At 47.2% G+C, this 120,008-nt stretch overlaps 5 protein-coding genes and 1 pseudogene across 11 annotated transcripts; 2 read left to right on the top strand and 4 right to left on the bottom strand.

Moving 5' to 3' along the window:
* The first annotated feature begins 8,122 nt into the window (after nucleotides 1–8,122).
* Mpo (myeloperoxidase) lies at nucleotides 8,123–17,654 on the top strand. Its single transcript, XM_048446839.3, has 13 exons — nucleotides 8,123–8,312; nucleotides 8,460–8,553; nucleotides 8,885–9,060; nucleotides 9,516–9,639; nucleotides 9,735–9,864; nucleotides 9,943–10,149; nucleotides 10,837–11,155; nucleotides 13,058–13,218; nucleotides 14,270–14,525; nucleotides 14,854–15,024; nucleotides 15,785–16,022; nucleotides 16,689–16,900; nucleotides 17,565–17,654. Exons 1-12 carry the CDS (start codon nucleotides 8,198–8,200, stop codon nucleotides 16,891–16,893), a joined length of 2,196 nt encoding a protein of 731 aa, XP_048302796.1. The 5' UTR covers nucleotides 8,123–8,197; the 3' UTR covers nucleotides 16,894–16,900; nucleotides 17,565–17,654.
* Nucleotides 17,655–19,456: 1,802 nt separating this feature from the next.
* Nucleotides 19,457–39,164, bottom strand: Lpo (lactoperoxidase). Of its 4 annotated transcripts, none has more exons than XM_085695630.2 (14): nucleotides 39,026–39,164; nucleotides 38,457–38,645; nucleotides 33,867–33,944; nucleotides 32,661–32,751; nucleotides 30,428–30,588; nucleotides 29,802–29,919; nucleotides 29,365–29,494; nucleotides 28,501–28,707; nucleotides 27,007–27,331; nucleotides 26,371–26,531; nucleotides 22,849–23,101; nucleotides 21,668–21,841; nucleotides 20,318–20,555; nucleotides 19,457–20,134 (listed from the first exon to the last, which is right to left on the bottom strand). In XM_085695630.2, exons 2-14 carry the CDS (start codon nucleotides 38,461–38,463, stop codon nucleotides 19,927–19,929), a joined length of 2,151 nt encoding a protein of 716 aa, XP_085551756.1. In that variant the 5' UTR covers nucleotides 38,464–38,645; nucleotides 39,026–39,164; the 3' UTR covers nucleotides 19,457–19,926. The 4 variants fall into 4 exon arrangements, with proteins under 4 accessions (XP_085551756.1, XP_048302797.1, XP_048302799.1 ...); XM_048446840.3 differs by having other exon boundaries at nucleotides 38,987–39,144; XM_048446842.3 differs by lacking the exon at nucleotides 38,457–38,645 and having other exon boundaries at nucleotides 38,987–39,142.
* A 981-nt stretch (nucleotides 39,165–40,145) lies between these two features.
* On the bottom strand, nucleotides 40,146–40,668 carry LOC148120814 (large ribosomal subunit protein eL21 pseudogene; annotated as a pseudogene).
* Nucleotides 40,669–53,450: 12,782 nt separating this feature from the next.
* On the top strand, nucleotides 53,451–91,822 carry Mks1 (MKS transition zone complex subunit 1). 4 transcript variants are annotated; one of them, XM_085695633.2, is made up of 18 exons: nucleotides 53,451–53,680; nucleotides 54,146–54,306; nucleotides 83,034–83,104; nucleotides 83,531–83,686; nucleotides 84,776–84,873; nucleotides 85,052–85,180; nucleotides 85,424–85,528; nucleotides 85,809–85,926; nucleotides 86,584–86,640; nucleotides 87,771–87,813; nucleotides 88,043–88,108; nucleotides 88,693–88,763; nucleotides 89,096–89,165; nucleotides 89,262–89,369; nucleotides 90,005–90,138; nucleotides 90,597–90,679; nucleotides 90,773–90,870; nucleotides 90,965–91,822. In XM_085695633.2, exons 2-18 carry the CDS (start codon nucleotides 54,201–54,203, stop codon nucleotides 91,051–91,053), a joined length of 1,602 nt encoding a protein of 533 aa, XP_085551759.2. In that variant the 5' UTR covers nucleotides 53,451–53,680; nucleotides 54,146–54,200; the 3' UTR covers nucleotides 91,054–91,822. The 4 variants fall into 4 exon arrangements, with proteins under 4 accessions (XP_085551759.2, XP_048302801.3, XP_048302800.3 ...); XM_048446843.3 differs by lacking the exons at nucleotides 53,451–53,680; nucleotides 54,146–54,306 and adding exons at nucleotides 81,137–81,290; nucleotides 81,718–81,827; XM_085695632.2 differs by lacking the exons at nucleotides 53,451–53,680; nucleotides 54,146–54,306 and adding an exon at nucleotides 81,310–81,827.
* A 161-nt stretch (nucleotides 91,823–91,983) lies between these two features.
* Epx (eosinophil peroxidase) lies at nucleotides 91,984–103,014 on the bottom strand. The gene is made up of 13 exons (XM_048446845.3): nucleotides 102,829–103,014; nucleotides 102,626–102,719; nucleotides 102,293–102,468; nucleotides 101,996–102,113; nucleotides 101,693–101,822; nucleotides 100,087–100,293; nucleotides 98,806–99,124; nucleotides 97,272–97,432; nucleotides 96,683–96,938; nucleotides 95,800–95,970; nucleotides 93,546–93,783; nucleotides 92,684–92,896; nucleotides 91,984–92,398 (listed from the first exon to the last, which is right to left on the bottom strand). Exons 1-12 carry the CDS (start codon nucleotides 102,905–102,907, stop codon nucleotides 92,695–92,697), a joined length of 2,151 nt encoding a protein of 716 aa, XP_048302802.3. The 5' UTR covers nucleotides 102,908–103,014; the 3' UTR covers nucleotides 91,984–92,398; nucleotides 92,684–92,694.
* A 15,848-nt stretch (nucleotides 103,015–118,862) lies between these two features.
* Nucleotides 118,863–119,802, bottom strand: LOC125408410 (olfactory receptor 4D2-like). Its single transcript, XM_085694449.2, has one exon. It carries the CDS (start codon nucleotides 119,800–119,802, stop codon nucleotides 118,867–118,869), a length of 936 nt encoding a protein of 311 aa, XP_085550575.2. The 3' UTR covers nucleotides 118,863–118,866.
* Between the last annotated feature and the right edge of the window lie 206 nt (nucleotides 119,803–120,008).

Genomic DNA, 120,008 nt, shown 5'->3' with positions numbered 1-120,008 from the left:
AATTGATGAAGAAAATATTTGCAACATATGTTACATATATACATAAGAACTGAAGGATCACCGTGTGTATACACAGAACATAAGCAACTTTTACAAATCAACAAAAAGAGTGACTGTTCAAGAGAAACATGGACAAAGCCAGACAGAAAAGTGACAGTGGTTATAATGCAAATAAAAACATACTCATTCCAACTACTCATCCAAGACACGAAATTGTGGCAATGTCATGTGATCCCATTCCAGTTTTGCAAAAAGAAAGCAAAACGTACTGGAGAGCAGTTTGGAAATATCTAGAGGATAAAAATAAAAATAATACCTTAGGGGCAGGGGATGTCTGCAGTGAACTACCCCCTCCCTTAAAAAAATGAAAATGCACAAAACCACGGCTCGGCTGCAGAGTGCTGAGTGCTTGCCGAACACGTGTGAGGCTCTGGTTCAGTCACCAGAACCTGAAGACACAAACGCTAAGACCTTGTGTAGCTACTTTGCACCAGAGAACAGGTGTGTGCACATCAGAGGTTTCCTAGCCCATTGTTGTTAATAATGGGAAAATGTCAGCTTCTATTAAGAGAAATGGATCACATAAAAATCGTACAGCCCAATGAAGGAAATGTACTAATTTAAGTCAAAGGACTTTTGGCAAAACTATGCATTCAACCTAGGGCCTCATACATGCAAGGCAAGCACTATACCACTGAGCCATGGCCCCAGCCTTTGTGTAACAAGTTCGAAAGTGATGTTTTTAAAATGCTTTTATTAATTTTTTGAGAAATTCACATACCCTAGTTTCTGTTCATCCCCTCCCCCCACTCCTCCAGATCCACAGCTCCTTTCCTCAACCACCTTAAGGCCCCCTTCTCTCTTTTAAACTTCCTGAACCTAATTTGGACTGCTTACGTGCTCTTGGGCATGGGGGTCATCCACTAGCTGTGCTCTACCTATCAGAGGCCACGCCCTTAATGAAGACTGATTCTCCCTCTCCCTGCAGCTAGGAGCTGCCAGCAGCAGCTAGAGGTGGGACCTGTGCTCAGCTGCCTTTGACTTGAGCGTGTACAGGTCCTGTGCCCGCTGAGTGGCAGCTTTTAAAGGAACATAAGGCATGTCTACAGGAAGTATTTTCTCCTCTCTCTCTGTCTCTCTCTATCTCTCTCTCTCTGTCTCTGTCTCTCTGTCTCTCTCTGTCTCTGTCTCTCTGTCTCTCTCTCACCTCCCTCCCTCCCTCCCTCCTTCTTCCTTAGTGGTGAAGACTGAGTCCAGGACTTTGTGCAGGCAAGCACGCTACCACTGAGCACACTCCCAGCCGACACATGTTGCTGAGTGAAAGAAACACATTGCTGAGCAATACACACAAAGTCATGTTAGTTACGGACAAATGTTCCCACAGACCCACAAATGAATGGATGTACAGCAAATGCTTTGGAGAGACAAATAAAGATGACCACGGTGTTTGTGTTTAAAGAGAGAAGGAAAGCGACCGGAGTTGGGAGTGCCACTGTAGCCTTGTAGAGGGGAATTTTAGCCTCATCTCTAACTTTTTTTGGCATAGGGTTCCATGTATCTCAGGCTGGCCTCCACCCTGCTGTGTAGTCAAGGATGATCTTGAGTTCCTATTTCCATCTTCTGAGCTCAGGCATTAGAGATGCGTTACACTCTGCCCGATTCATGCAGTGTTGGGGACTGAACCCCTGGTCTCCTGCATTTTAGGCAAGCACTCTACCAACCAAGCTGTATCCTCAGCCCCTCATGCAACTTCAACTCTTCAGTGAAAGAAGACTTTGAGGAAAGTCAAGGCAAGAACTATTTATCCGTTGGGTGCAATTGGTGTGTACATCCCCACTGTCACTGCCTGGTATCCAGCTTCCAAAGCTTGCTGGAGACACTTCCTTACACACACACACACACACACACACACACACACACACGCACGAATCTTCCTCTAATTCCAACTGAACTGTTTCCTAAACAGGATTAAGAAACAGCAATCTGTTTTGCAAGCAGTGGTTGCCCAGTTATCACACAGGAAGCTGGGCTAAATTCGAAGGGCTGGGAAGTTTGGGAAAGTCCATCAAGGAGAAGGGATAGTAGAGAGATGTGTGCACTGGCTGGGGTGTTCCTTCCCTCGATGACTGTAGTCTGGAGATGCAGCAGTTCCAGGGGTGCCCTCCAGAGACGTTCCCTGAGGCAGGGAGCTGAGACGTGACTGCTGGGGCAATGCTTGTTTGGAATCTCTTTCCAGGGAGTCATCTTTCTGATCTTCCAAGTTCTCAGAGGCCTGGGAGCACCTAACACACATAGGGCCTCGCTAGATGAGGGAGAAACAGAGTCCAGGTAAGGGGGGCTGCTGGCCTTGCAGTGGCCCCAAGTGAGGCACGGCTAAGTGCTCAGAATCATTGGGAAGCCACAGAGCATCTCCAGGCCCTGGGCACACTGGGCTCACAACCCACACCCCGAGGTACAGGCTGGGGGCTTAGAGAAGGCTTTGCTTGAAAATTCTCCCCTCCCCTGGGTAGAGAGTTCCAGGCATTGGCCTTCCTTCTCAGCAGTATTCCTTGTTCTTGCTGCCTATGGAAAGGCAGGGCCAGCTTCCCAGCTGGTGGGAGTCCACAGTGTTCTCAGCGTTGACATCTGAAATCTCTGTGTGACTGACCTGGGTTGCCTGGGTGACCCACACTCTCCTGTTTCAAGACCTTCATAGCTGCCTGGACCCTTAAGTACAAAAAATCACAAGAGTGTTGGACCTTGGGCCCAGTTTGTCTCCTCAGCCTACTCTAGTGACCACTCTGCCCCTGCATTGAAATGGTCTGAGTGATGTCTACTAGGTCTGGTGTTTGGGGGTATCTAGAATGCCCTCCCCAATTTGTGTTTATTTGATCACCCCCAAACATCCTTCAAGACAGAGCATAAAGCATAGGTCCCCCAAGGAAGTCTTTGTTGGTATTCCTGACCCCCAGTTGATCCAAGGACTTTGACACTCCAGGGGAGTTTGTGCGGGTATGTAAGAGGCCATTTGCTTGCTTTTGGCTTCCTCACTACGAGTTCCTTGAGGACAAGGCCCACACTTTGCTCCATGGAGTGTGTTCCCTGCCCAGTGCAGCCCAACACTCAACGTATGCAAGGGCTTAATAAATACCCATTAAAGAAGTCACCGACGAAAGGTCAGAAATAACGGCAGAGGCCATTAGATAAAGAGCCGTGACTTGAAAGCCAGGAGCCTGGCAGATTATTCTGAATTGTACCGCACTGGTATCCTTGGCAACAGTGTTTCCTCGTTGGACTTTCTTCTTATCATCTCTGTTAAAAAAAAAAAAAAAACCATTCATTGTCTCTTCCTTCCAATCATGTAAAAAGGGCTGATGAGGGCTACAGGGAACAGGTGCTGTCATGCTTGGCTGCTGGAAGGCTGGAGCGTCGTCCCCATGCGGGGCATTGGGCAACAAATTCTAAAGGCCTAAAATTGTGCAAGCCCAAATTTTACTGCTAAAATATTTTGGACAAAAAGAAGCAAACTCACCTAAGAGAACTAGATGGCAGAAAATAATCAAATTGAGAGCTAGAATCAACAAAACAGAAACAAAGAAAACAATACAAAGAATCAACGAGACAAAGAGTTGGTTCTTCGAGAAAATCAACAAAATAGACAAACCTTTATCCAAACTAACCAAAAGGCAGAGAGAGAATATCCAAATTAACAACATCAGAAATGAAAAGGGGGACATAACAACAGACACGGAGGAAATACAGAGGATCATCAAGTCATACTTTTTAAAAAGTTTATTTATTATATATGCACATGCCATAAGAAGGCTTCAGATCTTATTATAGATGGCTGAAGGCCATCATGTTGTTGCTGGGAATCGAACTCAGGACCTCTAGAAGAACAGCCAGTGCTCTTAACCTCTGAGCCATCTTTCCAGTCCCCAGGTCATATTTTGAAAACCTGTACTCCACAAAATTAGAAAACTTAAAGGAAATGGACAACTTTTTAGATAAATATCACTTACCAAAATTAAATCAAGACCAGATAACAAATTAAATAGACCTATAACTGCTGAAGACATAGAAGCGGTCGTCAAAAGTCTCCCAACCAAAAAAAGCCCACGACCAGATGGTTTCAGTTCAGAATTCTACAAGATTTTCAAAGAAGAACTAATACCAATACTCCTCAAATTATTCCACACAATAGAAACAGAGGGAACAAGCCTCTTTTTATGAGGCTACAATTACTTTGAAAGCCAAACCACAGAAAGACAATACTAAGAAAGAGAATTACAGACCAATCTCACTCATGAAAAATGATGCAAAAATACTAAATAAAATACTAGCAAATCGAATCCAAGAACCACATCAGAACCATCATCCACCATGACCCAGCTGACTTCATCACACAGATGCAGGGATGGCTCAACATACAAAAATCTGTCAACATAATCCACCATATAAATAAGCTAAAAAAATAAAAACCACATGATCATCTCATTAGATGCCAAAAAAGCATTTGACAAAATACAACATTCCTTCATGATAAAGGTCTTGGAGAGAGCAGGGATACAAGGAACATACCTAAACATAATTAAGGCAATATATAGCAAGCCAACAGCCAACATCAAACTAAATGGAGAGAAACTCCCAGTGATTCCACTGAAATCAGGAACAAGACAAGGTTGTCCACTCTCTCCATATCTATTCAATATAGTTCTTGAGGTACTAACTAGAGCAATATTTTGAAAAAATAAATTGAGACTGGGTCTTCCTCTATCTCAGACTGGCTTCAAGATCAGGATCCACCTGCCTCAGCATCCCCAGTGTTGGGATTAAGGGCATGCAGGGCTGCCCCCAGCGTAAGACTTCTTGCCTAAGGAATTAACTGAAGACGTGGCTAGCGATTCATCTCCAAGGATGCTCCTCTAAATATTGTCCAAGTATCTAACAAGAGAGGGTTAGTTAATAAATCACATAAGTTATTCATTCAGAATAATAAAGCAAATAGTGCCCAGGATGGTGGCACATACCTTTAATCCCAGAACTTAGGAGGCAGAGGCAAGTGGATCTCTATATAAGTAGGAAGCTAGCCTGGCCTACATAATGAGTTCCAGGAGAGCAAGGGCTACATAGAGAGACCCTGTCTCAAAGCGAGCAAGGAAAAGGGTAGGAGACAAAAGGGGCCAGCGAGATGACTCATGGGTAAAGGCACCTGCACCAAACCTGAGGTTGCGAGTTCCATCTTTGGGACTCAAATGGTGGAAAGAGAAAACTGACACCCCCAAGTTGTCCTCTGACAGCAGGGTGCACGCACGCATACAGTCCAATAAATAAATAAATAATTAAAATCACAAATAAATACAATGAAATGAATTTTAAAAATGAATCAAGTACATATGTATTGACCAGGAGGTGTGGAGACTAAGCTGTTGAGTCCTGTAAGAAGTTGTGACCATCTCAGTGATGGTGTCTGTTGTGATCCTAGTAATCCAGAGGCTGAGGCAAGAGGTGTTCACGTTCAAGCAAGACCACCTTGGGTAATACAATAAGACCTTGTGTTAAAAAAGTTATAAAATAATATAAAATTATCCTTAATAGTCTTTCAAGAGAAATATTATTTCTACACAAAGGGTAGTAAATTCTATAGGATTACTGGAAATTTTGTTCTTTCTTATTGCTTATTTATATGACAAGGACAAAATCTTGAAAAAAATCAACCACAAAATCAATTGATTATAAGTAATTTCTATTTACTTTGTTTTATTTCTAAGATGAGGTCTCACGTAGGTCAGGCTGGCCTCGAGTTAGCTCTTCAGCGGACGCTGGTCTCTGATCTCTGATCCTCCTGTCTATTACTCAAGTGCTTGAATTACAGGCATGTGCCTGCACTTTCAGCTCAATTTATTTTTATTTCTTGCTTGTTCATGTCCTCTAGATTCTCACTAATGAAAAGTATGTTACCTGTAGAATTTTAAAAACATATTGAAGGACTGGAGGGATGGCTCAGAGGGTTGGTAGCACTGGTTGTTCTTCCAGAGGTCCTGAGTTCAAGTCCTACAAGCTACATGGTGGCTCACAAGCATCTAGAATGAGATCTGGTGCCTTCTTCTGTCATGCAGGCAGTCAGAACATATAGACACAATAAATATCTATATAACGTTTACATAATATATAACATGTATGCATAATAAATAAATAAACCTTTAAAAGTATATTCAAAAGTTTCTAAAATTCTAGACCTGATTCACAAAAAGTCATTTGTCCAAGGTCATACGTAGCATGACCAGAAGAATGACTCTCCTGAGTCTGGGATCAGTTTCCCAGGTAACAGGATTCTTGGACACAGTGGAAAGATATTTGGGTGTGGCCTTGTCCCTTGTTCCTTACCCAAGATGGGGTGTGAGCATAGACAAGAGTGGATGACAGGAAGGTGACCACACAGTCCTACCCCAGACCTGGGAATGGTCCCAGGAGGTAGACAGGCACTGTACTTTTTCTGATTGAGAATGACTGTTCTGCAGCCAGCCCTTCCCAATGGAGAAACTCCCCCTTTCTATTTCATAACGACCTCGAATCATTAACCTGAACCTTCCTAACTGACTGCTCTTGCCTTGGAGAGGCCCTGGGCTGCATCACCAACTGACCATCAACCACAACCAGCTCTGCCCCTCCAGAAGCAGACATGGGTCCCTCCCCACCAGAAGTCAAGAAGTGGCTGTGGCGAGACAGGAAGTTGCCTTTGCTCTGAGCCTCTAGCCCCCAGGGTCCTCCTTCCTGTGAAGCCCAACTGTCTCCAGCCAGATTTCCTGTTCCCTTGGCCCCACTGGGTTCCAGAATTGGAGAGGGGGTGACTCTGGGGCCACCTAAGGGGTCAACGTTACTTCATTTCCCTATCACCTTCCCTTCTCCCTGGGGGCTACACGACTCCCCATAGCTCCTTAACTTTTGGCTCCTGAGTTTTGTTTCTTTCAAAGGAATCCAGGATACTCAGTTGAGCTGACATTTTGAGGGGCTAACTGTCTGTGCTCTCCAGGAAAAGCTCTGACCTTTTCTCCTGCCCAGGTCCTCCATCTCATGGGCTCCTCTCTGTGCAGCCCTGTTGGTAAAGTGAGTCAGGCAGGATGACTGAAGAGAGACGCTCCAGGATGCAAAGGGTCCTTGAAGGAGCGGGAAACGGGTCAGCTTCGGTAAACCGAACCCCAAGCGACCTTTCATGAGTATGTTTATTGACTGCTCTACAAAAGTCATTTCAGAGGGAGAAAAGTTCCTCATAATACAGCTCTAATCTGTGTGTTTCTTCTTCTTCTTCTTCTTCTTCTTCTTCTTCTTCTTCTTCTTCTTCTTCTTCTTCTTCTTCTTCTTCTCTCTCTCTCTCTCTCTCTCTCTCTCTCTCTCTCTCTCTCTCTCTTTGAGACAGAGTTTCTCTTTGTGACAGCCCTAGCTGTCCTGGAACTAGCTCTGTAGATCAGGCTCACCTCTAACTCACGGATCCACCTGCCTTTGCCTCCCTAGTGCTGGGATTAAAGGAGTGCACCACCATGCCCTGCAGTCTTTGTGTTTCTTAGAGAGTACATCAGTTCTGTAACTGATTCAGCCTCTAATTGTGCACTATTTGGAGTGATAAAGGAGTGCACCACCATGCCCTGCAGTCTTTGTGTTTCTTAGAGAGTACATCAGTTCTGTAACTGATTCAGCCTCTAATTGTGCACTATTTGGAGTGACTGATAGTGTAAGACTTCCTGGTTTGACAAGAAGGTCTTGTAAGGAAGACCGTGAAAAGGCTGCAAAGCTCAGAAAAACAACCTACAGAAATAATCACTTTGCCATAATGAGTTCTTCAAAGTGAGTCCATCTAAAAACAGCGGCTTCATTCTGACCTTTATACCAGACACAAGGACCCCCTAAACTCCCCATACACAGCTGGAACCCAGTGGGGGAGGAGAGTCTAGTCTTGGGCCAGACCTCTTTTTAATTTGCCCCGCCCCCAGCTTAGAGGACATAAAAGCCCAGTTGTAGGGAGAGGTGTTGACAGTGTGTCAGGTGAGCTGTGGAGTGGAGGCCTTGGGGACTGGAGACTGTAGCTGGAGGGTGGGTTGGGGGGTAGACCCCTCACTCACAGAGGCCTTCCTCATCGACTGAACCATTGGGGTAGAAGTGCGAGAAGGGGACTTGGGAGGCGAGGGATGGTGAGCCTCTTCTCAATGCTCTCTGTACTCAGATGCTCTGTGCACTTCCTGGGCTGGTGTCTTTTGCAGGGATGAAGCTATTCTTGGCCTTGGCAGGCCTCCTGGCTCCTCTGGCAATGCTGCAGACCTCCAATGGTGCCACTCCAGGTATTAGTGCCAAAAGATGGGGAGAGAGGGTATACTGGGGAGCTCCTCAGCTCGGTGGATCCCTTTTCCCTGTGCAGGCTTCCTTTGCTATGGGGCCTAGTGAGGGTCCCAGGCCACACCTGACCTTGTGATTTATGCCCTTGGCAGCTGTTCCTGAGGAAGTGGAGAATTCAATGGTCCTGGCCTCTATGGAGGAGGCCAAGCAGCTGGTGGACAAGGCCTACAAAGAACGGAGAGAAAGGTGGGAATGCCAGGCACTGGCCAGCCCTGGGCAAACCTGCTCCACACCTTTTGGAGACGGGGCACACAGTAAGGGTTCTGTAGAAAGGATGGAGACCCTTAGGGGGACTCTGGATCTGTCTATGTGTCCTTGAGTTTCTGGCTGTAGGAATGTCTTCAAAGCCACTTCTTCAAGTGGCCTTGCTTCTGTCTGAACATGCAGGTCCATACCCTGTGGACAAAAGAAGCCCACTTTGCTCTGTGGTTCTCCACACAGTTCTGTCTGCCCACCACAGGCTGGGCTCTGCTGAGTGTCTCTGTACCCCTTCTCTGACCCTCCCTTGTCTAAGCAGCATCAAAGAGAGTCTTCGAAGAGGCACCGCTAGCCCCATGGAACTCATATCCTACTTCAAGCAGCCCGTGGCAGCCACCAGAACAGCTGTGAGGGCTGCAGACTATCTTCACGTGGCCCTAGACCTGCTGAAGAGGAAGCTGCAGCCCCTGCGGCCAGGGCCTTTCAATGTCACGGGTACTGTAACCCTCCCCTTAGTCAGTACCCCTCATCCTCTAGAAACTTCTACCCCATCCTCCCTAGTTCTCCCTCTGATGCAGCAGTGTCAAACTGTGAGTCATGACCTCTTGTAGGGTGGAACGACCCCTTTCACAGGGGTTACCTAGAACCATTGGAAAACACGGATCTTTGCGTTATGATTCATGACAGTAGAAAATTATTCAGTTAGGAAGTAGCAACAAAAATAATTTTATGATTGGGGGGTCACCACAACATGAGGAACCGTATTAAAGGGTCGCATGCATTAGGAACTGAGAACCACTGCTCCAAGGAGTCTCAGACTTTTCTTATGCTTCCCAGCTAGCCAGCCCACCCCATCCTCTCCCCCATTGGGCTCCTCAGCCTCAGGTGGCCTAGCATAGGAAACGGGGTGGGGGAGGGCTCAAGTCTAAGATCCTGGTTCACACTGGCAGACATCCTGACACCTGCTCAGCTGAATCTGTTGTCCAAGTCAAGTGGCTGCGCCTATCAGGACGTGGGGGTGACATGCCCTGAGCGGGACAAGTATCGCACCATCACCGGACAGTGCAACAACAGGTGCGGACCCAGGGCAGTTCGTGGATGTGTGGAGCGGTGGGTCTAGGTCCCGCCTGTGGCGACCCCTTGTGCCTTCGCTCTGTGCTTCCCTGCAGGCGCAGTCCCACGCTGGGAGCCTCCAACCGCGCCTTTGCACGCTGGCTGCCAGCTGAGTACGAAGATGGCTACTCGTTACCCTTCGGCTGGACGCCTGGGGTCAAGCGTGGTGGCTTCAGAGTGCCATTGGTGAGTGTCCAGTAGAGGGGAAGAGCCTATCCCGATGTGAGAGACCCTGGCGTCCACTGATTCCTGCTGTCGCTACAGGCTCGAGCTGTCTCCAATGCCATCGTGCGCTTCCCCAATGATCAGCTGACCCGGGACCAGCAGCGCGCGCTAATGTTCATGCAGTGGGGACAGTTTCTGGACCACGACTTAACCTTGACTCCTGAGCCAGCTACCCGGTCCTCTTTCTTCACTGGCCTCAACTGCGAGATCAGCTGCCTGCAGCAGCCACCGTGCTTCCCCCTCAAGGTGCCATCCCCTTCCATCCACTGTAGATGGTTCGCATTAGTGGCTGTGCTCTTTCTGCGTCCTAGACCCTTCCTAGCCCCTGCTTGCTGGTCTTGAGTCAGCACTGGTCTCCCTCAGCAGAGCCTGCTGTCAACCAGGGGTGAGGGGTGGGGTGGGGTAACTGGCTGTTTGTGAGCCTGGGAGAATTCTGGGATGAGATCCTCACCTGTCTCCTTCACACTCCCAGTGTAGGAGCACTGACCTGTTTCCTCCCTCTCTGAGGGTTTTTTTTTCCCCTAACCTGCTTCACACTGTGTGTGTGTGTGTGTGAGTGCCAGGGAACTGGGGAGAATGGAAGCAGAGACTGAGAGGGAGATTGAGGGACCGTAGACGAACAGGGGAAGGTGACAGATAAGGAACCTAGAGGAAAAGGCAGAAACCTGAAAGAAGAGGATTAAGACGCAAGGTGAAGAAGGGTCAGAGGACTGGCCTCGCCGAACCCCAAAGGCATCTCTGCATTCCATTCAATGTATTCTTTGTCACCCCTAAACCTCAGTATCTCTGCTAGCTGAGCCCCACTAATTCTATAGGTCCTTGAGAGGCTTCTTGCATGCTGGAGGAGTCAGAATTCTCTCTGGCATGATATAAGCCGCGCATGCCCACTGTCACTATCAACAAAAGCCAGTCCAGTCTCTCTCTGTGCCACAGATCCCACCTAATGACCCTCGAATCAGGAACCAAGACGACTGCATCCCTTTCTTCCGCTCCTGCCCAGCGTGCACCGGGAGCAACATCACCATTCGCAACCAGATCAACGCGCTCACTTCTTTTGTGGATGCCAGCGCAGTGTATGGCAGCGAGGACCCGCTGGCCAGGAGGCTGCGCAACCTCACCAACCAGCTCGGGCTGCTGGCTGTCAATACCCGCTTCCAAGACAATGGCAGGGCCCTGTTGCCCTTTGACAACCTACATGACGACCCTTGCCTCCTCACCAACCGCTCTGCCCGCATTCCTTGTTTCCTGGCAGGTCAGCCTGGGGTCTGGACTAGAGTGGCATAGAGGGGTTGCTTTGGAGCCTATGTGTGAGCAGCTTGTGGATGTGAGGAGAGACACTGGTCTCACCATCGTATTAGTCTAGTTGCCTTGGTAACCATTTGGATAGAGACAGAAAGGAAAATAACCACAAAAACAAGCCACACACACACACACACACACACACACACACACACACACACACACACACACCTCCACCCTATCAGTCTAAGATGGAGACACAGGGCTGTCAAGGAGCCTGTATCATCTCTTTCTCTCTTTCTTCCTCCTCTATGCTATGGAAAAGAGAGAGCTGAGCCGTCCCTTGGGAACAGAGAATGTAAAGGACAGAGAGGAATGTGTGCCCTCGCCCTTTAGAACTACACTGTCCAGTCTGGAGCCTGTAGCCACACGTGGTTATTTTAATTTTAAATTATTTTTTAGTAGGGCTTGGTGGCACACACCTTTAATCCCAGCACTCAAGAGGCAAAGGCAGGGAGATGTCTGTGAGTTCAAGGCCAGTCTTGTCTACAGAGTGAGCTCCAGGACAGTCAAAGCTATACATAGTGAGACCCTGTCTTGAAATAAATAAATAAATAAATAAATAAATAAATAAATAAATAAATGATTTTACGCCGAATCCAAATTTCCTGTAGCAACCACATTTTGAGGGCTCAGTAGTCCAATGGGCTAGTGCCTCCCCTACTGGCAGTGGAAGAGAGATTGTTTTCATCACCCCAGAAAGTCCTAGTGGGCACCGTCACAGAATATCACCTCTTCGTCATTTTTGTTTCTTATGAAGACAGAAGATGGGCTGTCAAATGGACACACCAGGCAGTTGGGGATACGGTTAGGGCAGATATTGTGGTCACACCCAGAACTCCACCCCCTTCTCTGCAATGTAGACTGGGTTGTATTGTTGGCCTTAGCTTGTTTGTTGCTTGTTTTGTAGCCCAGGCTAGCTTCCTGTCTTGTTGCCCACGTGCTGGAATGACCCACGTGTGCCACCAGGCCCTGACCAGTATGTTTTGATGTAAACACACTGGCAGCAGAGGTCTCTTCTTGGTCCCCCTCCCTTCTAAGGGCTCCTTGGGGCCCCAGGAGAGTCAAGGTCAGTAGAACGGTGGATTTCCTAGGGGAGGGCACACTCTCTTCTGGGTTAGTCATGACCTCTAGTTGTTCATGGGGTGGAGAAGCTGCTCTTGGGAATACCTTTTCCTCCTAGAATTTTCTATCTAGAGTTGGCAAGAGCTGGACCCACTCAGTGTCTTGCATCAAATGCCCTGGCCCTCATCCCCTGGCCTTTCCTGCTGAAGGGTTAGGGAGGGCTAGAGAAATCAGGACTTGGTTTCCTTGAAGAGTCTTAGGTGTGGACTCCACACATCCTGTGCCCTCCCCCACAACACAGCAGGCCATACAATCAGCCTATAGTAAGCACGCTACTGACAGCTATGTTCAAATAGTGGGAGCTTTGGGGTCCTGTTTTGAGAAGGATTCTGAGGTTACATTTAATTTTTGCAGAAAACATGCATGCTACTTTTTGGCTTACACCAAATCAAGACAATAAGCTGACTATTGGTTCTCAGGAGTGTTCATGCATTGTGGTGTGTGTGAGTATCGTGTGTGGGTGTATGTGTGTGCATGTAGCAAAGGGTAAAATACAGAAAGTCACAAGCTTTGGACCTCATGCTTAAGGAGTTCCTAACGTCAAACCTGATGGCTATTGGACAAGGCTACAGGAAGGACTGCAGTGTCTCTAAGCTCCTATGTCAGCCTGGAGCTGACCTGTGGGTCTGGTGGGATAAGGTGGTGGAGAACAGGCACAGGAGAACCTCTGCAGGCTTTTGCTGGACAGGGGAGGAGGCCATAGACATGACAAAGACTTTGTTCTCTTAAGGGGACATGCGCTCCAGTGAGATGCCCGAGCTCACCTCTGTTCACACCCTCTTCGTTCGAGAGCATAACCGCCTGGCTACAGAGCTGAAGCGCCTGAATCCTCGCTGGAGTGGGGAAAGGCTCTACCAGGAGGCCCGGAAGATCGTGGGGGCCATGGTCCAGGTAGGCTGTCCTACAGCATTCTGGCCATGGGTTTCTGGGCAAGTTACTGTCCTTGCTGAACACTGGCTCCTTTATCCATAATAGTGCAAGGCTCAAAGGAGCCAAAGGGAAACACCCGGCAGAATTTGAGGCATGCTTGGCAAGGGCAAACCCTTCCTCTGTCTTCCCAGGATGTCCTTCCTGAGGACCTAGGAATTGCGTTGGGAGGGTCCTTCAGAGATCATTTCTATAGTCTGTCACTATGGAGGCTCTGAAGCAGAAACAACACTGTCGCTATTGGCTCCTTCCCCACTTGTCCCCCAGCCCGGGGCAGTGTTCCTCCATCTGCTTTCTAACTTTTGTTGTTGCAGGGACTCTTGTTCTCCCCAAAAATGTAAATAAGTAAACACACGCACACATGTATTCACACACACAGGCAGGCGTAGCGCACACAACATGCAAGGCCTTGAATTCACACATGCACACATGTCTTTGCTAGATTTAGAGAGAGGTGAAGGCCTGAAGGTGGGGTTAGATGTACACTCACACTCACAAGTGGGATTCCTTTCAGCCTCAGGGTCAATTCCAGCCTTGGATCCAGAGCGAGACTGTCCCACCTTTTCCTTCACCGTGGAAGGACCTCACACCTGACAGACCTCTGTCCTGCTACACACCCACACCAAGCCCTACCATGTGCAGACTATTTCTGGGCACTGTGAATAATCTCAGTTATTTCAACGTCCCTGGCTCTCCAGGAGACAGGAGACACTACTAACTTACAGGCAAGAGAGATAGGACAGAGACCAACACGTCACTGTGTTTAATCTTGTGAGAGAGACAGTGATATAATTTATTCCTCGTTTGCATCTGTGGGTCAGAGAGTTTAATAAATGACGTAAAGTCACATAGCCAGGGACAGCAGAGGTCTGTGTTCTGCAGTTCCACTCTATTAAGTTCAGCTCTAACGCTGTGGGATGTAAGCCCCTGATCCTAGGCAGGAGGGACTGGTCCCCCAAGTCAGAGACTGCAGGGAGGAGCGACTAGACAGCTCTCCCACGTGACTTTCTTTTAGATCATCACGTACCGGGACTACCTGCCCTTGGTGTTAGGGCCAGCAGCCATGAGGAAGTACCTACCCAGGTACCGAGGCTACAACGACTCGGTAGACCCTCGCATCGCCAACGTCTTCACCAACGCTTTCCGCTATGGCCACACCCTCATCCAACCCTTCATGTTCCGCCTGGACAACCAGTACCGGCCCACCGGGCCCAACCCTCGGGTCCCACTCAGCAAGGTCTTCTTTGCTAGCTGGAGAGTTGTGTTGGAAGGTGAGTGGGAGGGACCTGAGAGACCAGCAGCTGAGGGCGGGATGGCGTGGGTTCTGCTGCAGGGAACTAGGCTGAGAAGAAATCTTTCCATAACTTCTTTGGGGATCCTGCATGGGTTTGCAGTTTCACTGACCCAAGAGGCTAGGGCTGGGGTCATCCCAAGCTTGTGAACCCTAATGTCAGGGAATGCCTACTGATTACTGCTCACGGGTGACCACCTTGCTCTCAAGTGTTACATGTACCTAGACCTCTTCTCTGAATCCTTAGAGTGCACCTAGGATCTGGTAGCAAGCGAATCCTTCCTTTCACTTTGCTCTCTTGTCCCCAGGTGGCATTGACCCCATCCTCCGAGGTCTCATGGCCACCCCTGCCAAACTGAACCGCCAGAACCAGATTGTAGTGGATGAGATCCGGGAGCGACTCTTCGTGCAGGTTATGAGGATCGGGCTGGACCTGCCCGCTCTGAACATGCAGCGCAGCAGAGATCACGGCCTCCCAGGTGAGGGAGCAGTTCCAGCTCCAGATCCCAGGTAGTTCATAGCTTCCCGTCCTGCGCAGGGCTCTTTCTCCTGCTCTCAGGAAACACCTGAGGCCAGCCCTGCCCTTTCCAGTCTCCCACAGACATATCTTAGCCTCTCTTGACTTCTTTGTAATCTGGACTCTTGCATCCTGCACTGCAGGTGCGAACGGTATCATGCTGTGATCTGGAAATCTGTCTTCGTCATCAGGCCCCTCTAAGGCATTCATGAGCTCAAGGGCAGGAGTGTATGTACCACAGACATTTTGCCGATTAGGAAACTAGGGTTTGGCTATGTAGTCAAGTCAATGACAGATCTGGAGCTTGGACCCAAGCGAATCAACCTAACCCAAAAGTCCATGCCTGTGTTGTGGAGGAGCATAAGTGGCCACGTCTCTGAGATACACTTTCACTCTCTGGGTCAGAGAGAGATGCATTGGGCGGCTCTAAGGGACAATGGGCTATTTCCATGCCTCTTGGAAATAGGCATGGTGGGATTTGTGACAATATTGGGTTCACTGCAGAGTGAGAGAGAAGGGAAAAGACAGAGGGGTCTGGGGCAGCCCAACTGCCCACTCTGACCTGAGCCAGTCACCCATTCAGGGTTCCGCTCTGCTTCTGGTGTGTGCACCGAGGTGGACTTTTGAACATCTATATAGATCTCCCCTGCTGTTGCCAGTATTCTCTATACCTTGGAGGACAGGGGTCCCTTTAAAGCTACCTGTTCTCTGACCCAATGCAGGATACAATGCCTGGAGGCGCTTCTGTGGGCTTCCACAGCCCAGCACAGTGGGCGAGCTTGGCACGGTGCTAAAGAACCTGGACTTGGCACAGAAACTGATGGCACAGTATGGCACACCCAACAACATTGACATCTGGATGGGTGGTGTGTCCGAGCCCCTGGAGCCCAATGGCCGAGTAGGTCAGCTCCTTGCCTGTCTCATTGGCACTCAGTTTAGGAAGCTACGCGATGGTGATCGGTAAGGAAGCCGTGGGACAGCAGGGGGCACAGACTGGGGCTGGGAGGCATGTGCACACCACAGCACTCATGTGGAGCTCAGAGGATAACTTCAGGAGTTGGTTCCATCATGTGGGCTTCAGCGATGGTACTCAGGTTGTCAGCTTTGGTGGCAAGGGCCCTTACCCACCGAACAATCTTGCCGGTCCCAAAATGCCACTCTTAATATTTTCTCTGGGCTTCTCAGTGTTGCTCAGTCACCATAGGATAGTCACAGTTTAGTTCTGTCTCCCTTTGATGTCATTTCATCATGGCCCTGAGCATCTCCATGTCTAGTTCTTATCTAGCTCGCATGACACCTTTGGGAGTATTATACAAAGGTGTCCCAGTCAAGAGAACAAATCACAAATGCCACCCAGGCTCTCTTCTACCCTTGTGGTCGCATGCACAACACAGGGGCCCAGAGACCACTGGACGGGAGCAAGGGACATATCCAAGAAGCCATGCTCCTCTCTTCTGTGCTTAGTAAACACTGCCTACGACCTGGAGCTCTCCTGTGCTGTTGGGCAGAATCTCCCATGGCCCCCACACACTCAGGAGGCAGCTCAAGCCAGGTGATGTCCTCCCAACCCAGGATACTCTCCCTCAGAACATCCTCAGACATAGTGTCCATGATGCTCCCATGCAGGTTTTGGTGGGAGAATCCAGGTGTGTTCAGTGCCCAGCAGAGACAGGCCCTGGCCAGAATCTCCTTTCCCCGCATCATCTGTGACAACACTGGCATCACCACTGTGTCCAAGAACAACATCTTCATGTCCAACTCATACCCACGAGACTTTGTCAACTGTAGGTCCGTCCCTGGGCTGGACCTGGCTTCCTGGCGGGAGGCTTAGACACTGGGTAAGGGACTGCTGTACTGAAGGGTGTGTCTGGTTGGCTACTTGGAACCACAGAGAACTCTTCCCTATGTGAACCCATCCTTGTGGATTTTGTGGGTGCCAAATGAAAAAAAATGACTGGATATTCACTTGTGTGTGCGCATATATGTTTGCATAGTTGCTTCTGCATGTCTGTATATGCAACATATGTACATTAACATTTCGCATGTGTATTGTCTTTGAGCAAGGCACTATTTGATGTGCCCATGTGTATGTCCATCACTTGAGTCTGCGCTTACTGCTCATTACAATATTAAGAACATGGTGGGAGGCAGCAAGCAGTCTTAACCCTGCAGCATAAAGCTGTAACTTGGGAAAATTACTCTAAAATGAATTCCCTTCCTTACAAATAAAAGCAGCCATGGCTCGTTGGAAGGTCTATTGAATCAGCCAGATCTTCACTCACTGTACCCCTACCATGGGCCAGGCACTGTGCTAGGCTTGGGAAATAGAGGCAAAAAGACGAATGCCAAGTCCTTGATCATATTCTGGCTGGTGGAAACAAGGTGGTGGCCTCTGGGGGGATGCAGTGAGCTTGTGGCCTGTGTGGTTGTGTCATGGGGTGAGGCCAGCCCAGCTCAGTCCATGGCTTCTCCTTCCTTACTCTGTTCTCTTCCTATTCACAGAACTCTGTCTGGAGGAGAACTAAGGCCCTTGGCTTCTCTGTACCATTGGTTGTACCTGAAGCTCACACTAATAAAACACCATGGATGGGATCTGTTCTGTGTCTGAGAACCTGGGGCAGTGTGGTCTTTAGCCTTGTGTTTCTGGATGGTATTGGGAAGCCCTCCTCTGACTAAGAAGTCTGTGTGAGGAGGGTGGCTGGTTTTTAGAAGCCTTGAGGCCAGGCCACACTGAGCAGACCCTCACCCCTCACCCCTGCTCTCTGCCGCTCTGTGGAACAGGAATGTGGCCACCAAGCCCTGGTATTTTTTTCATTGCTCTGGCACATGTTTGCTACTTGCTCGGTCTGTGTCAGATTCTGGGAAGGGGTGGGGACAAAATGCTACCCAGTGGGATGGAAGGCTGAGGTCTGGTGGGGAGGCTTTGGTGGGAGAGTGGATGCCCCTGTGCCCCTGCAAACTAGCACAGTGAGTGGCTCAGGGGTTCTCAAGGGGACAGATGACTCATTGCTCCAGTCTCCAGTGAGCAGAGAAGAGGTGTGTCTGGCCAGCGATCTTGTCAAGGGCTGGCCTGTAGTGGGCTGGCAGGCTTCTTCTCTCCTGGATTCTCACACATGGGAGGGACCCCTGGGAGCCGATGGTGAGAAAATGGTGAGGTAAAGCTAGGCACTCACTGTGGGGAGCAACAAGACAGGTACTTCTCTCCTTAGCTCACTGAGGACAGGGGTGATCAAAGAGGGGGCCTCATCCAAGGCTGGTGGGGGGAGGGTTGCAGAACAAGGCTAGGATCAGGGACTGCCCCAGGCAATCTCCAAAGATGGGGAAACAGATCTCTGATTGTTTGGCCTTCCCCTATAGGGTCCTTTCTCCCTGTGGTGCTGATACCGAACCCAGGGCCCTGTGTATGCTAAGCAAATATTCAGTCACTGAACTACATTTCCAGCCCTTTTTTATTTTGAAACAAGGTCTTGCCAAGTTGGTCAAGCTGACCTTGAGTTTACTTTGTAGCATGGGTCATTCTTGAATTTATGATTCCCCTGCACCATCAGGCCTGGCAAGGGTAAAATTCTATGGTGCGTTCTAGGATTTGGCTAGAGCTTTTTCCTTAGAGTGTCTTTTCACTTTATTTATTTTCTTTTAGATTTTTGTTTATGTCTATGGGTTTTGTGCTTGCACTGTGCCTAGATGCCACATGCATGCAGTACTCTCAGAGGCCAGCAGAGGGCATAGGATCCTCTGGAGTTTCATACAGTTGTGAGCAGCATTGTGGGTGCTGCAAATTGAACCAGGGTCCTCTGGAAGAGTAGCCAGTTCTCTTATCCACTGATCCATCTCTCCAGACCTTGGAGGCTTTTTTTTTTTTAAAGAATGTCAACCACGCCATGGTAGTATATTCTAGCCCCAAGGAGACTGAAGTCACCTAAATTTAGGAGGATAGAGAATTGGGAGCTACTCTGGGCTATGTAATAGTCGGTTCAAGGCCCACCTAAGACCTAAGTGAGACACTATGAAAAAAAATTAAAGATTGTGTAAATACACATTGGGCCACAGCCTAAGGAATGTTCTGGAGCCGCCACTTCAGAAGCTTGGCAGTCTCCAGGGACTCTCCAGGATAAATAGGGTGTTTCTCAGAGGACGGATGACAGCAGTTTTAGCTCCTGGGAAACCCAGACTTGGCTACCCATGGTATCCCTCAGCACTGTCACCCCGATTCACCCTCTCACTACTCTGTGACATTGCTTTTCCCCCAGAAGCCCCTGGCCTCCTCCCTGCTTTGAGAGCTCTTGCACCTCTCATTCGGTCACTATTCTCCCTATCAGACTGATTGGTGCCCCGGACCTCTTAGCAACTGGACACATCTGAACTGTAAACACCCAGTTCCTTAGACACAGCGGTTGCAAGGCCTGCCCCTGGAAAGGAACAACTGGAGTTTATTGGGCACTTTTTGTGGTTAATACCATGCTGAGTGCCACAAGCCATACCCAGAAGCAGGTGGGGGGGGGGTCTCTGGCTCAGGATGCTTATAATCTAAATTGGGAGGACAGGAGGAAACATAAGGGTCAGAGGTCACAACTTCAGCCAGCACTCATTCAGGGAGAGAAGGCAGCAGAAGATGTCTGACAAGCTGGAGAGGCATCTAGAGAGGACAGTTCTCACAGGCTGAGAGGGTGGTGTGGAAGTGGTGGGGGCCTCGTGGAAGAGCTGGGAAGGCTCAGACAGCCTTTGACCATCGTCTGGAGGATGCGAGACATGAAGACGTGGGACGTAGGTGCCCAATTAGACAGGAACAGGTGATCGAAGTTGTTTGAAATGATATCTTGGACCACAGGAATGTGCCACGTAAGAAGCCGTGGGCAGGAGGGTCCTACTTCTTCTCTGAGGCCCACGGGGAGAGGTCCAGCTTATCAATAGCAGAGCAGTCCACAAAGCCGTGAGGGTAGGTGTTGGCCTGGAATGGGTCCAGCGGGACCTTGGTGATGCGGGTGTTATCGCAGACAAGCCTTGAGAAGGACACCTTCCGCAGAGAGTCCCGTTGCTTCTCTGTGAAGACCCCAGGATTCTCCCACCAGAACCTAGAAGGACAGAGCAGGGTCGTGTCACACAGTCCGGTGGCTACCTGCTCCCTGCACTGCCAGGAACATGGGAACATGGAAGACCCCTCCTAGGGTGACATATGGAGTCAGACCTCAAGAAGAACACTGGGGACCCCTGCCTAGGGAAGGGCACCTCCTGCCCCAGACAGTGATGTCACTTGCCTGTCTCCATCTCGGATCCGCTGGAACTGCATGCCCAGGAGGCAGGTGAGGAGAGGCCCCACCCGACCCCTGTGGACCGATGGTTCAGCGATGGCCCCTAACCAGATATCAATATTGTCTGGGGTTCCATAGAGATCCAGCAGCTTCTTGGCCAGCACCTGATTTCTCAGCACAGCGCTCAGCTCTTCCAGCGTCTTTGGCTGTGACAGGCCACAGAAAGCTCTCCAGGAGTTGTACCCTAGGGGAGAGAAGATAGGGTTGGCTCACCCCAGGGACTTCTCGCTCGTGTTTTCCCTGGGGGACGTAACCACTCCACCCTCAGAAGCCGAGGAAGGATGGGATCAGAGGTTTTAGGACAAGGGAAACATAATGCATCACTTTTCATCTAGGGCAAGGGTTCACAGCTGACCTGCGACTCGCTATGCATGGGTCCAGGCACTATACCAAGAGCCGGGCAAACGAATAAGAGCAAAGCAGTTGCAGCTCACCAAGTCCTACGACTAGTGCAATAGTCGATACTGATTGTCAGTGTGACATTATCTAGAATATCTCTGGAGACATCTCTGGGCATGCGCATGAGGGATTTTCTAGATAAGGTTAGTTACTGTGGTAAGATCCACGCTGAGCATAAAGAAAGAGGAGGGATGCTGCATCCACACCATCCCTCGCTGCTTCCTGACCACGGCGTCACTGTGAGCAGCTGCCTCATGCTCCCGACACCATGCCTCCCTGCGCGATGGGTTGACTGTACCTTCAAACTGTGAGCCAGATTCAGCCCATCCTTCCTTTGCGCTTGCCAGGTATATTATCATGGGAAATGAGAAAAGCATCTCAGACAAGGAGTAAATGGCACAGCTGGGATTTGAACACACCAAGCTGGCTCTTAGTAGCAGCAACATTGCTTTCATGTGTACAGAGAAGAACTCCACTAGGTTGCCGTCCTTCCCTCCCTTTCCTCCCCTTTCCTCCTCCTTCTTTTGTTAAGGCTTCTCTGCAGAGCTCGCGCTAGCTTTGAACAGACAATCCTCTGGCCATGGGCTCTGGAGACCTGGGATTTCATGTTGATACCACCGTATTTGGTGCTTCTATTCTGCGCATTTAAACTGAGTTAATGTTAGTTGCTGCTCTCATTCTCTTCTGAGGCATTAAGATGACAACAGCTGTGCATCACATCTCTGCATTAGGAAAATAAAAATTCCACTTCCGGAAGGTCTTTGTGGGTTTTTAAAATGGACTTGTCTCTTGCTTCAGGATTGATTGGTTTCTTGGAGTTCCAGAGCAGAGCCTCCAGGAGCCCCATAAGGAAGCAAAAAATGTCTCCCGACCAGGTGAGCCCCCAGACTCACTCACCAGGCTGCCCGTGGTCTCGGCACCGCTGGATGTTGATGGCAGCCAGGTCGAAGCCATGGATGGTGTGGTTCGGCTGGAACAGCATGTTGCGGAGTTCCCCTGTCATCATTTTATCCTGGTGTGCCAACTTGGCCTTCTTGGCCAGCAGGCCTCGAACCAGAGGATCAATTCCACCTGCAGAGGGACACCAGGAGGCCATCCTTCAGCTAGGAACAGGGTGAGGGCATCTTAAATGCGGGGCCTTCCCTGCTGCAGATACCTTCTCTCAATAGGAAATGGGAACGACAGGGCATTTCTGGCTGGGGGTGGGGAGAGAAGAGCACAGTGCAGCCTCTCCTTGTGCCAGGGTGAGAGGAGACCAGGCTGGACTTTCTGAGGTGACAGAGAAGGGCACTCAGGGCCTCATGGATCAATGAATAGTAAGAATTATTTTTCATGTTTTATTTCTTTTTTAAAATATTTATTTATTTATTATGTATACAATATTCTGTCTGTGTGTATGCCTGCATGCCAGAAGAGGGCACCAGACCTCATTACAGATGGTTATGAGCCACCATGTGGTTGCTGGGAATTGAACTCAGGACCTTTGGAAGAGCAGGCAATGTTCTTAACCTCTGAGCCATCTCTCCAGCCCTTCATGTTTTATTTCATGGGGTCAGTTCCTTCATCTTCCACACATTCCCCCAGAGGAAGAGGGACCATATGTCTTCAGGAGTCAGCCTTATTTGGCTAAGCATGAAGAAAAGTCAGTTTCATCTGAGGAATAAGAAAGCTGCACCCAGTCTATGACACCTCATGGAGATAGAAGGTTCTAGAACAGAACAATTTACCAAGCTCACAAATTCTGTTTTCTGAGTTCAGAGATGCCTAAGGCAGGAAAAGGCAGAAGAATCTTAGACAGGCTCGTGGGAAGCCAGAAGGAAGAAGCCGCTATTATTTACTGATCACTCCTTGTGTCTTACGGTGCGCTACACATCTCTCTCACTCAATCTGTTATCCTTTGAGATGGGTCCCACTTTGACCTTATTTTGCAAACAAAGAAGCTAAGACTCAGTGAGATGGATTCCCTTGTCCAAGGTCACACAGGAAGTGTCTGGAATGTGATTCTCATACCAGGAGTCCCTACAAGCTGGTTGGAGAATGAGAGGCTCAGGCAGGAGCTCTTCCCTGAGAAGACTCACCATCTTTGACCAGCCTCCAGGTGTTGAAGAAGAGCTTGTGCAGGGGGAGCTCAGGTTCTGAACCCCATGGCTCATAATTCTCATCCAGGCGGTAGATAGTAGAAGGGACCTCCAAGTGGCCAAAGCGGAGAGCAAAGGTGAAGACATTGGAAATGCGTGGGTCTACAGTCTCACTGTAGCCTTGGTATGGGGGGATCCACTTCTGCATCTCATCCCCCAGGAGAATGGGGAGATAGTCCCTGAAGGTGATGATCTGAAGGGAGAGATGAGTCAGGAGGGAAGGACGTGAGAAGGTGTAAACCTCTCTGCCTTGGGAAGCTGGAGAGGAACTGCTGCCAAGAGGATGGCAAATGGGTAGCATCTGTACTTGGTTTCCATTCCTATGACCATGGCAGACATTGCTAATCAATCGTGGCATCCTTTCAGCTAATTCTCATGATATCTTCACAATTAGGCTATACTAATTAGTTATATCAATCTGATACTCTCTGCTTTAGCACCAGGACTTCTGGCTTCAATATTTTATATGGAAATAGGTCAACTTAATTAAAAGTAGAAGTGTGTGTGTCCTCTGGTTTTAGAACAAGGTGACACAACCTTATTTTCCTTTTTCCTCTCTATTTATTGCAACTAAATATCCTGGTAATATTTCAGCAGGAAATGATAAATGGATGCTGAGCTGGTGTGGTGATCCATATCTATAATCCTAGCATTCCAGAGGAACGAGATTTGACCATTTGAGGCCAGTCTGGGCTACATAGTGAGACTGTTATTTCCAATTCAAACAAACAACCCTAAAATGACAACGACACATGGCTGTGATGATGCGGATCTTAATAATCCAGTCCTGGCGGTGTGAAGGCATGAGGATCGGGAGTTCAAGGTCAGCTTTGTCTACACAGTGAGTTTGAGGCCAGCCTGAGCAACATGAGACCTAGGGAGACTGGAGAGATGGCTCTGTGGTTAAGAGCACTTGCTGCTCTCTTAGAGGACCTGAGTTCAGTTCCCAACACACATATCAGAAAGTTATCTGTAACTTCAGCTGCAGGGGAGCTCATGCCTCTCCCCGCCACCCCAAACTGCACACAGAGATGCAATAGTTAAAATTTCAAGAAGATACTCTGAAAGCTAGAAAAGAATATGATCTGTCTGAGGGACCTAGAATTTGAGGAATGACCACGTGGTGAGTTCCACATGCCCCCAGGCTGAACAGAGTGTAGAAGAGGTTGGTGGCCTGAAATCCCCAACAGAGATATCAAAAAGAAATGCCTGCTTTTTCTTTCCAGAGACCAAAGTCTAGGGAAGTCTAATGCAGACTGTCCGAGAGTCCCAACTCCTGCCTCACACACCAAGCCCTCGAGAGCCCTAACTAAGCCTCTGCTGCTCCTCAGCCCAGGCCATGGACAATCTCAACCTTCTGTGGGGCAGTGGATCACTGTGTCTGCTTCCTCTCACCCCTGGTTCTTCACCAAGGAGACCCAGGCATGGTGTCTTCTGCTTCTATCAGAGGTTGCTTAGCAACCACAGGCAGCCAGAAAAGAAGAAACTTTGGTGCCCTGAAGACAGCACCAGCAGGAATGGAGAGGGAAGTTCACATGCCCTGGAAGAGTGAAGTGGACCAGAGGGGCACCGGAAGGTTCCGGAACCAAGCTGTCACTGGAGCGGAAACAAAAGCTGACCAGAATCTATACGCTAAACCTAAGCAGGGTAATGAGATGCCCTAGTAAAGGTTCAGATGGTGTTAAAGCCACTAAAATGTTCGGTAATACTTATAATCGGGAAAGCCACACTCTGCGTGAGCAAAGGCGGTCCACTGATGCTAATACCGACGGGAGTCAGACAGAAATAATCCATAACGATTTTATACAGCACTGGGGAGAATGCTCAGTCGGTAGGATTCGTTGACTTGCATGTTCAAAGACCTGGCTATTTAAGAACCTATTTAAGAAAAATGGCATGGTGGCATGGACCAGTCTCAGAGCTGGGAAGGTTGAGGCAGGTAGAGCCCTGGAGTCTGTGGGCCAGTCAAACTAGCCTACTTTGTAAGTCAAAGCTAAAGTTAGTGTTTGGTTTTCTGGAGGTATGACACATGAGGGAGGCTGTCCTCTGGCCTCCACATACACATATGTACATGCGTATCCCCCAGACATGTGTGCACACACACACCCCGAGCACACACACAACACATGGATATTTTATTTCTTTGCTGCAGAGTTTCAGATTGAACCCAGAGCCTCGGCGGTTCCAGGCCTGCACTCTCCCACTGAGCTGCACCCCTACTCTGTAGCTGATGACGAGTTTAAAGTCATCATCTTAAAACTTCCTCAACAGACTACATGTTTTCCTGAAACAAGTGGTAAAGAGGAAGCATCTCAGCAAAAAGTAGAAGTTTTAAAAGATAAATAAAAAGAAAAGAAATTATGGAATTGTAAATACACTACTTGAAATAACAGGAAAAATAAGCTTGAGTCAGTTCAGCAGTAGAGTGGAGTGACAGAGTCCAGACATGGGAAGATCAGTAGAATTTACTGCTCCTTACAACAGAGAGAAAACAGGCTGCTACAGAGCCTCCAGCAAACTAGACCCTAAGGATTCCATAGGACAATAATAAAAGATCTGTCCACTAACCAGCCAGACGCAGTGATGAACGCTCATGTTCTCAAGAGTTCGGAAGGTGGAGGCCAGAGTATCAGGAGGTCAAGGGCATTGTGGGGTAAATGAGACCCTATCTTAAAGTCAAACCAAACCACAACTCTGTCTCTCTCTCTTACACACAGACACACACACCATCAACCTTTCTTTCTCTTTCATTTAATTGATAAAGCAATCCAAAAATCAATTATATCTATGGCCTATAACTTATATGGAGAGAATTAAAAAAGAAGAGAAATTACAATAGCTGCAGTCATTGATTGCAAGGGAACAGCCCCAAGCATGAGAAAACCTGTGGTCTCAGTAACTGAAATAGGGCTGGTTCATGGAGGGATGACTCCCCACATCTGTAGCATGGGGATACATTTTAAAACAGGGAGCTGATCAGTGATGTGGGATTCCCCTCTGTATGCTGTGAATACCATTGGTTAATAAAGAAACTGTCTTGGGCCTACACAGGGCAGAAGAGAGGTAGGTGTGAAAAACTGAACTGAATGCTGGGAGAAAGAAGGCGGAGTCAGGGAGAAGTCATGTCCCTGCCAGAGACAGATACCTAACAGAACCTTGCTGGTAAGCCACAGCCATGTGGCGATACACAGTTTAATAGAAATGGGTTAAATTAAGATGTAAGAGCTAGCCAATAAGAAGCCAGAGCTAATAGGCTGTGATTTAATCAATATGGTTTCGGTGTGGTTATTTCGGGTCTGAGCAACTGGGAACAAACAAGTGGCCTCCTACAACAGATCAGACTCTTGGAGAGAAGCAAAAGAGAGGAAGGAGTAAGGAACGCAGCTGGAAGTAACCCAGCAGAAAGCAGAGGTGGGTGCTGGAGCAGGTGGCTGGCTGTGGCAGGTGCTCCTGCCTCCATACCTGTATGAAGGCTCCCATGATTTTCCTGGCTTCTTGATAGAGCTTCTCGCCATCCCACTGGGGGTTGAGTCTGCTCAGTTCTCTGGCTAATCGATTGTGCTCCCGGACAAGGAGTGTATGGGATGTGGCCAGCAAGATCTGCTCCGAGGCTCGGGAGTCTCCTAAAAGCCCAGAAGGCAGGAAGATGGGTTCTAAGCAGGAGCAGGGATCTTCACAAAGAAAGATGGAGCCCCCAAGACTCTCTCCAAAGCCTCTCCTTTAAGGTGATCAGGTGGAAAGGGATAGGCAGATGGGCAGTGAGGAATGTGGTGGGATTACAGAACTGTGCCACCAAGCTGGGCTAGAACTATGCCTGTCATAGAGAGTACAAGAAAGGTTTATATTGAAATACTAATGGCTAATATTGGTGGATGATGGGGTTATGTAGATTTTCTTTGTATTATTTTCTGGACTTGTCTTGTTCCACAGTGAACACTTGTTCTTAGATTCTTTATCTGGGCCCTTTCTCTATCGCTAGCTCAGTGCTACAGACAGTGGTGTCTTGGGCACCTTTCTGGAAAATGCTGGAATGGAGCAGGCTCCTTTGGTGATCTCCTTGTCCCTTAGCCCCTTGCTTTCCTCCCAGGCTAGACTCACCTGCCAAGAAGCAGGGCACTCCAGCAGTGCGGTTGATGACCTCACAGGGGCTGGGCTTCAAACTGACAAAAGGCAGGAGGGGCAGTCCATTGTCTGAGACCTCTTCATTGACAATCATGAGGCCCAAGGGGCTGCTGAGGTTTCGGAGTCGATTTGCCAGGCTTGGCTCAGAACCATACACCAAGCTAGCATCCATGAAAGAGGTTAGAGCATTGATTTGCTCTCGGGCCAGGGATTGATAGGGTGGTGTGGGGCAGACAAATCCAGCTCTGAAGAAAGGCATGCATTTCCCCTGAGTCTTCAATTTAGGGTCACCCTTTGGAAACTGTAGAGAGATGGGTTTGGGGGTTACTGCACAAGGACGAAATGCCAGTGCCCTGACCACCCTTCCCAGGATCAGTCTGGTTGAAAAGATGCTCATGGTACCACTGTGGGATGCTTGCCAGACTCTGGCCCTAGATGCCTCCAACTGACATTACACTTCCCGGGGCCCAGAACACTCCAAAGTTCATTATATCCTGATGTGCAAGAGCAGAAAGTAATGACTCTTTCACAGCAAAAGCTCAGAAAAGGCAGGATTTCCTGAGAGCCCTAGACAGGCAAGCGGCAGATGATATGCGCTTAAGTGATTACTACTGAAATATCAACCCTGGAATTCCATGTGCCAGCCAGAACGCATACCACATCTCATTCTGTCCTTCAGAGAGCCTGTGAGTCTCTTATGCACAGTCTCAATAAATTAACTTGCCTCAGCACCTACAAACTAGGAGGGAGAGACGTGAGACTCAAGTCCAGATTGGCCTCAGCCCTTGGTTCAGATTTTTTCACTGCAGCACTGAGTCTTGATTTGCATCCTAAGTAAACAAATACCCTCGCTAAATGCAAACTTTATGGTTAAGAAGAGGAGACCACTGTAAGCCCCTCTCTCCTGCTGGGCATTCCGTGTCCTTGCTGCTCACTGGGTCACTCGGCTGCTTTCAGCTCCCTCTGGGAAAGAGAAGTCTTCCTTCAGGGCAGCATACAGCAGAGCTCCACACACTAAGTATAGGATGAACCCCATGGCAGGAAGGGGGTGGGTGAGACAGATATGTCTTGATAAAATATCTTAACAAAATGCAGGCTCTACCTCCCAACATCTGGCAGGGAGGCTTGAGATTCCCAGGAGACTCAGATGCTGCTGGGTGAGGGTACAGACAACCTGAAACATCCCAATTCTGTCAACAGATCACATGCTTATTTCCGTGATAGTCTTTGATCTCGAGAGCAAGCATGGTATCTGACCTTTGAATCCCTAGTGTCGCTATAGTCCCTGGCATAGAGTAGGTTATTGTCTAATTACCGAGCGGGTGGATGAGCACATGAATGGATAGGAAGCTATGTATGATGTTAGCATTCAAAGCTCTCACGAGATCCCCATCTTTGGGCTGGGAATGTGTGCTACAGGGAAGTTGCCTGGGGCGTGCCAGGGATGTCGATCTGGCTGCAGAGACCTACCATGATGGGGAAGCAGTTGTCTCCCTGGATACAGTGCTCATCACACTGGGCTTTGGAGCTGTTGTCACTCCCCATCTCATTTTCAGGGGCAAAGTCCAAGTCGTGGTCCACGATCTGACCCCACTGCATGAAGAGCAGGGATCTGTCTCCGTCCAGAACACCCTCCTCATTCAGGTAGCCAAGGATCTGGTTGGAGATGTCCCGGGGCTGCGCATGGAGGGGAAGGGGGTCAGGTTGGAACAAAGCATGCTTTGAAGATTCAGATTCAACCGCAGTTTGTTGGGGGACCTATGATGCAATCCCCACAGGCGTATGTGAGGTGGGGTGCATGGGAACTTCGTAGATGACATAGTCTTAGAGCTCTTGTCCTGCGGCTACAAAGGGATAGGGATGGCACTGAACCTCGGTCTGTGCAGCTGGACAATGGTCAAGCGTCCTTACTATGGAGAGAGAAAACCAAGGCAAGCTGATGCTGACGTGCCCGTGAGGAAGTGCCAGGTTTCTGGGCATGGGAAGAAGGCCCCTGGGGAGGGGCTGCCAACTCAGATGAGGCCAACAGATCAGACCTGCAGTAAAACGACAGCTGCTGCACGCCAGGGACTGGGACTGGGTAAGCGCAAATAGAATAGAGCATGGAAACCATCTGCCTGGGAGACCCCAGGGTATCAGACTTGGGACAGTTGAGACATTAGCGCCACCACCTGGTTGGGCTCCGGGCTCTACTGCCCTCTCGTGGCAGCTCGGGGCACATATCGCCAGGGAGCGAGTCCTAAGCTCAGTTGCGCCTCCATTTTTCTTTTTTTTAGGGTGTTTTGACTTGTGTGTGGCTCACCGCCTACCATCCTGTACCCCGCCCTCCTTCACCTGCGGGAGAGGGAAGCCGTTTCGCGTCTTCCCCGGCGTCCATCCGAAGGGGCGGGAGAGCCCGTCCTCGTATTCCGCTGGCAGCCATCGAGCCAGCGCTCTGTTGGCGGATCCCAGCGTTGGATTCTTCCTGAAACCCAGCAAGACAGATCTCAACCTCGGCAAGTAGCCTCCTGGCTCACTGCCTTCACCCTGAGGCCCTTAACCTGAACTCTGCAGGAGGGAAAGCGGATGTGGAGGAGGGGTCCTCTGACCTGTGGGGTTCTGAAATTTCCTAACCCCAAGGCATGGGACTGTCTGCCTTGGTTGAAAGGACTGTTCCCAGTGGACCACAGTGGCCTCATTGGAGATGGGTACTCTTCAAAGGGATCCAACAGTTGTGCCTGTGAGGTCTAAGGGGCAGAGACACTTGCTGGGGTGATGGTTGGTAGAGTCACCTGTTGTTACAGTCTCCAGTGATGGTCCGGTAAGGGTTGCTTATATTGCAAACCACTGCCTTAGCAGGGGGATCACAGCCCACCTCCCAGGAGAGCGAAGTCAAGTCCAGGCCTTGGCCTGAAAAAGAAGAGAACCCCAAACAGGGATTCTGAGACATTGGCAACAGGCGGGGAATCGGACTACAGGTGATAACTCAGTGTTCCCCAGAACAGGGTAGAGTTTCATCTCTCGAGACACTCTCAGAAAACCCATATGACACTGGTAGCTTACATCTCGTCTTCACCCACAGGAGTGAGGACACTGGCTTGGGGCCAGAAACCCCATTTATTGACTTTGGCATCTCCTTCAGGCAGAAGCCTTACAAACCGCCATAACACACTGAGCACAGATGTTTCTTCTCTATCAGTTAGCAGGATAACCTTGTCACAATGAGTTCTTTCACCTGCAAAGGGGACACTGGCCTAGCTGTCTCCGGAAGCCCTCTGAGCTCTGCCAGTATGGCCCTTGGGTTTAACTGAGAAGGAAGACAGAAACGCCTCTGTGTAGAGAGTTTCTAGCAGCTTTGGATGGCCTCAGTTGTACCATGATCCCTTCCTATCATTAGGGGGCCATGAGTTGTCTGTACCTGTGACATTTGTCAAGGTCACCGCCTTCCTCAGTTTCTTTAGAGACTCTTCCCACACCTGCCCGTTGCGGATGGCTGTGCGCGTCCGGCCTTTGGCTTGCTTGAGATACCCTGAGAGGTGGCGGGTGGTGGGAGCCTGGGTGGTCATGGCGGTCTTCAGCCTACAGTGGGAACCAATGGGGCCTCGTGAGCTGCCGAAGTGTGCCGGTGGCTCCCAGGAGAGGTGCAAGGGAGTGTGAACAGGGGGAAGACCCAAGGAATCTGAGGAGTAAACGCGGGCTCTCAGTACCCTCCCTCTTGTCTCTTCTGACGCTGCTGGAAAGACCTCTCTGAAGGGGAGAAGGAAGCCACAGTGGCCATGAAGCGTAGTTAAGTCAGACCTTAAGTAAAGCTGGTGGTGGATCAAAAGATTCCCAACATCCAACTGGAAGAGTGTACCTAACGGGCTGTGTCAGAACCAGACGGGCATCCTAAGACCACCCAGATCCTACAGTGGGTGAATCCATGCAACAGCTTTGGCTAGTCTTGATATGTAGACCAGGTTGGCCTCAAACTCACAGAGACATGCCTGCCTCTGACCCTTGGGTGCCTGGATTAAAGTCACACAACAACACACATGTCTTTTTTCTGTTTTTATGAGACAGTGCACTCAGTAGTCCGGAATGGGTGGGGTCAGGTCTAAAGCCAGACACTCTAAGTATAGGCTTAAAGTGAGTGCTCAGTGCAGGCCAGAGAATTTTCCAGGTCTTTGAGTTGGTAATAGATTTCTTTGTGTACTCAGAAAATAAGTACACTAAGCCACCGAGCTGTTCAAGACTGGTAGAGTTACCATCCCTGGCTTCCCTGTTCCTCAGATCTGCTCAGCCCCCAAGGAGCGTCGGAGGAGCCCTGGAACAAGGGAGAGGACCTCTGGGCCCCCTCTTGTCACCACAGAGCCCAGGGCTTCAGAACCAAGACAGTCATCAGCTTGGGACTTTACCTCCTCAGGCTGACCTTTGAAGTCCTGAAATGATACTATTTCTGCAGGATTAAAAAGCAACCTAAAAGCCACCTAAAGAACCATGGAATAGAGAGCTCATCTAGAGATGAGGCTGAGAAAAGCCCCGATCTAGAAACAGAACGACGAAGGGTTGAAGATGCCTGCTGCTCAATGCGTGGCCACACCTCCTCCGCTGGACTGGGGACTGAGCCCATGGCTTTGTACTGGCTAGACCAGCATTCTCTCCCTGAGCTTCATTCTCAGCTCTCCCCTTTTCCTGAGACAGGAGCCTGCTGATTCGCTGATCGCCTGGGCTGCCCTTGAACTCACTCCCTAGCCAAGACTGGCCTTGAACTTGCCATCCTCCGGCCCCAGCCTCCAGAGTAGCTATGATTGTAGAATTGCACTGCCAGGCTTGACCACAGATGGCTCTTGTTCTTCAGCAACTCGACTGGTGGAAGGTTGACTTCCTGAGGGGAGAGCCTGGCCCACATTGCAGTTTCTCGAGTCCCAGCCCCCTTCCCAGGGTATGGATGGTGCCTTGGTCTGCTGCTCCATCAGGAGGGTTTATGTGCTCCTTGCCCAGGTGCTGTGGGTGCAGCCCCCAAAGGCTCACCCCTGTAGATTTGTTTTGCTTTGCTCCTGAGCTCTGACGGCTGCCTAGTTAGAGGTTCCCAGTAATAGTGCCAGCATTCTTAACTCTTGCCACTGGAGCCCAAGCCTGGGGCCACATCAGCCACGTGTGGGTATCTGAAAACTCTATACCCTTTTTCCAAGGTGGGACAGACTCCATGGTACACCTTACACCTGGGAATCTCTGGGTGGTGGTGGATCGGTCAGGCTGAGGCTGGACTTCAAACCGCGTTCTCACTTAAGCTTGCTTTATGTTGCGACTTCCTTGAGAACATTTCTCTCGTCAGTTCCCTGCACTGACCAGAGGCAGACTATAGTAGGTAAACAAAAAACCTTCTGAATCTGGCAGGCATAGCCAAAGGGAACCTGGGCCACATGGAGGGAAGTCCTTGGAAGGGTTAGATGTCCCCCTCAAGGCCCCTTAGAAGCTGGGATTTTAGGATTTGGAAGCTACTGTTCCTGTTTGCTGCATACTTGGTGGGGGTGGGGTGGAGAGCAGTGGAAAGGCAAGTTTTATAATTGCTTTGGCTCACTGACATGTTGGGGCTGGTCTGGGTGCCCTTGTCATTCACAGGAAGCCAGAGAAGGGAGTTCACACATGTGCACACGCGTCTCACTTACCTGGTCCGGGATTCCAGGAAGGCCTTGTTGACCCAGACCTTGACCTCATCCACTGTTTCGCGCAGGGTGGCAGCGGTGCTGGCTGATGAAGCTTGGGGAGGGAAAAGCAGAAGGCAGGATATCACATCTCACTAGTTTGAGGTGCCCTTTGCTTCCACTTCCCTCTCAGCCATGACCTCATCTCTCAAACCTGAGCAGGTAGGGGAACAAGGATATTTTACAAGACCCCTTAAAGCCGTGGTTCTTAACCTTCCTAACGCTGCGATCCATTCCTCATGTTATGGTGACTCCACAGCCATTATTATTTTCAGTGCTACTCTGTGACTGTAATTTTGCTACTGTTATGAATTGTAATGTAAATATGTGATATTTCCAGCGGTCTTAAGTGATAGCCGTGAAAGGGTCCATTCAACTCTCCACAGGGGTCGCGACCCACAGGTTGAGAATAGTGGACTTAAAAGAAGGCGGTAAAGAGTGGGAAGAGTCTAGCCTGCTCTTCAGCAAGATGTCAAAATTGCTTTTTGGAATTCCAGGGGAGTGTCCAGGCGAGAACAATGGGGTGTCCCCAGGAACAGGAGAACAGGGCGTGCAGTGTGACCTCTCAGCTTGGGTTGCTTGGTTTCTGGTAAGATGGTCTTGTGGACCCTTAAGCAAGCCTATCAGAATTTACCCCATAGTAGGGACCTTGGAGCAAGGAAGGCAAGGACACAAAAGGAGAGCTGTGTTCCTTGAGTCCCCCTGAGGGTGGGGTGTGGAATATGAGAGGCAGCCTCTGTTCCCTATGAGGAGAATGAAGTGGGTTAAACAGTGTCCGGTTGGAAGTTCAGCGTTATTTCCAAACAGTCTCTGCGGATGAGACCAATTCAGAGGTCATGCTGATTAGGGTGAACCCAAAGTCCAGAGACTAATGTATTTAGGAAAGGACACAGAGAGAAGGCATGTAGAGTCCGGGGTGGGGAGGTAGCTACAAACCAAGGATACTAAAGATGCCTGGAACCATCAGAAGCCAGAAGAGGCAAGGGACCGTTCCCTCCACCCCACTCCACTTAGAGCCTTCAGGAGGATTGTGACCCTTCCATTACCTTCCTCTTGGATTTCCAGCCTTCTGGGATGTGTGAGAATAAATCTGTATTGTCTGCAGCCACCCAGCTCATACTGCTTTTGTCCCAGCCTTATTCCAAGGAGCAAATACAGTATGACACTTACCATTTCTGGCTGACGCTGCCGTCTGGAGCAAGGTCAGGGAAGCTAGGAGGGCCGGGAGATGCAGAAGGATTTTCATTGCTGAAAAGAGACAAGGATCATACTAGGAGCCTCAGTGGGGTGCCGCAGAAAGAGATGGAATCTCAGAAAGCAGAAAAAACCTGGGTGAGACCAGATGCCCTGGCCACACAAGCTCACAGTGTGCACAGGCTGGAAGTGTGCCAGGCTGGGAGGGTCCAAAGATGCAGGCAAAGAAGTTTTTAGGTCTGAGGCCCTGAGTTATAGCTCTGCATTGGCCCCACCCGGCGCTATGAGCCTGGATAAGTTACTTAACGCTGGGCAACTGGCCTGCCAGTAAAGGGTCAGGGTCAAATGCTCCAGATGTCTCATTCTGCCGGGGGAGCCTGGGCTTGTCATGTCACAGATAGGAGAAGTATTTCTGAAGCCCAGTTCTTATTTCTTCTTCTCCAGATAACTTGCTTCCTTCTAGCCAGGTTCCTCTTGGGTAGCACAGGGCATGGGCTGGAAGGAGACGCCACGCCTTTCCTCAGAAACTCCACAGAAATTTCCTCCCTCAAAAAAAATCAATTTGGCGGGAACTTATGGAAGAATGTCGGGACACGCCTGAGCTTTTCTGGGCCTACAGCGGTCTCTGGGGCTGCCTGCAGTGGCTCAGCCTCTACATCGTGGCTTTTTACTCCAAGCCTAAATCACCAGACTAGAATTTGAGCAGTCTTGTCTCCTCTTTCTTTCTCTTCCCCTCCCTCTTCCTTCCATCCTTTCTTGGTTTCTTCTGTCCCCCCTCCCCCTCCCCCTTTCCACTGGTGACCCAAGACTTGTCTACATTATACGAGTGCCCTACCACTAAGCAGCGTGCCTGGCCCTCTAAGACCTCCCCCACCTTGTTGACTGTGTCTTTCATAGGCTAACTTTAGAAATAAAGTGAGCTATGAATCAATATCTCTCTGGCCAAGAATTTTCTTTCCGAGACAGGGTTTCTCTGTGTAGCCCCAAGTGTCCTAGAACTCATTCCGTAGACCAGGCTGGCCTCGAACTCACAAAGATCCACCTGCTTCTGCCTCCTAGGTGCTGGGATTAAAGATTTATGCCACCATACCCAGTGAATTTTTTTTAATATCCAAGACAAATTCTTTTTGTTTCTGTGTATGCATGTGTGCGTGCATGCATGTGCGTGTGTGTGTGTGTGTGTGTGTGTGTGGTGCTGGGGGCTGAACTAAGGCTTTGCCCATGCTAGTCAAGTGTTTTATCATGAACTATAGCCCCTGCCCCCAAAACAAATTTCCAATAACTCAATTCCTCAGTGGGGTCTTGTTCTTCCTTTGTCTGATTCCAAGTAGGAAAAGGTTCTGTGACTTTCTGGCCCTCTGCCGTTTCTTCCTTTGTTTCAAGTCTTAGTACGCAGCCCAGGCTGTCCTTGAACACATGACCATACTGTCTCAGCCCTAGCACTAGGATCCCAGGTGTGTGTCCCACATCTTTCTGTTGCCGCCCCTTTGTGACTACAGGACTTTCACAGCGACCGCTGAATCAAGCAAATATGGTTTTACAATATCACTGAGGTGGCTCTGTTTTTAACAGTGCTTACAAAAAACAGCACAAGTATCTCCCCTGTAACCATGTAAACCACACAGTGCAGAGATGCTGAGCTTGCAACAAAGCTCTAGAAAGTTTTGTTGTAAACTTTGCAAAACCTTGTAAAGTCTCTCAAACCCACCCAACACCCACCCTCCCATTTCCTCTTCTTTCCAATCATCATATCTGACTAGGAACCGCTGCTGCTCATGTCTCTTGAGACACATGAACACTCTCATCACTAGGAAGAGGAAGAAAAAAATTCAAGGCTAAAGCTGAATTATTTTCCGTGCCATGGCCAGGGTTCCCGACTGGTGTGAAGAAATGGTGTGGGGCTAAAAGCAGAACCAGGCAGATATGGGGTTGTGACACTGGAAACCAGGTGTACAGATAACCTGGAAAGGCTGTCTGTAGCCAAACACAGCCTGGATAAAGCATAGAGAGTACTGGGTTTCTGTGCTACTTAAGGTCTCGCGTTGAGTTTAGGCATGTCCCAAACCCCTCAGTCTCCATCTTCCCCTGAGACTCAGCATGCTCTGAAGAGAGACCCACAGCCTCCTTCCCCGCAATGTGTGTGTGTGTGTGTGTGTGTGTGTGGCGGGACCAACACAACCTCATGCCTCTACTCAAGCACTGTCTCTGCCTCCTGCACACCTATGTGCTCTCAACACCCCAGCCAGATGTTCCCTTCTTGGTGAAGTGGATTTCTCTGAAAAGTTAGGTCATTCCCGTCCTGTCCCAGCTCAGTGTTTTACTCATATCTTTGCATGCCTGTTTCCATAGGAGACCACGAGTTCCTGGAAGCCAATGCCTTACTTAGTCCTTTTGTGTTCTCGCGTGTCTAAGCATAGCATCGGCACAGAACAGCACCGCGCACATGCTGAGTATGTGACGGAGTGAAGGAGTTGAGCATCTGGAGGTTGCACGGGGTCTGAGCGCTGACAGTCTCTTCGCCAAGTTCTTACTGCAGTGTGTATAAGAATCACACACTACAGTAGGGGCACTTGGAAAAAGAGACTCTGGCTTAGAAGGTAGCAGAAGGAGACCCTGAGTCCACACCTCCAGCAAGGTCACAGGCAGTAGTTCCTTCCTGAAGACCACACTGCACGGAGTACTCTGACTTTCCAGAGTCTGACTCTCTGATTTACATATCGCCAAGGAGGTTGGAAGACTGAGCGGGAAGTAATTGTTGGAGTTCATTTCCACTGATGGGAAGAGCCTTGTGGAGGTTGATGGTGGAGTGAGACAACCAGAAAACCAATAAACCCATCTCCAGGAGGAACACTGTTTGCCTTTCAGACCGCTCCAGAACAAAGAGGGGAGAGCAGAGGCGATAGTTGCAATATTATGACAGATGATATGTATCTCCATGTTTCATATATTATATAATCTCATGTGATATGTGATCACACAGGCATGCACACACACACACACACACCACACACACACGATTTTCATCTACAATAGTAGATCGCTCATAACTCCCTCTCTAAATTAGGATATAGAAACTGTGATTTCTTTTTCCTGAGGAACATCCCAGAAACTCTCTAGTCCCCTCTACTCCTAGCCAACTTTCTGTATTGGTGCTGACCATGAAATTCTCAGAACTACGTCATCTGATAATGGACCATAACCCTCCGATTTCAGGAGGGGTCCTGCACTGTGTCTGGGAGGAGGAAGGAAGGAATGCTGCTCAGAGAAGCTAAGAAGAATCTCAACAGACAAGCCTTGCTGGGATTCCCCACTTAGCCTATTAGCAGTAGGTCTAGGTGGCTATCTGGGCTTCTAGAGTGCTCATGCCAAAAAGTCTCCACAGAGCTTCAGAGGGCTTCCGGATGGTTGGCCGCACGTGGAAGTGGCGGAAGGTGGTGTGCCCAGAGAGAGCAGAGACGCTCCATACGCCTTCCCACATACTTACCTGCCCTGTGCTCGCTTTCTTCTGTGTCCTTTGATGTAACCAGCACAAGTGTTCCCCTGAGTGACTGAGCACCTCCATCAGGCTGATCAAATTTGGGAACTCTACCCGAAGCACAGGCAGAGCAACCTGGAGCTTGTGACTGGCATCGGGAATCAGGGGCCCGTCTCCGGGACTGAGCTCTCCGCCTGTGAGATCTGGCTATCTCCAGGTAGAGACTGTCAGAACCGAATGGGATTAGGAACACCCAGCTGGCATCCAGCTACTTGCTGGTGGGTGGGGAATTCTCCCAGACCTCGTGTCAGAAGCAGGCTGTGCCAGGCCAGTAAGAGAAACTGAGTTTGAGGTTGAGTTTATTTTCCTTCTATATCTCAGTGGCTCTTAGAAAGCCCTCCGCAGCAGAAAAAAATCCTTTGCCCCAGCTGGAGGTGAGGCACAGGGTATGTGCTGAATATGGTCAGTTACATAAAAAGCAATGCAATGCAACCCCCAAGTCCTCCCCAGACGAGGCCCATCTCGTACTGTTACAGTTCAGGTGTCTGTTTGAGACCCAGAGGACCTTAGCATATTTAAAACACTGGAAACTAAACGGTCAGGACTGACCAGATGGTCAGATTTGCTGCAGCCAGCACGCATGAAGATAAACATCTGAGAGCGTTGGCTTAGAGAAGACCCCCCCACCGCCGACTCCCCGAAACACTGCATCATCTTACTACAGAGGAGAGCTAGCATATCACATTCGTTCAGACACACCACATTCAGTAGCTGTTCCCCAACTCTCTGAGTGACCCCAGACACCTGTCTTGGGCTTCCGTTTCTAAACAGCACAGATGAGAAAGGTTCATGGAACCTTCCAGATCTGCCAGTTTCTGTCTCTGCCTGGTTTTTGGTGCAGAAAAGGCTTCCTGCCCTGCAGTGAATTTAGTCACCCCTACAACCCACCAGGAGATGCTGCCAGTCGGCCGCTAAATCTGGCACCAGAAAATGCCCAAGGAAGACAGGTCTAAATCGGGGACTAAATGTTCTCCAGTCCTGAGGAAATTTCATCATCTTTGTAGGAACCAGGAAAGATTAACGTGTCTTACCTGCCATGTGTCTTGGCCTCCCGTGGCAGCTAGAGAGCTGCTCTGCTTAGCTCTTTTATATCCTCCTGTCAGAATTTGCTCTTGGGAAAGGCCCAGAGGGAAGGCTTCTGAGCAGCTGGAGTGACTTAGAGGACACACTCGGGCTCAGCAGGGAACACCCTGTGACTCCGGCCAGATGCAACAAGGAAACTATAGGGTGACAGGGAGCAGTTGAGGCAATATTACTGACTAGGCAAAGCTGCCCCCTCCCCACTTCCCAGCTTCAGTCTGCCAGCCTGGTTTAGCCCTGGAAGGTGCAACTCCAAGCCTTGCGCATGCTTGACCGCCAGTGGGTCTGAATTGCTCTTCTAAGTAGGTCTAATTAAAGGAGTCTCTCCCTTAGTGATTTACTTAGCATGTTTTGATTCCTCCCTTACCTTCTACCCATTGGATCTACAATCCATTGTAGGATCACTGGATTTATCTATTGTTTTTAGGGTGATTAAGCAACATTAATTTTTTGGGGGGGATCAAAATCGCAAAAGACTTACTTTTTGAAAGGAGTCACTGGAGGTAAGAGGAGTCCTCACCTATCATCAGGATGATGGCTTGCTGTCTCCTCAAACCACTTCATTGTCCAGTGTTTTATATCGCCCAGCGGCAAAATCAAAGGTTATTTTCGGTGGTTATCATGCTTCTTTGATTTCATGCCTTTTATAGAGTGTCTCCTTAAAAACGCCATGGCCCCAGAAATTATTGGTGGAAATCCCAGAGATTAATATATAACTCTTATCTTAGGGACTTGGAAAGAGTCAAGTGCATTATAACTGAAGAAGAAGGAAATGGATCAGAGAAAACAGAAATTCGTTAATGTGTCTCACAAGGTGGCAAACTTTAAGGAAGGGCTCTATAAAATCAAACTCTGAATTGGAAACACTCAAAAAGGACATTTATCCACCATAACCCAGGCCCCTAGTTTCACCTTTAGGACAATTCTAGCCAGTCTCCAATCACTGAAATAGATCTAAAGACTATTTCTACTTTTCTTTTGCTGGACTGTGGTCCAGGTTGTCTCAGGCCTCACTAAGTAGCCCAGGTTGGCCTCAATATCACAAATATTTCTACACCAGCTTCCGCAGTCCTGGGATCACAGGTATCAACACCGGCTTAAAGGCCATTCCTCTTCTGAAGAATGCAGGCAAACGAGCCAGCCACCTCAGAAGAAGGCTGCTGCCATTCTTGTTTTCTTTCAGAGACATTCCAACTCCTCAGCCAAACAATGTCTCTTTGCCTCTCTTCCCTGAATGTTGGAGCCTGTTTCTGGTTTTGCACTTAGAGGTTCAGGATGCTCTGTCTGTAGATGGATTTTATTTGAGGGTGGTTGTGCTTGGAATCAATCTCAGGCCGGGACAGTGTTAGGGAAGTGCTCTACCAACAAGCCAGGTCAAGATGGAGCTTCCTTCTAGAATGCTCCATGGGATAACTCGGTGTCCTCTGAATAATAACTGGTGAACTACTGCTGTCACAGTACTGGCAAAGTGCAAGTCTGATGTCTCCGCATCTGGCGCACTATGTCCTGGGTTGGGTCAGGGATGGAGCTGCATCAGCACCAAACCAGTGTGGCCCATCCCTCGATGTTGGAATGAAGTACCACTCGGCGTGAAGCCTACCAGTGGACAAGCCATTGCCCTGAAGCTGACTGTATTTTTTTTTTTTTTTACAGTCCAGGTCTTTTATTTCTTTTTGTACAGCAGGCCATGAATTCATAGGGAATGGGCTCCAGCAGCTCAGGCTCCTTGCCGTTAGTCCTCACAAAGTGTGCTTCTCTGGGTGGAGCAGGCTGGCGCTTCAGCTGAACCCAGGTGCCCTTCTCTTTGGCTTCCTTTTTCTTCTGGTCGTTCTCCTTCACCTGCTTCAGGAAGCTGTCCCTGCTCTTCGAGTGCTTGATGTGTTCAATCCTCACATTAATTCTCTCGGCAAGAATCTTGCCCTTAACTTGTTTGTTTACAATGATGCCCACAGCATGCTGGGTGACATTGTAGACTCTTCCGGTTTTGCCATGGTAACATTTATGGGGCATTCCTTTTTGAACAGTGCCCATTCCCTTGATGTCTACAATATCGCCCTTCTTGTAGATTTGCATGTACGTGGCCAAAGGAACAACTCCATGTTTCTTAAAGGGCCTGGAGAACATATAGCGAGTGCCCCTCCTCTTTCCCTTTGTGTTTGTCATTTTGGCTACCGCTGCCGAAAGGCACTGACTGTATTTTTATAGCTTTGCAGATGTTATACTGATAGCTTACTTACATGATATCTCATTTTGCCTAAACTGTCTTAGCATGAGTCGCTGTCTCCCCAGTAGAGAACTGGCAAATGGGTCTGAGAAATGGAGGTCAGAAGAGCGAAAGTTCAGAAGCTGAAAACTTCCAGAATTTCTCATGAGTCAGCACAGAGATTTCAGGATAGTTTAGCAATTGCAACCTCAACAGCAGAACCAGAGCATGCCCTGTAACATCAAGATGCAGACAACAGAGTCCTGCATCAACCACACACGGCCACACACACTGCAGACAGACACACAGACACGCACACAGATATACACAGAGACAGTGGCAGACACACACACACACATACACGCAGAGACACACATACATAGAGACAGACACAGACACAGATGGACACACACATATACACAGAGACAGTAACAGACAGACACACACAAACACACACACATACATGCAAAGACACACATACATAGAGACACGCACAGACACAGATGGACACACACATATACACAGAGACAGTGACAGACACACACAAACACACACCCACAGACACATACAGACCACACACACACACACACACACACACACACACACACACTCCAGGAATTCAGTGGCCTCAGACATACTTTGCTTACCTTCATTTCCTTCTAAAATGAGAACCCTGCTTGTTGCATGCACAACCTTCGGCAGGTGGGGTGAACACCTATGCTCAGTGATTGACTAATTTGCTAGGGGTGGCCATAGCTCTTGTGTTGGTCCATGGCCTTCCAGCCCTGCCTGCTATCTTTGGGGATCCCAGTTCCTCTCTTCCCTCACGCACTGTTTCAGCCTTCTCTTACTGGCTTGGCAGTCATTCGCTTTAGAGGCAGGCTATTTTTTCTGTTCGTGTTCGAATGTTTCCTCTTGTTGGTTTCCTAGAACAACATACAAATAGACCTCTTGTCCTGCAAAGGGCCCCATGTGCCAGTGTCTCCTCTTTGGGGTTTATTCACTTGTCCTAGCTCAGAGGAGGAAGGATTTTAGGTACTCTGGCTTATGCCATTCCCAGGCCTCTGGAGCACTGAGTATAATAACACTCTGAATGGTGTCCCTGAGCCATATCGACCCTGGGGACAGATGGAAACGTTGCCAGATGTCTCCCTTCAGAGGAAGAATTAGCGAACGAGGATAATGTCCGAAGTGGACTGTGGGTTTCCCTGGAGGCGAGAGGAGTCTCTCTTGTCGTCCCTGTGGTTTCTAGCGTGTAGCTGTTTGACGTTGTGCAATGGATGTTGATAAGCCGTGTAATGACCTCTGAGACTGGCATACGGGTTTTGACCAGAAAACCCAGTACCGGTAAGTTTTTCCAGTTAGTCACAGCCTGTTGAGACTGAAGAGTTAGTGTCGTTCAAGGCCTTCCTGGGACCAGCCCATTGAGAAGGGCAAGGGGAATTCCTAAGACCTACCCTGGTAGGTGAGCAGAACGCGATTTCTTCCTGTCCTTTGTTCATGGAACACATGACCCTTCCAGAGAAGGCCATTCTTCTCTTTCTTATCCATGGCTTGCCTCTTGCTTCCGCTTAAATATTTATTGAGTTCTAAATATTATATATTTCCTGTTTTCTCTTTCTTCTGTTCCTCCCTCAGCCCAGCCAGCTTACAGATTATAAATTTTAATAAGTTTGCTTCAAATGAAAAAGGTGTCAGATCTGTTCCATGTCTTCTCAGGGTGATGCAGGGAAGTGGCTGGGAGAATGACAAATCTCAGTCTGCAACAAACACAGTTTACCCCAAATAAACTTCAAGATGGTCCGGGGAGAAACGAAGCCCTGAGCCGATTATCACAAGTCATACATAAATATGGGATTTTAAGCAAAAAAACAAAAAACAAAAAAAAACCCATCTCCCTCCCAATTTTATTATCTGGGAAATAGATAAAATACATCTTATGGTAACTCCATAGAGAAGATATTTCAAGAGAGGTCTCATTTCTGGGCTGAGGATGTAGCTCAGTTGGAAGAATGCTTGCCTAGAATGCACAGAGCCCTGGGTTTGCTCCTCAGCACCACACACACGGGGCATGGCAGTACCTACCTGTGATTCTAGCACTTGGGAGATAGAGACAACAGATCAGCAGTTCAAGTTCATCCTCAGCTAGGGAGTTTGAGGTCAGCCTAGGATAAATAAGGTCAGTCTGGGTTAAATGAGATCTTGTCTAAAGAGGGCCAGGGCAGGAGGAAGGGGGACTCATGTCTCAAGCAGACATGTGTATGCATACCCCATCCACCACTTAGTGCCAGTGGAGAAATAAGGAGTGCTGGCATATTTAGAAACAAGTCAATTTCTAGTCCCTGTTTGCTACTCTAACCATGTGAGAACCTTGGAGAAATCACTCTATTGAGACACCTGGGCTCCCTTATCTGTAGAGGGGCGTGAACCCACTAAATGATCGTGTTTTTCTTGGGTACTCAAGGCTGGAATTCTGTCATGAGCCACCCACTGTAGGGGGGGTCCCGTTCCAGCTTGCCTCTGCTCCACTGTACAGGCCTGTCCCAGTCACATGCCATCTGGTTCTTGTTACCATTGTTGGACCAGCTGGGCCGTATGGCAGGAGCCAGTTTTTCTCAAAGCCATTTTTCTTTGTCTTGGGGACAGCCGGAAACAGGAGAATGGGAGAAATTGACGGTGCAATTTTATCAGGAACGTGGCCATTTTGCAGATACTCAAGTTGGAAGCCGGAGCACCATCGGGGCTCTCCTTACGTCTCCTTTGCTTTGCCGACCTTCCTCACGTCTCAGTGGTTACCAAGTGCTGTCTGTCTCCAGAATCTCTTGGTTCAGTTGCTTCTTCACTTTCCCCACAGTTTGATGCTGTCCCAAATCGTCTCCAAGTACAACCTCTCCTTACCGAGCTTCCTGCCACACCCGCCTCTTCAGCCGACCCTTCCTCTACCCTGACATTTTGGTCAGCCCACTGCTATCCAGAAGACAAAACTCAAACGTTAGTAAGACAGTAAACTTCACCTAAACTCTTCCAGCTGAACTGCTCCGTTCACTCTTCCCCAACCCATAGCATAGCGTTCTGCTTCCATGTCTTTCCCTCTGCCACACTCCATGCCTAGGCACGTGACCTCATCTCCGTCACCCCAGACTGGCCTTGAACTTGCTTTGTTCCAGAGGATGACCTTGAACTTTTAATCCTCCTGCCTCTGTTTATCCACTGCTGGAATTATAGGCGTGCACCACCATGCCTGGCTTATGCGGGTACTGAGAATGGACCCCAGGACTTCATGTACGTTAGGCAGGCACTGTACTAACTAACTAACTGAGCTACATCCAGACCTCGTATTTCTTTATGCATCCACGACTCCTGTCACCCGAACTAGGCGAGAAACTCTATAGAAGCTCTCAATTAAGCTGGGCCATCACTTCTATTTACTTCAATGATCAGGATGACACTAATATAAAAAGTATCTTGCCGGCTTAGCCCACTTACTCCAGTCTTGGCTGTCAGTTCTAACGCTGTCCCAGGGATCCATTTTCTAGCTTGACTGAAATAACGTGGTGATTTTGAGTGTAGCTAGGGCCTATGATAATACATTTTTCTTTGATCTTCTTTTTTCCCTGTCTTAGGATCCACACAGCTTATTACAAGCTAGACAGATTCGGAGCAAGCCCAGCTGTCATGCGGAGTATCATCACTGAGTTGTGAGTTCAGAATAGGGCCAGAAAGTTGGGACCTGGCAGCCTGGTGGCAAGCTCATCCGCCCCACACCAGTTCCCACACTCACTTCAACGCCTGTTTCCCGAAAGCCCCTACTCTTCCCGAAGCAGCTGCAGTTGCAGGCTCCCAGTTTCACGTCTTTCACTCTAGGCTCTGTGTCAGATGGAGGCTGGAGTCCTGGAATGGACATCCCTGAGAAGGCTCCCTCCTCCTGTGAGGACTAAAACATGACGGTGACCTCCTCCGGGCAGCACACTGTGTGTTCACCGGAATGTATTGTCAATGGCCGAGTTCTCTTGTTTTCCCTTCTGGGGCTCCAGCCAGATGTTGTAGAGCACATCAGGATAATAGATGCCCTGGAAGACTGTGGTGCAAGCTGGAATGGAGTGAGGTTAGGACTGGAATTCCTTCTATTCTTGTGGGAAGCTCTGGAGAGCTATGAGGTTGTTTGCCACTTCCTCAGCGCTAAACGCGATCTTCACCGCTTCCTCTTTAGTTCTCTGAACAAACACTGGAAGCATGCACCAACGCAAGCCCTGCTACCCTGCAAGCCACACAGCGGGAGCAGTGCTTTCCAAAACTGCCTCCCTCTGATGATGGCTCAGCGGTTAAAAGCACCTTCTGCTCTTTGGGAGGACCCAGGTTCCGAGTGTTGGGTCCCTAGAGGACAGGCCTTCGCACCCCCACCTGATCTGTTTTGCTGCGGCACCCAGCATCCATCTGACAGCTCACAGCCATCTGTGACTCCAACCTCAGGGAAATCTCTGACACTCTTATAGAAATTAGTGAGAAAACAAGGACTACTCAGAGAGTCGGAAAACTCAGGTTTAAAATGACGATAGACCCAGGCTGAGCAAGCACTTCAGAGAGACAGCCTAAGCCACAGTATTTTACAGTGGCTATAGGCAGAATAGCAGTGGAAGTCCGGTCTTCTGTCACTGGTAGATTTAGTTGTCCTAATTTTAGACAAGCATTTTATTTACATTTATTTATCTTACTTTATGTCTGTGAGTGTTTTGGATGCACGTATAGTATATATGCACACATTTTCCTGGTGGCCATGGAACTCAGAAGAGGGCATCAGCTCCCCAAAACTGGAGTCAAGGATGATTGTGAGCTACCATGTGGGTGCTGGAACCAGATCCAGGTCCTCTGCAAAAGCAACAAGGGCTTTTTTTTTTTTTTTTTTTTTGACAGCGTTTCCCTGTGTAGGTCCCCTAGCTGTTCTAGAACTAGCTCTCGTAGACCAGGCTGGCCTCGAACTCACAGAGATACGCCTGCCTCTGCCTCCCAAGTGCTAGGATTAAAGGCCCGGCAGCAATAAGCGCTCCTAACTGCTGAGCCATCTCTCCAGCCCCTGCAGCAAGCAGGTTTGACAGATGTGAAACCGAAACAGTGATAGTGGCTTTCTGACAAGTGTCTGGGATTTCCATTTTTAATCTTACACGTGTGTGTCTGCGTGGGGGTATGTGCGTGTGCGTGCAGGCGCCAGGAGAGGACAGAAGCATTGGAGGTATAGGCGATATGAGCCACCTGATACAGGTGCAGGGAACCGAACTCGGGTCTCCTGGAAGAACACTGACCCGTCTCCTGGGCCCCAGCGTCTGTCTTCTTAAAATGGAAGGAAGAGGGTGCCAGCCGAGGGTGCTAGCTGAGGGGGCTAGCTGAGGCAACCAGGAGAATAAGGGTATATGTTGTTTTTACATTTAACCGTTCTAGTCTCCCTTTTCCACATACCTCAAACTAAATAGGACAATGACAGGGTTCCCTTAGAGAAGGCTGAGATACTGAACTTCCTCAGAATCTCCTCATTTTACACACACACACACACACACACACACACAGAGAGAGAGAGAGAGAGAGAGAGAGAGAGAGAGAGAGAGAGAGTCTGCATCAAAATAAAGATTGGCATCTGTGGGGAGGAACTAGTAGCAGGGTGTACAACTTCAAAGAAACCCTTACTTTATAGGAAACAGTGCTTCATTAGGTAGCTTGGACTGTCTCCAAATCCATGATCCTCCTGCCTCAACTTCTCCAGTGCCATGTTCATACCTGGTTAAATAGCTCAGATTTTTTAAAAAGAAAGAAAATTGCTTTAGTTTTGTTATAGGCTCACTGTGTTCTTTAAAAAAAAAAAAAGCACATTGACTTCACAGCTGTGTCCGCCATCATTAACATCTCCCATTCACAGGATACATTTGTCACAGTTCGAAAATCAATATTGTTTCTGTATTAGTAACTAAAATTTAACTTCAATTTTTTTATACTTTTTGACCTATTTGAGAACTTATTTGTTTTGACATGGACATGTCTTATCAAGTTAAAGCCGGTGTTTGGGGACTTTGGCTGCTTAGGGAACACGGCCACATTTAGTTCAGGCTTTGTATTCTCCCCAGGGAGGACAAACAGCCACCTTGGGCAGCTTGGGTCACTGAGGGTAAGTAAGTTCAGAATGGGGCCAGAAAAAGGTCTCCCAGGCCTGCTGCAGTGGAAACCCTAGATGCTCTCTGGCCCTTGCCTTCTGTCCTCCTCTGGTGAGAGACAATAATAGCTGCAGCCTGCCTCCCACAGTTGTGACGCTGGTTCCCACGTGCGGTGTGATTACACGTAAGAGATTTTTATCAAGGTGGTTTCTGAGTCGTGGGAGTTGAGCAGATACTTCAGGGTGAGCTGGTCTTTGAGATACTGCTTTTGGATTTCCACCTACCATCTTGATGAAGGCCTGAATCCGCTGAAAGTAGAACCGGAAGTGACCACAACCCCATGTCCTCATTGCTGGGTTGCATGTCACCGACAGGGGAGGTAAAAATGAAATCTCAATCTCTCCCCCCCCCCCCTTTTCCCCTCTCTCTCCTTTCCCTTCCTTCTCCCTCCCTCCCCTTTCTTTTTCCTCACTCCTTCCCTGCCCTTTCCTGCCTTTCACCCTCCCCCACTCTGCTTCTGCTGTTGGGTTTCCTTTTTGTCCTGATGAATCGTGGGCAGTGCATTGCCTGATGAAGAAAACCAGATGATGAGGACCCTCCTAGCTCCTCCAGAAGCCACTTCTGGTTTGGTTGTTTGGTTGGTTGGTTGGTTGGTTGGTTGGTTGGTTGGTTTTGTTTTTCCCAGCACATGTTGATGTGAAACCCACAACAGCAGGTGGCTCAGGCCCGAGGCAGGTCTGCTCTCAGCAGCCCGTGGACCTGGCTGTAGCAGAGCTAGTGAGGTCGTTAGAATAAAGTGCAGCTCATTCTCCAGTCTCACTTCCGAACCATCTTTCCTCCCCCGTCTGTCTTTGCCTTTTCCTTCTTGCCACACCTTTGGGGAGGGTCCATCCTGAGCTCAGCGTGAGGTCCCGGAATGGATGCCCCACTGTTACCTTCCTCTGTCCGAGCCCTGGGACCTTTCTCCCGAATCTCAGCCCACAGTCACTGTCTCTCCAGATAATGTAATTCAGTTTCACACAGCTCTAACAATTACACCCTGAAAGACTGTTTGGATGACCTGAGAAAACGAAGGCAAACTGAGTTCAAATTCTCCTCTTAGGAAGGTCGGTTGAACGAGAACCGACCAGGTCCTGGGTGCTCAAGTTCTTAGCTAGCTCAGGATGGACAGCATTTCCGCCTTCATGGAGCTGAAAGTTGACGATTATTTTTGAAATATATAAATAACGATAGTATAAAATGTATAAATAATGATAGTAAGGAATGTTGGAGGAGTACGCAAATCTGATGACAGATCGTGAGGGGTCCAGTACAGTCAGTGTGGGGAGGCTGCTCTGGTCAAGGATGTTTGAGGTAAGGATGGAAGGTAAGCTTGAGCAGGCTGGCAGGAAAGGAAGCGTCTGTGGTGGGAGAGACACCTGTGTGTATCAGGAGGAGATGGGAGGCGCACCTCACCCAGGCTCGATGGGAGAATGGCCAGATGGCCAGATGCAGCCTGACCGAATGAATATACCTGTTTTCCTCCCTCTGGCCAGTGCCCACATGCCAGGCCTCTTCATACAGGCCTCTCCATATGTTTGCTTCTACCTCAGGCTACTACCTGTAGCCCATCAATAGATTTCAAAGTTTACTAATCCAAATGACGCTTCCCCTAACTCCAGCTGTGGGGTTCAGCCCCGGTTCTACTTCCAGCCCCCATAGATCTAGAACTTGGCCCCCACCCACCTCCATGAACCCTTCTAGATCAGTTACAGCTCTTAATGTTCTAACCAGAGCAACTTAAGGAAGTTGATTTTGGCTCTCAGCTTGATAGTTCCTTAATGTGGGGTGGGGGATGGTAGTGAGAGCTGCCCCAGCTGTGGCAGCAGAGCAGGAGATCACCTGACAGTCAAGGAAGCAGAGAGAAGTGGCATCTGATACCCAGCTTGATCTTCTTTTTTGCTTTTTATTATTTTTATTTTTTTATTCAGTTCAGGCCCCTTGCCTCTGGATCGATACCACCAGTATCCTGAGTGGATCTCCTCTTCTCACATGAACCTCTCTGGAACACTCCCAAAGATGTGTCTCCTGATGGGGGGGTTCTAACTCTGATTGACAGGAGAGATTAACCCTCACAGTAGCCCTGTTGCTGAGAGATTTAATGGTGATGAATGAGGTATGAAAATCAGGAATTGCCTGCGTGCGTGCGATTCTGAAGTATTGAAAATCTACAGGGCTGAGGAGATAGCTCAGTTGATAAAATGCTTGGCGCACAGCATGAGTCCTGAGTTCAATCCCTACCATCCACCTAAAAGGCAGGTGCAACGGCATGTGCCTGGTGCTTGTGATCTTGGGAAGGCAGAGGCAGGAGAATTAGACTCAAAGGCTAGCCAGTCTAATTAAACTTGTGAGCTCCAAATGCAGTGAGTGACCCTACCTCAAAACTTCAAGTAAAATGTGATTGAGGAAGACACCCAATGTAGATCTCCAAACTTTGGACCTATATATGCACATATACACAGACCCTCTAAATCAGCAGCTCTGGACCTGTGGGCACAAGCAATCCTTTCACATGGCTTGCATATCAGATAGCCTGCACATTGGATATTTACATTATGATTCATAACAGTAGCAAAATTACAGTTAGGAAGTAGCAAAGAAAATGATTTTATGGTTGGGAGTCACCACAGCATGGGAAACTGTATTAAAGTGTTACAGAATTAGGAAGGTTGAGAACCACTTCCCCAAACCCTCTTACACGGACGGCATTCGGGATTCTCTCTTCATAGCTGCACCGCGAGCAAGAGACCGTGGCTCTTTCGAGCTCACTTTAAATAATCCTGCTTGGGAGCTGTTTTTGGTGTGTCACACCATCCCAGATTTCCTTGCCATATTGTGTGTGTGTGTGTGTGTGTGAGAGAGAGAGAGAGAGAGAGAGAGAGAGAGAGAGAAGAGAGAGAGAGAGAGAGAGAGAGAGAGAGAGAGAGAGAGAGAGAGGGGCTCCCCAAGAAATCTAATGTGGAAGTCCTTCTTGTGCTCACTTATGCCCGTGTGTGCCTAGAAGCCAGAGGAGGATATCAGGTGTCTTGCTTCAACACCCTGAGCCTTATTACCTTGAGACAGGGCGTCTCACTGGGCTCTCGAGTTAGGCTGGCAGCTGGCAAGCGCTGCAATCCTCTTGTCTCTGTCCACTTCCCCCACCACACAGGGACTGAGTTATAGACACGCATGACTGTGCTATGCTCAGCTTATTACATGGGCTCTGGGGAGCCATCTCCCAAGTCTTCTTTTTAATGTTGTCTATTTATTTATTTTATCTTATGTATGCGTGCACATACATGAGTGTATTTGTGTATACGTGCACATGTGTGTGAACATGCATGTAGAAGCCATGTGCATCAAAGCTGGCTTCCTCTGCAATTCTCCACCTTGTTTTTTGAGAGAGTCTCTTACTCAAGATCGACTTGAATGATAGCCAGCCGGCCCCAGAGATCCGCCTTGTCCCGGCCCCTACCCAGTGCCAGGGTTGCAGGTGTGTGCTGCCGACACCTGGCTTTATTTTTTCCCTTGTCGGTGCTGGGGAATCCATACTCAGGTCTTTATACTTGAATATCAAGCATTTTATCTACCGAACCATCTCCCCATTCCCCAGAAGTCCATTTTAACAAAATTACATTGGATCATTGGGCAAACTGATCTTAATACATTATTAATAAAGCTATTTTGAGAGTACAGTATAAATCCTATCTAGAAAAGGCTCAGTTCTTTGGGAAGAATGAGCTCAGAGTCACACAACAGTGAAATGTTTTAGTACAGGGGCTGTTCCTGTGAACATAGTTTAGTCGCCCCGGCTTTGACCCATGGGATGTGTGTCAGGTTCTTCAGAAATGAAACTTGGAGCTTGAAAAACATTTAAGAACCCCGTGGTTCAGTGGCTGTGTCTGGGTTAGTAGAAAGTTTGTTCGAAACACCAGTGCCCAGGATCTGCTTCTAACTGATAGAATCCAAATCTCTAGCCTTGGAGCTGAGCATTTTGATCCCTCATAGTCACGGGAGGGATGCTAACATGAGGCACCCTGGGAAACTTCCAACCTGGCCGAGCTTTCCGCCTTTGTGGAATTCCCTACTATATCCATGTTCCTCAGGGTGTGGTCCAAGAACCTGCCGCAATGGAAGCTCTTCTGGGAGCTACTTATAGATCAGCATCTCGAACCTACTGAACCAGAAGATTCATCTTGTGAGATTCTTAGATAGCATCTGATCACGTTAAACGTGATCTCTGACCAGTCACCAAGGCCCTGACTGCCTGAGCACTTCCTGAGGTGGGGACTCAGTGCTTTACTGGCAATTACTTCATTACTGGAAACCCTATTTAATTATCAGATCCGCCCTTCCCGGGTAAGAGTTGGAGGGGACAGTACCCGAGCCAGAAAGGTCAGGTTGGGAACTAAGTAAGAACTAAAGATAGCATAGGCTCCTCCCTCCCTCCCTCCCTCCTCCACTCCCTCCATCCCTCCCTCCCTTCCTTCCTCTTTCTTCTGCCCCTTAGCTCTTTCCTCCCTTCTTCCCTCCCTCATTTCCAGACAGGGCCCTACTGTGTAGCCCAGGTTGGCCTGGAACTTGCAGTCCCCACACTTCCCACCTCTTGAGTGTTGGGATTACAGGAGGGTGACATCTTGTCCACTCTGAGCCTTTTCTTATTGTGAATGTGGCCATGAACTCAGTCCTTAGACAAAAATGAGAAGGATGCTTTAAAAGTTGGGTAAAATAGACAGAGCTACGTTATCTCACTTCATTTTTTAAAATTGCATCTAGAACCTCTCTTTGCTGAGATATAATTTAGTATTTATTTTTGGAAAGGCACGGGCCAGGGTGAAGCTAAGCATGCCTCTTTTGGGTAGAGTCTTAGTGATGACCCGTAGAGGTTTGTTCCGGAATTTTATTGTTATTGTTATAAAAGTTTCCTACCTGTAATAAAATACACAATAAAATATATCATTTTAATTGTTTTAAATATGCAGTTCCGTGTTGTACGGTCTGTTCAGATTACTGTATAATCCATATTTGTTCCACAGTTTTGAACATCTGAAATTTAAAACCACCAAAAGTCATGGCAGTTCATAGGCAGATAAAGTTGGAGAGCTGACTTAATTCAATGGTTCTAGGCTCCTGTACCCTGCAGTTTTTCTGGCTTTGCTTTTTCAGGTCTCAGGCTCCAAACCCACACTACTTTTGGGAGCAAGAAGGCAAACCACGGAGTTCAGGCAAAGCAAAGAATTTCTCAAAGGAAACAATAATTTTCTCTAGATTTCTGGCCTCGCTTTTGTCACACCTCACCAGCCTGAACTGGATCGTGTACCCATTCTTTAATTGACAAAGAGATTTTTAAGGATCCTCGCATCACGACTTTTGGAAGATCATTTTGCCTTCAATATGGCTAAGTACTGGAAGGGGTCAATCCTGGAGCCAGAAGGTCAGGTGGGTATTTGTCATCAAGACAAAAACTAATGGCAGTCTGGAGAAAATGGAGTTCTAGCGAGGAAGGAGCTATGGGGAGTTCCAGAGACATTCCCATGTGGAGACAGTAATTCCATTTTTTTGCCGTTAAGAAAAAAAAAAAAGGCAGAAGTACTTTCCCCTCTCCTCTTCCTCAAGAGAACAATGAGAGCTTTGTGTCCTTAACAATTGGATTTACCCAGGGAGAGTCTGGGGCTCCTTGTGCTGTGGCTACTGTTTAAAGAAGGAAATAAAAAACCAATCAGCCAGCAATAGCAAACACTAGGGAACACCAGCAAGGGCTGGACCCGGGGTGGGGCTGGTGGTGGGGGTGGGGGAAAGACAACAACGACAGCACTTGCAGGTTCCTGGAGTCTGGGGAGACAGAGCAATTGTTGCTGGCTACCTTGAAGATGCAGGACCAAGAGACAGGGTATTTCAGCTCCCATGCAGCATTCCTGAAATGGAGTGGTACCTCCGCCAGGGTGGACTATGGTTACCTGGGACTGGGGTCTAAGAGCTTTGTTCTCCGGGGTCCCCAAAAGAGGGACAGAGGGAGCAGACAGCAGCACACTCGGCCTTGAGCATTGGTGGTGACCATCTTAGTACTAATCCTCATACATGGGGTCTCCTATCCAGAGCATGAGGTCCCTCGCTGATCCTCGGAAGTGAGGATCACTGCAATGACTGGCATAGGGTCTCATCAGCTTCGGGGGGGGGGCGCCTTAAACCAGATTTAAGTGAACAGTGTGGACAGTAAGAATTCATAGGCAGTTATAAAGCAGTTGAGAATTAAGATTATGTGCAGGCACGCCTTACCACCTGCCTAGCTTTGTTTCCGCTGCCCGTTTCTTATCTTCATGGCTTTCTCCCTCACCATCTTCAGTTGGATTATGGCTTACATGACATCATCTCCATGAGTATTTCCCAGTTCCCATATTCAAATATCTCCAACATTTCCTGCTACAGTTCTTTATCCACCCTTGCTCCCCTGAGCCTTGTGGAACCGCCCACCATGTGCTGTAGAATGCTTTGCTTCTCATTGGTGAGGTCGAATGATGTAAATCCCAGGCCAATGGAGGCTGTTTCGACCACCACCTAGTCCAAGTTCATCTGTCAACAAACATGTGCGGGATGAACTAATTAACAAATGGTGGGGCGACCTTGGAGCGACCACATTTTATAATGGCAGACAGGATTTGAAGGGACCCTCCCAGAGCTGGCTGCTCCCTCCTGGACCCTGGATTAGGCACAAACCGCATCCAGCAACCATTTTCCCAGAGAGATCCTTCATTCAGTGGGGAAGAGAAGTTAAGAGGCTGATTTCTGACTCCAAAAATGACAGCAAATGACCTTGCAGGTGTGATTTTTTTAAGAAGGAAAAAGGGGAGGTCTGTGTTAGCAGGGGCTAAGACACAGTGGTGTGTTTAGAGTAGGCATGTAAATTAGGTGAGTCAAAGGGGGCTTTTGATTGCGGAACTTCAATACATTGATAGCTGGATCTTGGTAGTCGTCCTCAGGAGGAGGAAGCAGCCAAATAAGGGAACAGACCTTGGTGGTCAGCTTTAGGGATGTAATCTATGGTTTAGAAGGAAGAGGGAAGGGGAGGAAAAGGTCTGCCAGAGCCATGCCCTGGCCTGCTAAAGCCCTGTTTTCATGTCTGGGCCAGCCGAGCCCTTCAATCCCACCTTTTTGTTCTATTATTGGATCACTGGGTGCTGGGTAAGTGGGCATCCTTCTCTCTGGCTGCTTTCTGCTGACACTGGAGCATTGTTATTAAGGAACCCAATGAAGCTGGGTTCTGATCAAGGTACTTGTACCCTAGGAAACAGGCTGTGAGGCTGGGCTGTCTGGGGTTAGCCAATTTGGAGCTGTCTAGGATGTGGATTCCAAGGACACAGCTGGAGTTGGCGCTGGCGTCGCTGGCGCTGGCATTGCTGGCGCAGTCTGCAACCGGTAAATCAGCTGGAACAGACAGAGACAGAGGTAAAGTTAAGAACTTTAGGGAAATTATTTTTTAGCTTGGATGCATATTTGAAACTTCTAGGCCCAGTACTACTTCCCAGTAGTTGGGAAGAGGAATCCCAATACCAGGAAAAGTGGGGAGAGATCCCAGCATTAGGAGTCAGCAATAGGCAGGAAAGCTTAGGCTGTTGGTTGGCAGGAATACGAACATATCTGAAGTCTGTTTGAGAGTTCTTGAGAAGAGCCAGGAAAATTTTGATTGACTGTATAAGGTTAATTGGGGGAATAACTGTCTTCTGAAAGCTGGGTCTAGTTGTGTTGGGGAGAATAAATTTGAGAGGCTTTTGTTACTTCAGAATGGTCTTTCCTGGAGTGTTCAGGCAGGTTCTGAAATTGAGATATTTTAGGACCATGGATGACTCGGGAGGTTCTTGGCAATGGTTGAGAGGGATGATCTGTAGCAGGTTTGGGGTTGGTGTGGAAATGGTCAAGAGAACTTGGGTTTGGTTCTCAAAGGGTGAGAGACTTGGATGGTGTCTTCATTAGGGTTTCTATTGCTGTGAAGAGACACCATAACCATGGCAATTCTTATAAAGGAAAACATTTATTTGGGATTGGCTTATAGTTTCAGAGGTTTAGCCCATTATTTTCACGGTGGGAAGCATGGAGGTATGCAGGCAGTCATGTGCTGGAGAAGGACTGGAGAGTGCTACATCTTGATCCTCAGGCAGCAGGAAAAGAACTGTCAGCCACTGAGTCTGGGCTTGAGCTTCTGAGACCTCAAGGCCCTCCCCTACAGTGACACATTTCCTCCAACAAGGCCACACCTACTCCAACAAGGCCTCACTTCCTAATGGTACTACTCTGCCAAACATTCAAACACATGAGTCTATGTGGTCATTCCTATTCAAACCACCACAGATAGTCAAAGTGACATGCAATCAGTTGTGGGGGCAAGGCACTGATAACTGAAGTATCACTGCCAGTCAGAGGGGCTGCAGCTATGGGACGGTGTTGAAGAGAGACACAGAGAAAGTAGGGGGAGACACTGGAGGAGTGGTCAGTGACATTCAAGAAAGAGTTTACTTGATGACCTCAATCCAAGTGAGGGTTTGACAATGAGAGAGAGAGAGAGAGAGAGAGAGAGAGAGAGAGAGAGAGAGAGAGAGAGAGAGAGAGAGTTTCTGTAGATGTCTTGGGTTGAGTTATGTCTTATAATTGGCAGTATGTTTACTCAGGCATTTCATGTCTGAGGAAACCTGGACAGTCAATGAATTTAGGGGAGTCGGTTGGGTGTTTGGCAATCATTTGGGCAGAGAAAGGGGGAATGTGAGAAGCAAGATGAGATTTGTGGGGAATGGGTAATCTTGAGGGAACCAGAACAGGAGGGTGAGAATAAATACACAAAGCAGAGAAAGGGAGTTAGGAAAGTATTTGGTATTAGAGGAGGGTAAGGTATGTTGTTGTATGGGTTATATAGACTAGGGACAAGTGGGGTGAGTCATAAGGGGTGAGAGGGCAGAGTGGTGGGCTGTCATGTTGACACAATTATTGTCTTTATTGATAACGGAAGGGTCTGTCTTATGTGACTGTCCGTTAGGAGGGAGCTGCCGTCCATGTAAAAAGTGTAGGCAGACGTAGCTAGAGAACCTGCTTGTGTGTGAGAGGGATGGGGAGGAGGTACTTGAGAGCTTTTGGACAGGAGTGCAGAGGGTTTGGGGAAGGCTGAGTCAAAGGGGTAAAAGTGGGTAGACTGAAGGGAGAACAGGCGAGGAACGTGAGTGATGAGCTTTTCATAAGAGAGAGAATCTGAGATGGGGGAGGGGTTGGGGTCCTTTGTAAGTCGGGAGTTGAGGGAGAGAGTGGTGGGAATAGATGATCCGTGAGAGGGGATCCCAGAGTTAGTTTGTTAAACTTAGCGCTGAGCAGAGAGGTGAGCCAAGAGTGTGTGGACAAGGAGGTCTGCCATAGATGCTGTTGTCTAGTTTTGCAGAGGTCAGCTCCGGGGGCAAAGGTCAGTCCAAGAAAGTGTTTCTGTGTTTTGGAAGTTTAAAGATGGAAAGATCCACATAGATTTGGGAGGCAGAGAGCTGGGGTAGAAAGGAGACCATTTTTAAGTGTCCTAGATTCGTGACTTGGAAAGAAGAGAAGATGGAGATCTGGTAGCCCCTGGAACTGAGGAAATTGAGGAATGAGCAGTGTTAAAGAAGTAATGACTTTAAACTACTTTCTAGAACCCTCATGACTTACTCAAGCTTTTATATTTTTAGACCTTTGTATACTTTAAGTTGCTTTCGGAGATCTGCACAATTTCTATCATTTATTTTCTTTGGCCTGCATATCTTACTTGTCTGTTTTTCATAACCCTCAGAAACTCCAAATTTCTTTTAGTGTGAAGCCCGTCAGCAAGGCAAACTGTACACATGGAACAGACTGAACGGGCAGCAGGGCGTTTGCTGCTGTGAAAGCTACAGTTAGCCTTCAGAGTCACCAGAGACCTGAGAAGGGGACGTCTGATCAGGAAGTATCATTTAAATGGTTTTTGTGTCAATTAAAATGACAGGGACTTATTTAGACAGCTGTTCAAGGCTTATGTTCATTGGGGACAGAAGCCGTGGTCTTTGACTGCCCGACAAGAGCAACATTTATTCTTCAGTTGACATACAGAGCAGCGGGCCTTCGACTGTCAGACCCCGGTCTGAATTTTTCCTATAGAGGAAGAACTTGGGAAAATTGACCTGACTTTGACCAGGCAGAGTACAGCATTCAACCCCAAAATGTCCACAGTTTGTGCAGGTTCCTGGTGGCAGGGGAAGCATGGGGCAGTTCTATCCCATGGTTGGCATTACCATAGTCCAGACGGTGTTCTCGGTGCAGCGTCCCATCTGGCTTCTTTAGACACCTTAAACTTGTTTTGTTAGGAGGAGGTCCTTGTGTATTGTGGGAAGTTTTTTTTTTTATTGAATATCTTAAATGCCAAATAAAAAGGATCTCTGAGGAGTTTGAAGACCAAACATCTGTTAAGAATGCCTGATTTTAGGCTTAGCCTTAAAAACATGTACAGGAGGCTAAATGAGGCTCATTTCTGTAATTCATCATAACTGTATATATAGCTTTGATCATATTAAAGAATTTGATTGTTCATAAGGTGACTATGAACTTGCATGTCTTAATTTTCTTTAATGGTTCAAAAGCTAGTAGCTTTTATAAGATTGGGATTTTAAGCTTTATTCCTTTAAGTTTGAGCCTTACAATTTAGGTTGAAGATTTAGTTGAAGATCCTTTAGCAATAAATAAAATAAATCATAAATGTAGTAAACTATTTTTTCCTATGGAGGATGTTTCTCTCTGGAGACTCATGTGTCCTAAAACTCACTCTATAGAGTGTATATAGGCTGGCCTCTAACTCACAGAGATCCACTTGCCTCTGCCTTCCGAGTGCTGAGATTAAAGGTGTGCACTACTACCACCTGCCATAAACTACATTTTATTTTTATTTTTTAAGATTTATTTATTTGTTATGTATACAACATTCCATGTATGCCTGCACACCAGAAGAGGGCACCAGATCTCATTTCGGATGGTTGCGAGCCACTATGTAGTTGCTGGGAATTGAACTCAGGACCTCTGGAAGAGCAGTAAGTGCTCTTAACCTCTGAGCCATCTCTCCAGCCCCATAAACCATGTTTTAAGAACATACATTACATATTATTTTGTATGACTCAGTTTATCTGAATAGCTAAACTTTGACAAAGTGGCAAAGGCAAGGAAGCTAGACAAATTATTACTGTGAATCTGAGTAGATTTTAAGAATTTATAAACTTTATTTATCAAATATTCCTTATTTATGAGACATATGTTGTTATTTATGTAAATTTTCTTTAGAAGCCTGGTGTTGAACAGTTAGTAAAGATGTAAGTTTGTACCACTACTCCCTGTCTTTTAGTGGCGAAGCTCTGTACTCTGATTTTTAGGCAACCTTTATTTTTTATACTACATTTCTATTTTTGTCTAAAACAAAAAGAAGGCTATAACTAATTTTAAAAAATATATACAGTAAATGAAATAACTATATACAATCTCCTTAAACAATGAAAAATATCCATAACCCAATGAAAGATCAAAAACCACCCACCCCAACTCTTAAATTTACTTTCTGCTGTCTGGGAGCGATGGCATTTTTAGGGGATCCTGATAGGAAAAATTTGGATTAATTGTCAAACCCTGGGAGAGGTGTCTTTATCATTTGTTGTCCAATCTCTGCATAAAGAAAAGTGCAGAGCTTGTCTCAAGTCCTGGGGAGAGTAGTCTGTGAGGCTGGACCATCCCAGCTAGCCACCTAGAAATTGTTCTGAGCAGTTTGTAGTCCAAAGCAGTTCATAGATGGTGTTTTTCATCTTAGTGGTGTTATTATAGTCCTGGTGGAATCACTGCTGTGGGCCCATCCTCCTTTTGGAGATTTCAAAGGTCACTGTTAGGCATGGTCATGGCTCACTGCAGAAGACTGATAGACACTCAAACCTGAAATCATGTACAGGAAGGTATAGGAAGCCTTTTTCTAGAATCAGTTAGTACTCTATATGACCATTAATATTGTGATAAAAAGTTTAATATATACATTAATCTTAAAATTTTGGGTAAATATTTATACCTTAAGAAAAGCTGTTAAAGAGTAAATATAAAATCAAAGAATTATGAGATTAGTGGCAATAAAATGGTCATTAAATCTTTTTTCTTCTGTCCCTTATCAGGTGGCTCTTCTGACATGAGGCAGAGATCTTGGATTTTACTTTAACAAGCATGCTTGGGTTTAGAGAAAGATAGAGCCACACTCCAACTCCAATGCCATCTTTAATCTTTAATTGGACTGGGACTACGAAAAGATTATTTGTATTATTTGTCTATAGAGAACAGCAAAAATAAGCGTTTGGGAAGATTTATGAATTATTTTCCTGTTGGGAACGTGATATACTAATAGGACAATTTATTCTTTTTCTTGGGACATTTTTTTCTGGATGACTTTTCTTTTTTCTTCAGATGTCTCATTTGTCAGTGGTCTTTGGATTCCGTACCTGAATGCCTTTGTTCTCCTGAAAAGACAAAAACAAAACCCTTCCCCCACCCTGATTTTGGGGAGGTTCTTTTTTTGACATTCTATCTGATCAAATGAAAAGCATTTGTTAGTTTTATAGGTTAGTTTAGATTAAACGGCCATGCTGCTTGATGAACTGCCATCTCTTCTAATTAAGAGATCTCTCTTGTTCAAATCTTTATCAATTTTGATGGTATCCATAGCTTTCTTTTTCCTGTGGAAGCAAAAACAAAGCCCTATCCCCAACATAAAACATGTTCTTGTTTCCATTCTGAGGTCTAAACATCTTTAAAGTATACTGTAACATGAGGGGACCTGCTTGTTGGGGGTTTTCTGTCCCGTCCGGCCCCCCAGCTGTTTAGTCCCAGAGAAAAGTCACACTGAGATCTCTATAAGTTATAATGCTGATTTGCCCATTAGATCAGGCTTCTTACTGGCTAAATCTCACATCCTGATTAACCCATTTTTCTGATCTATGTTAGCCATGTGGCTCAGTACCTTTTTCAGTGGGGCAGCTCACATCCTGCTGCTTGCGGTGGTCTGGGCAGGAGTGGGAGGAATCAGCTTTCTCCTTCCCAGAATTCTCGTGCTCTCCTTGCATCATTTCCACTTCCTGTCTGGCTTTCCCACCTACACCTCCTGCCTGGCCAATCAGCATTTATTTAAAACATGATTGACAGAATACAGACAATTCTCCCACACCAGTATACAGACTCATTTAATTCTGTTGTTTTTTTCTAGTATCCAATGTCTCTCCACAGCTGTTGTTCCTTTCTCATGAGCATTCAGAAAATTATGGTTAATAAAGCATCATGCAACCTATTTCTGGGAATCTTTATCATTCAATTTTATTCAACATATCCTTTAGAGTTCAATTTGATCTTTCTATAACTGTGTGACCTGTAGGATTGTATGATATACCTGTAATGTGCTTTATAGTATAATAAGCAAAAAATACTGTTTCATTTTCTTAGAGACATATGTTTGAGCATTGTCTGTCTTTATGTGTACAGGTATACCCATGATGGTCACAATTTCTAGCAAATGTGCTTTTTCCAAACTCAAAGAAGTTTCCTATTTAAAACCTGAATAGGTATTAATGGTGTGGTGTACATATTTTAGTTTTACAATGCTACAAATAGAACACTCCATCTGCAAGATTTCATTCCTTCTAGTGTTCTTTGGGCTACTTCCTGCAGGTAGTAGTGTTTGGTTGTATAAAGAACAAGTAGACCATTTCCTTTTAATTTCCTTGGCTTGTTGCCATGCAATGGAAAAGTCGTTTTTTAAACCTTTGTTATCGGCATAGTGTTTGTGTTTTATGAAATTCTGAGGTCTCTCACACAATAATTGATCAATCATTTCTACATTACCTTGTGCTAAAGGGCCTGGCAGACCCATATGGGATCAGATGTGTGTTATGTATATGGGATGATTCCTATTCCTGATTATTTCTTGTAACTGAAAAAAATAATAAAGTCAATTTTGTATCATCTGGTATAAATTCAGTAATTTCAATAAGCAAAACAACTCGTTCTGCATATTGTGGATCAGTAACTATGTTGAGAGATTCCATAAAACCCATTAATACCATGAGAATAGCATGGCCTTTTGGACAGAATCATAATGGCTTAGATTCATCCAGTTTATTTAAATTTCCTGATTTTTAACCTGCCTTTTCTGATTTATTTGCATCAATATAGAATGTAAGGGCTCCAGATATTGGTGTTTCCCATACACTGTGAGGAAGGATCTAGCTAGCTCTCTTTATAAGATGGATTCTCTTGCTTTTGGGCTATTTGCTGTTAACCTCTCATCAGTGCAAACTCTTTACTGGGGTTCACTTTCTGCTCATGGTTTGTCAGCTTCATCTTTAGTGAATGGCACTACAGTTTCTCCTGGGTCTACTTCTGCTAACTGATGAAGTGAATAGTACTACAGTTTCTCCTGGGTCTATTATTTCTGCTAACTGATGAAGTCTCAATTTTCCTTTTAGAATTAACTCAGAGACATTTTCCACATAAGTTTTTAATTCTTTACTTGGTTTATGTGGTAAAAAGATCTGTTCTAAGATAATATGTTCCCTCTGCATTAAAATTCCTGTAGGGGAATGTTTGGAGGGTAATATGGCCAGAATGCAGTTAATATTCGGATACACATGATCCACATGTATCTTCTGCAATTTCTCTTCCACCAAAGCCAATTCTCTCTCAGCTTCAGCTGATACTTTCCTGGGACTATTTAAGTCCTTGTTACCATCTAAGGTTTTGACAAAATTATTCACTTCTTCAGGGCCTATTCCAATAGTGGACCATAGACAGGAAATGTCTCCTAGTAATATTTGAAAGTAGTTAAGAGTCTTCAATTTATCTCTCCTAATTTCCACCTTTTGAAGTCTTATTTTTGTAAGCTTATTTTATAGCCCAAATAATTAATAGAATCTCATCTTTGAATTTTTCAGGAGAAATTTTTAATCCCCAACAAGGCAAAGTTCTCTTTACTTCTTCAAATATTCTTTCTAAAGTATCTACATTTGAATCTGATGGTAAAATGATGTCCATATAATGGTAAACTGTAGATTCAGGAAAATTGTTTATATATCATTACCAACAGTTGAACAAAATATTGGCACAGGGTGGGGCTATTTAACATTCCTTGTGGGAGAATCTTTCATTGATATCTTGGCAGGTTAAGAATTATTTTAAGTGGGCACTGCAAAGGCAAAATTTTCCCCGTTTTTTTCTTATAAAGGTGTAGTGAAGAAACAATCTTTTAAAGCAATAACTATAAAAGGTCATTCTTTAGACAATAGAGAAGGCAAGGGAACCCAGACTGTAGAGAGCCCATTGCTAAATCATGTAATTAGCAGCTCTTTTCTTTCTTCCTTTCTTCCTTCCTTCCTTCCTTCCTTCCTTCCTTCCTTTCTTTCTTTCTTTCTTTCTTTCTTTCTTTCTTTCTTTCTTTCTTTCGAGGCAGGGTTTCTCTGTAGCTTTGGGTCCTGTCCTGGAACTAGCTCATGTAGACCAGGTTGGCCTCAAACTCACAGAGTTCTACCTGTCTCTGCCTCCCGAATACTGGGATCAAAGGCGTGTGCCACTACAGCCCAACTAATAACAACTCTTTAAATCTGTTCCCATTCTCCTTTCTCCAGATTTATTTTTTAATAACAGATACAGGAGAATTCCAAGGGCTGGATGATTTCTTAATATGTTGAGCATTTAGTTGTTCCTATACCAGTTGTTCTAAAGTATGTAGTTTCTCTGTTGTTAAAGGCCATTGTGCAACCTGTACAGGTTTTTTTGTCAACCATTTTAAAAGTATGACTGCTGGTACCTTTGAAGTTGTTCTTGAACAACCCGAATGACTGGTTTTTATAATACCTTCTAATATTTTTTCCAGAAACATGTTAATTTATGGTTTATTTCTAAGATTGAAGGAATGTTAATCTGAGTATTCCATTGCTGTAACAAATCATGTCCCTACAAATTTATTGCAATGATAGCCACATATGGCTTTAATTTTTCTCCCTGTTCTTCCGGCCTGTATATGGGTCTCTGTCATTTGACCCATCTCATGCTCTGTTTTACTGAGATAAAGTTCCAGTCCCTAAAAGTTGAATATTTACCTCCTGAAGAGGCCAATTTGGATGCCAAGATTCTGGTGCAATTTTTGTTACATCCGCACCTGTGTCTACCAGACTTTCTATGACAATGTCATTTATTCATGTTTAATTTTGGTCTTTGTTCATTTGTATCGGGGGTTAAAATCCTTACTCTATGGTTCTTACTGACTTTTGTTCTCTCTTCTATTATTGTTTTATTATCCAGAACAAGGCCTACCAGTGTCATGTTTGCCATGCCAGGGCCTGGTAGAGCCCTTTGGGATTACCAAGCATTGTCACACGAAACAATTTATCTCACTACTCAGTTTCAACTCCGGTAGCTGGCACCAAAAGATTCTTTTGAGACAATAGTTAAAACACAGACACAAAAGTATTGCTTGTATATGAATGTAGACTTTCAAGAGATCACTGGGGGTTTGATTAGGTTCGTGGAAACATACTGAGCATGGACATGAAGGATTCTAGACTTTGAAGAAAGAAGTGAAGGAGAAAGTTATTAGATTTTGCTGAAGAGACTGATTTTTTTTTGTAATTTCCATAGAAGTGTAGAGAAAAATAGGACCATGGAAGTCTGGGTATTTTATAAAAAAAATGACAGCTCTTAAAAAGAGAGGGGCTATAGGAACCAATATCATCAGAGACCTACTATCTAGAACACTCTGTTGGCCCAGGTCTTGACATGTTTGTGGAAACCTGGCTGAAACTCTTGGGACACAGTGCAGGATAGATGGGACTAGACTGTTCAAGATAAAATCAATCAATTACCAGAAGCTTAAGTGTGTTCCTTGGGAAACAGTGTTTGAGATCTGCTTGGGCCATACAGGCAAACTGCTGCTCAAACTGAGCTTCTGGGCCTGTCAACCAAGCCTGTCTTCGTACTGACGCTGCCAGCATCCGTGGTCTCACTTGCGCCATTGCTGCACTGTTTGGAAAAAATGCTCATGCTCTTGGATCCTAGGTAGACTCGATTAATCAGTTACTCTTGGGTGGCTGTGACCAAAATACCTGTGAGAAATGTTTTCCTCATTGATTCAGAGCTTTGTCCCAGTTGTTTGTGTGTGTTGTGGGGGTGGGGGCGGTGGGGGGTGGGGGGTGGAGTGGCAGAACACCTCACATAATGGTGTCAAATGAACAGACTAGAGCAGTAACAGGAAGGGGTCAGTGTAATGATCTGTCTCTTTAAGAGACAAGCCACGCCCACTCCCTACTCCATCTGCGGAGACAGGCTGATCTTCAGCTTCCTACCTCAGTTCTCTCTATTTTCTGGCTCCCTCTAGGAGAGGCAGCTTCAGTCTCTCCCCTCCCCTCTTCTCTCCTCTCCTCCCTTCTCTGCCTCTCTTTTCTCCCCTTCTCCCTTCCTTTCCATAACCACTTAAAAAATATCCAGCCCCATTCTGCATGGCGTGCCTATCTTGCCTGTCTCTCACCTGCCGCTGACACATGGCTCGCTGCCTGGAACCAGCCACCTTTGGAGACCTGTGGCATTGTCTCATGCACAGTCCCTGCCTAGGACTGGCTGCTCTCGCAACCCCCTGCCCACTGCCTGCCACCGCCGGGGATTCTGCAGCAAGCTACTCGGAGATCCCCAGCAATTTCTAATAATCCATTACAGTCAGGGAATGCTAAGGCTCCCAAGGATACATCCTCAGTGACTTACTTCCTCCTACCAAGCCCTATCTCCCAGTAACCTAATAGTCTGTACAAAATTTGAATACACTGTTTGATTAAACCCTTCATTAGGTCTGAGCCCTTGTGATCTAATCACTTTTGCAAAGGCACCGACAGACATAATGAAGGGGAGTTTTGCTAATCAGGGCATTGCCCAACCTAATCCAATCAAAAATCAAGGGTAATCTTTAGACATGGGTTTAATCCCCTCCCTCGCCCAACTAGCATTTCCTGAAGTCATTTCCTGCAAAATGTATTTGTAGCAGGGCTGTTGCTGTCTCTGCATGTTTACTTTTCCTATCCCGAGCTTGCTCATTGCTAACCACACAGACAGACCTGTGTCCACAGCAGGGTCATTCTTGTCTGATGGCAGCTACTTGGACAAGGTGTCCGAGAGAGGATCCATTCTGCTTATTCTGTGAATTCAATTCTCCAAGGAGCTCTGATTCCTATATAATGGAGAACGGATCTAGAACTCAAGGTCTGGGCACTAAAGTGTACTCGTGCCTATTGGCCAGTGGCTGCTTCTAGGTTTTCACCCGACAGAGCTAGGAAATACACATATGTATGCCAACTTATACATTCGTACATACACAGTTATACTTAACCATGTTTGTGTCTGGACCTGTCTTTAGGCAAACTGTAGCAAATACCTTGAGGTTCATTCCTAACCCCATTTAATCCAGCATCTCTGGATCCATTCTTGCCTTTCCTCCTTACCCTGCTTATAACATCTTTTTTTAAGACATGAGTGTTATTAGCTTCTACATATGTACTTATTTTTCAACCCTACTATGGATACAAAATAATTTCAAAATTGCTAATCTAACTGCTGAGAAAAATGTATTAACTAGAGGTTCAGTGTTGGCAGGCAATTTGTTTTGTGTTTAGTCTGCAGCTTTCTGTCAAAACACTGTTTCCAAAGTTACTCATTCAGTTCCTATTTTCCTTGCTCCTTTCAGTGTGGTTATGATTCATTTGTAGCGTGCACCGTCTGTCTTAGTTCGCATTCTATTTGTGAGCACCTCTCAGTGCCTGCTAATAGCCAAAATTTTACATGCAATAGAATTCATTCTCTGTGGTGGGACCCCGGGGAGGTGATTAGGGTCTAAAAATTCACTCCATTGTAACAAAACTCCTTTTAGGAGGTTTGTTTGTTTTTTTGTTTGTTTGGTTGATTTTTTTTTGTTGTTGTTGTTTTGGTAACTCCTTTAGGTTGTCATAAGTGTGATAATTTGTATCCCATCACCACAGATCTATATAAAACAGTCCTATTATTTCCAGACTATCCTCACACTGTTCCTTTATAGTCAATCCCTATGACCAACCTCAATCCCAGGAGCCACTGAGCCACTGCCCATCTCTATATTCTTTTGCAAGAGTGTCGTATAAAAAAAAAAGTCAGTATGGAAATCTTTTGTGCCTTTTAGAAATTTGGAATCATTTAGATCCACTCATGCAGTTTTCTGCATTGGCCCTTTGTTTATTACGGATTAGTGTTCCTTCCATAGATGTAATACAATTTCTTTAAGTGTTTACATATTGATGGATGTGAGAACTGGTTCTCCATTTTACTCTCATGAATAAAGTTTCTTTGTACATTCACATACATTATCATTTCTCTCTGGTAAGCATGAGAGGGGTGCTAGTTCATATGGCATGTAAGTGTTTTACTTTACAGGAAATCTCCAGAGACTACATAGGTGGTTCAGTGGGTAAGGACATGACTGCTGTTTTAGAGGACTGGGGATCAGATCCCAGCACCCATGCGGAGTGGTTCACACTCACCTGTAACTCCTAGTTTCAGAGGACCTAGTTAGGTTTTAAAAACCTAACTCCCAGTCTTCCAAAGAGGCTGTGTTCTTTAGCATTCTGACAGTGTTTATGAGAGTTCCATTCTCATCAGCATTTACTCTTGTCCACCTTCCAAATTTTAGCCACTGTAATATGTATATAGTGGTATTTAGCTATTTTGTTGTTGTTGTTTTTTTGAAGACCAGTGTGCCGTTTTTATTAGTGACAAAGCTACTGGAGTGATGTGACTTACAGTGTATCAGCCATGAAGGTCCTGATACTCCCTGCCCCCATTTTGGACCATGGGCCAGTACATAGAAGAAAACTATTAAGCCTGTAGAACATATACCCTCTCAATCAAGATCACATTTGTGTAATACCCAAGAGACTGCCTGAGGGGGTTCCACCTGCTTAGGACTTTTTTTTTTTGTACATTGTGTTTATTGAGCTATATATTTTTTCCACTCCTCTGCCTTCCTCTCCCCTCCCCTTCTACCCCCTTCCATGGTCCCCATCTCCCAATTTACTCAAGAGATCTTGTCTTTTTATACTTCTCATGTAGATTAAATCCATGTATGTCTCTCTTAGGGTCCTCTTTATTGTCTAAGTTCTCTGTGATTATGAATTGTAGGCTGGTTTTTCTTTGCTTTATGTCTAAAGGCCACTTATGAGTGAGTATATATGATATTTGTTTTTCTGGGTCTGGATTACTTCACACAATATGATGTTTTCTAGATCCATCCATTTGCCCTCAAATTTCAGATGCCATTTTTTTTTCTGCTGTGAAGTACTCCATTGTGTAAATGTACCACATTTTCCTTATCCATTCTTTAGTCAAGAAGCATTTATGTTGTTTCCAGGTTCTGGCTATGACAAATAATACTTCTATAAGCATAGTTGAGCACATGTCCTTGTGGTATAATTGAACATCCTTTGGGTATATACCCACAAGTGATATTCCTGGGTTTTGAGGTAGGTTGTTTCCTAATTTTCCAAGAAATCGCCATACTGATATCCAAAGTGGCTATACCAGCTTGTACTCTCACCATCAATGCAGGAGTGTTCCCTTTACCCCACATCCTCTCCAGCATAAGTTTTCACCAGTGTTTTGTTTTTTTTTAATCTTAACCATTCTCACAGGAATAAGATGGAATCCCAGAGATGTTTTGACTTGTATTTCTCTGATGGCTAAAGATGTTGAGCATTTCCTTAAAGTGTCTTTCAGCCATTTTAGATTTCTCTGTTGAGAGTTCTCTGCTTAGGCCTGTACCCATTTTTTTTTTTACTGGATTATTTGTTCTTTTGATGACCAATTTCTTGAGTTCTTTGTATGTTTTGGAGATCAGACCTCTGTCTGATGTGGGGTCTGTGAAGATCTTTTCCCATTCTGTAGGTCTTGTTGACCATGTCCTTTGCTTTACAGAAGCTTTTCAGTTTCAGGAGGTCCCATTTATTAATTGTTTCTCTCAGTGTCTGTGCTGCTGGGGTTATATTTAGGAAGTGATCTCCTGTGCCAGTGCTTTCAAATGTACTTCCCACTTTTTCTTCTATGAGGTTCAATATAGATGGTTTTATGTTGAGGTCTTTGATCCATATGGACTTGAGTTTTGTGCATGGTGATAGATATGGGTCTATTTTCATTCTCCTACATGTTGATATCCAGTTATGCCAGCACCATTTGTTAAAAATGCTTTCTTTTTTCCATTTTATAGTTTTTGATCCTTTGTCAAAAAATCAGGTGTTTGAAGGAGTATGGATTGATATCTGGGTCTTCTATTCGGTTCCATTGGTCCTCCTCTCTGTTCTTATACCAATACCAGGCTGTTTTCAGTACTGTAGCTCTGTAGTAGAACTTGAAGTCAGGGATTGTGATGCCTCCAGAAGTTCTTTTATTGTACAGGATTGTTTTGGCTATCCTGGGCTTTTGCTTTTCCATATGAAGTTGAATATTATTCTTTTGAGGTCTGTGAAGAATTTTGATGGGATATTAATGGGCATTGCATTGAATTGGTAGATAGCTTTTGGTAAAATTGCCGTTTTTACCATGTTAATTCTACCTAACCAATAACATGGGCGATCTTTTCATTTTCTGGTGTCCTCTTCAATTTCTTTCTTCAAAGATTTAAAGTTCTTGTCATACAGGTCTTCCACTTGTTTGGCTAGGGTCACTCCAAGATAATTTTTGTTATTTCTGGCTATTGTGAAGGGTGATGTTTCTTTGATTTCTTTCTCATCCCATTTATCATCTGTGTAAAGGAGAGCTACTGATTTTTTTTTTTAGTTAATCTTGTATCTTGCTACATTATTGAAGGTGTTTATGAGTTGTAGAAGTTTCTTGGTAGAATTTTTGAGGTCACTTATGTGAACTATCATATCATCAGCAAATAGAGTTTGATTTCTTCTTTTCTTTTTTGTATCCCCTTGATCTCCTTTTTGCTCTAGCTAGAACTTCAACTACTATATTGAATAGATATGGAGAGAGTGGACAACCTTGTCTTGTTCCTGATTTCAGTGGGATCACTTTGAGTTTCTCTCCACTTAGTTGGATGTTGGCTCTTGGCTTGCTGTATATTGCTTTTACTATGTTTAAGTATGTTCCTTGTATCCCTGCTCTCTTCAAGACCCGCATCATGTAGGGATGTCGTACTGTGTCAAAGGCTTTTTCAGCACCTTATGAGATGATCATGTGGGTTTCTCTTTTCAGTTTGTTTATATGGTAGATTACGTTGACAGATTTTTGCATGTTGAACCATCCCTGCATCTCTGGGATGAACCCGATTTGATCATGGTAGATGATTTTTCTGATGTGTTCTTGGATTCGGTTTGCCAGTATTTATTGAGTATTTTTACATTAATGTTCATGAGTGAGATTGGTCTGCAATTCTCTTTTTTAGTAATGTCTTTGTATGGTTTCGGTATCAGGGTAATTGTAGCCTCATAAAAAGAGTTTGGCAGTGTTCCTTCTGTTTCTATTGTATGGAACAATTTTAGGAGTATTGGTATTAGTTCTTTGAAAATCTTGTAGAATTTTGTGCTGAAACCATCTGGCCCTGGCTTTTTTTGGTTGGGAGATTTTTAATGACTGTTTCTATTTCTTTAGCAGTTATAGGTCTATTTAATTTGCTTGCTGCTCTTGATTTAATTTTGGTAAATGATATTTATTCAGAAAATTGTCTATTTCCTTTAAGTTTTTCAATTTTGTGGAGTGCAGGCTTTTGAAATATGACCTGATGATTCTCTGTATTTCCTCTGTGTCTGTTGTTATGTCCCCCTTTTCATTTCTCATTTTGTTAATTTGGATATTCTCTCTGCCTTTTGGTTAGTTTAGAAAAGGTTTGTCTATTTTGCTGATTTTCTTCGAAAAACCAACTCTTTTCCTCATTAATTCTTTGTATTGTTTTCTTTGTTCCTATTTTGTTGATTTCAGCTCTCAATTTGATTGTTTCCTGCTGTCTAGTTCTTTTAGGTGAGCTTGCTTCTTTTTGTCCTAAAGTTTTCATATGTTCTGTTAATTCACTAGTGTGGAATGTTTCCAGCTTCTTTATGTAGGCACCTAGTGCTAAGAACTTTCCTCTTAACACTGCCTTCATTGAGTCCCATAAGTTTGGGCATGTTGTGTGGTCATTTTCATTGAATTTTAGGAAGTCTTTCATTTCTTCCTTGATGATTCAGGTGAGCATTGTTTGATTTACATGTGTTTGTGGGCTTTCTAAAATTAGTGTTGCTGTTGAATTCTAATTTTAAGTCATGTGATCCAATAAGACACATGGGGTTATTTCAATTTTTTTTAATCTGTTGAGGTTTGCTTTGTTACCTAGTATGTGGTCAGTTTTTGAGAAGGTTCCATGAGGTCCTGAAAAGAAGGTATATTCTTTTATGTTTAGGTGACATGTTCTATAGATGTCTATTAAGTCCATTTGGCTCATAACTTCTGTTAGTTCCCTTATTTTTCTGCTAATTTTCTGTCTGACTCTCCTGTCCAGTGTGAGAGTGGACTATTGAGTTTCCCACTATTGGTGTGGGGTTTAATGTGTGATTTAAGCTTTAGTAGTGCTTTAGTTTTAATTTAGTGATTTTAGTTTTTGTTGGTGGTGATGTTATTGTGTGTGTTATTTGCTGCAGTGAGATCATTTATTATCTGTGTTTTGTGGATGCAGCTAACTTTCTTGGATTGGTGTTTTCCTTCTACCACTTTGAGTAATGCTGGGTTTGTGGCTAGGTATTGGTTAAATCTGGTTCTGTCATGGAATAGCTTGTTTTCTCTGTCTATGGTGACTGAAAGTTTTGTTGGGTATAGTAGTCTGGGCTTGTATCCGTGATCTCTTAAAGTCTGCATAACCCTTGATCAGGACCTTCTGACTTTCATTGCCTCCATTGAGAAGTCAGGTGTAATTCTAATAGGTCTGCCTTTATATGTTACTTGACCTTTTTCCTTTGCAGCTATTAATATTCTTTCTTTACTCTCTATGTTTAGTGTTTTGATTATTATGTGGTGAGGGGGCTTTTTTTTTTGATCATGTCTATCTGGTGTCCTGTAAGCTTCTTGTGTCTTTATATGTATATCTTTCTTTAGGTTGAGAAAGTTTTCTTCTATGATTTAGCTGAATATATTTTCTATGCTTTTGAGTTGGACTTCTTCTCCTACTTCTAATCCTATTATTCTTAGGTTTGGCCTTTTCATGGTGTCCCCTATTTCCTAGATGTTTTGTGTTAAGTTTTTGTTAGATTTAGTGTTTTCTTTGACTGATGAGTCTGTTTCCTCTATTGTATCTTCAGTGCTTGAGTTTCTCTATTCTATCTCTTGTATTCTGCTGTTTATATTTGCATTTGTGGTTCCTGATCATTTTCTCACTTTATCTGTTTCCAGAGTTCCCTCTGTTTGTGTTTTCTTTATTGCCTCTGTTTTGGTTTTCAAGTCTTGAATTGTTTCTTCCATATGTTTGATTGCTTTTTTTTTTTATTTTCTTTAAGGGATTTGTTGATTTCTTCCAATTTTTTGTTTGTCTTTCCCTCCATTTCTTTGAGGGATTTTTTCATTTTCTCTTTAAAGGCATCAAACATTCTCCTAAAGTCAACTTTTAGGTCATTTTCTTCTGCTTCATCTATATTTGGGTGTTTAAGTCTTGTTGTTGTAGACCCACGAGTTTTTGTTGGTTTTGTATCGCTCTTTGTGGTGTTGAGTGTGTTCCTACCTTAACTACCCATCTTTCGTCTGGTTGGTGTAGTTGGGGCTGGTCATCAATCTTCCAGGTGCCAGTGGACCCAAGGCTCAGGTGGTTGCTCCTTGTGGTGCAGTCAGGGCCATGCTTCCAGTCACCCTGGAGGTCACTCGATGTTTCTGGAGGTCGCTACCTCAGGCCTGCTCTGGTGGAGGTCACTGGCTCAGGCCTGTTTTTGCAGATGTCTCTGGCTTGGGCCTGCTCCCACAGAGGTCCCTGGCTTTGGCCTGATCTGCAGAGGTCTTTGGTTCAGGCCTGCTCTCCCAGTGGTAACTCCCTTGTACCTGCTCCTGTGGAGGTCACTGCCTTGGGCCTTCTCTAGCAGAAGTAGCTGCCTCAGGCCTTTTCTGGCAGAGGTTGCTGGCTTAGGACTGTTCCCAGAGATCCCATTATTTTCTCAAGTATCTAAATCACTTGTTTAATGAAATGAATTCATTTAAAACAATGTAATACAGAAACAGAGATTCATGGGGGCTGGAGAGATGGCTCAGAGGTTAAGAGCATTGCCTGCTCTTCCAGAGATCCTGAGTTCAATTCCCAGCAACCACATGGTGGCTCACAACCATCTGTAATGGGGTCTGGTGCCCTCTTCTGGCCTGCAGGCAGACACACAGACAGAATATTGTATACATAATAAATAAATAAATATTTAAAAAAAAAGAAACAGAGATTCATATAGGCATATGCTTATAAATTACAAAGTGGGCATAAATCTTAACATAGCCTAAACTGCTGGTATGGCCTGACTCTAAAATATTTATACAATGCCCCCATTCATGGCCATGATTCACAGCTGTTCTGAGACATGAACCAGAATTTACAGAGAAATCTCTTATTATAAGTTTATAGCCTAAGAAACTTAAGCAAGCTGTCTCTATGTGACAGGACTTTAAACTGATTTGAGGTAACAAAGAAGCAGTTCTGGGTAGGGTCATGTAAACTTTAACCCCAACACTTGGGAGACTGAGGAAGGCAGATCTCTGTAAGTTTGAGGTGAGCCTGGTCTACATGGAGAGTTCCAGGCAGCCAGTGCTACATAGAGAGATGATGTCTCAAAACAAACAAACAAATAACAAAATAAAAAGAAAGGAATGAAAGAAATGAGCAAATTATGTTCATACGTAAGCCCTAAAAGCATTAGATTTTTATATTTAAATTATCCTACAAGTTGTTGGGTGTTTTGACTACAATTACAACTGTTCATTTATAACTGAGATGGGGTCTGGGTTTAAAGTGACTGAGAAATTCTTCTCGTGGTTTTATGTTAACATCTGCAATGTTAACATAATGTTAACAATGTGGAAAGTCTTTAGAGTCCAAAGATAGAATCAGGACCGACCTGCTGTTCTGCTAACCACAGCTCAATTATTACTACAAACCTCTGACAGAGGGTATGCTAGGATGATACCACAAATGACAGTCCTTGTATGTATGGGAAGGAGCCAAGGACGTGAACTTTCACACCAGCCAAAACAATCTATGTCCCTGTCTCCTTCTCTATAGTCAACCTGGCTTTCCATCAGCTGCCAGCAGCCCTTCCTCTCGCCCTTGACGGGAGGTCTCCTCAAGAGACTTAAACCTGTAATTTTCAAAGATGTAGGCAGAGGCCCTCCAGTCTTCTAAGGTAGGGGCATCTTCTAGCTGAAATCCAAGGACAAAAGACTCCACAGGTCTGCTGCTTCCCTTAGGACACCAACATCCTTGATGCCCTGCTTTCCACACTCCTCAGCTTCAAGCTAAAGTGATTGAAGCCCCAGTGTTCTACAACAGGACAGGATATCTCCGTCTTGTTTTCTTTCTGTGGTGTTTTAGTTCATTGGGACTGGAATTTTCCTTGTTTCTTTATTCCCACTCAGGAGTCTGATCCCAGAGTACAGGGTAAGAAACTGCCCCTTTGCTGGCCAGGCCTCCTCTGAGTTCACATAGCCCGTGAATGTCATTCTCTGTTACAGATAGCTGCACAACCTATAGTCACCCAGTGAAGCCATCTTCTGCCCCAGCACTCCGCATCTGCATTCATGTCGGGTCCAGATTCTCTCTTACTGTCTTTTTAATATTTAATTTCCTGATGATTAGTGTAGACAGACTTTCTTTCCTGCTGTCAGCTCCAAATAATGATACAGAGACTTCTTATTAATTAAAAAAGCTTGATCTTAAGCGTAGGCTTGTCTCAGTGAGCTAATATAACTTAAATTAACTCATTTATATTAATCTATGTTCTATCACATGGCATAACCTTTCTTTCATCTTGCACCTCCTGTTTCTTCCCTGTCTGGCTGGCGACTCTACCCTTCTTCCCAGAGTCCCCTCTGTTCCTTGAAGTCCCACCTAACCTCTTCCTAGCTATTGGCTGTTCAGTTTTTTATCATACCAATCACAGCAGTATATTTTCACACAGTGTACAAATATCCCACAACATTTTCCCCTTTTGGTATAAATAAAAAGTAAAGGTTTTAATTCTACTACAGTAAAATTATATAAGAATAATTATCAGTAAGAGTTACATTCACAATGCTCAGTCCATTAGTATTGGTCAAATTTGGAGAAATTACTTTATTATATATCTTATCTTGATGAATCCAAAGTTTTATACCTAAACCATTTTCTATTATAACTTGTATTACCATCCTAAAATATTTTTAGACCTTAAAACATCTTCTTAGATAAACAACTTAGGCTTTTATGTTTCTCAACCTCATAAACTTTACATCTCTTGTGTATGTCTATTTTCTGAATTTGGTAACAAGGAAATCTGTAACTATAACTATCTGGCCTATGACCCCATCAAAGTCCCAAGAAGGTTATAATATCACATAAATAAACAGGAAGTGCAGAACAAGCAACTTCAAAAACTACAGAAATGACAGAAACAGCAGACTTCCTGAACATTCACCTAAGGTTCTTCTGCAATGTTGGGGTACCCATCTTCAGCCAATAGGCCTAGAATATTTGACAGACCTTTAGTAAAGCAGGAAACTTTCGAAGGACTGTCCAATCCTGTCTTGTCAATGTTCAGCATTTGCCTTCCTTTGTGTCCCACTTATCCAATTTGGACAGCATACTGTCAGCAGTCAAGGCAAGGCAATTTCTTGTTCAGTGGTTAACTTTGCCACAATGAAAGGAAACTTCATATAGAGGTGCTTTGATACCCATAATCCTTTTTTTTTAAAAGTAAATTGGTGCTTATAGGAACAGACATGTCTTACTGTCATGAAAAAAAGTCTTAGCTTTATTTTAAAAAATTCTTAAATTCCATATTCTGTAGATCTCTGAGGTGTTTGGAGATTATCTGACTATCTGTCTATCTAAAATATATCTCTGTTTGACCTTGCAAACATATCTAAGATATCTAAATTTGATTGCTAGATGACTAACTACTGACCTGTATTTTTAATTATCCTAAATAGTTTGTAATAATAACTTTCAAGGACTAGAAATTTACATTACACTGTTAAATGAGCTACATAGGTACAAAACCTTAAACAAAAGTAGAAACATATATACATATATATATTTGGTATAACAAAAATAGCCTTAAATTTGAATCGATATACAAAAATATCTAAAACAAGAGTAGAAGCACATATAGTGTATTTTCTAACAAAGTAACTTTAAATTTGTCAATATAAAAAATCCATAACAATGTAAAATGTTTGAGACTAATAGCTGGTTTTGAGTTTAAAATAGATCAATAGTCTACACTTTTATCCTATCATTCCTATATCCCCCTTTTATCTTTTCAGAAAGAGATATCTCATGTCTGCAGCCAAGATTCTCAGAAGCTTTCCCCTGATCAAATCTGATCCTTACTGATTTTGAAGAGAACCATAACTTTTTGTTTCCTGTGAAAACAAAGGCACAATCTCTCCCCCAATGCAGCATATTTTCTGACTTCCATTTTGAAGCAAGTTTTCATAATCCAATGTATCTTAACAGCTATTGGTTTTTGAACATCACCATTTAAAAAATTCAGAGTCAACAAAGCACCACACAGGATACAGACGCCCCATGAACCTCCATCTTTAAGTGGCTTATTTTTTATATTACTTTACTTCCTCTTTAAAGACTTTATTATTTTTAAAATATTTTTTCTGTGGCTGTCTATATCCATTTTCTTTTCTTTATCCGGCATCTAAGCACATTTGTAAACATACTGAACCTGTTTAGAGGTTTTCTGTGTCTGGACCTGGCTTTATGAAGCACCTGCAGCATTCTCTGACCGTGTGAGACAAATCCTAAACCGCCATGCCAGCTGCCATGCGGCTCTGCTTAGCGCATAATGCTGGTGCATGCAACTCCATATTCTGAGCCCTGGCCCACCTGAGAGACTGCAGGGCTAGGAATCCACATCCAGCTCTTTGTCCAGAACTTTTCTTAGCTTTCTCAGGCCTTATATTTGGATATTTTAGCCTCCAAGTTGGCCACCATATGTAGACTTTCTTTTCTGCTGCCAGTCCCAAATAACGACACAGAGACTTCTTATTAACTATGAAAGCTTGGCTGTTAGGGTAGGCTGGTCTCAACCAGTGTACAAATATCCCACGACAGATTAGTGATGGTTAGCATCTTCTGGGAGCCTGTTGCCCTCCCCATGTCTTTGCTAGTATGTCATCCACTGCTTTCCGGATCCACAGTTCTGGTGAGAATTTAGCTCCAATTTCACCGAGGGTCTGTCACGCACAAGGATTTGCTTCTCTCTGCTTTTTGGACTCTCTCTTTGTCTTTTGCATTTTGGGTTCTGATGTGCCCACAAACATGTTTCCTTTGATGAAGCAGACATATATTTCAATTGTTCCTCATAAGAGTGTTGTATCCAAACACTGCTCTTCCACAGTGCCAAGGTGAGTTCAGGGATCTAAACTGAAGCCCGGTCAGCGCACAGACATTCTGCAGCTCCGTGACTCTTTGTCTGCTCATGAATTATGTCCTCTGGAGTCAGGTAAACTGCAAAGTAGTGACTGACTGACGAGGGAGAAGAGGGGTTTTCCTGGGCCTGTTCTCATGTGACTCATCTCATAATTGGGGTTCACAGAGGGCACAGGTTAAAGGAGACAGCAATCCAGAGGAGGACAGACTCACAGATTTGACTCAGAACAACACTTTTTAAAGTTTTTTTGGTTTTGGTTTAGAAAAACCAGTTTACTGAGGTACAATTGAGGTACATTAAACTGCAGTATTTAAAATGTATGTAGATAGATAGTACTAATACATTTCAGCATTGTGCACACTGGTGAAACTCAGCACCGCAATCAGGATAATAAACCCATCACCCCCCAAAAGTTCCTTCGGAACTTCTCCCTCTTGACTCTCATACCTGCTGGTGACCCCCAAAGACACACTAATCTGTTGACTTTCTTTCTTTTGTCTTTTCCCTCCAACGTCACCTGTTTGTTTTGGGGATTATATAGCACAAATGCCAAACTTCTGTCTAACATCATAGGTAACCCTCACTGTGTTTTCCCTGAAATGACATGTTGTTTAGAGAAACTTTTCAGTTTCAGAAACATTTGTACAAAATAACCCCCAGATCCTCCTGTATACATTTTATTGTTGTTTTGCTTTTCGAGACAGGGTTTCTCTGTAGCCCCGGAACTTGCTTTGTAGACCAGGCTGTCCTCGAATTCACAGAGATCCGCCTGCCTCTGCTTCCCAAGTGCTGGGATTAAAAGCATGCACCATCGCCGCCTGCCTTGCTTTTCCTTTTTCTTTTCTTTTCAATGGAGGTCATAGGGCATCACCAGCAGACCTAAAATATAACTGAGATTGTTTGAACCTTCTAGACTTGATGAGATTGACTCCCGACTACCTTGCTTTGAATGGCACAACTCAGTAATGTCACTTCACTGACGGTTGGTGAAGTGTGTGAGCATCAAAGACACTTACTTTGGAGATGACAGCAATGACAGCAGTGGCCTCTGGTGTGCTCTAAATAATGACCTTCTCAATAGCCTGGCCCTTGGACACACATCAGGTATACTCTATGTCGTGAGGAGGCTGTGTGTGGCCCTTAGGTTCAACCTATTGTACCTTCTGGTTTGTTTCATTGTTGCTTTGTTTTTGTGATCTTGGAAGACAAACCTTGAAGTTCTTTTTTAAAAAATCCATTGTTTAAGTTTTTGTTTGTCAGAGACTTGGTCTCAGCTCAGATGGCTGTGAAACAGCTGTTCAGCAAGGATGACCTTAGAATGACCTTGAGCTCCTGATCCTTCGACCTCCACTTGTCAAGTTCTGGCATTAGGTTTGTGCTGTGGTCCCGAAGATCAAACCCATGGCTTCCTGCACACAAGGCAGGCACTCTGCACCCCGAGCCACATCCCTACAGTCTTGGATGCTTTCAATCGTCTCTAGATCACTAAGTATGCGCAAGGCAATGGAAAGGCTATGGAAATAATTGTTTTACTGTATTGTTTAGGGAATGACGACAAAAAAAGTTTGCCCATGTTCAGTACAGGTAATAACGAACATTTCCAACCTGTTAGATCTATGGACGGAAAACCCACAAATTCAAAGAGCTGACTGGATAGACCATTGGTTGTGTTTTTCTGACATGTAAATAACACATAAAAAGGTAATGACGAGAATATATAAAATTCAGGCCATTCTTGACATCAGGGTGAAATTCTTTCCATACTCTGCTAAAAATTATGAACTCTTTTGAGAAAGTGTTTCAATCAGAACCCTAGAGGTGAAATTTTGACTCCAACTCCAGGAGCTCAGATTTTAAAAGTTAGATTTATAGGAATCAGTAGGTAAGGAGAATTATTTTAAAAAATGGTATATTTGTACAAAGATAATGTTAATTATGTTTACTTAATTAAATATCCTATACCTCCACACCATGTGTACAATAACAATTTTGCATACAATTTCGACAGGTTGATTTTGATGTAAGTTTTATTTGGTTCTAAAACTGAACTGTGGATGTAGGCTCCATCCTTATTATTTATTACTCAGGTAAGATAGTAGTTGTCTATTAACAGTAAGATCTTAAATCCTATCATTTTTTTTTCAAGGTCTGACAACTTATTACTCCTGAAGTTTGCAGTTTTGACTGGATTCAAACTTAAAAGTAGAAGTTCTCAGCAAAGACAGCCTACATCTCTTGTTAATCTGATCCTGGCATTTTTCTTTGATTGCCTCACTCTCCTGGAGAAAAGTTTAGCATATGCTGAAGCCTTCTCTTTGCTTTTCTTTGTGACTTGCTTCTTCGTAGAGTACGTCAGTGTTTGTGTTACAGGACACGAGGAATAAGATGTTGAATCTTGGGTGCTTTGGTTCTGGACTTCTTAGGTTCTTTATTTAAGAGCTTTCTGACAACAGATCGGTGGACATCATCTTCTTTAGAGAGAATAAAAAACTTTCAGATTCTTTTCAGAGCTCGTGGGGCCCCCAGCTGCTGAGACACAGCTGTATCTGTCAGCCCAAAAATATCCTTCTCTTCTCTTATTCCAAGTTGAGAATACTCGGCAACATCCACACTGCATCGGCAAAGAGATTCACACTTCCTTCCTCCGGTTCTCCTTGGTCTAGGACAAGAATGCACCTTACTCAACAGCAGGTGCCCTCTGCAATGGGTCAAGACCCCTTGCTTCATGAGGAAACCTTGTCTGTCATCTCCACTCCAGCTTTGGACCACACAGCCCTCTGGTCTCCGCCCAGAGTACCTATCGGCAGGTACTTCTGTGGCCATGCTTCTCTCAGAAAGTGTGGTGTTTGTGTTTGTCCTCCACTTCAGTGAGCTCCTCACAGCCAGGGGCTGAGGAGGAGATACTCGGTGTCATCATGATACAGCCGATGTGTCAAGAACCTAGGAGGTTCGCTGACAAAAAGGTTAATTTCATTATTCTGAGTGGTGATGGTGCCACAGAGCATGCGTGGAGGTGAGGGGACAACTCGGTGAAGCTGGTTTTCTTGTTCCAAGGCTCAAGCTTAGGTCATCATGCGGGTTCTCCGGCCCTTAGCTGATTGTTTTCTTAGTGTGTTCTTTTTTGTTTGTTTGAAATAAGATCTTGACCTTGAGATCCTCCTGCATTCACGTCTCCAGTGCTGGGAATCCAAACATACACCCCCACACCTGGCAATTCTCATCTTTAAGAAGGAAAACGAGTGTCTTACTCTTTAGTGAGCCAGTCTCCGTGGCTTGATCTATTGAAATCATCACTCAGTTGGAAATTGTGTGTTCTTAAGGAGGTGGGCGGGAGACAGTAAGTCAGTAGAAGGTTTGAGGTCTGGATAGATAGGCCAGGTGGAATGCTTCTACCGCTTCAGCCCTCATTAATAAGCCCCTTACTTAACCCCTGACCTTTGTTAACTTCATCTCTAAATGGGAATAAAGTACCTCTTGGAGGTGTTTCTATGAGGGTTAGAGTCAATACAAACAAACTGAATTAGATCCTAATAAGTGGGTGCTGTTTGTGGTGAGTTCTTGGTGTACACAATGAGCAAGATGCCCAGGATTTCTGTGCCCTATAATCAAAGTGCCATGAAATTCCTCAGTCCAGGCAACAATTGCTTATTCGGATGAAGGAGCAGCAACTGTCAGAGAACCAGTGTTGACATTGCCAAACTGCCAGAATTAAATTTGGACCATTTTTCCTTTGACATTCCAGTGAACCATGACTTCTGAATGTCACTTAGGTGGTTTGGCAGGGGTTGGTGAGGGATCTAAAGTGGTCAATAATCCAGAACCAACATGCACAGGGGAAAAACCAGTTCTTAAAAACACCCTTCTTTCCTTATTGCTAGCTTCCTTGTTTTTTCTCTGGCTTCCTTGTTTTTTTTTTTTTTTCTTTCTTTCTTTCTCTGGCTCAATGCATACCAATACAACCACCAATATATCTGTCCCGTAGTTTTGCTTTTTCCTTCCAAGAATATGTTTTCACGTCTTCATGACATAGTTCCCTGGTTTCCTTGAGAAAAAATGACTATGTTCTTTCCATCACATCCACCAACTGCTTAGGCCAAAGTTTTCTTTTAAAAAATTATTTTATATGTATGGGCTTTTGCCTGAGTGTATGTCTGGGTACCACATGTGTGCTGGAAGAAGGACTTACAGACAAGTGTGAGTAGCTATGTGGGTGCTGGGAACCAAACCCAGGAACTCTGGAAGAGCAGCCACTAACCACTTAACAACTAAGCCATTTCTCCAGCCCCGTGGGTCCAAGTTTTCAAATGTTCGGTGGAAGGCAGTGTTTGCTTGGAAAGCAAGGACTCAGGTCATCTGGTTCTGGCCACCGCCACCATTTATACACCTAAATAAAGTGGCTGATGGCGGTTTCCTCACTTCTGCCGTGCATCGACTCTAACCTTGGTTGTGGGTGAGCTTTATTCACTCAGGACAATTCAATCTGCAGACCTTATGTGACAGCACCCTGTGGTGCTGAGGGTACCGCTGCCCGACTAGGGACTAGCTCCCGCGGGACTTGAGAGCTGCGTGCGCAGCGCCACCGGTGCCTAGGAAGCCAGCGTCTCCGTTGCCAGGGGAACGGGCACCGCGCTTTCCGGCACGGTCGCGGCGCGAAGCGGCTGTCATGGCGGAAGCGGTCTGGAGCACTGACACCGGCGAGGCCGTGTATCGCTCCCGGGACCCCGTGCGCAACCTGCGCCTCCGGTAGTCACGCCACCCCACCTCCTGGGCCCCCTAACTTAATGCTCACAGACAATTCCATCCTAAGCTTTTGGGTGTTCGGAGGCCCCCACTTCCGCTTGCAATTCCAACTATTTCCTCTGCCATCTCCGCAGATGTAACTACCAAGACCTTTTCTCACTGAAAGCTTCCAAGCACACCTTCCAGACCTCACTCCTGCCCAAGCCCCTACAAGTTCTGGTCACTTTCAAACTCCTCAGGCCCTTGTGTCCCAACACGCCCTCTCACTGACTTCTCCGGCGGTCCTAACCCACCTCCTCCCCGCCATGCTCTGCATGCAGACGCCTCGGCATCTCCGCCTCTGTGATTCCGGTTTTCCTATCCTTGCTGTGTTTATCTCCTGGCTGTGTGTCTTTGATACGCGTATTTTGGACTTCTCTTTTCTTGACAGAGTTCATCTGAAAAGAATCACATCAAGCAACTTCCTTCATTACCAGCCTGCTGCCCAGATGGGGAAGGACCTCATAGACTTGGCCACTTTTAGGCCTCCTCAAGTTGCTAGTGGGTGTTTTTGGTGATAATGATAAAAATTGAGAAACGGGTGCGGGCAGTAGAGGTGAGGTACAGAGGAGAACCGAAGCCTCAGAGAGACTGAGTTGGTTGCCCTGTGCCACATAGCTGGGACATGTGGGAGCATTTGATCTTTTTTACATTTTTTATATGGGCGCATGTCCATGCCACGGTGCAAGAGTGAAGCTCAGAGGACAATCTTTGGGAGTCAGTTCAGTTATCTCTTTTCACCCCATGAGTCCTGAGGCTTGAAATCAGGTTGGCCACGGGCCTCTTTACCCATGGGCCCCTTTACCCACTGAGCCATCTCACCCACCCCAAGTGTGACTTTTGTGGGGGAGGAGGCTTCGAAGAGAAATGTGATCCTAACTCCAAATATATGTGTAAATACACTTAAAACCATTTTAAAACAGGGGTCTGCATGTAAATTTGATTTTCCTTGCCTTAGCCGAAAGAGAGGACAGAATGCTTATATTGGGCCGATAATCTTCCTTGGTGTTGTTATTTCTCCTTCTATTCAGAAATATTCTTAGGCAAAAAGGGTAGAGTGGTGGCTCACAAAGTGTGCATCTTTCCAAAGGCGCACGGAGCCAGGACTATATTAAATATGGTTCTTTAAAGTATCATTTGTTTGCGTCCCCTGTCCTCTCCTGAGTCAGTGTTTACAGATGGTTCTGTGGTGGCTTCAGGGATATGAGAGAAAAGCACTAGGCCCCGTATCTAGCAAATGCAGGAAGGGCTGGCCTCCAGCTCTAACTAAATTTCAGTTCCTAACACCAGATTCAATGTATTTCCTGGAAGGCAGGACTGCCTTTTATTCAAATTAGAGCAGTGATTAAGATGCCTCAGGCCCTAATCTTGGCTTCTAGTATTAGCCGAAGTATGTCCATCACCGCCATTCTTTGTCTAGACTGAGTACTTAATGAGTCACTGAACTCCAGTGGGGTTTGCAGGGTCAGTGTGCATAGGGACTTTGAAGGCAAGCCTGGTGATATACACATGTAATGTCAGCGCTTTTCTGGCTGAGGCAGGAGGATCTGGACTAGGAGATGAGACTGGGTGGCATAGTGAGACACTGTCCCAAACGATAATAATGGATTTTTAAAAACCCAAATGAAGCAAGAATAGGAACGCTGGTTATAATCAACCACAGAGCAAGGCATGTTGCCCGGCTGATTCATTCTGTTGTGTTTGGAGGTGGACACCGCCCCGATGAAGAAGAGGAGGAAGAGGTTGTGATTGGGTGGCAGGAGAAACTCTTTAGCCAGGTGAGCCAGTATTACCTGTCCTCAGTCTCCCTCCACCTGCTTGCCTCCCCCCTGGTTGGTGACTCGTGCTGCCAAACTGATTTCCAGAAAAGGTTGTGGGGGTTCATACGATCCCATTTTGTTTATTTGGATATTGTACTATAATGGCTGTAGTGTTAGTAAACTGCTAGGTTTAGTGTTCTGGATCAGGCGCTCCCCATCTCTGGACTCTGCAGCATCTCTAGCAGCAGAGTTGAATTAGAAATGTCCACTTGGTTCCTTTTAACTCTAACATGCTTAGATCCCCTGCCCATCATTATTAAAAACAAGTGGTGGTTGGTTATCAACACATGTCGACTAGCTCCGTAGAAATGATTTGGTTTGGTAGCTATGGAAGCCAAAGTGTGAGGTAGTCCCGGCCAATCTGTTTCTTTGTGGTGATTTCAGTTTGAAGTAGATCTGTATCAAAATGAATCCGCATGTCAGAGTCCATTGGATCATCAGTATCGCCAAGAGATCCTGAAGCTGGAGAATTCCGGTGGCAGGAAAAACCGGCGCATCTTCACCTACACCGACTCTGATAGATACACCGATTTGGAAGAGGTACTGTTTCTTTTGAGGTACCATCGCTTCCTTCTTTCTCCCCCCTAGTTTTCTAGTCTTGCTGGTACTGTGTGGTTAAGTGGGAAACCCAGTAAGGAAGAGCTGTGATTCTAGAAACTGCTGTGAGCTGCTGGCAGCCAGGCTGGAATGGGCAGAGTCTCCAGATGGTGTAGCTGTTACACTCTTCACCTTCCTAGAGGGCCGTGGGGGTCAGGGAGGGCAGACAGAATCTAGAACGATCTACTTGAAATTCTGTCAAAGCCAGGCAAGTGGCAGTGGTGGCTCATGCCATTAATCCCAGCACTGGGAAAGCAGAGGCAGGCGGATCTCAGTGAGTTTGAGGCCAGCATGGTCTACAGAGCGAGTTCCAGGACAGCCAGGGCTACACAAAGAAACACTGCCTGAAAAAACAAATTAATTAATTAATTATTAAATTCCATCAAGACTCAGGAGTTTGCAGGTGAGAAGGGAATGTGTCTAGGCCGTGGGGAAGGCCTGTGTTTCTGCAAGCACCAGTGTGCCCTCTGTAGGCTTGTTTTATATTCTCTTCCACATTAGCTATGACTTCTCAGGAAGATTGGAAGTTCCTTGAAGGTAGAATTGTATTTTCTGATTTGTATGTTTCTGATCCCCAGAGCTCTGTCAGGAGCAGACATTTAGTGTGTTTCTTTGGAAAGATTTGGACTGTTTTCTTCAGGAGAGCTGTGAGCCAGCAGAATCTAAATTCTAGAGCATTTGGAAAAGCAAATAACAGTTCAGTTGGTGCTATTTTTCCCAAGTGTGAACTTCCTCCAAAGCCCGGGTATCTTATCTGGCATTTTTGACTACCTAGTTAGTTCGCATCGCTATTTACCAGGCTCGTGTCCAGAGAACGCAGGCTGATGTTATTATTAGCATAAACGACTCATTTCTAGAATCCTAAGGAAAACCATGGTACAGCAGGAGTCTTCCTTGGATTGTGCCATCTCTCCCCTTCCTTGGCATGGGTAACTGTGAGGTTCTATCAGTTGGGTTTGTACCCTGAAGGAAGACTCAGAAGGAAGGCTTCTCAGGTGTTTTTACCCACGTGGCCCTGTTCTCTTTTCCCAGTACTGTCAGAGAGTAACGACTGCAGCCAGCGAGGTGCCATCCTTCCTGGTTGAGCGGATGGCGAACGTCAGGCGGCGGCGCCAGGACCGGCGAGGGACGTGAGTGGAAGCGGGGATGGGGCTCTCTGTGGTATGTCGGGCTAAGGTTCCTGTCCATTCTACTGACTGCTACTTCCCACCCAGTTAGAGACCCAGTGGGAAGGGATTCCCTTATGATCTCCTTCAGGCGCTTTGTGGGGTGTCAGGGAAGTGACCCTTTGCTGTGATTCCCTCCCAGGGAGGGCAGCAAACTCAAGTCTCGCATTATCACCTGGGAGCCCTCGGAAGACTTCATCAGGAACAGTCACGCCATTAACACCCCCCTTCAGACCATGTACATTATGGCAGACCTGGGGCCCAATGGAAAGTAAGTGACACTTGGCCCTGTCAGCTCCCGTCCTCCCCCTTTTCTCCTGTCACTCACCAGCAGCTTCCTGTTACAGCCATCTTTGCAGCAGAGGGTCTTTTTCTCTTTTGCTGTACTCAGAAGAAAGAATGTTACCATGAAAGCTCCTACCGCGTCCTCTGTCCCATCCCCGAGGTGGCTGACCACCTCTCTCTTTCTCTCCATGGTGACCCCAAACCTTGATGACGGTTTCCTGATTCCTAGGCTTGGCTATAAGGCACACGAACATATCCTCTGCATTCTGAAGGTGGACAGCAATGGGGTGATCACCGTGAAGCCTGACTTCACCGGCATCAAAGGTCCCTACAGGTGGGAAGGAGAAGAGAGTGTGCCCAGGCTTCTCTGCTCGCCCTCCCGCCTCTAGCTGAGCGGATTCCAGAAAGCTCTTGTTCTGCTCCCAAATGTTTCGTTTGCAGGCACTGATTCATGTTCTGCCCTGGGTTATAGGAGTCCCATTAGCTGCGCAGTTGAGTGAGAAGGATTCATGCACTGCAGAGTATAGGGGCTGGCTAGGGCAGGGGGAGGGGACTCAGCCAGACCACTCCTCTCGCCGACAGAAATGATCCTTTCTGTGGCTTTGACCTTACAGAATCGAGACTGAGGGAGAAAAGCAGGAACATACTTCTGCTTGGAAATACACAATCGACAACGTGTCCTCACTCGCACAGCCAGAGGAGGAGGAGCGGGAGCAGCGTGTGTTCAAGGACGTAAGCACTAGTTTACGCGAAACCACGTCCGGGTGGCTGCTGAGGGAGAGGGCAGCCCACCACCATCCAGGAAACAGCCGACATAGCAGGCGGCTTTGACCATATGGGAGCATAATACCAGTGACCACGTACCTGAGTATTGATTGTGCCCCGTGCCAGGCATATCACACGCATTCCATGTAGCTCTTCCAACCCTGGGAGGTGAGCGTTAGTACCATAATTAGAACATATTTTATGTAATATGTTCTAATTATGGTTTGCTCTAAGGCAAACATCCTGTTGTTTGGCCTTTGAGGAGCAAGACATTCAGTAGCCATATCTTTGACCCAACATCCTGTTTGGCCTTGAGGAGCAAGAGTAGGTTTGAACTCTCTGACCATGAGTCAAGATAGAATGGATTCAAAACTGTTGGCTCCCACAGTGTGTATGTGTGTCGAGACTGTCTCACTCTAGCTCAGACTAGAACTCCTGAGGTAGCCCAGGTTGGCCTTGAGTTGGCAACAATACTCTTGCATTAGCCTTAACAATGTTGGGATGGCAGGCACACACTTGGTGATATCTAGCTTGCTTGCCCTGCCCCGATTTCCTCCCAGTCAGAACCAAACCCTGGCCTGGCTCGGTCTGCATTTTGAGGATTGGTTCACTTTGTTTCCTCAGCTTTATGGCCGCCACAAGGAGTACCTTAGCAGCCTCGTGGGCACAGACTTTGAGACGGTGAGTAGCTGAGCTTCCTGCAGTGCTGTGAGCTGCTAGACGGTGCTGCTGGGCGGTGCTGCTAGGCGGTGCTGCTGGGCGGTGCTGCTGGGCGGTGCTGCTAGGCGGTGCTGCTAGGCGGTGTCTGGCTGTGGAGGCCTTATGGTACCTCTCTCAGAAGGCTCCAAGACACGCTCTGCAGTGTAGAGGGAGATCACAGATGTATTTCACGACTCTGCACATGGATGAGGACCCTGCATGCCTAGAATGGGGTCTGAAAGGGAACACACATACTGTGTGGGCCTCTCTTAGAACAGGCTAGGTGCTGGTGGTCAATGGGCATTGGGCAGCGAGAAGAATATATCAAGTATTTTGACTTCTTGTTCTCCAGGTTTAGGTGGTTTTTGTTTTTTATCAGTGGTAATACATTCATGTATTAATTTACAATTAATTAAAAATATATAGAAATAAAAATGTCTTCCTCATCCTTCACGTAGATATTGTTGTAGAACAACTCAGACAGGGGAAGAGATGTCATTTCTGCTGATCAAGTGTTTTGAATCTTAGAAAATGAACCCTAAAACAGTTTAGGTCAGTCATCTGGGTCCTGTCTGGGTTTCCCTCTCTCCAGGGATTCCATTTCTAGATCTGCAAACAAGGCTAGAACTGCTCACTGGCTTCCCTTTCTCTGTCTCTAGGAAAGTAACTCATACGGTTTTTATAGTATCTAGGCAATAAATTCTAATGTAAAAAAAAAAAGTCAAGGCAGATAACACAAACACTTAAAAAAAAAACTCGGTGGCCTCAAGAGCCCTGGGGTTACCTTCTCTGCTGTCTCGATGCTGTGCTGTGACTGTAAGTCTGGAAATAGGAAGGGTTCTGTGGAGAAGTGTCAGGGCAGAAGGACATGCAGTAACGCGGCCGAGGTGGGACCTGCAGTAACGCGGCCGAGGTGAGACATGCAGTAACACGGCTGAGGTGGAACATGCAGTAATGTGGCCGAGGTGGGACATGCAGTAATGTGGCCGAGGTTGGACATGCTGTAACGCGGCCGAGGTGGGACATGCAGTGGAAGCTTTTCTGCAGGATTGGGGGGGGGGGCAGCTTGATCCCCTCTGGTCCCAACACCTTCCCATTTCTCTCCACTGCAGACTGTCCCAGGTGCCCTCCGGCTCTTTGTAAATGGAGAGGTAGGTAAGTGTCTTGTCTTGGAGCCAGACAAGGGTCTGATGGAACTGTGAGTGCCCTACTCACCTCAACTTAGTCTGGGCTGAACATAGGAGGCTGAGTGGTGAGGCATTTCTGGAAGCAGAGAATCCTGGTCCCCCGAGGGCTTATTTGTAGATCACGTGGCCCCTTCAGGACAATACCGAGAAGGGTGGTGAGAGAACAGGCTACACTCTACTCTGTTTTCTCTCTTAAGTTTCGGCCCAAGGCTATGAGTACGACCACCTCTACATCCACTTCTTCGTGGAGCTGCCAGCGACTAGTAAGTACATTTTCTTGCATTTCTTCTTTTCTATCTTTTCTGACAGTTCTAGAGGCATTCCTTCCACTCCCACAGGACCAGTTCAAGGTCATAGGTCACCCCCACCTTGCCAGTTCTAAAGGTTGCTCTGATCCGTCACCATATTAACCTCCCTGACACAGCTGACCCAGTTCACTTTCTTCATGAAACATCTCTGTTGGCCTGGCGCCACAGTCCCCGCTTCTCACCAGAGCTCTTCGGGCTCTTCGGTGGATTCCTCCTCATCTCTTCGTCCTAAACTGTGAGCACATCGAAGCTAAACCTGACCTGGGTCTCTAGTTAGATCCATCCCATAGCTTAAATCCCACCCTTGCCTGTTGCCCTGCCCTTAAACACATGAGTGTTAGCTCCAGGAGAGACAATCCTGGTCACTAACATACCTCAAAACAGATGAGCTGATAGCACTCAGTCAGTGGTGGTAAATGGCTAACGCGTGCATGAAAGAGTGAATGAATGAATGAATGAAGTCTAAAAGAACTCTGTCCTTGCTCAATGACTTTCTGACCTTTCTAGTGAGCTTATTGTGTCTGGTCTTTGGCTTTCAGACTGGTCGAGCCCATCATTCCCGCAGTTCTCAGGAGTGACCCAGACCTGTGCTACCAAATCGCTGGGAATGGTATGGAGGATGAGAGTGTATTTGGGAGGGAATGACAGCTCCAGGTGACATTTGAAGCTTCACGAGGCCAAACCCCTATGTAGTGTGCGGAGGAGTCATAACTGGGGCTGTTTCTATGTTTGCCTGCAGGGCTGCCCCGGCTGTCTTGATCTCTCAGAGAATGACAGCAGCTCGTGTGGCTGTCCCTTTGCCTGTTGGCTTCCTACGAGGCTGGCAGTTTCTCTTTCCCCTGTGTGAAGGTGACCTTGGTTTTGGACACAAAGAGAACCAACTCCAAGAGAGGCTTTGTCCACCCTGTGACTCCGAACATAAATGGCACCCCTCTTTTTTAGGACAAGGTGGCCTATTTCTCCTACCCGTTCACATTCGAAGCCTTCTTTCTCCACGAGGATGAATCGGCTGGTGAGTGTCTGTGGTTCCCAGCCTCACTTCTCTCCCAGGGCCCCCTCTTCACAACGGTCCCCGTGACCAGATTGTGCCACCTCACCTACTTTCCAGATGCCCTCCCGGAGTGGCCTGTGCTCTATTGTAAGGTCCTCTCCCTGGACTTCTGGCAGAGGTACCGTGTGGAAGGCTATGGGGCTGCAGTGCTGCCGGCCACCCCAGGTAACCTCTGTCCCTGCCCTTCCCTGTGCCCTCGGCCCTAGCAACAAGACTAGCACTTCCACAAGACCCCCATGCTCCTGAGGAGAAGTAGAGGTGATTGGGATCAGGGGCTCTGACTTGAAAGATTGCTTATTGCTTGGCGGGATCTCTCCCGTCCCCTGAGAGACGCTGTGAAGCTGACCTCCTGAAGTCCAGCAGCCTGATGGTTGTCATGTGCCCCAGTCCTCCAGTAAGACCACAGCCTTGACAGAGAAGCTGCACGGTCAGTGGGCTCTGGGCCTGCTGGTACCGAATGAGGCCGCATTCCTTCTGAAGTAGAAGTGCACACCTGCTGATGTGTGCCAGGCAGTATGCTAATCTCACCTAGTTCTCCCAGACCTCTGTGAGGTATATGTTGCACTTGTTCCTACATTTTACTAGGTCCAAAGAGAAAGAGGCTCTTGGAGGTTGGCAAGCTTGTCTTGAACACACAGTGATCCCTGGAATAGCTGGGATTAGGAGTTCTGTCTTACTGTCTTTCGGCCAGGCCGTCACCCACCGTGATAATCTTTACATAGGTCAAGTCATCACCAACTCAGGTCACTGCTGGGAAGTCAGGCATGGAACCTGACCCCTTTCCTCTCTTGCTTACATAGGATCACATACCCTGACCATCTCCACATGGAGGCCCATGGAGCTGGGCCTTGTGGCAGAGCTAAGGAGGTTCTTCATAGGCGGTTCCTTGGAACTGGAAGACCCCTCCTACGTGAGGATCCCGGGAACCTTCAAGGTGACTTATCTTTGGGGAGACTGCAGGCTGAGTATTTCTGTTCCTCTAATGTCTGGACTGAGCCCCCACCCCCCCACCCCCCCGTTGTTCGTTGCCCCTTCCTTCCTGTGCTGCCGGTCCTGCCCTATGATATCTGTACTAGGAGATCCTTGGGGAGTAGTGTATTTAGAGACTCCTTTACCCCCATAAGATAACTGGCCCCTTCTGCCACTGAAGGCCTTGGTCAATAGATGCAAGGTGGGCTTGCAAGAAACAGAAACCTTCTCATTTTCAAATGAGGGTAGAATGTTCCTAGAGTTACGAGAGGGGAGCTTGGTGTTACCCTTGTGGTGCTGGGGTCGGGATGACAGAATGAAGCTTCCTCAGTGATGCTATTCCCAAGGCTAGGAATAGGAATGGCAGCAAAGCCTCTGGTCTAAAGTCTGCACAAACTGATGGCATCTCCACTGTCTGCCCAGGGAGAGCGGCTGAGCCGCTTTGGATTCCGCACTGAGACGACAGGTACTGTCACCTTCCGCTTGCACTGCCTGCAGCAGTCCCGGTGAGTGACACTGCCCCCCCACCCCACCCCCCACCCCCACTTGTCCTTGTTGGTTGGTGAGCAGTCTTGACTATCTATTGGGCCTCCCTGCAGGGCTTTCATGGAATCGAACTCCCTCCGGAAACAGATGCGGAGCGTGTTGGACCGCCTGGAAGGGTTCAGCCAGCAGAGTTCCACGCACAATGTGCTAGGTAGGTTCCTCCTTCCCCAAACTGGACACCTGGAGCCACTGTCTTCTCCACACCACGGTAGCTGACTAGGCGACAATATTTCCCTCCCTTACAGAAGCCTTCCATCGAGCCCGGTGCCGCATGCAGGAGGCCCGAGAGAGCCTCCCTCAGGACCTTGTGAGCCCCTCAGGAACACTAACCTAGCTTTCCGCAACCTTGGCTGTGGAGCAAGAGGACAAGGTGAAGGACGTCTGCATCTAGTGCTCTCTCACTTCGTCTTGCTTTTTAGAAGCCACATTGGTCTACGAAACTGGAGGATCTAGACATTTCCAGCCGGAGATTTGTAGCCTTCAGCAGGACTTTCTTCCCTGTGGAAGTAAAGCCAGAGACTCTGGGGCCCCATGTGACTTCCTCTTCATGTTTCAGCTACCAAACGTGGGCATCACAACAAGGCAGGCTGTGTAGTCTGAGACTTGTTTGGTGTGAGCCAGCGTTAGCCTGTCCTCAACCCCGTGTCTTTTCTGGTTTGTCACATCGCCTCAGTGGCTTCACAGCCCTGAAAAATGGAGTTTGGTGGCCAGGAGTAGTGGCACCGCCTTTAATCCCAGCATTTGGGAGGCAGAGGCAAGTGGATCTCTGTGAGTTCAAGGCCAGCCTGGTCCACATAGTGTGTTCCAAGTCAGCCAGAGCAACACAGTGAGAACCTGTCTCAAAAAACCACCAAGATTGGAATTTGGCATCATCCAAGGAGGAAGATGCATGAGGGAACTCAGTCTCTCCCTTTTCCCAAGAAGAACAGAGGCCTCAGCTTCCTGAGTAAATCTCTGTCCCCTTCCCTCAGGCAGCTTCATCCTACAGTGTAGGGCTGGCTGGGTTGAGGACATGGCCTAGGGCAGTTCCCTGCCCTCCTGCTAGCTGCATAGGGTCTTTCATTATGTTTGTTTTTCATATAAAAAGTATTTATATCGACTGATCTTCTGTGGACTGTCATTCTTTTTACTCTGAAGCCCAAACTCTTGAACCTTTCCTCCACAGAAGAGACCATGTGCATCTTAGTAGCTCTTGTCTTTGATGCATGGGGCAAAGCTTGGAACCAAGGCCACGTTCTCCCCAGCCCAACACAGAGACAGCAGGCCCTGTCCTCAGCATCATTTTATTGCTAGAAGTAGAGAGTGCTGCCCTTCCTGCAGGGCCAGAGGAAGGTTGTGGTGTGGCTAAGATCCAGGACTGTGTGGTCTTCCAGTCATGCTCTGGGGCAGGGACAGGAGAAAGTGCTGGTAACCCTCCCACAGTCCCTTGCTGGAACCTCAGAGCCTCGCGGCTTGACTCACAGGCTCTTGTACCTGGTGCTGATTCATAACCTACTACCTAAGGGGTTGCCAAGGTTAACGGGCGCATTGCCATTGCATCCTTGGCACTCAACCAATGAAGCCAGCTCTGAGCTGTAGCCAGCGAAAGCTCCAGCAGGAAATGGGTTTGAGGGAGAAAGCAGCCTCATGATCTCCTCCTTAACCCTCGTCTCCAAGACTTGAGGGCTTGGCGTGGAATCCTGTGGGAACAGCAGAAATAAGTGAGGGGAAGTTATTGGGTATCCGTACAGAGATATTTTAGGACATTCGTGATAAAACTAAGGGCAATTGAACACTTCTAATCTTCCCTGTCCCACTACGAAGTCCTAGACCCCAGAACTGACTATCGGCCCAGAAGCTAGCATTCCTGGAAGCCATTAGGAAAGAGTACCATATTCCCAGAGACAAACTCTATTGTCTGCTTAGCGGATGGGATGTCTTAGGGAGAGAAGTGAGGGCCTGGCCCATTCTAGGTCTCGCCTTACCTGCTGAGGCCTCATTTGCCTCGCCAGGCTGACAGGTTCAACTTGGGAACACGGCTACAGCTCACAAAGCCCCTTGGGTAGATGTTAGCCCTGAAGATGTCCTTCGCAACAGTGGTAATACCAGTATTGTCGCATATAATCCGAGATAAAGAAACCTGTCTCAGGGCTTTGCGCTGTCTTCTGGTGAACACGCCCCGTTTCTCCCACCAGAACCTGTAGGTCAAGAGATGCATGAGAAAGCTGGGGAGTACTGCATACTTTCACGTGCTTGGCACATTCTATGTCATTCCTTCGGCGTGGTCCTCCTGCCGGTTTCTGCCTGGTGAACTACACAGAAGTAAGCAGACGGCACTCGAGGTGGCCAAGGAAGGATCTGAACCCACGCATACGCACATCCACATAAGGAGTCAGGTCCAGATTTAGTTCTTTCTGCCTGTGCCTTCTGAACTCTTGCTCCTTAGAAGCCACATTGGTCTACCAAACTGGATGATCTAGAAATTTCCATCCAGAACAATGGCTGCTTATGTGGATGTGGATGCTCTTTTGGCCTAAGGAGGCTCCAGCTCAGACTATGTCAGCCTTGCCCCCATCAGCATTTCTTTCCCATGGGGATCCCCGCCCACGGGTCTTCTTTAATGATTTATATATGCATTGGTGTTTTGCCTGCATGTCTGTGTGAAGGTGTCGAATCCCCTGAGTTGTCATATGGGTGCTGGGAATTGAACCCGGGTCATCTTCTTTAGTGTTCTTAACCACTGAACCATCTCTCCAGCCCCAAGAAAGGAAGCTTTGAAAGGTGCTTTCTCCTTCGTTCGGTCACACTGCGCTGTCTCCTCTACTTCAGGTGATGGGGGTCACTTACCTGTCTCCATCTCTGGCTCTTCTGAACTGATTCTCAAAAAGACAAGCCAGGAGAGGCCCCACTCGGGCCCCGGGCAGAAGAGGCTCCGCAATGGCCCCCATCCAGATGTCAATGTTGTCAGGTGTCCCGTACAGTCTCAGGAACTTCCGTGCCAAAGGCTGATTTTTTAGCACCTGGCTAAGCTGGGCCAAGTTTCGGGGCTGGGAAAGCCCACAAAAGCGCCGCCAGGCGTTGTATCCTGCAGGAGAGCCAGGAAGCAGCTGTCAGCCTTCCGTTAGTTTCTGCTGCTCCCCACAAATCCTCCAGAGTGTGTTCTGTGATCAATACTGAATGGAACCAGAAGATTCCTGTGGGTCTATGCCGGATCACCGTCCTCTCTAGACTGTAGGTGGACAGTCATGTTTTGTGTGTATCTATTTTTTTTAAACTGGCCTAGAACTCATAAAGTAACGTAGGCTGGCCATGGTACTCCAAGCATCTGCCTGTCTCCTGCCTCCCAAGCCCTGGGATTACAAAAAGCATGCCATTCAAGCCTGAGTTGTTAAAAAAAAAATGGGTTATGGGCAATGAATTCGGCTCCTCATGCTTGCAAGGCAAGCACTTTACCAACCCAGCCCCATAGATCTGACATTTCATGATATTAAATGTCATATACATTTTATTGTCACGATACTCAAAACATTTTTTTTTTAAAAAAATCAGGTTTGAAGGCTAAGTAAACAACTGGCTAAATAAGAAAACAAACAACAAACCTAGGTACAAATGCACAACAGAAACGGACCACACACCGAATGAGTCCATGACCATGAAAGATCCAGATGGGAAGCAGTGGTCCCCAGAGCTGGGGCAGGGCTGAGGGGTCCCAGGTCGGTTAGTACTGAGTGGGGCTCAGAGTAGGCAGAACCATTCCAGATTTGTTGTTTACTGAGGAAGGGGCTAGAGGAGACTGCAAAACCCAGTGTCAGGACAATGCTTCTGAGATGGCCTGCAGGGAACAATTGTTTGTGGGACTGGAAAGTTAGAGTAGGAGTTGAGTGGTTAGCAGTGCCAGTCTTCCAGCAGGGGGCGCCCACAGCTCCTTAGCAGTCTGGGGCAGTGACTCTGCTTGCCACACAAATATGAGGACCTGAATTGGACCTCCAGAACCCAGATATATATATGGTCACACACACTTATAATCCTAACAAATATGAGGACTTGAATTGGATCTCCAGAACCCACTTTAAAATATATATATATATCTGAATGTGGTCACACACTCTTATAATCCTAGTCCCAGAGAGGTAGCGATAAGGAGGTTCGGGGCTGAGCACCCAGCACAGCCTACATGGTGAGTTCCAGTGAGAGACCCTGCCTAAAAACGGCAGGGAAGAAACAGCTAAGGAACAGCACCTGAGACTGACCTCCAGCTTCCACGTGAGCCCCCCCCACCCCCTCCCACACACGGAGGGAAAGGAAAGAATCCTGACTTCTCCGGTGCCTGCCGTGTGCTGTAGTGAGCAGAGTAGGCAGTAGGAAGTCCCCAACCCCTTTACCCAGGAGTGAGCATCAGGGACACGTGAGGCCTTAGGTTCTATCTAAACGGGGAGGTTGGAGTTGGAAGGAAGAAAGGCAAGCCAGGGCTGAAACATCTTCGCGGTGATGGATGGGGCCAAACAACAGGAAGAATGAAGGCATTTTGAAATCAGATTTTTACTTCATACTTTCATGACTTTGAGCACATTACTAGCCACCTCTAGCTTACTCCCCCATCTGGAACAGCTGCTGCTGAAAGTCATTGGAACTAGGAAATGAAGTCAACAAAGCAAGCGCCTGCTCTCTTCACCCTGGGGTGGTTCTCTGGGTCCTCACCAAACAGCCCCATGAGGTCTTAATCTTATTCTATTTATTCCCCCGCCTCTCAGGCCCCTTGACTTTCACCCCTCAGGTCAAAAGGCCCTGCAATTTCTTTGGCCCTAGAAATTTTATAACCTTCTTACCAGTGCAGTGGGGAAGGGACAGATCACCCATGTCCTGTCCTTTACGAAAGTTCTTACCTCCTCTCTTCACCTCCTAGTCCTCTGACCTAACCCTGAGGTGGGCCTAAACCTGGAGCCCCTATGGCAGATGGGGACGACCCAGGGAGTTGGCAAGCAAGGGATTGTGGGGGGCATCAGCATGGGCCTATCCCGCTCTACACTGCTGTTCATTTTGTTCCTGTCAGAAGGGGGGCCTAGGACTGCTCTGAGCTCCCCTGTCTGAGGTGCCGCCTCACCAGGAAGTCCGTGGTCCCGACTGCGCTGCATGTTCAGAGCCGCCAGGTCCAGCCCGATCCTTCTCACTTGCTGGAACAGCTTGTCCCGGAGTTCATCTACCACCATGGAATCTTGCCGGTTCAGCTTAGCTGGGGTGGCCATGAGACCTCGGAGGATAGGGTCGATGCCACCTGGTCGCGGGGAATGAGAGAGGTACTGATTTGACTAAGCTCTCAGAAGTTCCCTGGGGGGCCAACCCATGATGCCAAGCTAACAGTGGGAGTCCTTACAGGTTATGATTTACCACTCTCACGCCAGTCTGTCCCCCTTAGAAATCCCCCCTTATCAGGCCTGATGATGTGGATGATACAGATATGATGATGATCTTAGCTACTTAGGAGGCTGAGGCAGGAGAGTCATTGGTGTAAGGCCGGCCTAGGCTACTCTTAATAAAGCCCTTATATAAAAATTTAAAAGGAGGGGCTGGAGAGATGGCTCAGAGGTTAAGAGCACTGTCTGTTCTTCTAGAAGTCCTGAGTTCAAGTCTCAGCAACCACATGGTGGCTCACAACCATCTGTAATGAGTCCTCTTCTGGCCTGCAGGCACACATGCAGGCAGAGTACTGTATACATAATAAATAAATCTAAAACAAAACTTAAAGTAAAAGGTATGTAGTATAGCTTAATGGTAGAGCACTTTCATCGCATGCGCAAGGCCCTAGGTTTAATTCCCAGTGAATGAGAGAGGACTTTCAGGGGAGTCTTCCCTTAGGACACGAGAGACCCATTGATGGCTGCTTTCTTTCTACTGTCCTGGGAAGGCATTTGCAGAGGCCCGACCAGCATTCAGCAGCCCAGGGTGCTTGGACCCTCACCACCCTTGCTTTTGGGAAACCCAGTCACCTTCATGTACGATTCGCCAGCTGGCAAAGAACGCAGAGCTAAGTGGAACATGGGAGTTGGATCGTGAGGCCCGATACTGGCGGTCCAAGCGGAACATGAAGGGCTGCAGCATGGTGTGGCCAAAACGGAAGGCCAGGGTGAAAACATTGGCTACACGTGGGTCCACGTTGGAGCAATACCCTCTGTAGGGACCCAAGGTTCTTCTGATCCGGGCCTTGCCCAGCACCAGAGGCAGAAAGTCTCGGTAGGTGATGATCTGGAAGAGATGTCACGGGAGGAGTGTTGCCTGGGCTACCCACAGCACACCCCCCCTTTCCTCTGGATAGACTCCTGCTTTCCAAAAGGCTTCTTGGGCACAGTAGTGACTGCTGCCATTGTGTGGGGCATGGCAACACAGCCTCCCATTGGAGGATGAGCTATTGAAACCCAAAGAGAATGCCACAGATAGAGTTATGGTTAATGGCAGAATCAGGGTCAGAGATGTGCCCCAAGCATCCAGACTCAGCAGCCTTGAGATACAGCCTCAAAGCAATGTTCAGGAAGGTTGGGAGCCACTCTCTCAGATTTGTGCTGGCCTCTGGGCCCCTACCTGGACCATGGCACCCACGATCTTCCGGGCCTCGTTGTAGAGCTTGTCTCCACTCCAGCGGGGGTTCAGGCGCCTCAGTTCGGTGGCCAGCCGATTGTGTTCTCTCACAAAGAGGGTGTGTAAGGACGCCAGCTTGGGGGTTTCACTTGACCGGGTGTCACCTTGAAAACCCCAAGTTCGGGATTATCAGAGGGTCTCTCGGTAAGGGCGGACTGAGGTCTGGGACCCAGGGACCAGATGAGGCAAACTTCATGCAGCTGGCTTCTGTCTCAACTGTACCATGTGACTCCTTACCAACCAACACCTTCCTCTCCAGAGCAGAGAGCACGGTGGATTCCTGGGGCCCTAAGGGGCTGGTCCAGGTTAGGACTAAGGCAGATGCACTGAGCAGATGCTGGTCTCCTTGCCTGCTGATTCTCTTCTTCAGGGAGACCAGATCAACAACACTGACCACACACGGTGGGAGTCAGCCCTGGGAACCTTGACCTTGGGACTGCATGCCACGTGTCTACATCTGTCTACCTGTTCCCATACTTAAATGTGACGTCCCGCTGCCCTTCCACGGAAGCAGGGGAGCAGGCACATTGGGCGGGGCCCATTTTTAGTACCCAGACCTTTCCCATAGGCGGGCCAGGACAGCAAGTTCAGCCACCTCCTGGCTTCTCACCCAGCCCTCCTATAGAAGGTCTTGTTTAGACTGAGCTCCTGGAGACCTCTGATGAAGGTAAGCATTGCCTCCCCCGACCCTGGAATACGCAGTGGTACAATCCTTACAGAGTGAGTTTTAGTTAGACAGTGGGCAGAGCAGCAGAGGCCTGGGAGCTACACCGACTTCATCCCAGTACAGGCTCTGCCCTGAGAGCGCCGCTCTCTTGAACATGGGCATCCTTCCTGGGTCTCAGCCTCACATCTGTAAGTTAAGGATGATACTCCCTGCCTTTCGGGCTGATGCAAGGTTCAGGGATTGTCTACCCAGAAGTGATTACTGTCATTACCATCAGCCCCACAGGAAGGCGGGGGTAAGGACTGTGGACAGAAAGCAAACTATACATCCGCAGGAAGGGACCACATGAATGCATAACTGTGCAATAAGAAGGGAGGCACTGAGTAAGAAAACAACCTAAAGAAGAAAAAAATTGAGGTACAGGGAACAGTTACTTTCAGGTAACTGAAGAGACGGTCCCTTTCTGTCACAGGGGAAGGAGTCAGCCTTATGTCTTCTCTTAGCTTCTAATAGCATGACTAAGAGCAATGGGCAGATACTGAATCAAAGTAAAAGGGGCCCTTCCTATAGTCGGCTGGAGTGCCATTCAGGTGGTGAGTCCCTCATCACTGGAGTCATCGAAGCAGGGATATTTAACCACGCCCAGGGGATGGGCAAAGGGACCCATTCCCACCTACCAGCTTTCCCAGGGGCTGCACAGATCTACTGATGGTCCCCCTGGGATCCCGAATAGTGTTTCCTCATGACACCCCATCCTTCCCCTCCGTTCTGGGAAGACTCAAACTGCCCCCCACATACACACAGACCCACCTGCCAGGAAGCAGGGGATGCGCACAGCGCGGTTGGTGAGGAGACAGGGGTCCTCATGCAGGTTGTCGAAGGGCATTAGGGCTCGGCCGTTGTCCTGGAAATGCTGGTTGATGGCCAGCAGTCCCCAGTAGTTGGTTCGATTGCGGAGCCTCAGGGCGAGGGAGACCTCGCTGCCGTACACCATGCTGGCGTCCACGAAGGACGTGAGCGCGTTGATCTGGTTGCGAACTTTGTTCTTGTTTTTGGGACACGCTGGCGCAGAGCGGAAGAAGGGGATGCAGTCACGCCGGTTCTTGATGCGGGGGTCATTGGGGGGAATCTAGAGCAAAGAGCACTCAGTGACCCTGGGCCTTCTCCGTATCAGGCTCACTAATCTGGGGTACCCCCCCACTCACTTTTGACATTCCTCAAAACTTCCCTACTTCAGGAAGTCCTTCAGGACTCACCCAGACTCAAACCTGGGGCTTTGTGCCTGCTAGGCAAGAGCTCTACTCCTGAGATGAACCCCCAGCCCTGGACGAAGCTTTTGAAGTGATGAAGAGCTTTCTCTAGCTGGAGGAGAGGCTGAGCCTCTGAGAGACCAGTTGCTGAGCATGTAATTAAGCAATACTCAAGGGAGGCAGCTGTCGTGCTTGCTATACAAGCCAAATGCTAACACTGGGCTGTGAGGACTAGAAGAGGGTGTGCCCCTGCGCCAAAACTGGAGGAAGGGGTTTGCTGATGCACAGGCCCCTGCGAGTGCCTCCCTACCTACTGCAAGCCAGTAAACCTGTAGGTGAGTATGCGTGTGTGTCTCACACACACACACACACACACACACACACCACACACACACACACACACACACACACACAGAGAGAGAGAGAGAGAGAGAGAGAGAGAGAGAGAGAGAGAGGGAAAGTGCTCCCCACTTCCCAGTGGAAACTCTGCTCCTTTAGCCTGGAGGAGGACCCTGCTCATAGCCCAACCCCAGGAGTTGGCAAGAACTGCAGAGATCTTAGTCCAGGAACAGAAGAAGATAAGACCCGAATAGTCTCCAGAAACAGGAGCCCAGAGGCCTTCTCCACTGGAGTTAGACCCATGGGTCAAGGCCTGTCTCCGACATGTCTCCTCCATGAAGCCCCAATAGAACCCAGCCCCCCCCACCCCTCCAAACACACACAGCGGGGGTATCTGTGTTTCTTGGTGTCTGGATGGGACTTATTTCTCCCAGATTCCTCCACCCGTCTTTCTGGGCTGGAGGCCACCCCAGGGACCTAGAAGGTTGGCCGAGGAGGGTACCTTGATGGGGAAGCAAGGAGGCAGCTGGGCACAGGTCTTCTCACAGTCCACACCCACAGTGAAGGCCACTCTGGCCGGGGACTCGGGGGCGAAGTCCAAATCATGGTCGATAAACTGGCCCCACTGCATGAACATGAGGGACCGGCCCTGGTCTGAGGCCAGCTTCTTGTTGGGGAAGCGCACAATCTGATTGGAGACAGCCCGGACCTGGTGGGGAAGTACAGGTAGCCTGAGTCTGGGCTCATGAGTCAGGCCAGGTGCTGAGGCCAACCCAGAACTCAGGGAGTGCCAGACCCCTGCCAGAGCTGACAGTTTCCCACCACCACCCCACCCACCCATGTCCTCTCCGGTTCTTAGACAAGCAGCCCCCTCTTGTGGAGGTTGTCATTTCCAGAAGGACGGTCTACTGCTTGGGCCCAGGCTTCTGGTGGCACATGCCTATAGTCCCAGGATTTATGAGACTGAGGCAGGAGGATTGTAAATTCAGTGAGTTACCTGCCAATCTGAGCTACCCAGGAAGATCCTATCTCAAGATGAGAGGGAGCTGGTCCAGACCAGCAGGCCTCCCAGAGAGATGAGATCAGTACATAGACAGATAGGTTAGAGGGCTGATGATCTTTAGGTACAGGACTAAGGTGATAGATTAGAGAGAGCTGGACAGACAGAGGTGTCAGCTGGAGAAAATGTAACATATTAAGATGAAGGCAGGTAGGGAATTGTTATATTAATAAATCAACAGAAAGTTGACAAATGTAAAATTGCAGATCATAGATTCACAAGTGCATAGAACTTTATATTCAGCAGGGAACTTTGATCTGAACGTGGAGTCACACACCGATAATCCCAGCCCTAGGAAGCAGAAGTAGGAAGACTGCTCTGAGTTGAGACCAGCCTGGATTACATCCTAAACTCAGTCCAGGATAGTCTATAGAGTAAGACCTCGTCTCAAAAAGTAAAACAAAGGGACTGGGAGATAGTTTAATGGGTAAGAATGACCTGAATTCAAATCCCCAGAGCCTACACAGAAGCCAAGCACGGCTACATGGGCTGTAGTCCCTACATTGAGGGCTGAGACAGGCTAATCCCAGTAGCTCACTAGCCAATCAACTGACATGAAACAGCGAACTTCAGGCTGGGTGGGAGACCTTGTCTCAAGTGTGTGCCTGTGTATGTGTGTATGAATACATATTTTTTTATGGTATGGGTAATCAAAAAGGAAGACACCCCCAACGTTTTCCTCTGGCCTCCCCATGTGTGTGTACATCTGTACACACAGAGATACACATCAGAGAGAGAGAGAGAGAGAGACTGACTCTGACACCTGTTCTCTCACAAACAACTAAACAACCCCATTCCATTATAGGTAGCACAGGTGCCACAGACCAAGGTCTATACGGTTGTTTATGCCAAGGACTTCACTTCCATTCCCACGAGCTGAGATTTTTCTACTTGCAGCTGGAGAAACTGAGACTCAGGAAGTAAGTCACTCAGCAGATCAGTGAGACAGCCTAGATTTGAGTCCTGCCCGCCTGCTGACTCGGGCTGCATTTTATCCTCCGCATTTCAAAGACATCAAGCATTCTCCAGGCCCTCCGCTCCAACTCACAAGGGGAAGGAGGAAGCCATTGCGCCTCTTGCTGGGGGTCCAGCCGAAAGGGAGAGACCTGTTGTCTTCATACTCAGCCGGCAACCAGCGGGCCAGGGCCTGGTTGGAGGCTCCCAGCCAGGGTCTCTTCCTGTGGCAGTGAATGGGTAGGAGTTAGCGGGGAGCGGCGAGCAAAGGCAGGGCCCCGAGGGTGGCGAGCAAAGGCAGGGCCCCGAGGGTGGCGAGCAAAGGCAGGACCCCAAGAGCGGCGAGCAAAGGCAGGGCCCCGAGGGTGGCGAGCAAAGGCAGGGCCCCGACACCCACTTGTTGTTGCATCTCCCAGTGATGGTCCGGTACTTGTTGCTGCACCTCTCCACCTGGTCCTGGAGCTCGCAGCCGCTGGCCTGGGACAGCAGGTGCAACTGCGGTTCTGTGAGCACATCTGGGGAGGAGGGGGCAGGGCTCAGAGTCCAGAGCCCTAGTTCTTCCCTGGACTGCTCAGTCCCATCCCTTTTGTCATCTCTAACATCCCCTAGGCTTTTCAGCCCGCCTCTCACATCTGGCTTTCTTCCACTCCCAGGTTTGGGCAGGCCTTGGGGGGCTTAAGGGGAAACACGGTACCAGTGACATTGAAGGGTCTGGATCCCGGGGACTGCAGCTTCTCTTCTAGCAGCCCTAAGGCCACGTGCATGTAATCAGCAGCCTGAACAGCTCTTCTGGTGGCTGCTACGGGCTGCTTGAAGTAGGCCAGGAGGTCCATGGGGCTGGCCGAGCCACTGCGAAGGCGCTGCTCGATGCTGCCACAGAGACAGAGAAAGAGGAGGCTGGAGTGGGGCAGAGGTACAGGCTACCAACAGAGCCTTCTCCCAGCAGGTTGGATAGGATGACTTTGCCAAGAGCCCATCCTCCCTCATTGACCCTCCCAGGCTGGTATAGTCCCAGGCCCAGGCCCACCTCTTCTGTGTCCAATTATAGGCAGCATCCACCAGCAACTTGGCCTCTGCTATGCAATCACGAAGGACTGAATTCTCCACTTGACTGGGGGAAGCTATTCAAAAGCGTGGGGACTCGGTGTTCAAGGGAGCTGCAGACTCCCCAGATTTAAGCGCCTTTCCCTCCACACCAAGCTTCTGCCTTGGTATCCAAGGGTCTCTTACCTGGAGCAGTACCCTCAGAGGGTTGGGTAAGGATGAATGTGGCTAGGGCCCCTACCAGGGCCAGTAGCAACTGCATCATGCAACCAGAATCCCTGCTGCAGCTGAGCAGGCAAGCAATGCCACAGACGCCACAAGGGAGTCTCCCTCCCTTTCTCCCCCAGAGGACGGGGGGTGGGGTGGGGTGGGGTGGTTTCTTTCCTCTTACTCTTCTCTGGAAGGAGCTAAGGACTTTATATCCCATCCTGGTGGGGTAGAGGAGGCAGGTCTTTGCCCCCAGAAGCCCAGCCCCCGAGGCGGAGCTCTAGAACCTTGCTCTGGTTTTCAAGGGAGCTGTGTGATTGACACTCTTCATCTTGCTTTACTCCTCCTCAAGGGGGGGGGCATTGCCCCTCTTAGTTCCCCTACCCTCCTTCGTTCCATACCCTTGGGTCCACCGATGCATTTCTCCCACAATCCGAAGCAGTGCTGGGGTTGGAGATGGCACCCAGCGACCAATGGATAACCAAGGTGCTGACAAGGCTTGGCCCCATCGTTAACTGTGGCCTGGGGAAGTCACTACTCATTTCCAGACCTCATTCACATCCCTAATGTAGGTGGATGTTTGGAAAGGCTCCTTCCTCCCCCCAACCAGGACAGAAATGGGATCTTGACTTACTGTCGTCTCCCCTATTCTCAGCACAAGGCTTCATTCATGTATTCGTTACATGTTTGTAGACTGAATGAACAGGAAATGATTCAGCTCCCTCTCCCATCCCTCACCTCTCTAGGGCTCTCGGCTCTCTCCAAGATGCCAGAGGAATATCCCAGGGCACACCTGGAGTCACAGCGTGGTGTCACAGGTAAAATTCATCCTGCACAGACCTCAAGGCCCACTGTGGGTCTGAGAGAGCCCTGGTCTTTCCTCGATGCACAGCCATGGTGGGTTTACCATGTGCCACTATGGGCTTGACAAAAAGAGCCCTGCTGCACTAGGCCAGACTGACCTGGGTCTCAGTCTGGCTTTTCACTGGCAGGGAGATCTTGGGTGGGCTCTCATTCCCTCGTCCTCAGTGGAGAATTCAACTCAGTTCTTTGGCCCCTTTTCCTTCATTCCTCCATGCTTTTCCTCCTGACAGGCCCTTCGCTCGAGGAGCCTGGTGACTCCATCCCCACGCGCCTGGAAAGCTAGGGTTCATCTCTGAACTAGGCTCCAAAGCCCCTGCCCCTGCGCCCATATCCTGGCCCCTTCAGGAGGCCACATCCGCTCCTTCCTCAGTGCAGACCCTGTACCTTCTAGACCTCAGGAGATTCTTCCCAGGCTCCTCAGCCCCTGCCCCACCTCAACCTGCACCATGCCTTCCCTACCCCTCCTCCCACAGCAGTGCCCCCTCCGCAGCCTCAACAGTAGCTCCTGAAACAGGCACTTCACTTTGGCAACTCCTTTCACAAGCTCCAGTTGACAGGGCCTCCCCTATCTTAACTTCCATCTTCAACAGAGGCCCCAGCCTGTGTGCCAAGGGATAAAGTTACAGGGAAGGACAGGAGTCCACCACGTCCCCTGATGACACCCTGCTAGACCTCAGTTTCCAAACGTGTGAGCCAGAACAGTGATCCCAAGAGACTTTAAACTAGGACATGCACAACCCAGCTGCCCTCCCCTCGAGCTGCGCCGACTGGAACTGAGTGTGCCAGGTCACCACAGTGGTCTGCTCTCCCCCACGGGAGCCCCCGGTTCTTCAGCAGCAGGCAGTAAGGCGAGAGTGGCCATAGCCATGGATTGCAGGGGCTTGGAGAATGAGCTAGGGACAGAACCCTGAGCTCTAGACCCAGCCCTACCTGCTACATTGGTGATATTTGAATAGCTTGGGCATTTGGGCTTACTGACTGCTCGGTGTGATGATGAGGTAATAGATGGGCAGGGACCCTGCAAGCTTGACCATGGAAGACAAGTTCTGGAGGCCTTGCTAGGGCTGGTCCTTGGGTCTGGATTGGCAGGTAAGGTTCATGCAGGAGACTGAAGGAGAAACATGGTCTGTCGCGTGGCTTCCCTAACACCTGACGCGAAGTCCTTCCTTCATCTTACATTCAGCTGCCCTCCTATGGGACCCTGTCTTTAGGCCCCAGCCATGCTAATCTTCTATTTATAACCCCACCTGCCCTTTGACTACTTTCAGAGCCCCCACTTTTACCTGGCTCCCTCCAGGAGGCCATATTTAACCCCCTCCCAAGTCAAGCTGGGGCCTAAATCCCTCATTCAGCACCAAGGAGCCCACTGAGAGCAGCTCAAATCACTGCCCCCAAACTCCTGATCTAATCGCATTATCCTGTAGGCAGGCTGCTCTGCCCTAGGTGACCTTCTCCTGGAGTGGGGGCTTTCAATAGCTGCCTGGTAGAGCTGTCGGGGGCACACATGGCATGCTACCACCGTGCCTAGCACAGCAGTGCAGTGGAGAAGCCTTGCTCTGCTCCGTTGCTGCTGCTTTATTAAACTCACACCAGGCTGCCCCTCAGGCAGCCATCGATGTCAGCGTGCTGGGAGGAGGGAAGACTGCAAAAGCTTCTCTGTAACAGTGAGGCCTCCAAAGCATGGGTGTTGGCTCCTAGTTCTCTGGGCCAGGGGCACTCAAACCTAAGGGATGGGACAGTGATGGAGGGATGGAACGCTCAATGAGACTCTCCAGCCTAGGTGCCCAGTGTGACCGTCACTGTGACAGCCTGACGGACAGACGGGGTCCTCACATGCTTGTGTCTGACGGACTTTTTTCTGTAGTCAGAATAATCAGGAGGGACTGAAAGGGGGCAGGGGACCAGAAAAAGAGTCTAGGCAAGGGCCATGGGTCCCCAGACCTTTCGCCATGGGCCTTTTCTCATTGGGTTTTTTTCCCATGAGACCTCATTGGGATTCTTTTATTTTCCTTACAGCTAAGATTTGTTCAGTGGTCACCAAGTCTATCAGACACTAGGACCTCCTTCAGTATCCTCCTCTACACATTAAAATAATTTGAGTGATGCTCATTAAATGAAACAAAAAATAATGGTTAGAAATGTATGGAAATTTTCTTTCATTGATCTTTGTGTACATAATCATGTCAGTAAAATAGATATGTGTATATCCCTCCATACACATATACAAGCACATACACACACATATATACACACATGCATATACACACATACACATGTGTGTATATACACAGATATACACATATGCACACATATATGCACACATGCACAAATACACACATATACACATACACACATAAATAAATATGCACATGTATACACACAGACACATACACACACTAACTGGATGTGTGGTGACACATGCCTGTAATCTCAGCACTTAGAAGGTGGAGGCAGGGGTTTCTGGAGTTCAAGGTCAGCCTCAGCATCACAGGGAGTTTGAGGTCAGCCTAAAACGCATAAAACTCTGTGTAGAAATAAACAAACACATGCATACACTCATACAGACATGCTAACTGTATAATAGGAAAAGTACAATGGATTAATGCATTTTTAAATTAGGTTAATGTGTCTTAAATTAAGAGGAAATATCAACATACAGCTGGTTTTGTTGTTGGTTTTGGTGTTTGGGACAGACTCTCATGTAGCCCGGGCTGGCTCGAAACTCATCCTCCTGCCTCTGCCTTCTAAATCCTGGTATTATAAGTGTGTGCCACTACGCCTGGGTTATAATAGCAGTTTTAGAATTCAACATATTGCTACATTTTCTCAATTTTCTCTTTAGTCTTAAAGTCAGCAGTTATGCCAGGTGTGGTGGAGCACACGGGAGGAAGGTTGATGGAGTTCAAGACCCTCCGAGCTTCACAGAAATGTCTTAGCAATAAACACACAAGAGTTAAAGAGAAGAAACGGCTCAGTCTTGAGTCTATAAATAGTAAAAATATTTCACATGTAAAGTAAATTGTACTTAATGATACCATTTGCAGGGCTGAAGAGGTGGCTTAGTGGTTATGAGTTTGTATTGCTCTTCCAGAGGACCTGAGTTCAGTTCCCAGCACCCACAGTTGGCAACTCAGAACTGCCTATAACTCCAGACCCAGATTCAATGCCCTCTTCTCGATTCCTGCACCTGTGCTCATACACACATACCCACATAGAGACCTGTGTATGTATATGTCTATATATGCATATATAGACACATGTATATATATGAAATTAAAATTAATAAAGATAAATCTTTTTTAAAAAATACCATTTTCAACTGGGTGATGGTGGCACACACCTTTAATCCCAGTACTCCAGAGGCAGAGGCAGGTGGATCTCTGTGAGTTTGAGGCCGACCCAGTCTACAGAGCAAGTTCCAGGACAGCCAAGGCTACACAGAGAAATTTTATCTCAAAACCATCCCGAAGATACACTTTTCACACACTGTTTTAAACTTAAATATTAATTAAAATACTAGTCTTCATATAGAACAACAGAATTAAAAGGAAATCAAGCTCTATCTCTTCAGCGTTATGAGTGCTGTGCTATCGTCACGATAGCAACTATTTTTCGTCTTGTTTGAGACAGGTTTTCATGCAGCCCAGGCTAGCCTTGAACTTGCTATGTAGGCACAGATGACATTGAACTTCAGCTCCCCCTCACTATTCTCGCTCAGAGCTGCAATTACAGATATACCCCAGCATCCCCAGTTTGTGTGGCACCGGAGAATGAGCCCAGGGCCTTCGGCATGCTGGGCGAGCCCTCTTTCAGCTGAGCTATGTCCCCAACCAAAAGGAATGTTTAAAGGCAAGGGTGCACAGCTTAGTCCTTACTCCTGAAATAAATGCACACAGCTGAGGCAGCCATTGTATAACTGGGAATTTCCTAAATTAACCATAGTCCTTATGAGCAATAAGAAACCCACTACCGTGAAGCTCACAGGGTTTATTAAAGTTGTGCACTGTTTGCAGCAATTACTTATCACACAGCGCAACACAAACTGTGTTTAGGGCGGAGAATTTTACTGCTGAGACTAGAGTGACAATTGCAGGGTGATCATGCGTCGCCTAAGCCATGTGCTCAACCTGTGCAAGTTCGGAGAACCTCTTACTCTCTGCTCAGGGGCCACCAGCTTGCTCTGCTTCTTCGTTAATGACAACACACCGCTACAGCTGCTCATGTTTTGGGTCCCTGGTCTTTGAGCACCTGGGGATGGGAAGGGGCCGTTCACAGGTTGTCCTAGAGGTGCATAGACCTAGTTGAAGGGTCTCTCTGAGGAGTCTGTGTACCTCGTCTCTGAAGCAGCAGGAACCCCAGATGTCCCCACACCTCCTCAGACCCGCGGCTTCTCTCCAGCCTCCACCATCATTCCTCCCCACCATCCACCACATTTGCCCTTAGCTGATATGGCCTCCCTCCCACACACCTCTGGGGCCTATGTGCTACCTTTTGACACAATTACTCATTTTACTCCAATTTCCTCCAGGGAACCTTCCAATGGCCATTTCCTGCTCCCCCAAACACACCTCAGATGCCCCTCTTTGATCTATGGGGTGCCACACAATGACGTTTCTCATGGCACATGTTGAACTTTACTGAAGGAATGATGTCACCGTGCCCATCTTCTAGATGGTGGCAGAGGAGATGCCACACACGATCTTTCTAGTGAATATTCAGCACCCCACATAGGGCTGGGCCAGGTCTCAGAAGGGAGCAGCATTCTCGCTTGACCCCCTAAATCCACCCTGGGAAGGAACACACATCCCCTCCCTGATCTAGCTGGAACTTCTCAAATTCTCTTTGTTCTTGGGTCCAGTTAGGTCACAGATCCGGGGTAGAGGGCAGGATCTGAGTCGTGAAGTAAAGAGAAGGTAGACAGCCCACTAAGTGTGCGGCTACATCCCTGCAGGGCTGAGTGTTTGGGAAGCTTGACTCTCTCTGAGGCTGGTGTGAGCTCTTCCCTCAGCAAGCAGAGCCTGGAACCTGCTTCTGAGCCTGGGTAGGTTTCCTCCCAGGCCTGCCAGGGACACAGGCTGGGGAGTCTCAAGGGCAAGCTCTTCTTTCTCTGAAAGGAAAATGGCCAAAATAAAAAGTTGAGGCCGCCCTACTCAGGACTTATCAGGAGGACCACACTTAGGGAAGGGATGAGACTCAAGGCTGTGTTCCATGCCCAGCACTGAGGGGAAAGATGAAGAAGAGGAGGGGGTGGTGGGGGATAGAGAAGAAGGAGGCGGGGGGGGGGGGAGGGCACTACATTTGGGCCACAGGAGATTACAAGGCTTCTTGGAGTGCTCGGGAAGTGGGGCTCTGACCAGCCAGCCCCTCAGCTGCTTGCCTGTACTCCCTACAATCCCCCCATCTCAGGCTGAATGAATATGAGAATATGAGACCACGAAGGAGCTGGTTCCAGTAGCTGACGTCAGCATCTGATCTCTCCTGTTGTCTCCTTCTGACCCCCAGCAGCTCCTACACAAAGAGGCCCACGGGGGAGGAGTGTCACACAGCCTGACTCCTGCCCCGCTTGCAGGGTTAACCTGCTATTCCTCTGCTTTCTAAATACACTGGCTTTCAGCTTCATGGCAGATTCTACCCTCTTCCAGACAGCAGTCAGAAACTGTGAGGGCTCTTTTCCTCAGCTTGGCTGTCTCTCACTGAATGCCCAGGTTCCTTCTATCCACAGGAAATCCTTGTCCTCCGCACCACCAGCCGTGACTCAGCAGGCTTAGGCCTTCCAGTCCTTAATCCACAGTTCTTTCCTAGCTTCATGATGCGCTAATGAGTTGATTCTGCTCCTCCGGTTCCCCCTGGGTCTGTGAGAGCCACACAGAAAGGGCTGCTGCTCACAGCGTGCCTGGCAGGCCTGAATAGGATTTATGGAACTCATGCGGTTGCTGTGAACTTGCCTTCCATGGCTGTTGGGTCAGGAGATGGATTTGTGCCTGTACATTTCAGGACCCAGTTCCTTTGGTAAGGGCCATTATTCTCCCTGAACCAGACTAGTTGTGGGTCAATGGATGCTGTAGCAGAGCAAGGCTTGTCAACCAACATCCAGGCCCTACGCCACGAGGACAGCTTCCTTCTCAGGTCCCTTAAGCCACGGCGCTGGAGACCCTTCCCTCCCACCCTCCCTGGGCAGTCTGAAACCTCAGACTTCTGCAACCCCTTTCACAAGAACCGTCTACCCGCCACGGTGGAACTGCTGGCCACAGGCCTGATTGGATCTCTTTATCTCCTCTGCTTCAACTGTCCCAGTAAGACAAGGGACACAGCCAGGCTCTGAACTTGGCAGACCCACTCTTGACCCCAGGGAACCTTTGGAAAGAGGATTGTTGATCCTAGTGCCTCGAAACACTAAGATGTGCATGGAAATGGGGCTTCCTTAAACCGCAGTAGCTCTGCTCTGTGCAAGAGGCGAGGAGCGTGTGTGTGTGTTTGTGTGTGTGTGTGTGTGTGTGTGTGTGTGTGTGCGTGTGTGCGTGTGTGCGTGTGTGCGTGTGTGTGTGTGGACACCATGTACTCCTGAAAGAGGTGGTTCTGGGTTCTCTGCCTTTACTTAGCAAGTCCTGAAATGCAACTTAGAGCTCTGGAGGGCTGGCTTGGAAATCCAACACTATGACCCCCTCTCTCCACTATATCTCTGCATCACCTATGTGGCTTTGAGTAGGAACTTGACCTCTCTGAACTGCTGGTCAAGTCAGAAAGAGGCAGAAAGTTTCAGAACTAACTCTGCAGCTGGCCTGGAGCTGGCCCTGCACTGCCTCTGGGATCAGGATCCTGTGCACTGACTGCTCATCTGGTGGGAATAGAAGGGCCTGGAATAGGGGTTGGTGGGAACCTGGGCGGGAAGCCTGCATCCTTCTTTAACTTTCCCGTGTAAACAGAGACTCCTCATTTGTTTCCCAGACACTCAGACCCAAATAATCACACAGAAACTATATTAATTATAACATTGTTTGGTCAATAGCTTAGGAGTATTCCTAGCTAGCTCTTACATCTTAAATTCACCCATTTCTATTAATCTGTGTCTCACCACGAGGCTGTGGCCTACCAGTAAGATTATGGCATCCTTCTCCTTCTGCAGCTACATGGCAGGTCTCTGACTTCACCTTCTTTCTCCCTGCCTTTGTTTTCCCGCCTAGCTCTACTCTGCCCTACCATAGACCAAAGAAGCTTCTTTATTAGCCACTGGTAATAAAACATACAGTATACAGGGGCAAATCCCACATCACCCCTGGGCTCACATGCACTTAATAGAGAACCAGCATAGGGCTAGGAAATCTCTGTTGTTAAAATGTTTGCTGCTCAAACATAAGGATCCAAGTTTGATCCCTAGGATATGCATAAGAAACAAGCCATCGAGGGCTGGACGAGTGACTTCTCAGTTAAGAGCATTTGTGCCCACACCCACAACAAGCGGCTCACAGCCACTTGTAATTCCAATCCCAAGGAATCCGATGCCCTCTTCTGACCATTATGGGTCCCAAGCACACCACTGGTGCACACGTATGTGCAGGTACTCACTTTTTTTTGGAAACAGGGTCTCTCTACATAGCCATGGCTATCCCAGAATTCACTCTGTAGACCAAACTGGCCTTAAACTCACAGAGATCCACCTACCTCTGCCTCACAAGTGCTGGGGTTAAAGGTGTGCCTCACCATGCCTGACTACAAATGCATTGTTTTGTTTTGTTTTGTTTTGTTTAAGCCAGAAGAGGCAGAGCCTGGATTATCCCTGGGGTATGATAGCCAGGGAGCCTAGCCTATCAGCAAGCCCCAGGGCCCATTGAGAGAGTTTGTCTCAAAAAACAAGGCGGGGAAGCCCCTAGCACCCACGCCAGACAATCCACAACCATCTCCAACTCCAGGAAGCTTAAGCCCTCTACTGGCCTCCATAGGTACTGTGCCCACATGCACAAACATACAGAGATTCGTAATTCAAAAAATATTAAAGCAAGATTGACAGTGTCTAAGGCAAAATATCTAGGGTTGATTTCTAGCCTCCATACATATTGCACACACATGCACACACACATATGCACACACATGCATACAGGAACACACACACACACACAGCCAATACATTTCCTCCATAAGAAAAAACACACAGTGATGTATATTTTCATCTTAGCATCTCAAAATACCTAAAATCATGACGGCCTTGGTCTTTAAGAATTCAGACACTTGCCTGGGGCCCCTGAAAGAGTCAGAAAGTAAAGCAACAGTTTAATCAGGAGAAGATGTAGGGACTGCAATCCAGCCTGACATTCTCCCCAGGTGGTATACTCTGGTCTTGAGTTTTATCAGTCCCAGGAATACCTTTGTCTAATTCCCATGAAGGCTTTTTTTTTTTTCCCGAGACAGGGGTTCTCTGTGTAACAGCCCTGATTGTCCTAGAACTTGCTTTTCTCAAACTCAGATCCTCCTGCCTCTTCCTCCCAAAAGCTGGGATTAAAGGCGTGCGCCACCAAAGCCTGGCATCCCACGAGGGCTTCAAACAATCCCCACCATCACTACCACACTGAGTGACAGCATCAAATTTTAAAAGATATTGGGCCTCTGCTTCCAGTGATAAAAGCCACAAGGGCGCACACCCTTACCAATGGGTAAGAAAACCTTGTGGCAGGAGGAGATCACACAGTACACTCATTTTTCTCATCGTGGTGGGAAGGTGTTTGTCAGAAACAACACGGAAGAAGAAAGGCTTATTCTTATGGCACATGGTTTAAGGAAGTCGTAGCCCGTGGGGGCTAAGAAGGCAGGATGGATGAGGCATGAGATAGCTGGTCCTGTTCCTCTGCCATAGGGAAGCAGAGAGGGAGGGGGAGGGAGGGAGAGAGGGAGAGAAAGAGAGGACTACTAGTCCCCTCCGTGATCTCAGATTCCATCCTGTCAAGCCAACAATGAGCACGCTCCATCCCACAAGGCAGCCAGGCACACTGAATTCTGGTGAGACACTAGCTCCCATGAAGGACAAAGACCCTTTGCCCTTCGTTCAACATGAGAGGAGACCACGGTTTAGTGTTGGCAGCTCTGAATCTCAGCTGGGCATCCCAGAGCCTGCAGTGCCTAGGGGGGCAGGCCATCTGCGCAGCCGCCTTCCAGAATGGCCCCCATCCCCCACCTGTCATGTCTTCAGCTCTCCTGTGATGGGACCTCAGGATGGAGAGCTGTCTTGGGAGCATGGTACAGGAATACACTACTTAGGCATTGAGGCAGAGGCTGAGCTGGCAGAAGACTGAAAGGGTGGAGTGGTGTCTAACCTAGCACATAAAATCACTCCACACCCTTTCAGAGACAAACAGAAAGCTGGAAGTCCCAGCTACATGTCAAATCATACCCTCTCAGGGGAAACTGGAGAAGAGGCCCAACCCATAGAAGGGTCACACTGTACTGCAGGATTCAGATCCCCTTTAATGTGTTCAATTAAATATAGAAATAAATCCAAGTAGGCCATTTTTCTGTGGTCCAGGGAACTGAACCTAGGGCCTTGCACTCGACAGACAAGCATTCTACCACTGAATTTTTTAATTTTTATTTCGAAGTAGGTACTTGATAAGTCTAGGCTAGCCTTGAACTCACTGTACAGTTCAGGCAGGCTTTGGCAATCCTCCTGCCTCAGATTTTGGGAATGAGGTTTATGTCATCAGGCCTAGTAATTCTTGGTGGGTTGGAGGAGTGTTTGTTTCAAATGTCCAAGTACTGTCACATGACATGTCACATGACATCAGTGTCCAGATTTGTGGTTGAGTTTGCACTACAGCTGGTCTCAAATAATCCAGACTTTCAAAAAAAATGCTACATATACTAGTATTCTTGGTGCCTTTTGAATGAAGCACTGTTTCAATGGGGGCTCTAGTGAGGAGGAGTCATAGGGAAACTGAGTCTGAACCCTGGTTACATGGCAGAACAGTCGGGCTGCATTCCTTCAGTAGGGACCCATCATAGGCCACAAGGAACTGGGTTTTTTTCTATTTGTATTCGATGTGTGTATTTATTTACTTTTGTGATCGTAGGAGAAAGAAGGATAAGAAAATTATACCTGTTCTTGTGCTATGGGTTGGAGAGATACCATGTGACCTGTTTAGCAAGTAGCCTCTGCCCCTCGAAGAACGAACCTGAAAAGGCTTTGTTTTCCCCAGACTGCTCCTGTCTAGGCCTCATCAACGACCCCACCTTGCTGAGGGGTCCTTTCCCTCAGCAACATCTCAATCCAGTTCCATCACTTGCCATTCTTTTGTGTATGACAGCAATTGATGGCTTTAATCTGGTGTGTGCTGAGCAGTGTGTTTAAGATGCTCTTTCACAGTTGCCCCAAGTCCTTGCATCACGCCTCAGGTGGTGGTCCAGGTGCCTCAGGGTAGAGCGTGGGGAGGGGTCTGCTCTCTCTCTCTGCTTCCTCTGTCTTTGCAACATCTGCTGGCCTATGCAGGTGCAGAATGAAGTAGAAAAGGGAAAATGAAATATACTTCCTTCAGGCTGAATTCCGCCCCTCCCCCACTCCGGCAAAGCCACCACCTCCTGGTCGGCAGAGCTTCTTTGTCAGTTGGAGCCATAGGGCAGGTCCAAGGACCCAGGGCACCATCTCCTGGTTCTCAGAAGGGCTGATCTGGGGGATCCCTCTTAAGTCCTATGGCGTGGGAATTGGGGATCTGCATCAACTCCCTTCTCCTGCTCAACCTTCACCTCAGTAGTCAGCCATCCCCAGCTTTGCACTTTGACTGGCTCCAAATCCGCCAGAGGCTCCAAGCCCCCCTTCCCCTGCTCATCCTCCCTTCCCACAATGCTCCTGGCTTTCACCATCCAGTTTTTTTTTTATAATTATGTATACAATATTGTCTGTGTGTATGTCTGCAGACCAGAAGAGGGCACCAGACCTCATTACAGATGGTTGTGAGCCACCATGTGGTTGCTGGGAATTGAACTCAGGACCTTCGGAAGAGCAGGCAATGCTCTTAACCACAGAGCCATCTCCCCAGCCCACCATCCAGTTTTTATTCTCTTCGGATTTTCTCAGTTCTCTTAGTGTCATGTGCTGCACATATGCAGTAGACTATACACACACTCAACACACATATACACACTCATACACACATTCACACTCAGGCCCATTGTCTTAAAGTTGTCAGAATCTTCCAAATAGTGTCACCATGCCTTGAACACTTGAGCCGAGTGTGTGTGTGTGAGGTGTGTATTCATAGTCATAACACGAGCAGCACACACACACACACAAACATGGAGATAGATAGACAGATAGTTAGATAGATAGACAGACAGACAGACAGACAGACAGACAGACAGACAGATACAGAGAGACAAAGAAGGAACACATACATTAGCCAGGGAGTATCTTATCTGATATTGTTCAGGATTGCCAAGGTGTGGCAATAATAAGAAAGCATTTTTGTAGTTTTATTGTTGATGATGAATTACCCAGAGAAAATGACTCCCATCTGACTTGCCAGGGACACCCTGCCCTGTCTTTGCTGTGCCCCTGCATCTGTCATGAGCACCTCCAGGGGTGCGTCCTCCAGGGCAGGAGTCAGTGTCTTCGACTGCCCCAATGGCTTCCTCTCTAGCAGCGGTGTCATTGGATGGTGCCATTTAAGGGATGTTCTTGATGCTTTCATGGTAAGCAGTGCTGGGAGGCTAGCCTACACTTATCTCTTTATCCTAAGCGCTTGCTCTGGGTACCTACTCAGTGTTTTGTCATTGATACCACTACATGTATCCGTTTGGGGTACCTTGGTATTCAGGCATCTGACCAAGGGTAGAATGGTCTCTCTTCCCTTTCATTAGCCAAAACAAAACGAGGAACTTTCCCTAAGAACTCACTGTGTGTGTGTGTGTGTGTGTGTGTGTGTGTGTCTGTGTGTGTCTGTGTGTGTGTGAGTATGTGTGTGTATCTGTGTCTGTGTGTGTCTGTGTGTATCTGTGTGTCTGTGTGTATAATAGAACTCAATGAGTAAATGGAAGATATTCAAAATAAGCACTTGTTCAATGAATGAATACAAGACACGCACATCTGGGCATAGCTCATGATGGATGGATTGGATGGTGCCAATTAAGCCATGCTAGTCTTACTGCTTTTGTGGTAGGCAATATTGGAAGTGCCAACCCACTTCCATCATCACTCTCTTGGAACAACCTTCACCCACAACCCTTGCTGAAGGGGGACAATATGATGATATTTCTATTACAAGGACCTAAATACTCCCCAGCCAGTGGGGCACATGGCCCAACCTCATTGTGCTGGATAATTTTATTTCAACATGACACAAGCAATAGTCATCTGAGAGAATGGAACCTTAATGGAGAAAATGTCTTCATATAATTGGCCCGCAGGGAAGCCTGTGAGGCATTTTTTTAAATTAGTGAATTGATGGGGGAAGGCCCAGTCCATTGTGAGCAGGGCCACTCCTAGGTGGTCCTAGGTTCCATAAGAAAGCAAACTGAACAAGTCATGAGGAGCAAGCCAGTAAGCAGCACTCCTCCGTGACCTCTGCATCAGCACCTGCCTCTAGGTTCCTGTTCTGCTTAAGTTGCTGTCCTGACTTCCTTCCTTCGGTGATGGACTACAATGTGGAAGTGGAAGCCAAATAAACCCTTTCCTCCCCAAGTTGCTTTTGGTCATGGGATTCCATCAAAGCCACAGTAACCTTAACTAAAACACTCACCTAATCAAATTATCCTGCTATAATTAGAAGCCTGATAGACTGAATTAGGCATTTACAGAAAGTAAAAACCAAATGTCACAGTTTGGAACAATGACTCCCATTTTTGTCATATGCAAGATGGTTACACAAGCATGGAGGGATGGAGGGAGAAAGGAGGGGAGCAATGTGGGATCATTCCTATGGTTTCTCAGTCCCACCATAGACTATATTTTACACTTAGGAGACATTTCAATTCTTTTTGTTTCTTTTGTGGCATGTATACATGTTCATGTGTGTGCATAAATACATGGGTATATATGCTAATGTAAACATATATGGAGGCCAGAGTTCATTGTGTCTTCCTCAATTATTCTCCACAATATTTTATTTTTGTTTTTTAGGACAATTCTCTCATCAAACTTGAAGCTTACCACTTTGATGAGCCTGGCAGGCCAGCAAGGATCAGAGATTCCTCCATCTCTGCCTCTCCTCACTGGTCCCACGGATGCATGTCACCACACCTGACTGTTTCCCTGTGTTCTGAGGGTTGAACTTGGATCTTCAGTAGACTAAGTCTTCTTCCTAGCCCACAGATCCTTAAAAACAAAAACGGAAACCACAAAACTCTCAATTTGGACTTGTCTGGGATGCAGCCTCCTTTGCAATGTAAGCCATAGCCTGTTTCTTCTCTTTAACCTGACACCCTTCCACACTGATGTGGAGGAAAGAGAGAATAGGTGTGTGGCAAAGGGAAGCAAAACACACAGTGAGTTGGAAAATGAATAGATCTAGATCGCTGTAAAGATGGTTTTGAGAACCATCAAAGAAGGACATGGGAGGGAGAAGGAAGAATAGCTAGAAAGAGATCAAGGAAGCAAGAACCAACAAAATAGCACACAGTATATCCTATGAATCAAAATAGTACACAGTGTATTCTATGGATCAAAATAGTGCACAGTGTATCCTATGGGTCAAAATAGTACACAGTGTATCCTATGGATCAAAATAGTTCACAGTGTATCCTATGGATCAGAATAGTACAGAGTATATCCTATAGATCAAAATAGTACACAGTGTATCCTATGGATTAAAATAGTACACAGTGTATCCTATGGACCAAAATAGCACAAGGTATATCCTATGGATCAAAATAGTACACGGTGTATCCTATGGACCAAAATAGTACACAGTGTATCTTATGGGTCAAAATACTGCTTCAAGCCCCAAATGTAAATTTGTAAAAGAGAATTACAGAAAAATGAATTATCGATCAAATTAATGGGTATTCTGTTCACAATTTGCAAGAAACTGTTGCCTCTGAAAACAGGCATGGATGGGAGACAAGAGCAAGTAGCCAGACTCTTACCAGACAAGATCCTGCTTATTGTGGGTTTCACCACCCAGGCATGGTGCACAGCCACCCTCACTGTGTCCCCATCCTCTTTGTGTCTCCTTTATATCACAGAGAAACTCCTGGCCATTTTAGTTCATGATTCAACTGACAGGGGAAAAATGCCAATGGTGATAAAAGCAGCAACGCTTCCTGGTTCTATGTCTTCGCAGTATCCACTCGTACACTCGTAGATCTTGACGGTTCTGTGACATTATTGAGAGTGTTATTTGGTGAAGAGAGTTGAGGTAGGACATGTTGGGGACCATTCATATTCACGGGCACTAGTGAAAGATCAGAGCTCCTAATTAAGGACCAGGAGTGCAAATCGTGTATCCCCAGCCCCCATGCTCTGGTCTCAGAGCAAAAGGGTTGTTTAGAAGATGGATGCTACACAGAAATGCTCTTCGAGGGGAGATGCCATCAACACTGAAGAGAGGTGTCCATCAATCAGAGTAAGGAAAAAGAGTATGACTGATCTGGGACAAGTAAACATTTCTTGTCACTGTGGGAGTGTTAGAATTCTTGGTCACAAACTTTAATCACAAAGACAATGCTTCCATTTTTCATCAAAAACTAAGTTGGGTCCCTGGGACTGAAGCCATTTAAAGGAGAAAAGGTTTTTATAGGCTCACAGTTTCAGAACATAGAGTTCAATCTTGTGGGGACCGTGTGGTGGGTGAGGAAGCTTGGCCCATGTTCACAGGACAGTGAGGAGTCAGAAACCCAAAGTAGCTGATAACAGTGTATTGGTGCAGCAGAATCAGAGAGCTCTGGAAGTGGGGCTGTTATAGTCTTCAAGGTCTACACCAATAACACATGTCACACAGCTAGGTCCTAGATCCAAAGACTCTATAACCTCCCAAAACAGTTACCTCCATTACCAGCTTGGGTCCAACTATCCAAACAGCTGAGCTGGTCCAAAACAGTTCAGACTCAAACCATAGCATTTACTAAATTTCAGAGCAAATCCTTTACAAAGAGAGACTGCACAAACATACCTAAGCTATGAACAGAGAGGTTGTACCCTTCGAAGGACAGGCCACAAAGCAAGGACCTTACCGATAGTCACTCTTTTGTACAAACCTGAAGGTGCATCCCTAATCTCTTCAATGCTGCCTGCATCTCCTGGTTCCTGAGGGTGTAGATCATGGGGTTGAGCATGGGAGTCATGACCGTGTGACTGATAGACACGGCCTTGTCCATGGGGAAGGAGGTGAAGGGCCGGGCATACAGGTAAATGCTTGGGATGAAGATCATAGACACAACAATGACGTGGGTGGTGCAGGTGGAAGCCACTTTCCTCCTCGCCTCTCCTGAGTGGGACCTCAGCATCACCAGGATGACCAAGTAGGAGATCAAAAGGAGAAGGAACCAGATGACATCCAGCATCCCACTGTTGAAGATCATGAGTAACTCCAGCAGGGAGGTGTCCGTGCAGGCAAGTCTCAGCACTTGGGGGACATCACAATAAAAGTTGTCCAGGACATTGGGGCCACAGAAGGGCAGTGGGAGCATCAGAGACAGCTGGGCAATGGAATGGACAAAGCCCACAATCCATGCAGTAATCACCAGTACCATACAGTGCTGGGTGTTCATGATGGTGACATAGTGGAGTGGCCGGGAGATAGCCACGAGGCGATCATAGGCCATCACTGAGAGGAAGAAGACCATGGCCCCACCCAGGAAGTGGAAAAAAAAGAGCTGGGTCATGCATCCTCGGTAGGAGATGGTCTTCTTTTCAGAGAGGAAGTCCATCAGCATCTTGGGAGCAGTGACTGAGGAGAAGCAGAGGTCTAAGACAGCGAGATTGCGGAGCAGGAAGTACATAGGTGTGTGGAGCCTGGCATCTGAGATCACCGTGACTATGATGAGGAGGTTTCCCACCACAGTTGTGCTGTAGACAAACAAGAACACCAGAAACAGGAAGAACTGAAGCTCCCAGCTCTCTGAGAACCCCAGGAAGATGAACTCTGACACCCATGTGATGTTCCCTGGTTCCATGGTGTCTGTGCATACACTCAAAGGGAACGGCTGACAGATACAAATACACGAGGTGACTCCTTGCCCTCTCAGTATGCAAGGACTCAGACTGAGTTGTTCAAGTCCATAAGATGCAAATCTTCATGTGAAGAGTATGATACCACCTACCTTGTTTCTGGAAAATTGACAAATAGGTTCTGGAATATACATTCATGGGTTATCTTAAA

Source organism: Myodes glareolus, chromosome 9 (assembly GCF_982192425.1).
Source record: "Myodes glareolus chromosome 9, mMyoGla1.1, whole genome shotgun sequence".
NCBI classification, from domain to species: domain Eukaryota; kingdom Metazoa; phylum Chordata; class Mammalia; order Rodentia; family Cricetidae; genus Myodes; species Myodes glareolus.
This window is presented reverse-complemented; position numbering and strand designations above follow the sequence as displayed.

Coding starts and splice junctions, on each gene's coding strand:
- Mpo (XM_048446839.3), top strand. CDS start 8,198: ATGCTCTGTGCACTTCCTGGGCTGGTGTCTTTTGCAGGGATGAAGCTA. Junction 11,156..13,057: donor CATTCCTTGTTTCCTGGCAG/GTCAGCCTGGGG, acceptor TGTTCTCTTAAG/GGGACATGCGCTCCAGTGAG. Junction 16,023..16,688: donor AAGCTACGCGATGGTGATCG/GTAAGGAAGCCG, acceptor GCTCCCATGCAG/GTTTTGGTGGGAGAATCCAG.
- Lpo (XM_085695630.2), bottom strand. Junction 28,708..29,364: donor ACGGCTTCCCTCTCCCGCAG/GTGAAGGAGGGC, acceptor CTCCATGCGCAG/CCCCGGGACATCTCCAACCA. Junction 27,332..28,500: donor ACAACTGCTTCCCCATCATG/GTAGGTCTCTGC, acceptor ATCTCTCTACAG/TTTCCAAAGGGTGACCCTAA.
- Mks1 (XM_085695632.2), top strand. CDS start 81,593: ATGCTCTGCATGCAGACGCCTCGGCATCTCCGCCTCTGTGATTCCGGT. Junction 81,828..83,033: donor TAGGCCTCCTCAAGTTGCTA/GTGGGTGTTTTT, acceptor TTGTGTTTGGAG/GTGGACACCGCCCCGATGAA. Junction 85,529..85,808: donor GGCATCAAAGGTCCCTACAG/GTGGGAAGGAGA, acceptor TTGACCTTACAG/AATCGAGACTGAGGGAGAAA.
- Epx (XM_048446845.3), bottom strand. CDS start 102,907: ATGATGCAGTTGCTACTGGCCCTGGTAGGGGCCCTAGCCACATTCATC. Junction 102,114..102,292: donor CAGACCCTTCAATGTCACTG/GTACCGTGTTTC, acceptor CCTCCTCCCCAG/ATGTGCTCACAGAACCGCAG. Junction 101,823..101,995: donor ACTGGGAGATGCAACAACAA/GTGGGTGTCGGG, acceptor TCACTGCCACAG/GAAGAGACCCTGGCTGGGAG.
- LOC125408410 (XM_085694449.2), bottom strand. CDS start 119,802: ATGGAACCAGGGAACATCACATGGGTGTCAGAGTTCATCTTCCTGGGG.